This window comes from Glycine max, chromosome 3 (assembly GCF_000004515.6).
Source record: "Glycine max cultivar Williams 82 chromosome 3, Glycine_max_v4.0, whole genome shotgun sequence".
NCBI lineage: Eukaryota > Viridiplantae > Streptophyta > Magnoliopsida > Fabales > Fabaceae > Glycine > Glycine max.
In genome coordinates, this window is record NC_016090.4 from 38,713,766 (window position 1) to 38,857,657 (window position 143,892).

Consider the following 143,892-nt stretch of genomic DNA (forward strand, 5'->3'; position numbering starts at 1 on the left):
ACTCCTGATACTTAAGACTTTTTTTTTTTAATTTTAAGTAAGAAAGAACTGTACGTAAAAAAACAAAAAAAATACTGTGCAACTGGGTTAGTGAAGATTATTCTTATACATTCAAATAAGATGTTGAGATCTATGCTAATAATATTAAATTCCGTGTCTCTTTAGAGCTAACCCGAGGAATAGAAGAGGAAATTGTAAAAAAGTCAATTAGATGCTGTTTTTTTATATGTTTGTCAAATTTTTATTGTTTATTTTAGTATTTTGCGCGTCAAGCATATTTTATGTGCAGCGAATAGTGTAGCAAATCGATCGACTAGATAGTTACTCCTTATCTCAACTTTATGGGCTTCGTATATTATTGAGCATGTTCCACCTAAATGTTGTACTTATCTTAGAAATATTTTATGGGATTTGGTAGAATTAGATTCTAATTTTTTTTAAGGGGATAGTTATTTAAAAAGAGTATGTGAGTTGTTGAAATTTTTTTGGTACAGTCTTTAATTCTCAGAACAAAAATTTAGATTGTAATTTTTTTGGTAGGCATAGGACCTCCTTCATATCAGAAATGAAAAATAGTTTTTCTTAGCTTTGGAAGAGAGGGGGAAAGGGACTATAAATATAAGAATGAATATTATTAGCGTATGGATCCGTTTAATTTTTACCCAAGTTTCTTTATTAAAATTCTTAACAGTGGAACTTTATTTTTTTCATTGTACCAGTTTATTGTTAAAATCTTATTATAAAGTTAAAAAAATATTTGGTAAAATAAGTAAGTAAATAAAATCATGATATATGTCATTTGACCTTTTCAGTATTTATATATTTGTTTTTTTTTTTTTTCGGGGGAACGCAATAAAATATATTTAACTTTGGAAATGTTATTTGTATCTTTTTTACTTGTACTTTCCTCACATACTCGGAACTCTTGTATCTCTAATTCTCCATACGTACTAATCGGGTGGGAGTTTAAGATTCTAAATTTCTAACAGCTTCATTAAGTGGAATGTACTTCGGGCTATCAAAATGGGCCAGAGCGACCTTGACCCATCACTTGTTACAAACATTAGAGGGTTGCTATTTGCAGTTTTTTCTACTCTTCCACTATACAATTTTTATGACATTTTATAATATCTAAACCACCCTCAACTTTTAACGCCTTTCTTTAGAACTTCTTTAATGGAAGAATTCATTTTGGATTCTTGGATTATTTTTTTTGGGTCTCATAATATCACATAGGATGCAAGAATTTTTGTCATTTTTATTCTAGTGGTAGAACTTGTAGAAGCAAATAACACAAGAATGAATATTGAATTGTGTTTTTAGAAAATTAAAACTTTTTCTAAGATTGAAAACACATTTATCTTGTGATGCAGGTAAACCAAAAACAATTAGAGAAAAACAGTTTTCTTTGTAAAACAAAACAAAATATAAGATCTAAAACACAAATTCAAACTCTTTGTTAGTTAAAACAACAAAAGGAAACACATAAAAAATTATATTGATTCATCTCAAACCCGAAATTACATCCAGTTATTGGCAACCCACCAAGTTTTCATTAACTTATCAAAGTTACAAGTATTTTTTCACTTTACACATGCAAGTTCTACCCCAAGATTGACTTAAATCCATTATTCTTTGTCCTATCAAGTCAATGTTAGCTCTATACAAATAAAAAAAAAAATTGTTAGAAGTTTGCACACTGATTAAGTTTGTGATGACCTTATAGATAGATAAAACACTCAATACTTTTAGTCTTTTCTCTCATGGTATACAAAGTATTTTGAGAGCTTAGTATTTATACAAATATTTATAGAAAGTTTTCAAGAAAGAATGAAACAATATGTTCATGTAGATGATTCGTGTCTTATTTTTTCAAAGCTTCTTCTATATATAACATTCGTCTTCAAGTACTCGTTGTTTGGTTGGATTCTTCGCTCTGCTATTCGTCTGAAGTTTTGAACTTGTTGAAACATTTAATAAATGCATGTTCCTTCTTCATGCAAAGTCCATGCTAATAGGTTTGCATGTCTTCTACTTTAGTAGAGAAGTCATTTCTTTTATCATAATAAGTCTGCAACAACAGAGCACACTTTTTGATGAAGATTCGCGTCTTCCAGACCGTGGACTTTATTTATACTTCATAGGACTTTGACAAATCTTAGGAGAATGTTTTCTGCATGAAAGAATCTCATACATAGTATTAAATGAAGGTCTTAATTGTATTACTTAAATGCTATGTCAAATCGTCTTATGAATGTATTGTTTAAAAATATAGACACAGAGATACATATCATGATTTGATAGCATATCAGACACAACTTTTACCATTTTGTATTTATTTGCATCTAATCAAAATAATTAGAAGTCATGATTCATCTTTAAGACATAATTATTTTTTTACTTAACAATATCCAATTTGGTTTATTACATTTTACTTGCACAGAAGAAAAAAACATAACCTCTATTTTCTCTTAAATGACATTAAAAAAATAATACTTTTTTTTATATACAAGTGAAGCTTAAGAACTTCTGTTAAAGATATTCTTATTCTTCTTAATTGTATACTTATTCAATGTCCCCACCCATAAAATCTTCTCACTTCTCCCTTCTCCAATATCCTACCCCTCTAACCAACCTGATGTTGCTCTTCGTTGTTTTCGAGTGAGTTTTGGCATGCATCTTCACATGAATGTAATATTGATCCAAAATTTTAGTACGACAAATGATTAAATTATATTAGTGTAACTTAATTATCTATTACATCATTTTATAACTTGATATAAAATCTAATTTTTATTAATCCAACCGTTGAATTATATTTACATATTATAAAGATTGTCTAAGTCAAATTTTGTCAAAATTGATCAAAAATAATAAAGTAATCAAATAATTCATATTTTAGTATATTTTGAAAATTTTATATTATATTATTTTTTATCTGTATGAATGAGATAATAACTAATTTTAGATTAATAAAAAATTTGTATATATGATTTATGTGAAAGAAATTTTCAATCCAATAGTATATTTTAAGAAAATATTATCCAATCCAATTAAAAATTATTGAATAGTGTAATAATTGGTCAAAGTTATATAAATATAATTTAATTTTTCTTTTATATAAATATATATATATATATATATATATATATATATATATATATATAATTTGATTTTTCCTTATTTGATTCTTTCTAATGTAAGTTCAAATTTCAGACCATTATAAACCATAAGAAGTTGAGAGCCAAAAAGTAAAATACATATTTGTAAGAAAGAAAATTAAAAAATAAATTCTCAAACTATGAAAGCTAGTAATTCCGTGAACGGTGAAGTAGCATGTACATGACTTCCTGACCGCGAGGAGGGTGCCACGTTTCTTTTTCTTTGCTAGCTTTAGTCGCTTTAGATTGGGTCGCATTCAATATTCACTTCTTTCCTATGTTGCTTCCTTATGTTTTGAATTAATCAAAAGTTATTTTTTCCGTCACTTGGATTTGAATTCACCTCGATCGTTAGTATGATACGATCAGATTTGCCGCTCGAGCCACGTATCTCTTCATGCACTATTCACGTTTTGAAAAATTAAAGAAGAAAATAATTTTTTGAACATTAACACTAGAAAAAAAAGGAAAAAAATGAAATTGAGAGATGAAAGAAGAGTATAAATGTATCTCCTTGGTGGTTTGGATGGAGTGAAGTAGAGAGGATTTGTAAAAATAAGCGGGCCCATAAAAAATTCAATCCGTGCACTAGAGCCGTACGTAAAATGGAGAGAAAAATGAAAATATTTGTTTCAATTCCACCCTTTTATGGTTTTAGATATTTATTAGTGTTGTTTGAATACTCTCACGATTTATTTTATTGGTGTAAAATTTTTATTTTATGTGTATTTTTATTTTATTTTTTTATTCACTCAAATAAATAGAGAGAAATTCCTCTATTTCCAATATTAATTTTTTATCTATCCATAACATTTTTTCCATTATATTTATATTATTTATATTTCGTTTCTTTTTATTTCACTCTAAATTCAAACACAACAATATAATCAAATTGTGCAATTGTATATTACATTGTAATTCTCATTCTCTAAGCTAATGAATATGACATCAGAAATGTGATAATAAGCCCTAAAATGAAAAGGATCTCTTGGGAGATTAATATGACAGCAACTCCCCAGTTAAGTACTTTGGTTAACTACTTATAAACACCATATCTAAGATATGTTAATTAATATTTAAACAACTTAGACACATACGTACGTTGTTTACACTTTCTATTTAATTTATTGACAAGGTCATGTATATTATTTTTTTAATGCGATACTGGGTAGCGCGTATAAGGGTGTTTGGAGTCCAAGGTATGCTGTTTCCCATTTTTCAACCTTCAAACATTAATAGTCAATTCAAAACTTTAAAAAATTCAAACCCAACCACTATATATACGTTTGTATGCCTGCCAACAATTCCACTTTCATATTCTAGCTCCAATAAACTTCTCTATTCTACATTTCAACCGGTGAATTAAGCTCCTTCTATTTCAAAGTGCTGAAGGAGAACACTTAATTTCTCTCCGTTTCTTCATTTTCTTAGAGGGGATATAATTAATTACCAATGGCTCTCTCACACAGAAGGATCCTCTTCACGGTTTTTCAGATTCTTTTGTTCACCCTCATCATTTTTGTTGCTTCTCCGGAATCTGGGGTAGCTTGCAGGCCATTGTTCTTGCATTATCAATGGTCATGGGATTATGGGCTTCTCATGCAATCACTTCCAAACGCACCGGCGCCACCGTCAACGGGAGATCCAACTCATCCTTGAGCCCGTTTGAAATGGACCAACGGATATTCACATATATATTATAGCTAAGGAAATTAATATATAGAAGCTGTCAACGAAATACGTACCAACCTTAATTGTCCATACGTGATATGTGTGATTCGAGCAATGACATTCTCGTTGCACATGTTTGACGAGGTTGTAGATTATTTCCATTCTTAATAGTATATTTTTTTAGCGTGGTTTGCATGTTTTCACATGCAAATGCTTTTCAAATATACTATACTTTTTTTGCTGAATTTTTCAAATATATACTAGTTCCTTGTATTCTTGTATTCACATTCAATTGTAACAATCTCACAAAATATATTTACTTATCTGAAAAACATGTAATATATTCTTTTAGGTCAATTGTTATTGTATGTTAACCTTTGGTAATAAATAAATAAAAAATAACGCATTCAAATTATGTATTGACCTCTTTAATTAACGTGAAACACGATTATTAATATGCGGCGTGTTTCAAAAAAAAAAAAATCTATGTGGCGGATAAAGTCGCGCTCGCTCGATCTTCTCTCTGTATGCATTTACTTCTTTTTTTTTTATAAACAAAATAGATGAGAATTTTATTTATTTCACTTTACCTTCTCACCAACTCCGGCATCTATATGCGTATTATTAATTAATATACTAATTATATATATGCATGCTTGCATGAAAAAATTTGTAAATTCATGAGTATCTGCGAATTATATGTGATCCTTCTACAGTTCTACTCTCTGGCTGAAAGCAGGGCTGCAGGGGCCTAGCCAGAAGTTTAAATTAAGGATGTCAAGAATAAAATAACGGTAAAAAAAAATTAAACTTTTACATGCATATAACATATGTAAGAAAATTAATTTGTAACTAATATTTTTTCACGAAAAAATATATAACTGTATTTAATTAAAAATATAGTATATGAAAAAATAGATTAGGTATATTATTTTTTAATATATTTTAGGAGGGTCACAAAATTATTTTTGAACAAATTTAAATAATTTTTAATTAAAAAATTGAGATGGCCGCAGCCAGCATGTCACCCAGACCAGATGCCTGCGTATTAAGTTGAAAAAACTAGTTATACCGAAATTTGCTCCAAGCCTCCAACTAACATTTGATCTATTTCTTAGTTTATGACTATTACCTGACCCTTAGTTTTTTTAAATCATATTATCATATGAAGTATACATTGGTTTTATCGATGATTAATTTTTATCAATAATTTAATTGATTAATTTAAAAAAAAAAAATTCTTAATCATATTTTTTCATGTAAAAGACTTTAATATAAGACTTTCCTTAAGGTGGTGAAGAATTTAATACTCACACTAATTAATGACTTTTTAATACTTGTGTTCTTCTTTTACGTCCTAAAAAATAAAAAAGCAAACAAAGATGGCTTTACAGACTTAGCAGTTATCACGTTCCTTTCCGTGCATGGCTGCCACCAAATTATTGGTGACTTGGATGCAGTTAATGGCCTATCTTGTGTGTTGAATTGACCATTGAATTTCAATCGGCGATTCCAATAGTTGCCATTAGAGCATGGCAGCGGTATGATCTGTACAGTTTAAAACACCCTAATTTGGCCAAAAGTGTGTTTGGATGGGAGAATTTAAAATTTAAAAGAATTTAAAATTTTAAAAGTTTCAAATACTTCAGATTTGTATTTAGATAAAAAAAAGTTAAATTTCTTCATTTTCAAAATGACCTTGTGATCGGAGGAGAGAGAGATGGCTATGTCTTTTCGTAGAGGACGGCACGGGAGTCGCCGTAGTTGGAGACGACGAGTTTGTCCAGCATGGCGACGACGATGACGACGGTGGATCTGGCGGCATTGCAGTGGGGAGTCTGGAGCTCGCACCTGTAGGTGAAGGTCTGGTTGCTCTGGCTCCTACGATTAACCTCGTCGTCCATGCGAGCGAATCCATTCTCCATCGTCAGCTTTCACTCCAAATTCTCGTGCGCGGTCAATTTCTTCATTCACGATCTCGTGTAACCACTCCTTGCACATAGTCGCTACCTGTGGAAACGAAAACGATACAACTTCTAAGAATCACAATTCACAAGCACAACCAGATCCATTACTATTTAGCAGAGGAATAGTGAGAGAATATGAACATGAGAGCAACCCTGACTGTCGAAAACGCCAAAGTAGTGGAAGCCTTGGGTGAAGGAAGGCCGCACCAAAATGGAATCTTCCATGTCTCTTCTCCTCCGCAAACTGACGTCACGCCGAACTTAGGAGAATCTTCAACTTTCGACCTTTGCTGCAACCTCCAGGTGCTTGTCTCCAACCTCTGCCGCAGCCTCCAAGCGCACGGCTCTGATCTCGTTGTGCGCGTTAGGAAGCCCGAGACAGTGCTGGCAAAGCTCGTCAAGACGTCGTATCCTAAGTTTGCAAGAGAGAGAGAAGAGGAAGAAACTGTTGCAAATGATGGAGGTGCAAGAGATTAAAATACTTGAATAAAAGACTGAAATTTTAATTTCTTATCAAATTTTTTTATCAAAATATCTTATTTCACTGAAAAGTAACTAAAATTCTTTAAAAAATTAAATTACCCTATTAAAGTTTTTCATCCAAACACACTCTTAAAAAATTTTAAATCTAAAACTAGCTAGAGGCTAAGATGACTTCTATTGGTTCAATGCACAAGTCAAATTTCAAACAAATGGATCAGTCAAATTTTGATAAATTCTTAGTATACCCTTAATTTAAACTTAGCAGTCAAAATAAACCCCTAAAACAAAATAAGTCAAAATTTTAAGAGTGACATACAAGAAATACTTTAACCCTTAAACATATAGCTTGTCACGTTAGAGATATACATTACACTTGATTTATACGTGGCAAGTTGAGGAGGCATACACCAATTAGTCGAGAATGAAGCCACCAATTCATTCATTCTGAAATAAAAAGATTATTTTGAATTGAAAAACCTATCCATTAAATATAAACATAGATGAGACAATCCGACAAACTCAATTAACCTACGTTAATTATTAGTGGACATATATATATATATATATAAGTTTGGTTAACCTCTCTAAAGGTTGTCAAGATATAAGTGGATGTGATCTTATTATAAAATTACATATATGGCTGTTTTGTTAGACTTTTTAATGTTGTGATAAGTGAATGAGTTATTAACATCATAATTATATTATTATCTAATGTTATTATTTGACAATTAATATTAAAAAGAAATTTTTTTGAAGGGTTAAACTCAAAATGCCATAGAGATCAAAAGGTTATTATAAGTTATAAAATATATTACAATTCATAATAAATATCTTTAATTATAAAAATTACACAGAATAGATTATACATTAATGGTGTAACATAATTTTACATTATCATTCAATCATAACTCACTATATATGATAAGTTTGTTAATTTTTGTGATAATTAATTATCATAAAAGTCATATCAAAGATGATTTGTGATTGTATGATAATATAAAATTATTTTACACTATTAATATATGATCATTAAACTCTAAAAATTATATAACATAATGGTATAATTAAGGTCCATTACATTCACATGTAAGATACCACTTGTATGTTAATTTTGTTAACTTTTATAATAACTAACTTATTTCTAACATAATTGGTGATTGATTGATATTAAGATGTCACTACATAGATTTTAATCTCTAATAATATATTACATTTTTCTAATATAATTTTTTAAAGTAAATAGTCTTTACATTAATAATGTAATGATTGAATTTATATGTTATTATTGATCAATTAGAGATTGATATGTATAATAGGTTGATAGAATTTTATAATAATTATCTTAAAAATTATGTCTTTCATGATTTCTCATAGATTAAGAATATAAAAAATTTACATTGTTAATACATAGAAAACTAAATTAATATATTTAGTATATAAAATTAGAATAATAATATATTGATAAAGATATGCTATCAATATATTCTTTAATACACTCTTCAAGTACATACTCTATATTAGTTGAAATTTATTAAAAAAATATGAATTTTGGTGATTCTCACTTTTTAATTAATGATTATCTCTTTTAATTTTATAATTTTTAATAAATTTTAACTAATAAATGTGTGTTAGAAACAGTATTGTTACAATTCTTATTAGTTCCTTAAAAACAACTCCTCTAATTAGTATATCATATTATTAGTAAATTCATCATATTAATTTTTAGGTTAAATTGATTTTTTGATCATCTAATTTATTTTTTAGATTAAATTTGAATCTCTAATTTTTTAGGTTTAGTTTATTCATCTAATTTTAAAAATTAATTTAATTTAATTTTGCCGTTTAAATTAAATCAATAATATTAAAAAATTGTACTTTGTAGTGATTTAAAACCACTATCAAGTGATAATAAGCCATCACATAACGCATATTTCTTAGCACGGCCAGTTTAATTTAGACGTCAAGCCAAATTAAATTAGTTTTAAAAATTAAAAGATCAAATTAAACCTAAAAATAATTAAAACATAAAATCAAACGTAAACAATAAATTAGATGATAACAAATTAATTTAAACTAATTTTTATTGTGCAAATTCACAATACATATATTAACAGTTTAACTCTCTTTTCGTTAGCCATGTAAATTGAAGCATAGCAAGAAATTAACAATATTTTTCCTTATATATATATATATATATATATATATATATATATATATATATATATCGGGAGAACTTAAATTATTTGTGAAAATAAGTAAGAAATTTTGACAAATTACATACGATATATATTATTTTTACTCCCTGCAAAAATTATATTTCTCAAATAAAGAGAAACATTACCAAAAGTCATTTTTACTCTTACGAGTTTTCTTCATTTTTATCCTTTCACACTCAAACATGTCCATTAGAAAAGTCTCTGTCTCACAGCCACAGATAATATCAGGTGCTGAATTGGACTTGCAATTCATAAACAAAGTTGAACGTAACATGACATGTTATTAGACTGTCATATATATAGTTACCAATTGTTCTTGTGTAACGCATCTCTAGGTTGAAAATTAACTAGATTAAGAGTATTTTTTTTTTTAATTCACATGACATAGATTAAGTGTACAAAATTATTTTAATATTTTGAGTTCTAGTTTTCAGGAGTTTGCACTATTATTTTTTCTTCTTCTAATAATGGTGTTGTGACTTATTCAATGTAGAGAAAAGGTAAATTTTGATCAAGTCAATATTAAGTTTTGAAAATTATTTCTAAAATAATTAAGTGTTATAAAAACCAAAAATAAAATTAGTCAGAAGAAGTTTTCACATATTTTTTTCCCTGTTTTCATCAATTTCGTATCTCCCTTAATTTCACATTATTCTATGCCTTGCTCTATCCTCCACCAGCTCAGCAACATTGTGTACTTGCATTTTGCAAACTGAAAATCATTGTTGAAAATAGATATCAAACATGCTCATAAATTTTAATTTCTATATCCAACACAATACAAATGGAGGCAATATGGAGCGGAAAAAAGTGAAGAATGAAACTTAAATATATATTCTCATGTTCGTAAATTAGAATTATTTTTTACTAGGTATTTCATATAAGGAGCGTGTATATATAACATATTATTATATTTGTAAAACTAACTGCGTGTAAGTTCAATAAGATGTCTTATTTATTTGTTGCTGCAATTAGACTTTTGCATTTGACCCAAATGTATTATAATCACAATGACGTGACCGGGTGTTTTGCGTTCAAGTTACGTGTATTTGATTTATTCTAAATAAAATTCAAAGTTCAAACCTCATAAAATCACGATTACTGAGAAAGTCAATCTACACCGCAAGGGCGCGTTTTAGGAAACATTGGCAAATTAGTCCCAGTGTGTAAGGCTGAGCAACTGTTACTGCATGATTTTCCACTATATATATTCAAATCAGAAGTGTTTGAGTTTTGATTGACAAATTAGTAACGAATTATTCTAAATTTTTAATCAATCTTTTTTAGGTATTTTTCATATTAATCTAATCGATCGAACTTAAAAGATAACCACAGAAGAATTTTCATATGAGACAGACGGGAGAAATTATTGGTGCGTTTATAGAAATATATATTTTTATTTTCAATAATAACAATAATAATTATAAAAATCACTGAATTATTTTTATTTTATTTTAAAATATTATTTGTATATGTGTGGGTATTTAAATATTTAAATTAGCGTTCTAAAAAAATATTTAAACTAGTGATATATTTTCACCATTTAATTTTAATTTATCCATTTTATTTTTTTTCTTTAAATAAGAGCAATTCACTTTTCCTATATTCACCGAGGTTTTTAGAAAGTATAGGCTAACTTTTGTATACACGAAAGGAAAAAATAAGCAAACAATAAAGGAAACAACAAATCAAAGAAATTCATCTAAAAAAATACCATTTGATTAATTTGTGTTAGTTTAAATAGAATGCATACGTTTTTGCTGTAATTGTATTTTTTTTAAGAGAATGCTGCTTATTTTTTATTGTGTTGTCAACCATAAATGATATATTTTCCTATCAATTTGAATAACTTTGTTTTTTTTGCTTTGTGACATTGTTTTAAAAATAAGATATAATATATTTAAAAAAACTGTTTAAAATTAACAAGTGTTTGAATAATTGCAAATGTAGGTGTTATATATAAGGAGAATGAAATATATTTAATAGGAAATGTCCTCAATGTTCAAGACTAAAAGATATTTCTATCACTAGAATAACATCCAATTACCTTGCGTGTCTTGGCTATAAAAAATAGCTAGAAGGGACATTACAGTAAATATGGAAACTAAAATCTTGAAACTGAACCTAGATTCTACAAAAACTAAAAATTACTGTACTTTTTAAGATCAATAACCATACATAATTTCCCGTCCCTTAAATAATTAATATCAGCAAGGAAAAAGACCGGCCGTGGAGAATTTTGACCATTTATTTAATGGTCTCTTACTTTAAGGGTGTTCATTAATTGCTTCAGTTTGATTTCACATATTCGACCATTTGAACTAAATCGATGAGAATTTTATTCATGTGTGTATGAAATTGAGATTAGATCGATCTATAGAAATAAGGAGGATATATAGATTATATAATGCTAAGAAAAATGAATTTGGCTCTTGAAAAAATAAGGTAATTAGTTTAGAGAACTTAGATCCGTGTCTATCAACAATCGTTCAATATGGAGCGCTATTTGAAGGCTTAATAATGCATCTATCCTTGTGCTTCTCTTAATTATATATTCTTTATTTTTCATTTTTCAACAAAGTGGAACTGCACTTTATTTTTGGGAGAATAACTGAATTGGTTGATAGTCAGTGATTAATGGATTCGAGAACTGTTTTTAGTTTCAGCTCAGAAGAACCAATTAGCAGGAAAAATGGGCAAGTGGAATGTTTCAAGAGGATGAAATTGGAATCTACAATGTATAGAAGCTGTTTAAATATTTCTTTTTGGGAGAAATTAGAGATAGAAGAAAGACTCATTTCTGGTTTATATATGTTTTTGGGCAGAACATATTAAAGAAGGTATATGGATATGTACAGGTGGCAAATGAGGAAAATATTGATCCGCCAAGAAAGCGTATCAGATTAATTCTAGCTCATTTGATCAGAGTTATGGATCAATGGCATTCTAAGTGCATTCATGTGGCCATGCCACTCATGGAAACCCGAAATCCAACAAAAAGACTAGAGGCCTAATTGTTGAAGATGGGAGATTTGATGTGCTCATCGTGTAATTGTTGTAACAAGGAAATGGATCACTTGTTTGCAAACTGAGTTTTCATCTAAAATAATTAGTACATGAATTTAGATGAGTATGTTTAACTCTGTTAGTGAATCAATTTACATGACAAATAAGATTGAACACAGATTATGTCAGAAGCATTCATACTACACTTTTATATAAAAGAAAATTCCTTGGTGATGGTATATCTTAAAATACTAGAAAAACATATTAGCTTTATTAACAAAGTTAACTTACAGGATGGACGATCAATTAATATGTTTAAGAAAGAAATGGTCCGAAAGGTTTGTGGTATATGCAGTACTATTTTCCTCGATTTGGAATATTGGATTTAATAATTTGTGGAATATTGGTTTTTTAGAAGATTTCGGCAGAATAATTTTTTTATGTAGTTTTTTTTTTTTGTTCAATTCAGTTGTAGTGTTCTAATCCATTGTATATTGTGTTTATGATTAATTAAATGTGCTGTATATCCAAGAATCTGAGTTTAACGTTGTAAATCTGTTCGGTTATTCTTTTGTATGGGTGAGTAGCCCTTGTGTACTCAGTGGGTTAATCAAAGTGCTTGTTGCTACTAAAAAGAAAAACTAATTGTGCCAACCGGAACTAACATAACTCGTTGACATGCTCGCATGCAACAGGACAACACGGGCGTTTATTCAGCTTTATTGTTCATTTTATGTTGAAGATATAACAACCAAACATACCATGTACTGTTATGTTCTTTTAGGTCTTTGACATCCGCTTTGTTGGGCATACACGGATTTTTGACCTTTTCTATTATGCTTCTTAATTTGCTGGTTTTTCTTCTGTGAATAAACACTTTCTCTCATTTTTTTTTAATTTACACTACTTTATAATTTAATTTCCAATTTACATTACTTTAGACTTTGTGTTTTAATTCACACCACTTTACAAATAAACATGGTCAAAGAGATATCATTGCAAACTCAAATAAACGTGAATACACTTTCTCATCTTTTTGTTCTTTTTTTTTAAATTTAAAATATTATAAAATATAAATATTATATTATATAATTTTTTTTAATTAATTTTAAAATTACTTAGAAATTTTGCACAATAGAAATTTTGGTTACTTTTAACAAACAAGTAATCAAAATACAAGAAGACAAGTATCCTCCACACCATATTTCAAGATCATCATTAATTTTGTCATATTTGCATTATAATTATATCTTTTACTATGTTTCATTATTTTCAACTATCATCTCAGTTACTACACTTTGAAATTTTATGTCTATTGTATAAGATAGATATATCAATTATTTTTTCATTGTATTTTTTAATTTGTTTTAATACTACTAACTAATTTTTTTATTTTTTAATTAATGAACATAACAAAATAAATATCAACAGCACATAAATTTAACTACAAAATTACATACAACATAACTTAAAAATTATACTCTAATTTTATCCAAATTTTTTTCTTTTTCTTTATCTGTATATTTTTCTTTAAAAAAATATAAAATTTAATTTAATAAATAAGTAATTTTAAAACCAATTTAAAAAAATTATATAATATATTATTTATATTTTATAATATTTTAAATTAAAAAAAGATGAGAGAGACTATATTCACGTTCATTTGAGTTTGTAGGTGAGATCTCTTTGACCAGGTTCATTTGTAAAATGGTACGAATCAAAACCCAAAGTTCAAAGTAGTATAGATTGGAAATTAAATTACAAAATGATGTAGATTGGAAAAAAAATAGGAAAGAGAGTGTGTATTCATGGAAAAAACCAAATTTGCTCATTATAATATTAGTTTAGCAATAATGAATATTTTTTAAAAAAACTAAACCAGTTAATAAAATGGAGAAAAGAATATTCACAGTTTAATAATATATTATTAAATGGGGATATATGTATTAAATATCTTTAACAATTAAATATTTTCTAAAAATATTATAATGTAAATATTTTAATATTTACGAGTTGAAAAACATAGAATAATCTATTAACATCGATTTTTATTTGGCTAATATATTGGTCAATCTAGTGTACTTTTCTTAACAATGTTAATAATTTATCCAACAAAGTTTTTATTTTATGTTAATAAAATTGAAATCATAAAAGAATTGTATTTTTATGTTATCGAGTTTATGTAAATCACATGCCTTTAATTTAATTGAAACAAATAGTTGATTATATTCATGTAATGTTGAATATTGTGTCTCCTTAATTAGCTAGGAAGGGGTTGTTGAAGTTAAAAAGATTGAAATGCTTTACTTGATAATTAAAGAATTTTCTTTACAAGTCAAGATAATGTAGATCACATGCCTTTAATTAATTCCCTTTAAAAACATGTCTTTAATTTATTTGAAAAAATAGTTGAAATTCATGTAAGTTGTTTGTGTATGTATCACGCTATTTTGGAACATAATATTGTCTTTCCTAAAGCATCAAGTGATTTTTTTTAGAAAATAATCACCGCTCTAATATATACAAGACTCGGTCAATATCGTTTAAAAATCATATAACAGCAGCTTGTTAAACAACACCGAGTCATTATAAATAAAATATCTAATAGGTAAAAGTTCAATATATGGATTAAAACACTTTCTAGGCAACACGGTGTTTTAGTGTCCGACAAGAGGTTGTTTTGGCGTTGGATTTACTTTTCTTCTATTTTATTCGTCAATGTTGTTTTAGCTAGTTTTCAATTTTCAAACCATACCCAGTCAAGCTAAACTATTCATCAACCACAAGAAGAAGCACGGGTCAATTCAACATTTCAAATAGCACTCTCTCTCTATGTATATGTCTGGGGCTACCATATGCACCTACCTTTCACCATCCATATATAACATACAAACCTCTCATTTTATTACAACATTTCGTCATCCAAAAACTTCAATTTTTGTACCATTGATAATTAAGTTACTATATATCACAGCTAGAGATCGATGGCATTGTCTAACAGGATGATCCTCTTCATAATGCTACTAATAATCTTCACAATTTTGGTTACTTTTCCTCAATTTGGAGCAGCTGGCAGAGCATTACAAGAAGATCAGTGGTTAAGAGAATACAATGGGCATTTGTTGCAGTCTTTTCAACGGGGCACTCCGGTGGTATCCAGTCCAGATCCAATTCGTCCATAACAAACCTTCAAACGTGAACGCACACGGCTAATTGAAACAAACACATTCTTACTCAAAATTTCATAACTATTAATTCTTTTTGCTTGTGCTTGCTGAGAACCCCATAGCATGCGGGGGTCCCATGCAAGAGTATAGTTGGATGTGTATTATATTCTTTTCATGCATAATTCTATTGTAATTGTAATCTAATACAATTCTTTAATTGAAACTAGGAATTGGGTGATAATATAATCCCTAGCTAGCTTTTTTTTTTTTTTTTTGCACAGCAAGAAAATTATATTATATTAATAAGGTGAAACGAAAAAGCCACAAGGAGTGACCTTCCTGTCACAAGATTAATTATAACAAAATCCACACAAATCAAATATAAACAAATACCACCTCTAGAAGTGACTCAATACAAAAGAGGCTCCCATCTTGTAATAGTACACGAGCTAGTACAAAACGTAACTAAATCCTTGCACTGACCATGAACACTACCAGCCATACATGTCCCCAAAAGTACAAGGAAATTATCCTATCAATTATACAAGGAAATCCTTAGCCAGCTATATCTATATATCTATCTATATTGTCTATAAAATTAAGCAATTTATATTTAATTGATGTTTTCCCGTTCACATTAATAATATAATATAATTGAAACAAAAACACATGTGTGTGTGTGTGTGACCGGCATTCTCCAACCATGGCAGATGATAAAAAAATGAGCGTAACTTCAATCAGAGTTGTATATTCAGTTAAGCAAATCCGAAACTCATAAACATGCATGTTGAACACCCTCGCTCGAGCTTGCAACATTATTAAAAGATGATGATAACATGTAATTAATAACATAATTAAAAACCAATACTATTTTTAAAAGTCCATGTAATCTAGGTCATTTAAAAAACCCTAGCTCTAATTGGTCAACGAGATTTTAAGTAAATAATAATAATAATGAGGAGAAAGATATACAACGTTGGTAAAGTGTCAGGGCTGCCACTACATGCTTTGTCAGAAATTTCTTTAGGCTTATGATGGAAGAAATATAAACATGTTTAATGAAGGTAAAGATAAATGAGGAGGTTTTTTTATGTGAGAATGATAGAGGAGCCATTTGTGGAAGGATCATGTGGTTTCCATGTCAGTGCTTTCTCCGAAGTCAGAGAAAGAAAGACATGTCATATTTTGAAGAGATTTGGTTGGATTCAAAATATTCCGATTCATATAATTTCGGGTTGGAGGAACAATTACACAAAAAATGAAGGATTGGTTAATGATGGATGGAAAGGACTAGCTAATATTATTAATGATGATAGAGTGTTGATGAATACATTCTGATCTTTGGGATTGATAATTGATGTGCAGAAGTAAATTATGTAATTAAAACATATAAGAAATAACAATGTCCTTCCATTTTTATTGCTTCTTTTTGTGTGAATCATTAGAAATTTGGTATCCTATGAGTTTTACGCAATAGGAACCTTAAAATGCTAATTTATACTATTTTGATGATTTTATTTTGCAATTTACAAGCAAAGGACAGAAAGTGAAGTGAAGCCTAATGGTTCGCGCTCAGCGCGTAAAGCTTGCTTAGTGAGCTTTGCCGCTTAGTGGGAGAATGTCCGCCTAGCACGAAGAAGCAGCTTAGAGGACCTATAGTTAGTCGAAAAGGTGCTTAGCATGCTTGACTAGCTTAGCGTCCGGCCACTTACTCGCGCTTAGCGTACCTGCACGCTCAACGCGTAGTTGAAACTCAAGAAGGCTTTTAAGCAAAAAAGAATGAAGAAGTAGGCTACCTTTTTTGGAGATAAGGAAATGAACCCTAGAACTTAAGCAGAGGAGAAGAACCATTGAGAGCATACTATTCTTCCCCACTTCACTTTTATCCCCTTTCCCTTCACTTCTTACACACTTTTGTATAGTTTAGCTCTCCATGACCATGGAGGGCTAAACACTCTATTGTTGGGGAGCTACCATCAAATTCTCTTGATGTAAAAATCCTTGCTATCTATTTAATATTATCGCTTGTTTCATTGCTTCTTCCTGTGTTTATTTTCATATATTTGGTTTGATCGTCCATTTATATGTTATGTTAGGATTTAAGCATTGAAAAATGTGATTAATCCTTAGAACTTGGAAGAGCATCTAAAATGCTTCATTTCTAGGGATAGTGCGAAGTAATTTAGCCAAGGTGTACATCTTTATTAGGCATGTTGTTTGCTTAGTTTAGTTCATGAGGGATTAAGAATGAAACTAGGAGAATTAGACTCTTTCGCGTGAGGAATCACAGTCAGAGTAATTTCGTAGGTGTAGGTGACAAGTAGAATAATATTAAATAGAGAAAAATTACTCTAATTACATCAAGAGAGGTTCCGGTAGGGAGCCCCCGACATAATCAATCTTGCATTTGCTTTTCGTCATCAAGCTTAGTGTTTGTTTCCTTTACTCCATTTTAGTATAGAATTGCATCATCGTTTAATTTACAACCAAAATGATTTACTTAGCATTTTTCCAATTCATTCATTAATTTCATACAAATCGAATATGCACTATATGAGTGCAAGTAAAATTCCTATGGAAACGATATTCAATCTTACCGTTTTAAATTACTACTTGAATGAATTTGTGCACTTGCGAATGAGTTAACAGGAATCATCATATGGAAGCAGATTTTTTTTTTCTTTGAAAGGATCATATGGAGGCTGATAAAGAAATAAATGAAGGTTTTGTTGGGTTTTCAAATTTAAAATATCAATAACGATTTGATAAAAAAGAAAATTAAATGGCCCAATCGTGAAGGAAGGGCTGCGCACTTTACATCCAAAAGGTCCGTCCAATTGTGAATAGCTTTAGGCTCTTGCTATTTCCCCTTCCCCTGTTACATGTGTAACTTGTTTACACCACCTGCTAGAAATAGAATAGAAAATGATAAATGAAAAAGAAAGATAATTATATATTAAAAAAAGTGTAAACAAGTTACACATGTAATTTTAATGTATATGAAAAAATGCAAGGTCAAATATAAATATGTGATACGCAAATCAATATTTCTTTTTAATCAGCGAAATATATATATATATATATATATATATATATATATATATATATATATATATATATATATATATATATATATATATATATATATATGAGGACACTAAAGATACCCAAACCTATATACCAGTGTAAATTTCCAATCATCTCCAAGGTTACAAGATATTGGCATGTGCAAATCAAATATGATTTATGAGAAGTAATTTTGCCAAATAATACAATGAAGGACCTATACACAATTTATAAGAAGTACCTAAATTGAATGGAGTCGATTATCCTGAAATGAAAACTTGCACACGAAGAAGTAAAAAAGAAAGGTGGTAATGCAGAATGGGAGATTTCCATGTTTGGCGTCTTCCCCGATCCTTCAATCCTCCTTCCTCTTCATATTTGTGTGTTCTCAGGGCTAATGCCCCTCTTCTTTCCTTTTATAGTTGAGTTCTCGCAGCAATTGAACGATGCTCCCGCCACCACATGCATACTGCATGTTCTCGGGGGTTATACACGTACAGCTACCTTGTCCATGTCATGTTGCAGACAAGCAAGCAATGTGTTGCCTCACTAGCGACAGAAAAAAAAAAAACATTATAAAAAGTCCGGCTGCGCGTGTAATTTGGCTGAAGCGTGCAGCGTATTTCATTCAATTAGTCGATTCACTACACAAATTCTATATACCTGCTCAATGTCTCATCTATGTTTAATTTATTCTTTTGGACTTTATTTTATCTGATGATGGAGGCTACTAAGCGTATTTTAATACATCTATTAAAATAGTAGCTAATTAGCTAGATATCTTATCATGCTATATATGTGGTCAGACAAGTGGAGTTAATTTCTCTCGCATTTCAGAAAGGAAAATATAGAAATTAACACAGGTCTGAAGTTTGTGGGGAAACCGGATTTTATATATATATATATATATATATATATATATATATATATATATATATATATATATATATATATGGCATTCAAACCACCTAAAGGACTATTTAGAGGAATGTTATGCATTGATGTATATGGAACCTGCATGCTATCAGGAAAATTAATTAATGTTTAGCTTAGCATCAGTTAATTATTTTTAGATGTGGTGTTCCAATCCATCAGTTAGTACTCTTGTGTATATATAATATGGGTGAGTAAATCTTGAGTACTCAGCACAAGTACTTTAATAATAAAAGTGGACGCTTGTTGCTGAAATATATAAAATGAAGAAGAAAAAAAGAAAAAAAAAAAAGACGCTAATTGTGCCAACGGGAAATAACTAGTAGTAATTGACAATTCGACATTCTCGCATGCAACACGGGCGTTACGTTTATTCTGCTTAATTGTTCATTTTATGTTGGAGAAATAGCAGCCAAACAGTGTTAATAAGAGTCTTTGACATCAGCTTTCTTTTTGGGGTATTCACGTCACCGGCTTTTGACCTTTTCTAGCTAGCTAGATGTTTCTTAATTTCCCTTTCATAGTAATAGTTTGGTTAATCAAATATTTTTTTTTTAAAAAAAATCAGTTATTAAGCTAGTGACGAGAAAATTCACAACTTAATGCATGGTATATTGTTAAATCAGGGTATATATGTTAAATTTATTTAAAAATTAAATATATTATAAATTAAAATATATAATAATGTAAATTATAATTAAGGGATAATCATAAAATTGGTAAAACTTAATTAGTCATTAATATTGCTCACTTTTGTCTGTTGAAAAACTAAGTAGAGTAATTTATTAACGACGATTTTTTATTTGGCTGATTCTATTTATTACAATTGATCAGATTGGCTAATCTAGTTTACTCTTTGTAACAACGTTAATAATCTATCTAACAATGGTTTTTGTTGTATTAGACTATTAGTTATAAAATTGAAATCATAAATTTAGTCTGTGAATTCTTAACTTTAAGTAACTCATGCCTTCAATTTAATTTACATGAATGTTTGTTTCACATTTCACGTTGGGAACATAATATTCTCTTTACCTGAACCAAAATTTTTTTTAAAAAAAAATCCACAGATAACTGAGAAAAAATAGGTCTTTCTAATTTAAGACTTAGTCAATAGTAGCAATTCCTTAAACAAAACCGAGTCATTTGTATCAATATCGTTAAACAAAACTGAGTCGCATGTATATATTCAAAAGGTAAAAGTTCAATATATGGATTAAGCACGTTCTAGGCAACAGGTTTTGCGTCCGACAACTGGGTGTTTTGGCGTCTGACTTACTTTTATTTTATTCGTTAATGTTGTCTTAGCAATATAGTTGGCAATACCCTACCAAGTCAAGCTAAACAATTCATCAACCTCAAGAAATGAAGCACCGGTCAATTCAAAACAAATAGCACTCTCTCCCTATATATATGTCTGGGGCTACCACCTACCTTTCACCATCCATACCATACAAACTCTCATTCAATTTTATTCCAATTAATTCATCATCCAAACTCAGCTCAGCGGAAAGGAACACGAGAGAGTTCAAATTGAAAGCTCAAAAGAAGAGCATTTAATTTTTTGTTTCTTTGATCAGTAACTATCACAGCTATAGATGGCATTGTCTTACAAGATGGCCCTCTTCATAACGCTACTAATCATCTTCACCATTTTGGTTGTTTTTCCTCAATTTGGAGAAGCTGGCAGAGCATTGCAAGAAGATCAGTGGTTGAGGGAATACAATGGGCTTTTGTTGCAGGCTCTTCCACGAGGCCCTGTGAAGCCATCGAGCCCAGATCCAATTCGTCCATAAGATACCTTCAAACGTGAATGCATGCATGGCTAACTGAAACAAGCACGTTCTTCCTTACTCAAATTTCATAACTATTCTTTTTTGCTTGTACTCTCTGAGAAACCACATTATCCGTCGGTTCCCTTGCAAGTGTACAGTTGGCGTGTATTTATATTCTTCTTAATTTTCATATTCTATTGTAATTGTAATCTAATTCAATTAATTCTTTAATTGAAACTATTAAGACTTGATGATAATATAATCCTAGCTACATCTACGTATTACTATATATAATGGATAGTTTTTAATTGATGTTTTCTCGTTCACAATAATAATATACTAATATATATAATTCTAAACGAAAACATGTATGTGTGAGTGTGACCGGCATTCCAACCACGGGAGATGATTAAAAAAAAATGAGAGTAACTTCAATCAGACTTGTATTTACAATTAAGCAGAACCGAAATGAGTGTAACTTCAACCGCTGGAGCTTACAACCTTAATTGATCATGAGACATGACAACATGTAATCAACACACATATATTTTTATAGTCTGTGTGGTTTTAAATAAGCCTTAATTAGAAAACCCTAAGTCTAACAGGTCAACATATTTAAGTGAATAATAATAATAATAATAATAATAATAATAATAATAATAACTAAACTTTTAATCCTTTAAATATGGCTAAATGTAGCTATATAATTTTCTAATATTCTTTCTTAGTTTTAATTTGATGCTCATAAGAATTTGTAGTTATTAAAAATGATTCCTATAAATATTATGTTGACATCCATCGTGATGCCATGTTAACAGATCTTAGGAAGCATGAGACGAGTGTTTGGGTGCATTTGTGGTTTTATATTTATTTGATCTATTGTAATTGGATTAGATTAGTTTATGAACATTTTTTTTTTGTCAATAGATCATTTATTGAGAATTTCTAGCGACACTTGGAAAATACATAGAATGCTAAACAGAGTTTACAGCAGTGTACCAAATATCATGTATCAATGGCGGATTAGACACATACGCTCAAAACTAACAAAATTTAGCATTCCTGAACATACAAACACAAGAACAGTGAAGAGAATACATAGAAAAAACACATTCTCCTACTACAAAGAACCTAGATATTGTGATAATATATGTCCTAATGGCCCAAATGTGTAAATAAGGTCACTGTTGGACATTGGGCCTCACAAATACGAAGGCTCTGACAAGAAGGATAACATAAGTAGCACAATGGATAGAGGTAACTTTTTTTGACAAAGAGAAAATCAAGGCATTTCATTGATAATAGTGTTGTAGATACAAGTAGGAATAGTATGAAAAACTGTGAGTCTAACATGATACATTGCAGCAGGTTTTGCAAGAACATGAGCTGCAATATATATTGAGCCTATCCACAATGACTTAAATCCATCTCAAAGAAAACATGAGTCATGGCTAGCATAAACGCCTCTTTGTCGTCTCTGAAGCAGACTCTCCAGCTGGTCAAATTGGCCTCTTGATTAAAAGCTGCATCGAGATTACATTTCACAAAACCCGGATGATCGAGCTAGGCACACTCTAATTGGTCTGATAGGCAACTTGCTGTACTGGTGCATGACTTCTTCGAATGTCTTTTGCAGCTACCCAATCTTACAGAAACTTGTTGTAATGCTGCGCTGAGAACTGTTTGTTCTCCCACATTTTATCGTTTCTTAGGATCGCAAAAGTCGATTGGGCCGTTTCAATAATAATTGGGGACAACTCATGCAGCAGCTAGCCCCAGTGTTTGCCAAGTCTCATGCATGGGCAGAAGTGCATCTAAAGAAAAGATGCCAAGCAGATTCAAGACTAGGACATTCAATACCTCTCTCGCGAAATTTGATCCTGGTTGGAATGATGTCTCTTGGAGGAGCTTTCATATTCCAAATCTGGAACCAGTCCCCGCTCACACAGTGTTCGGAGACATCAATAACTTCCTCCAAAAACATGTATCCACGCGCGTACTCTTTATAATCGTCTGTATAATGTCTTTCAAAATACGTGGTCAATGTATCGTTTATGTTTATTCTTTGGACTTTTTTTTTATCTGATGATGGAGGCTAACGTACAAATTTCTTTTGAGAGGAAAAGACTGAGCTCATTTCATTAAGAATAATGGAAGCAATACAACTTTGAACATGATTAAAGGTGTGGCAAGAATCATAAAATCTTGATGCTCTAGTTAGGGAGTGGGCAACATGATTTGCTTGCCGCTTGGAAAAACTCACCAAAGAGTTTGGGAATTGGGATAAATAAGCGTTACAGTTAGAGATAATAGAATGAAAATCTAAAAGGCCTTTACATTCATGAAAAATAGCATCCACTATTCTTTTGCAGTCGGCTTCGATGTTCACATTTGATAAACGCAGATCAGAAGTCCAATTCATTGCTTGCCAAAGACCCCATGCTTCTGCAGTTCTCGGGTCAGGTACTCCAGTAAAGTGAAGGGTTATCGCACCAATATGTTCCCCATGGCGACCTCGGAAACGAGCTGTTATCCTTCAAGAGTGCTGCATCCACATTGCACTATTCCTTCTGTCAAGTGTCTGATTTTCCTTTTCGAGCATGGCACCATTCAGTGTAAGACTGCGTTGTGAGGTTGATGGAAACATGTTCCCGCAAGTCTATATGATTCCAGATCTTGTCGTTTCTACGTCGCCAGATACACCAAAGTAGCATAGCAAACTTGATGCCAATTCGGTGGAGAGATTTTGCAGCAATTTGAACACTGTATCAGTCAAGGTTGTAGCGTTGTTGATGTCTTGCGAGATCTGAGGCAAGCCAGAATCGTTGAACTTGTTGACAACCAAAAAACACATGCCACGAATTTTCTAGATTGGATTGGCAATACTCACATAAAATACAGCAATGTACCCCTCTAGATTGAAGACGTTATCTTGTTGGAAGGCTGTTCCTTAAGAGACGCAACATAAAGTGTTTAACTTTTGGCGGAACTTTGAGTTGCCATAACAAGTTCCAATCACCAGGGACTTTATAATCATCCTTGTTAATCAAGTTCTCCATCAAGTAGTGATAACCTTAGTGTGTATACTCCAGTGCTGCTGAACTTCCAAGTCAATGAATCTTGCGAATTGGTGTTTAGGGGAGGTGATGCTTGGATGGTTTGGATGTCTGCGTGATTCACAATTTGAGGAAGAATTTCTGTCATCCAACTTCCAGTGGAATTTCTGATAACATACAAATTAACCATCTACAATAATATTTTAAATTAAAACAATTAAATATAGTAATTAGATATCTATACGTGTTCTTACTTATCATGCTGTGTAGCTCAGACGAATCAGTTTCTTTCTGTATTATAAGTAATCAAAATTAGATGAGGAAAACAGAAACACATAAAGGTCTTAAATTGTGGGGAAAACCAGAATTTTTTTAATGGCATTAAACCATCTAAAGAACTATTTTAATTAGAGGAATGTTATGTGTGACTTGGTACTTCAACAAAATCAATGTTTAGCATCAACTAAAAGTTAATGCTATGTTCGTCCGTGTTTTGATCTGATAAATCTGTTAATATTTATCGATAAAAAAACATGTCCTGAAACTAACAATGGTGCAAAGAATCGTTCTGCAGACTAATTAATTCTTCAAGGATAGATCTTCTCTGCAGACTAATTCTTTTCAGATGCTAGAATCTGATAGTTTTATGTTGTAAATTTGTTCGGTTATTCTTGTATATGGGTGAGTAGAACTTGAGCACTCACTAAGCTAATAAGAGTCCTGGGTGTTGATTTTTTATTTATTTTTTTTAAATAATGCATATTGTTCAATCGGGAAATAAATTGACAATTCGACATGTTCGAATGCAATGCGGCCGTTTATTTTACTTTATTGTTCTTTTAATTAATGTTGGAGAAATAACAACTAAACAGTGTTAAGAGACTTTGACATCTGATTAATTTCTTTTTTGGGGTATTCACGGGCTTTAGACCTTTTCTAACACGCTTCTTATTTCCCTGTTATAATATCAGTTTGGCCAATAAAATAAAATTTTCAAAATTAGATTCAGTTATTCATTAAACTGGTGAATTGAAAATTCACAGCTTAATGTTATATTGTTAAATCAGGGTATATGTATTAAATATACGGGAAAAATGTATTTTTATTCTTTATATATTTAGTCAAATGTGGTTAAGGTTCTAATTAATATTTTTATATTAATAAATTTGATTCTTAAACTTTAAAATATATGTATTTACTACCTCTCAACCCTAAAGACAATATGACAAATTTTAAAAGAGAAAAGACTGATTTTACATGTTTTTTGAAGTTTGATAACCAAATTCATTAATTTGAAAGTATAAAGATTTTGACCACATTAATTTAACTGTATAGGGTTAAAAATACATTTTTTCTAAAAATATTTAACAATAATAATATATAATAATGTAAATACTATAACTAATTAAGGGATAATCATAAAACCTTTATTAGTCATTATTTTGCACATTTTTATCTGTTGAAAAACTATTTAAAATAATTTATTATCGTCTATTTTTTATTATTTGGCTGATTTATTAACTTGCATCAGATTGGCCAATGCCAATAATCTATCTAACATTATTTATATTAGTTTTAAAATTAAAATCAGAAAGAATTTTGTTTTATTAAGTTTATGTAAATCATGTCTTTAATTTAATTGAAAAAATTAGTTGAGATTTATGTAAGTTGTTTTACGTATCACCTCACTTAGTAAAGGTTTATTGAACTTAAAAAATTGAAGTGATTTACTTGAAATGCTTATTATTCGATTTTAGCTATCATCAAACTTCTTTAAATTAATTATATTTTTTAGCTTGACTTCTATAATAGTATGCTAATTCAAATATGCAATTTAATTTACATGAATGCTATCATGTTTTACATTTGGAACATATAATATTATCTCTACCTAAACCAACTGTGAATTAAAAAGAGAGAGAAAAAATCCACAGATATCAGAAAAAGGGGGTCTTTCTAATAAGTTAGTCAATATTGTTATAGAAAATCTTATAACAGTAACGCGTTAAAGAAAACCGAGTCATTTATATATATATATATATATATATATATATATATATATATATATATATATATATATATTCAAAAGGTAAAAGTTTCAATAAATATATAGATTAAGCACTTTCTAGAGCAACAGGGTGTTGTGGCGTCTGAATTAGTTTTATTTTATTCGTCAATGTTGTTTTAGAGCTAGAATTCAATATTCAAACAATACCAAGTCAAGCTAAACAATTCATCAATCACAAGAGGCACCGGTCAATTCAAATAGCTCGCTCGACCCTATATATATATATATATATGTCTTGGGGCTACCATGTACCTTTCACCATATATCCATACAAACTGTCATTTAATTTTATTCCGATCCGTTATCCAAACTCAGCGGAAAGGACATTTATAGTTCTAAAGAAGAGCATTTAATTTTTTGTTACATCGATCAGTTTACAGTTACAGCTATTACTATATATCACAGGTAGAGATGGCATTGTCTTATAGGATGATCCTCTTCATAATGCTACTAATATTCTTCACCATTTTGGTAGCTTTTCCTCAATTTGGAGCTTGCAGAGCATTACAAGAAGATGAGTGGTTGAGAGAATACAATGGGCTTTTGTTGCAGTCTCTTCCACGGGGCCCTGTGAAGCCATCCAGTCCCGATCCAATTCGTCCATAACAAGCCATAAAACCTGCATGCTGCATGCATCTACTAATTGAAACAATTTCATAACTATTGCTTTTGTTTTTGTGCAACATGCACCTATATTATTATTCTTTTCACATTCTTTTTGTATGTGTAATGTTCTTCAATTAATTGAAACTAATTAATAAGACTTTGTGATAATATTATCACTAGCTACATGCATCCATGAATTATCTATAACATTAAGCAATTTATAATTAATTAATGTTTAATTTCTCGCTCAAATTGTAATATAATTGAAACAAAACATGCATTCATGATATGTATTACCGGCATTCCAACCATGGCGCGCGGATGATGAAAAATGGTTGTAACTTCAATCAGACTTGTATTCACAATTAAGCAAAACTGAAACCCAAACACACGTTAAAACTCTTGTTCAGCTCGAGCTTATAGCATTACGAGATCATGACCACATGTAACTGTTATTATAACACACACATACACACATGAGAAGGGATCATATTTATTCTAGGATCAAATATACATGTGTGGGACCACTTGAACACAAAGTTATGTAGAGTAGTTGTTTCATGCCATTGCTAATCAGGACTTCTCACTGCCAATCTATGTGTCTCATTCTCTCTAATCTCTCTGTCATTTTGTGTCTCATTCACTAGGATGAGTACTAAGATGCGAGTGAGTGGTGAAGGGTAGCGATTAGGTGCTTTCGCCATAAACCAGCTCACCTAGAATCTTGAAATCGATCGAACCATGAACCTTCACCCGTCAAACATCACAATCTTCTCCGTGACGTGCCTCATCGTTGATCTCACTTTCCATTATGTATATAGTGACCTCCAAGATATTGCTTGTACATTCAATCATTTTTATACCAAGTTTGAGTAGTTGTTTACACTCATTTTATGTAGCTAGAGTAATCAGATTTGGAGGGTCGTTATGGGTGGTTTGGTGACATTATATGTTTGCCAGACAAGATGGATATGCATTTTCTTCAAAATTTGGGGTGGCAATAAATAAAAGAGGAGGGAAAGTGAGAATGATTGTATGGACTGCAACAATTTGGATTCTCTGAAAGACATGAAATTCATGCGTGTTCTGGCAAGGTGTATTTGATCACCAGAAGATAACTCAAGACATCCAATTTTATTCGTGGCTATGGATAAAAAAACTTGTTGAAAATTGATGTAGTCGATCTCCTTCTTCCAATGACAACTAAACACGAGTCTCTGTTTCAGGCAGATTCTATTTGGTCATGCGGATAAAGCTAATCTCTCATTGAGCTAATTTTGGAACGTCCACGTCAACTATCCAGAGCCAATAGCTCTCCCGCTGCTCAAGTGGTATATAACAATTGTATATTCATTGTAGGCATGCAGGGTGCAAATTCATTAATTTCTGCATGATATTGCTTTTGGAAATCTGCTATCTTGAAGTTCTGATTGGTTGGTGATGTCAAGGTAGACACGGGTGGGGAGTTTTAAATGGTAGGGACAAATTTGGCAAGGAGCTGAATTATTGCTAAGGATATTTTTGCTGAATTAATAGATATGATCCCTTCTCATGTGTGTATGTGAGTGTTATAAGTACAATGTTACAATATAGGGCTTGGACTTTTTTTGTTTAGTTGGGTTGCAAAATGTAAATAGGGATAACATAGAAACATTAAGAATCCTGAAAATTATATTTGATGAAAATGAATAACATTTATTTAGTTAATTATTAAAATCTTAAGATAAATTTTTTAAAAATCAAATAATTACATAATATTTTTATTATACTAAATAATTTAATAAAGAGTAAGAAGATAGTTTAATAAAGAATAAAATGATATTTTTATCAATTTTTAAGGACAAATTCCTGCAACATACAAACACTATATAGATAATGAATGTGCAACAACTTTTTTTCGTTCATTGTTTTTTGCTGGTCCATTTAAAGCTGGCTTAATTAGGTATGAATGCGAAATCCACCTGATGGTGGTGCAGGAGCGTTTGGAAGCGACCCAAAAAGAAGCTTGTATTCCCTCGATCACTGACGATGTAATAATAATGACCAGCAAGCTACTCTGGACTCAGGAGAAGCAACAAAAATGGTGAGCATGATAAGCAGAAGCTGCAGAACTGTGAAGAGGAACCTTATGTAAGAGAAAGCCATGTTTTTATTCTCTTTATGTAAATGAAACAAAAGAAGGAAGCCTTTGAAGGAGTTCAATTCTTTGTTGGAACTACAATGTTAGTGAGTTTGTACCCAAGATATATAATGTTGTGGTGGGGAAGGTGGACATACACAACACATGCACTTAAAATAAACCGCGTATTGACATTGTTGTTTCTAACATAGCTTGGAAAATTAGAACCGTAAACCTCGGACCCTTAAATGCCTTCCACGCGCAACATGTGTTTGAGAACGAAGACGACTGAACTTGTCCAGAGAATAAAACTAGGTTAAATATGATATTAAATTTTACAATACTTCTCACTTTTTTTTTTTTTTGTGAATTACAATACTTCTCACATGGCTACATGTTTTTTACTTGATTATATTTTTAGTCTATTCTTTTATTAAGTAATTTTTAATTGGCTTAAATTTATAATTTTTTTTATAATTTAACATTTTTTTTATTTTCATTCCCGTAAATTGTATTTTAATCCTTATAAAATATTTTTTTTATTTTTCGCCTTGTTTTAAATATCTTTTTTCTTACTGTTTTAAATATTTTTTATTATTAAAAGTATTATCTAAATTACTTTTAAAATGAAAAATAAAACAAATATATTTTACAAGAATTAAATTTTTTTTTATAAGAACGAAAATAAAAAATAAATAAATTACAGTTACCAAAAATATATTTAAATCTTTTTAATTATAATTTCGGTCTTCCAAATTCCAATCCCAAACATTTAGGGCAGATCGATTACATCTTGGCTTTCTAATGCCCTAATTCATATTATATAAGCTTATTTTACGTGACCATACAACTTAATCTCTAATTCAAGTGACTTTTTGGTGTTATGTAATAGTCATAGCCATACTCATTGTCATGGTTTTATGCTCCGCAAACAATAATTATGATTGCGACATCAAACTTTTGGGATCTCTTCAAACACATCACAATTGTAATTATGGTCAAATCAAGCACATATGCCCTTATACAATACAGGGTCCTCGTGTCATAATTGTTCACTTATACATCTAAATCAGTAATTAGATTACTCATTCCTGTATAAGGGCCCTTTGATGACATAAAGTCCCAATCCAACTCATAATATAAAGAAATTGAAAATTTGATGGCTCTGCTGCTCTGCATATGCATATATTGCAGCATTTGGTGTTTTTTCACCTTTACACGTTAATTTTCCTTGCTTTGCCATGACACGAGGCTCACAAATCACAATGAAAAGAATACGGTCAACGGGTTCCTACCAGCTACCTAGTATAGCATATTTGAAGATAATAGACTTGACTGTAGTTACTTTAAAGTAGTCGTTTAAGCATATATTTAAACAAAAAAAAACAATCATTTTTATTAAGTATCAATTCTACAAAAATTTCATATAATGAAAAAACTAATAAATATTTCATCATTTTATTTTATAATAAAATAAATAGAAGTATTAAAAAAGTTTAAAAAATTTACTTTTCAAAATTAAAATTTTATTTAAATCAATCACTATTATATTCTAGTAATATTCCCCGTTCAATTTGTTACTATCAATTTAATTAGCTGAAGATTACCAACAATTATGTACGGTCATCATAGGGTCATATATGGAATGAATAGAAGGTTGGCGACATCACCAACAAATTCTTATACGGTCTTCAATCTTCATTCAATAACTGTGGTATATGCCCCATGCCTCAGCGGGTGCAAGGAAAACAGCAATTGCATCATGACCGAAAGTTATTATGGATCAGATGGTATCATGGTTTCGTATTTCTTGTCCTAGAAGGCATCATCTTTGTCTACCTACAACGTCAACTAGGTAGAAAAACGTATCACGTTTATTTAATGGACCACAAAACTTACGTTACCCATGAATCAGATAGCATCTAATTTCAATTTTCTGATTCCTGGGGTAACTACGTCAAAGAAATTAACAAGTATTTCTGTGAACAAATGACTTTCCTTTTTGAGGGGGGAAAATTAACCGACAGGTGTATGATTATGTATTAATGATTTTAAATAATTCAAAAACTAATTGGATTTGTGATCTAATAACAGAAATTTACTTATAGAAATAATAAAATAATACAGTAAAATATCAATCAATTTTAAAAACATGTAAAAAGCCAACAAAGATTAATCCAATTGACAAGGAACAAACTCATATTCCAAAAAATTTAATTCCAACTATCAATGTAAAAACTTTGTTGAAAATTGATCCATAAATACCTTTATAAGCACTCTTTGAGTCCTAAGGCATGCTCTGAGCTTGTGAGTTTTCGGAACCCTACTCACCTAAGTTTTTATGAATGAATAAAAAGTACAAATTTTATAAACTTAATTTACTTCATAAGAATTTTTAGCGTGCTTGCTGCCTTTCAAAATTGGAGTAAAATGGGACAATAAGAAGGCTTCTGAAGTTAGCAAGGCTTAACCCTAATGCAAGTGTTTGTATTAGTTTATTCTATGTTTAAAGAAATTATAATCAAGATTTTTCAAGAGCTTTTTTTCTTAAACTGCGTTTTTTCTATAATTTAGGGAAATCTAAATGTGTATGAAAAATGAATATTTTAATAACTTTTTGTAAATGTGAAGTGGATGTGACAAGGAAGATGCCGAGATGTCTCCCAAGTAATTCAAAACTGGCACTAATTCAACTCGAGTACAAAATCAAGCAAATTTGCAAGTTTCACTCATTTCTTTATCCATTATAAATATTTCAGTACTTCAGGATTACAACACTAGAAAAAGCTGATACTATACGTCACTTGTATCCAAATTTAGATGGTATCAACTAATACAAAGTGAATGCCCCGATCAAGACATACTACATACAGAAATATACAAATAAGCCACCTACATGGAATCTGGTGGATCAAATGATGCGATACACAATCAATTTGGAAGTGATCCCTATACTATACAAATAGGATGCAACATTATTCATAGACAAATTGAGCTCAATACAGCACTATTAATATCTATAGGGTAATGGAAAGGTGATTTTGCAACAAGCGATCTCCATGTCTTCTTTTTTGGGTCATATATTTGAATGAACAGAGTTCCTGCCCTCTTATGTTGTCTGGACCTTCGTGTTTCTGTAAAATCAACGACACATAAATGTGTCACTACATAAAGCTCCCCGTCTAACACAACAACACCAAAGGACGAATTGTAAGGAGCTTTTCTTGGCACACGAGACTCGTATAGCCAACGATTAGAAGACATGTCATATCTACATTCGTCATGAAAAGAAGTCAAAGACAGATTTACAACTTCAGAAGTTTTGGAATTGTAATTAACAAGTAAACAAAATGAGCCATCAAGAATGTTGCATGATCACTACTCAAGTAGGTGGATTACAAGCAGTTCAGGAATGCAGGGACTTACAATGAGGGGGGGGGGGGGGGTGGAGCACAAGAATCAATTAGGATTTGTGTTTTAATGAATATTAGCCTATTTGTTTATAAGCAAAAGGCCGTTTGCAGTAAGCAAACTTGATTTCAACAGCTGAGAAATCATCATGTCGGGAAAATTTTCATGAGTTTCTTATTAAACATCATGAAATTCTTCCACCAAATGGACCTTATACATAATACAAGGGATTAAACAATGTATATCTGTTGGTTAGCATTCCACTTATGGTCTACTAGATGACTCATAAGCAAGCTAAGTAAACAATATAAGTATTTAATTATCTCAAAGTGTATTAAAGCAAACCCTTATCATGATTCTTCCTAAACGTTGAATAAATGGAGCTCAAATAGCCTAGCAAGAGGCAGGAACACTCCCCACTACATAACCATTGGTCAGTTAAGCAAAACTTTTGACCATGCTTGACTCATTTGTCCATTTTGTCAAGATCCATCAGAGTAAAAAAAAAAACATAATTTTTCAAGTTCAAAAAATTACAAAAATAGATTGTATGCACATGCAATGTGTGCGATTAGAAGCATTTGGCACAAATTTCTATTATCCTATATACGAGTGTCATGTCTTCATAATTAGAATTTCATGAGTTTCATATTCAAGTCTTCCAAACTTCAAGGGATAATCAATTTGAATTTCGCAAACATCAGAATAATTTATAATTTATTCTACACATTTTACACTTCACACTACAGCATTCATATAACTGCAAATATTTTCTACACTGATTGACAGACACAAGACACAACTATTGACTACACACATAATTTCTTTTCCTAATAACACGTACTTATTGCCAGAAAACCGCAATTGATTATAGTTTATAGAGCCAAGTTTCTAAGTGGTAACATGATGAAAGTAGTCTAACCACTACCCTTTTGTAACTCGTTAGCTTTAAACCTAAGACCTATACACAACATTAAACCCAAATCTGCATCTGCCCAATCATGATATTATAGGGTACATATTAAACAAGACAAATATATTGGACCTAGTAGAATAAGGTTTTGTTGTTGTTGCAAGTAGCTAAACACATGTTTAACAAAGGGTACATATTAATGACACAAGTAACTAAACAGATGTTTTAACAAGTTCAAAACGCAAATAAACAACCCGCATGTACAATACAAGATCACAATTGCAACTACAAGTTTATAGTCATAGTACATTTAAGGAGTCAAATTTGGGCTCTTTATTCATCAAATCAAAGAAATCTGAAACTTGTCCTTTTCCCTATGTCATTTAATTATTTTGCTTGACAATATTTTAAGATCATGTAATGTGTATGAGCCTTATAACAAGACAAAGGCCTCCAACAGTCTAACCTACCAAAGACAAGACAAGCCTTCTGTGAAACAAATGCTTCTAGGTTCTAACTACTAAAGACAAACCAAGTGCCAGCAAGAAATGACAGAGGACATAAATAGAGAAATACAGCTCAGAAACAATAGCTGCAACCAGGAAAACCAACACTCAGTTCAGTTCAAGTAACACAAACTGGGAAACCCAGCAGAGAACACATGAACAACAAAACACACAAACCAGAAACAGGGGAATAAAAAAACCAAAAAATTCAGTCTAGAAGTCCCACATCCCGAAAATATTGATCAAAGTTACATCATCACCCATCTCAAATTATCAATTACACTCCGTTGTTGAGCTGAAGTAACACAGCACCATAGGCTACCCAAGGACACACTCCACTTCAGTCTCGTAGTTTTTGAAAGGGGCATGAATTTGAAAGGAAAAGGTGAAATTCGGTTCGAGTACGCTGAACTGGGTGATTTAAGTTGAAGTGTGTGAGTTTTGGTGGGCTGGACGTGGTATTATTTTGTTCTGCCCAATCCACTAACAAGCTTTTGGTACAAAATTTGAGAATAGCTAGAAATGAAGATTCAGTGATCTTTTAAAAGTAAGATATGATTGTGTTCTTAACTGTGAATAGGATCACAGAATCTGACACAACATGGAATAAGACTTTGACTACCATGCACCAAACAAGTGCCTAAAACGAATTTCTTAGAAGAAAATCTACAACTAACACGTATAATTGACAGCTCAAGCTTAACAAAAAAGGGAAGAAGCACGCATACCAAGCACAAACTTGTCCAACAAACAACACAACAAAGCATACTGACATAGTAAAATCATTATCCATGAATAAAACTTGAAACGCACATTAAGAACTAGTTTAAATCAAAAGCCAAGATGATTATGCCACTCCACTTATCAAACCTTTTTCCTTTTAAGAGAACAGCCTAAACATCTAACACACTTGTTCCAATTCTAATCAGCAAAACCATAATACAAAACAACACAAAGAATGACCCCCCAATAGTAAGTAAGCCAACCAGCCTCCTTTCTTTTCACAACATCAAAATTCAACAATAACAACCAGAATAATCTAATCAATGTAATGTAATGCACAAGCATAAGCACAAACTCAAGAGCCATCAATTACCAATAGCAATTAATTAATTAAGCATAAAAATACCTCAAAATCTCATTGGCATCAAGCATGAAAAGCATGGGGCATCCATTATCATCAACCACAACAATCTTCCCAACCCTGACCCTCTCCCCATTCCCCCACATATCCCCAACCTCTCTCCACGCGCCACTCTCCACTCCCATCACCACCGCATCCCTATAATACTCATCCACCGGAAACACCCCGGAAATCGTCCTCGACGCGCCGTACCCCCCCATCACCCAGAACTCCCTCCCCTCCCCTCCGACAAACCCGACACACCCGGCGCGAAACCCGGGAAGATTCTCCATCGGCACCCACCGGTCTCTCCCCACCTCATACCGCTCCGCCGACCGAATCCTCGACCCGGCCGCCCCGAACATCGTATGCCTCGAACCCCCGCCGGCCACATAAATGCTCCCGCCGGCCGGCACCACCGCGCAGGCGAAGCTCCCCCTGGGAGACAGCATTGAGGCGCGTGGCTCCCACGAGAAGTCGTGGAAGTTGAACCTGAACGGGAGATATAAGGTTGGTTTAGTGATAAAAGAAGAAGGTAAGGAGAGAGAGAGGTCGGATTCGAATCTCCAGTAACAAAAACTAACAATACTAATGACTAACATTTGCCCATTAAAAAAAAAAAAAAACTGAACCTGAACGTGGCGGAGGACGGGGAAGGGCGATCGATGGGGAAGGAGCGCGTGTCGAAGAGGGACCCACCAAGGACATAGAGGTGGGGCCCGACGGAGACAGCGGCGAAGTTGCAGAGGCCGTACACGTGGGGGCTGCAGGGCATGGGAGGGAGCGGGCACCACGCGAGCGAGTTCGGATCGAAGAGAAAGGGTGAAGCGAGTGAAGGATCTTGCGGGAAGATGCAGAGAAGGTGGTTACGTTTGTTCAGCGAGGCTAAGAACGATTTCGAGGAGAGGAGCAGTTTCCATGATTTGCATGTCGCTTTGAGCCTCCCGTGGTGGGAGTAGGGGACCTTCGAGAGGATCGACGCCGCTACGTCGTTTGGGAGACCAGGGATTAGCGTCGCGCCACCGCCACCGCCGCCGCTGTCCCAATCGGAATTCATGTTCGGTTAATTGGTTTGTGGTTTTGTTGTCAACGCTGCGCGCGTTTGCATTGCCGTGTTCGTTTGTTTTCTACTATATGCTTCACTTTGTATTGAGGAGAAAAAGATAAAACACTTTTTTTTTGGGGTTTTCTTTTTTAGCAAGACAGTGGGATGGGATGGGATGGGAGTCGGAATCGAACCAACAGTTGGACCTTTCTATGTTCCATCTAAGGTTGTGTCTCATAACTCTTCTTATGCGTGTCTGTGTTTTTACATGTTGGTTTTTTTAGGACAAATATCAATGATTAATTTGTTAACGAAAACGATTGAATTTGTGATTTTTTTAATCATTTAATCAATTTTATATTTTCAATTTTTGCATAGAATTGATTGATAACTTAATTTAAGGTTTATAAAATGTTACCTAAAATTATGTAAGTATAAGATAGTTTATTAAATTTATAGAAAACTGTTTAAATTTTAGTATTTTATTATTTTTGAAACAAATCGACAAAAAGATATTGTTGTTTATAGAAACTTCAAAAAACTATGAAAAGAAAAGTTTGTCTTAATTAAGATAAAAAAAATATATTCAGGCACAATATTTATATTGATTTATCCTATAACATGAAGTTGTTCGCCCTTATTATTAGAATATCTAGCTATTTCAATACAAATATTGTATTTTTTTTAATCATTGAAATAACTATATTTTCTATCCAGAAAAAAAATCTAGTTATTTCAATGATTGAAAAATACAATATTCTCATTTTTTATAAGTTCTTATAGACTCATGTAGAAATACTCTTTTTAACAAGTTTCTTCTAAGAAAAAGAAAATAAAATTATCCTCGTCCAATAATAACCTTTAATTAAATAATCGATGGTTGATATTGTATTTAATTTTATATTTTATTATATATGTATTTGAATTTATAGCAATTAATTTATAATCATTGATTGAAAAAATCAACGAAGTCAAGTGTATTTTATGCTTTAAAGTGCATATTTTTACTTTTAAATAGTCAAATCTTATTCTCTAAAGTTCACATTATTATTTTATAATAGCCAAATCCTGACAATAAAAAATATATAATTGTTCTTTATCTCTTACTATATACTATTCACACAAAAAAAAAAAAAAAACTCTTACTATATACTTAATTAGAAATAATGTACGATAGGTAATTAGGATCGCATCAGCAAAAAAGGTAATTAGGATCGGAGTTAATGCAAATTCTTTTATTCAATTAAAAGCAATGGGTGTTTCATTATCTTTATTTATAAATTGTTCTTCTTGAGAGATCTTTAGACCTTGAGGGTGCTTATTCTAAAAATATGAACGCTTGATGCATTTATTCATTTTACTGCATATTTAATTATCCTGAATGTAGTCATTGTATCTAAAAAATCTGTGTTACTTTTGTTCCTCTGGTTGACAATAGGTAGAATATTCCATTGTTCATGTGACAAGTTAACTTTTTTCCAATGCTTAGGACTGATAGATATTTTGTCCAACAACAGAGAAATGTTCAACGATCCTAAAATGAGATAGTTTAGTCATCGCAAGATGTAGTCTTCATATTGTTGTCACTTGTCACATATAGTCTTAATTAATTAGGAAAATTTCTCACGAGATTGTATATCTTTCTAGCAGATGAACTATCACAATATGATCCTTGTACACTTGAGAGTATATATATACCTATTAGCATATTTTGTTGTCAAACATTAAAACCATAAGGTTAAACTTATAGTTCACTGCACTTGTTGCTGGAAGGCAACTAGTGTTATGATGCACGAGCAAAGACTTGCAATCTATCATCTCCTTCCAAATTGCTCCTTAACACGCCCAGGATTGGTTCTTATTATGTTGGCCGTGGATGCTGTTGGAGTACGTAGCGCATATATTCTTGCACATTTTGTTTTTGCCCTTGCTATTTTTTTTTTCTTTTTGTCTTTCTTGTCTCCATTTACCTAAACAAAAAACTAGTATTTTTTTTCCCATAAAGGTTAAACCATCTTTTCCTTAACAATCATTAATACAAAAATCACTTTTTAGATTGATGATCTACTTTTATTCATAGAAAAAACATATGTAGTACGAGGTTAGTTGTGACATTTTTTTAATATTTGGATGAACATTCTAGATTAGTTACAAAAGAAATGACCGAGAAAAACACTTTCCAAATTGATTAGTTAGCAACCAATTTAAAATGTTAATAACCAATAAGAATTATACTACATAATGCCATAGCCAATTAGGTCATATATTTAAACAAAGGATAAAAAACTTGTGTAAGATAGAATTCTTAATCCCCTAAATTTAACAATTTTTCAAGTTTTGAATATAGTACATGAGAGGATGTAGACCGACATTACGGTGTTACAACTACCACATTTAGGTCTCTTTTTTAGTATAGGAATGCTCAATTTTAGATATTGAAAATAGTTTATATTGAAAAAGTTAAGAAAAATTCTTAAAAACACTTTTATTTGTAAAAAAAAAGTTTTTGAAAAGACTCCCGTTGAAGAATGACGGATAAAAATGCTCTTGTTCAATATTGTTGTTCTAATTATATATATAGATGGATAAAAATTAATTTTAATTTATTTAAAATTATCGAGAATATTATTCTTGGAGTAGTTTTTTGTGTTTTTGAGGTCAGGGAACTTTGTGAGAAGTTTTAAAATCTCTGCAGCCTGAATTGCCTAGGGGCTCATCTGTCACTACCTAGTCTGGGGGACTATTTCAGTCACGCCATTTATATTCTGCATTCCCATTATTACATGGGATACCTTTGATTGAATTTTAGAAAATCTATTTTAGAATAAAAATTTACATTTTAAAATAAATTTTTCGGGGAATGTAATAAAAGGTGTAGGATGTAATAATATTAGTGCAGGATATAATAGCCTTTGGTCATGTAAGCTTCTTTTTTTTTTTCTTTTTGGGCGTTTGTTGGGCCTAAATGGACAACATTTGACTTATCAGATCAAATTGCTATTGGTATCATTTCATTTGTTATTGGTCCCTATCAAGGGACTAATCCCTTTTTCTATTCTTATTGTTCTTCCCACAAAATTATAATTTTGTTGCACAATCATTTTCCTATCTCCTTTATTATAATAAAATCATGATTCTATTATAAAATATACAACAAAATCACGAACTTGTTGTTTTCTTTGGCATCCCCTTAACACAATAAAATCATGATTTTATTGAGATAAAAAATAATAATAAAATCACAATTCTATTGTATTTTTTTATATAAAAGATTATGCTTTATGATTTAAAGGGGGGACAATGGAACTACAATTCTATTGAATTATTTTTTAAAAAAAATATGTTTGTAAAATGGAATCATGATTTTATAATATCTTTCGATTAAACTCACGATGAAATTGTGATTCCATTGTCTATTCTAATGAAACACACAATGAAATTATGTTTTGTTGTGATTTTCTAAACCCAAAAAAAATAAGTAACAAAATTGTGATTTCGTTACCTATTTTTCCAGAATAAAATATAAACATAATTGAGATTTCATTGTAGATTGTCTGCAACAAAATCACCATTACATTGAACACAAATTAGTGAAATAAAAAGGGTACCTCAGAGAAGTTGGAGAAGGAGAGGAAAAAGGATTAGACGTGGGGTTGGGAACTGAAGGAGGAGGATTGGGAAGGAGTGGAGTTATGGAAGGGAAGGAGAAGATTTGGGGAAGAGAGAAAAGGGACGGGTGCCAAGAAGGAGGGCACAAGGAAGAGGAGAGTTCAAAATTTGAAATGAGGAATAAAATAAGATTTTCACAAAAAGGTATAGGGGTCAAAAGCAAATTGTGTAAAAGTCGATATAGTAGTTTCCTATCACACTAGTGTAGAGACTAACTTTTTTTAAAAGAAGTTGACGATTAATGATAGGGAAATAAGATAAGGAAAACTGGTTTCGAGGACCAGTGCCTCCAGAAGAAAGAAGGAAGGAAAGTAATTGTATTTTCATTGATGATGTTGTTATTAAATAGTCTTATTTATACTGAATTCTCAATAACAGAATTTGTCTTTTTGTGTTAGAGAATATCTGAAATTAGTTAAGCTTGTCTCCCCCTAAACGAACAGCGTCATTCCAGCAGGATACGTTGTACCATCTTGCTTTTCTTTCATACGTAGTCCTTGAGGTAAGCAGGCCTTGTAATTGTTCTTTTGGTCTTGCCTTATGATTGCACCTCTGTTCTGCAACTTGCTTCTTTATTGCACTATCACTCTTCGGCCCTTGCAGAATCACCTTGTCCTCAAGGTGATAATCTCTTTACAATTGATCTCATTCTTCCCATGATGTGTCATTAGGGGATAACCTCTGCCATTGCACTAGAACTTTCCAAGGACTCTAAGCCAATGACGAAGACTTGCGGTAATCCAAAATGGCCAGAGGAGAGATGATGGGTTGATCCTGAATGAAATCACTGGGTAATTGAACCACTTCATTGAGCTCTGGTGATCCTCAAAATGGTTTCAACACTGAGCAATGGAAGACAGGGTGTATGCGGGCTTCTTCGGGAAGTTACAAGCGATATGCCACCGGGCCAATGCGCTCAACAATTTGAAAGGGCCCATAAAATCTTTTAGCCAATTTGTCATGCACCGCGTTTAGAACTTTGACCGAGAGTTGGCGGTGAGGTCTCAGTTTGAGTAAAACCCAATCTCCCATTTGATAGGCTACCTCGTGCTACTTAGCATTTGCAAAATGTTTCATAGCGGTTTGTGCCTTTAGGAGTTTCTTTCGAATGCCCTGGAAGATTTCTTCTCTGTCCTTCAACATGTCGTCAACAACATCTAGTTTAGATGAACCCATGATATATTCTAGAAAATTGAATGGTTTATGCCCAAAGGTGATCTCATAAGGGGTTTATCTTGTTCCCATGTTCTAGGAAGTGTTATGAGACCACTCAACCCAGAGGAGGAGCTTGCCCCACGTTCTTAGCCTACGGTGCATGAAAGCACGAAGATATTACTCTATGACCCTGTTTAGCACCTCTATTTGACCATGACTCTGTGGATGGTATGCGGGGCTCATTCTTAACTGTGCCACTGAGTTGGAATAGCTCCTGCCAACTTATTGACGAGCAGAGGGTCCCTATCGGAGACCAGGCTTCGTGGTAACCCATGAATCTTTCCAACGATGCCCATGAACAGAGAGGCCACTACATGAGTTGTATGTGAGGAAGGCAACATGCCCAGATGGATACCTTTGGAGAAGCGGTCGACAACTACAAGGATGACCAAATTGTCATGATAAGGGGGAAATCCAGTGATGAAGTCGAGGGAGAGATCCTCCCAGGGATGATGAGGCACTGGAAGGGGGCACAACAGTCCCGCCATCTTCTTGGCTTCATACTTGGTGTGTTGGAAATTGACACACTGAGCCACAAATTGTGCTACATCGTCACGAAGGCCAGGCCAACATAAATTTTCAGATATGCGAGCTACTGTTTTTGCGACGCCCATGTGTCCACCTGTAGGAGTAGAGTGATACTTAGTGAGCAGGGTGGGAATCATCGAGAGTCCTCGTGGTAACCAAATACGTCTCTTCTTGATGATTAGATTGTGAGCAATTATGGAGTCTGGGTGTGACGCCGGCGAATTCATAATAGCTTGTCACTGTTGCAGGTAGTTAGGGCACTTTTCTAATTGTCTGCAAAGTTCTTCAATAAAGGTGAGGCAAGGAACAAAAAGGGTCATTAGTGAATGGGGATAGTGCCGAAGAAGAAAAGGGCACTTTGATTTATCGAAGATGGATTTGTTACAGGGTTACCACCAAATCATTAGTCAACACAGAACCTCCGAAGAAGAAAGGAACATAAAGGGTCATTAGTCAACACAAAACCTCCGCAACCCATCCTGCTTCTTCACCAATAGTACCGGAGAAGAAAAGGGGTTTGTACTGGGCTGTATGAGTGCCTTCTGAACCATGGACTCCATATGCGCCTCAATTTCCTGCTTTTAGTAATGGGGATAGTGGTATGGGCGCACGTTCACTGGAGTAGAATTAGGTAGCAGATGAATATGATGGTCGGTGTCCCTTTCCGACGGAAGTTGGTGGGGAGCCTGGAACAGGGAATTAAACTTGTTGAGCAGAGCTTGAATGGCTAGAGGAAGATCCTTGCTAGTGCTGACAGGATGATCGTCAGAGAGCACTGTGATATGAAAATACATGTTATCCCGTTGCTTGCGGCAAAAATGGCGAAACTGCAGTGACGAGAGTGAGTTTAGAGTGGACTCCTTATCACCCTTAAGCTCAACCAAACAGCCATCATGAAAGAACTTCATGGACAAGGAGTTGTAATCGGTGAGGACTGGCCCAAGAGATTTCAGCCACTGCATCCCGAGGACAACATTGGCCCCTACTATCGGCAACACATACAGGTCAACGGTAAACTTAGTATCTTGAATATCTAATGTAATGGCTTCGCAGACGCAATTACACTCCAGTTGTTGGGTCACCAATTGCTGTTGAATGAAGTTGTGTGTGCTTCATCCGTCCACCAGAAGCATCACCTGATGATCCCTGACAAGACCCAGAAAATGGAGTGTCTCTGGGGCCAAATGGCCCGCTAAAGAATTAAAGCTGATTTGGGCCGGGTATGGGTCAATGATATCGGGCGGGTCAGTTACTTCTATATTATCCAGAGAGGGGTTCTCGTCCTCTGTGATGAGGAGAAAAACCCTAGAGGCGCAACGATGGCCCCTATGGTATTTCTCGTCGCAGTTGAAACAGAGCCCATGCTCTCTTCCCGAGACTATCTCTTCCGGTGACAACTGCTTCAGGTTTGGTGGGGAAAGGTGGCTTGGTGAGGGAAGTAGAGGCGGGAGGGGCACAAAGCGAAGAGGTGCAGGTGGTATTGGCTGTGAAGCGCGGCCATGCGGCGCCTAGCGAGTATTGAGGAGCTTCTCTTCTTGGAGACGGGCAAGGCCAACTACTTGGACAAGGGTCAATGGCTGGTGAGCTTGGACCTCGCGGCGGATTTCCGATGTCAATCCGAAAATGAAGCAACTTAGTAGAAAAGGTGGGGGGAGGCCAATGATTCTATTGGCGAGATCTTTGAATTCGGACAGGTATTGTGCCACTGTCCCTCTATGTGTTAGTTTAAACAAGGCCCCTGTGGGGTCTTCATATTGGGAGGGTGCAAAGCAGGTCTGAAGTGCCTGGAGGAAGACCGGCCACGACGTGAATTAATCGTTGCCGATCATCCATTGTAACCAGGCCAGGGCCTTGCCATCCATATAAAACGAAGCAATGGTAAGGCGTTCTTGTTCCGGGGTAACGTGATACTCAAAAAACTGGTTGATCTTAAAGATCCAACCAAGGGGGTCAGACCCATCAAAGTGTGGTACATCTAATTTGATTATGTGATTTAACGCAGGTGTAGGTTATGGTGGCGGGGTGGGCGAGGAAGGCGTTAGGGTTGAAAGCAGAGGTGAGATTCGATGGAGAAGCTCATCGATTTTGAGGGTCATGGTCTACATGGATTTGCCAAGGGAAAGTTGATGGGTGGTGAGTCAGAGGATAGCATCCTCGAGTTTGTCTGGAGGACTTGTGGTTTTAGTGGAATCGATCATGTCAACGAGAAACGAGAAATGAGAGTACCAAAATGGTAGGAAAATAAGAAAAGGAAAATTGGCTTCGAGGACCAATGCCTCCAAAAGAGAGAAGGAAGGAAAGTAATTGTATTTTCATTGATGATGTTGTTATTACATAATCTTATTTATACTAAATTCTTAATAACAGAATTTGTCTTTTTATGTTAGAGAATATCTAAAATTGGTTAAGCTTGTCTCTCCCTAAACGACCACCATCATTCCAGCAGGATACGTTGTACCATCTTGCTTTTCTTTCATACATAATCCTTGAGGCAAATAGACATTTTAATTATTCTTTTGGTCTTGCCTTCTAATTGCACCTCTCTTTCCGCAACTTGCGTTTTTGCTACACTATCAATTACAAACAGACAATTACTTTCTGTATTTCTCGAATTATTTTCTGCACTAATATTGGAATGACCATTTTGAAAGTGAAGGAAAAAAAAAAAAAAACTCCCTTACAAACGTGGCAAATTCCTGTGTCCAGGATCAGGGCTGATGAAATGCCTCTGGATCGAAATCTGCTAGTTCAATGTTTTGATGATTACATTTAGCACATCAACATTTGTATTGGGAAGATGATAACTGAACTATCATTTGCACGTCCTATCACGTGGATATATTTTGACCATGTAGTAATAAGAATAACTGCTTTTACTTGTGATCATGTCATCATAATTTAATCGAAATTTTAAAAATAAATGCTTGTAATTAATATCAATAATTTTTTATTTTTCCTATGACACTTCTGGTGGAACTATATCCTTGAGCATTTTAATCTCTAAATAAAAGACGTGTGGTTAGTGCTGGGAAGGTGGAGGGTTCAAATACAAAGCATGTATATTATTTTTAAGCAATTAGCAAGTATATATAATAATTATTTTAAATTTAAATAGTATACTAAAAATTATAGAAATTTATAAATTAAAAAATAAATTAAATTATAAATTATCTAATCATAGCTCGATTTATAATGCTCAAACGAATCGGAGCATCATTCATAGAATATATATCAACTCAAATGTACAAGCCCTAGCTAGCACATTAGCAATGCTTTATTTTTTATAAAAATATTTTCCTTTCGGAAAAATGGTATTAACTCAAAATAGTGCTTCTTTTGTTTTTAACTGATTAGATAAAATTTATTTTTTTTCTTTTGAGCCGGAGGATATGTTTATTGAATGTGCAAGTACCTGAATATGACTTCTCGGGTCTCAACAATTTTAAATTATGATATATGATCATTGATCAAGATACTTTTTATTAAAAAAAAAAATCACATATGCATGTATTTTTTATTGCTGAGAATCCTACTTGAGTTATATACGACTGTTATAAGTAATTAACTTTTTTTTAAAAAAATATTTAATGTTAGTGTATGTTCAAAATTAAACTCGTGATTACATATTAAACTAAAATAATATTGTATCAATTGATTCATGCGCTGAATAGTACAGACAAGGTAAACACTTTTTTGTTTATATGCAAATACAAATTTTTTGTTTGATGGATTCTTTTTAATTATTTGAAACTTTGGAGGTAGCGAACACTTAGAGATCGGTTGGGAGTATGACTTAGCGGAGGATCATGATCACACTTCACGATTCATTTTTTTACAAAAATCAATATTATGTATATATGTAATTTTTTTTCATGTTATGTAATTGTTTTGATATCTCACTTATATTATATATTTTTTTAAAATAAATATAAAAATTGTACCTTAAATTAAAATTAAGAAGACAAAGTTATGATTTATTGTTCAAGATACATGATAATTAAATATTTAGATCAGCTGGGATTGTAAAAACAATGTCATTTATTAATAGCTGAAAATTCTTAAGCGTTAAGGTTATTTTCGTTGTTATAATATTTATTTAATAAAATTAAATAATTAGTATAAACATTATAATATGTAATATATCGTACTGAAATTTGATTTATCGATATTATAATACAGTACTTATCTATAAAAACTACATTCTCAGTTAGTTTAATGTATATTACTGTTATTAAAAAATTACATCAATAAAGGTTGACTCAATGCTAAACTGTACACAGTACAATAATTTTTTTTTATGTTGTGAGTAACAAACTCGTTGGAGGATGAAGAGAGTCTTTCTCCCATTTTTCGCAAGTATTGTTAAATTAGCTTTAATGTAACCCATTGGGATTAGAGATATAGTGATTTGACACTTTTAATTAAGTAATTCTAGTGTGTAAGGTGAGAAAGTGAGAGGATGCATCGACCAATAATTTAAATTAATTAAAATTATCATTAAGTACTTTAATTTTAATTGATGATGACACATCTTTATAATTACTTTCCTACTTTACACATTTACTTTAGATTAACGTAATATTATACATTTACTTTAGATTAGCGTAATATGATATTGGAATAGTTTTCTTTTAAGATATAAGCTTACTACACCAAAAGAAAAAACAATATATTACGTACGTATTGCATTTTTTAAAATCTATCCCAATTTTACAAACAAGAAAACTCAGCTTTCATGTTATTTTTTATGTCTTAATTACGAGATATCCTCACATCTCTCTCCGCAGCTTCTATATGGACGCACTTCCCAGGTGACTTGATACACTGATAAAAAAAGAATCTCTCTTAATTAAATATTCAGCCTAGAAATTCAAGTTTTTAAAGCATGAAACACACCTTCTTAATTAGCCATTATCATGTGTATGTTAATTAACTTCATTTTAATTTGAGCATGCCAATTTGATATTGATCTATTTGTGATACATATCTTTGGCAAATTACACTGAATATGGTTTTGGTTTATCATAAAATAACTCTAAAAATGATTGTTAATTAAACACCCATGTTTTCCCTTTAATTCAGAATTAAAAAACTTGTTAATAGATCAACGGAAAAGAAGTAAAGTTATGTTTCTATTGCGGGTACTGTAAAATAGCGTAGGTACATTGTGTAGGATCATTCCCATAGACCATAGTATATGTTTTTAGAAGTCAAATTTCGGGTGAAAGTCACTAGATAGAGTGAAATATAGTATAAGCATTATTTGCGAGGGCTTTTCCAGGTTAAGGCAAAAGGGAATACCACTTTCACACAGCTTCTCCACTATACTTGCAAAGAAATATCCAAATACAGTAGCTGCAGACAGTGGCAGCAGATGAAGTACGCCTGCTGAGAGAGATCTTCACTTTCTGCCACAGAATATATATGAAGCTGAGATTCAATATGGATCACTCTACTCATCAGTTTTGAAGTCCAAAGAAGTATATGAGCCTCTTAATTGTAAGGACTAGCTAGATCTATGAGCCTAACAAAGTCAATTTTCATTTAATAACATATGTGGCTATATATCTTTATTTTGCTCTTTTTACAGGTAAACATTTTGGAAGAACAAGACCAAGAGGTTCCATGGAAGGAAACTTTCTGACAAGAAACAGGTTTGGGTTTGAGGAGCATTCATGGCCTACTAGAAACTATGCTTGTAGCTTTTGCAAGAGAGAGTTCAAGTCTGCTCAAGCTTTGGGTGGTCACATGAATGTTCACAGAAGGGATAGGGCAAGATTGAGATCTTGCTTACCCCCGTCATCATGGGTTTCTGAGTGTCCTAATAAACCTAACTCCATTAAGCCTAATCCAACTCATCTTTCACCTTCATCTCCATCATCATTATGTCTATCTAATAACCTTTTGAATTGTGCTCATACTTTTCCACTTTATAGCCCTTCTTTGACTTTGTCTTCTTCACTGACTCCAGCTTCTCCCAATGGAGACAATAAACCAAGAAGAGTATCTCCGGATCCACATCTTCTTCCTCTTTTGATTCCTCAAAGCAGTGAGGAAATTAAGATGAATAAGAATAAAGTAAGTGGTTTAGGAGTTGAAGAAGTACAGGGTTGTGCAATAGGGGAAAAACTCAAGGTTTTCAAGACTAGTACTAGTGAGCATAACATCAAGCTGGAGTTGGGAATAGGGTTGCTTAAACAACCAGAGATGTTAGATTTGGAGCTACGATTGGGGCACAGCTAGCTTGGTGCAAATATCTGTTGATTTTGCAAGTCTGAAACTTCAAATTTGATTTAACTTGTTGCACTAGTAATTTGTTAGCCCAATATTGAAGCTGTTTATTATTCTATTTTGTATTTGAAGTACCTTATATTTTGTGAAATCTTCTAATTTGGTTACATTTTAAAGGTTGCAATTAATTATTCTATTTTGTTGTTTTCTTTCGTGTGTATGTGTGTTGGGGTCTACCCAAAGTTCGTAGAATTGAAAATGAGTTTGGTGTAATGGCCAAGTGATCAAAATTGAAGGTCACCATAATACAAAGTAATCACAATAGAAATATAATAAGAGAGTCTAATTTAATTAATTAAAAAAAATATAAATTATTATAAATCTCTTAATATTATGTTGATTCGTTTTGATTTGTACGAACCAAAAAATCACGATGCAAATATATGAACTTGGAGAGATTCTTAATTTTCATACTGTTGTATAGGTCTCAAGTGCAGTCAAATTTTTCTCTTGCTTTTCAAAAATCTTCACTTCAATCGTCTTATCTGACAGTCAATGAGTAGAGTTCTTGTTTAGTTTGACTAAAAATAAATATTTAATATGATTTCCTACAAACTATAATTAATTTCCTCGGTGTCTCAAGGTAGATGAACACGTGATCACTCAGATAGATATTCTTTAAAGTATCCATGCATTTTCCTGGATACCCTAGTCTTCATGTTTCTTGAGGGTACGTAGTTTCTGTCTTGTTCTTGGAAACACTTAATATAACCATTTGGTCAAACAGCAATCAATGAGATCAAAACATCATGTTTTTACTATAAAGTTCTCTATAAGATTGTTTTATAAATAAGATGTACATATAAACGAACAAACAAATCAATTTAAGAAATTAACTGAACATTTTTCGTTTAATATAATGTGTTTGGCTAACAAGTGAAAACTAATTCTAGTCCTTAAAATTATAGTGATATTGAATTGAAAAGCTGTTGCTTCGGCCTTAACATGATTTTTTAATCAATTTTGCGAAAAGTGAATATAAACCAAACACAATATTAGCAGTTAGACTACCTTCCTAGTTATAGTTGAATTATTCAACGACATCTGTAAACATTTTCTTAGACACCATAGTGAGAGCTTGTTTATTCATTGAACATTCATTTAAAATATTGGGTAACAAGCAAGGAATTCTTCACAAATAAGCAGTCAATCTCCTCTTTAAATATATTTTCTAATACGGCATATATTTTTTTTTGTGGAATTCTAATACGGCATGTGTTAATATAATATAGATATACTGATATACATATATGCATGTATTTAATGTATACTCTACCCTTTATATACTCTACCCTTTATACCTTTCTTTTATAATTAAAAGGAGAAAAGAGCTTCTCTCTTTATTTGTAGGCATGTATAAAAGAAAGATGTAATAATAAAAGGATGTTGTATAAAAAAAGGTGAAATAAAAATAATATTACTCTTATCTATATAATGGCATTTAATGCTCTCGGTGATGTTGAAAGCGGCGTGCTTTTGGTATGTGATGATTCAGAAGACCTAAAAATACGAATTGAACTAGAAACAAGTATGAGATTACGTAAGCATAATAATACAGGAGTAGAATGAAAAGAGAGACCCAGAAAATATGTCAGGAGGGACATTCAACCTGTGATGAATTTGATGTCCTTTTCAGATAAACTGTCAAACAGAACATAGAGGATAGCGCGCAGAGAGATGAATAATTTGCTTATAGCTACATACATATATACCTAGTGTTATGTAGCTTTGGTAACAACTCAACTCGTTTCCCTTGTCTAATTTATTCAAAGTGGTAGTTTAGGTTTGGTGTGTCATGTAATGGGTGCTTTCTGCCTTGTGTGTTTTCCAACATAAGATATATTGCATGTTCCCTATGTGATGTCTGGGTTTACAAACCATGATGGCCTTACCCTAAAAACAAACGCACAGTTTTTGTCAGTACCAACTAAAACAAGGAATGCTACTTTCTCTTTCTTTTTCTCTCTCACTTTTGATTGGCCTGTGAAAATCAGTACCCTCTAAGATTGATTAAAGAAAGTAATTTCAAGTTTATTATAGTTGTTTGAAAAAATATACATAAGAGGAGTGTAAGCAAGGGAATTAATAAGGGGGGCTTAGGTTTGAAGAAATGAAGAGTACGTAGTGCAATGCAATGATGTCACATAAGTATGAATGAGGAATAATGAAGAGGAAATGGACATTTGGGTGTACAACGCAACCTGTCAAAAGTGCAGTTCTAGTGAAAGATGAGGGAATGGGTTAAAGTAAGCTAGTCGGCGCACGTCACTTTCCCCTTCCATTCATTCATTCAAATCCTTATTTACTTTTCCTCACCCAAACTACCTTTGCCATCAACCAGCACACTAACCCAACCTCTTCCCAAACCCAAAGAGAATAAAACCACAACATCTTTAATTACTCTCTTCCTAAAATGAATTTTCACCTTCACACCTCCCCCCTTATGTACTGTGTTTGTAAATAAACACGTGAATCAACTAATGTAAAATTATTTAAATTTAAATAAAAATTTTGAATTCAAGTTTTAGATATATATTTATATTACATATTTAGAAAAAGAATTTTATCATTCACAGTAGTCTTATCCAACTCAAACAGAATTATCTCTAATAAAGGATAATTGTGATCTAAACAAAAGAAAAAAAAACTTATCCTGTTTCTTTCCTGTTGAAGTATACACTGTAAATTCTTCAAAAGTTTTTATGCAAAATATGTTCACTAGCTAGTACTACTGCTGGTCACTGTTTGGTTTATTTTATTACAGTTCTATAAATGGGCCTTGGCCACTTACGGGCGCACGATAGCTGGGCCACAGCTGATTGGGACAGGCCGACTATAATCATGTTGAATGTGGCTAACAAAGGTTAAAGGCACCCTTTATTGCTAAGTATGTCCCTTACTATAGTTTAGTTCTTTTTTGACAAAAATATCCTTCACAAAAACACGTTTATGTTGTTCACGACAAAATATGGAAGCATGTTTCCATTTTGTAATGGAATGTGCATTCCCAATACAAAACGGAAACTAATTTCCATTTGTAATGTATCATGACAATGTATACAAACGAAAAAAATGTTTTCATCTTGTAATGGGGTGAAATTTCAGTATATAAAAAATGGAAACTAGCGAGTTTGTCAAGTTTTTAGCACCTTGCTAATTTCATAATGAGACAAAGTGATATTACTTCTAGATGCACAATTGCAAGAATTTTTATAAATCATGTCAAGAGTTCATTTTCAACTTCAAGATAATTCATTTTTTTTTTTGCAAGGCATTCACTTGTGCGTCAAATTCAACATGCTATTTTGAACATTGGTGATTCTAGCCAATTTTTTAGTAATTACATAATTTATAAATGCATGCACTTGTTTAATGAATGCATCTTGTAATTGATCATATATGATGGGCTTTTAAAATCAAAATTACATAATCTATTGTTGTCCCCAACGCCATTTTAAAAGGAACTTGTCTTATTTTGCAAGTTAAATATTTGATAACGTATTATACAAATATTAGTTGATGAGTTTGGATTGTTTGGGGAAGAAAAAAATCATTTAACCAAATTCTTTCATTTTATTCATTATACTATCTAATCAATTTAATTCATTTTTTATTTTGTTTCATTATAAGAATAAGTCATATTTATATAATACATATTAAGTGGTAAATATTCTATTTTAAGAATGTGAAAATTATAAATTTGAGTCATACATGTATGGTCAAAATTTAAACTTATTTAATAGTCAAATATAATTATCACTTAAAAAAGTCATATATTTTTCTTTTAATTTTGACTGTTTCAATGTGATATAATATGGGTTTATATTTGTAGGTAGTTTTTGTTTCTCATACCAAGAAGTGTTCTCATCCGCTCGTGTGTGTGGAAACACCAGAATAAGATTAAATTTTTAATTAATCTAAACCTAATAATTTTATAAACTGAAATAACAAGACGTAAAATAAGATATGGGCATGGAGAAAATATTTGAACACACACTGTTCCTCACTCAATTGCAAGAGATGCAATTCACTCCTTCATACATTCACTCGTGTATCATTCACTGTTTTCAAGCAAAGAATTGCACACCTACACACTAGGAATAACACTAGAGAACGAGAGAATGATAGAATGAATAATCTTCTTTATTAAGATGCATGTATGTCCTTTTATACAAGCAAAACAAAGTAACAACCCTTTACACTTAGGCTAGACACTTATAACATAATTTTAAAATTCTGTTACTCTCTTATATCCAATGTATAATTAAATCTACACCACTCAAAAATAGAATTAAACTCTCACAGAAAACAAATTGGTATTCGAATTTTATAAACATACACTACAAGTATGAGTGATATGTTAATTTCTAAAAGTATATTAGAATGATTTTTAAATTCAATCCAGTTTACTAAAAAATATTTTTTGTTTAAGCTGTGTGATTTAGATTGAATTGACTCGGCTTAACAACATTCATAACTCAGTTACTTGTCATTGTTGCCAGGGAAAAGACACAAATAAGTTTGTTAGAGCTGTAGGATTTGTTTGTGTATGCAAATAATAGTTAGCAAAGTCTTAGTGACTTGTGAGTTCTGATTATTAAGTGATTTAGAATTAGAATTAGAATTCGACTAATTTTTAGATATGAAAAATTATATTAAAAAAATATTAATGTTAAATGCACTCACGGTAAACTAATAAGAAAAAGAAAATTGTTTGTTGATATATATGACTTCAAATATAAGCATATGAGGTATAAAGTACCAGTACTTTTTTTATTAGTGAAAACTAAAGTACCAGTACAAATACACATATAGCCAGTCCAATAAAAGAACAAGATTCAGAAGCTTATCGTTCCAATTCTTAACTAATTAATTAGTTATATGCTGCTTTCTAACAACCAGAAGCAAGCAAACCGTACGTGTTGATAAACATCCAAGAGGAAAATGTTAATAAAGTAAAAGACGGAAAAGCCATGACACTCGCGTTAATGTCTTTCGTTTTCTTGTCATTGTCCTTGTCTTATATCCCAATTCCCATCTCTTCCCGTAATATCTTGCTTATCAAATCATAAGGCTTTTTTTTAAAAAAAAAAATAATAGCCCCGTTTATATGATTAATTATACAATTTTTTATTATTATGCTATTATTTTACCCAGTGCATATTGCATAGGATAAATTCATAACAAATGTATTTAAATATATAAGTTATATTTTGGTTTAAATTTTTATTTTAAATTATAATATAAAATTACTTTTAATAATTGATACTTTTTTAAAAAAATTATTAAAATATAATTTAGATATAAAAATAAAATAGGATAAATTAAAATGAATTAGTAATTAAGATAAGTAAGTATATGAATAAAGAAAAATAATAATAACTTATAATGGTTGAAAATAATTGCGGAGCTTCATTGTGATAGAGAAGAAGGCTACTCAAACCTTTTATTATATATCTAAAAAAAATTAAATATATTTTTTATCCCTTTAATTTATATTTTTTTTATTTTTATCCCTGTAAAAAAATCATTTCCGGGGTTTGTTTTATTTTTTGTCTTTAAAGTGCTTTACATAGTCCTATCTAAAATACTTTGAAGAAAAAAAAAAAATACATTTTATAAGGATGAAAAAGAAAAAATTTACAGAGATAAAAATGAAAAAAACAAATTAAATTATAAGGACAAAAATATATTTAAATCGTTTTTAGATGATTTTATAAGACTTAATATTTTCGAATATCTAACAAAGTTATTTATTTCTCAATTATTAATAATTTTAAGTTATTGATAACACTTTCATTGAAGGTAATTTTTAGTCTTTTATTTATCATTATTCTTTTTAGAAATAATTCTATGTTATTATTACACTTTTAAACTTTTGTTTTTAAAAACGTCAATCTTTATGAATATTTTTAACCATCGATAATACTTTTCAAACAATAATTAATTAATTAATTAATTAATTAATTTCTTTTTCATAGTATAATTACTTTTTTCATTTTCAAACTCATTTTTTATGACTTTTGTATCCTCATTTTTTTAAAAGAAAAAACTTATATAATACTACTTGAACCTATAGATTTTTTCATCAAGAATTTTTTTGTAGATTTTTTTTATTTTCTTGCAAAATTTTCCTTCAAAATTTTCCTCTCTTTTTTGCAATTTTGCAATGTTTTTAGAAAAAATATGATTATTTCTTAAAATTCATGCTTTCTTCATATTCTAATACAATATTATAAAAAGTTGATGTACAAAGTGTGTGTGAACATATGATAATTAATAAAGTTATATTTCTATATATTGTTAGCATAAAACATTTTACAGTTTCAAATAATAAAATATTATTATTTTTTATTTTAAAAAAATATATAAAATCAATAAATTTATCGTAAAAATTATTTGTAATATATATATATATTACAAATAATTTTTACGATAAATTTATTGATTTTATATATTTTTTTATACTATTTTCACATTAATATAGTCAAATCTTATCTTTTAAAGTTGAACCGTGCCATTGTCGGCACTCATCGAGGGAATAAATCGATGGCTATTACTTAGCCACTCGCGTGAGCCATATATCCATTTTATTATATTAGTACACATGATCTTTTAGTAATATTTTTTTTACTTAACATTTATTAAAAATATTATTAAAAGTTTTTGACGATATTTAAAAAATATTTTTAAATATAAATAAATATTATTAATATTTTTTTAATATCTTATTAAATATTGTGGATAATTTATGTCATTAAAAGGTTTTAACATGAATTATATATATATATATATATATATATATATATATATATATATATAATATTTTTAAATGTGTAACTAACATTTTTAATAAGTGTTAGACAAAAAAATATTACTAAAAATTATATGTGATATAGTGTACCTAACTTTTTAATAAGTTAGAACGTTCAGTAATGACTTTGTTTAAACTCTTTTTTAAAAAATATTTTTTCTTTTTATTTTTTTATTGTGTTTTTTAAATTTTTTATTTGAAAATAATATTTTTTTTACTTATTTTAAAAAGGAAATCATATTTACTTATTAAAAACATTTTTTTAAAAGTACTTATTTTAAAATTGCGTTTTTAAAATTTAAACAAACCAGCATTATATCTCAGGCAACTAGCTTGAGCGATATATCCATTACCTAGCTACAACTAATTAAGGCCACGTTTGTTTTTCCGTTAAAACGGGACGGCATAAATTCTAATGCACTTCATCGCATAAGTAACACATTCATGAGTTGCTTCTCAAAACGTTAGGGAAGATAGCGTACCAATAGTATAAACAGTTACTGATTAATTGAAAAATTCTGTTGCAGATGGAATTTGAAGGTCAATTTAATTACTAACAACATGGAAAGCTACTCTAAGTTCCAGTCATATTAAGCCTCAGTTTATTTTAAATTTTATTATAATTAATTTTTAAAATTAATTTTAAATTAATAAATATAACATATCTTTTATTAAAATGTATATCATAATATATAAAATTGACTCACTTGCAAACTAAGCAAGTATTAAATCTTTTTAACTATTCATGAGAAGAAGAAAAAAAAAATCATTCTTACAATAGGTGTCATGAAAAATGTATGTAAAAATAATATAATTTTTTTTATAACAAATTAAGCAATGATATGAAATAATTAGCAGGCCAACGCAGCAATCCTGCACTTTTGCTTGAAAAGAAAGGAACTTTGTCTTTTAGTATTGTAAAGGGCAAAAAGACATTGATTCATGCAGGAAAGAAAGTTGAAAACCCGATCGACCACCATTGAATTTCTAACCCTATGTTTGATTAGACAGAAAATTAGAGGAAGAAAATAAGACTTGCATATGGATAACAGGTATGTTGATAAATCGATTAATTTAATGTGTGTCGAAAAAATTAATTAAAAAATTAGATAATAGAATAAATAAAAATTTGAATGGATAAAAAATTTGAAAAATATGATTTTTTATTTAATTGGATTGAATTTAAATTTATCTAATCCAATTCAAATTGAATTTATATATATGTATTTTTATTTATAAATTTATAATATCATTCATATTTTTATTTTTATTTTCTATATATTTATAAAATTATCATATAGCTTATATATGAAAAATACATTTAGTTAAAGAAATTTTTTACTACTTATTTGAGTTAACTAGATGGATAAATATATTATTATTAGTTATAGAATTAATGACATGTGAGTGAAATATTTGATAGTTTAATTATTTTTATTATATTTACAATGTATCTTATTTTTATTTAATATTTTAAAAAAACAAAAATAAGAATAAAATTGAAAATTAAAAATTGATATAATCCAATTATTTTAAATTAGATCAGATTGAATTAGATTAAAATTTTAAATTGAACTGATTGGTTGATCCAATCTAATCTGCTAACACCTCTAATGAGTAACAAAATATTTTTTTTGTTTGATTGAAAAGAAAATGAAAAAATAAAACTTATTTTGGATAGAAAGAAAAAAAATGAGGAAGGGACTGTGTAGATCATTTAAAGACAAAAGTATTCTTATTTATATAATTTTGTTTTCTCATATGGGGTATTTATATCATTTAATGCTCAAATATTTTTTATTTATTTCACTTTTCTAGTTGTTATTTTCTTTTCCTTTTTTAATCTTTCTTTCACTTTCTTTTCTTCATATTTACTTCATAAATCAATCAAACATGTACTAATGATATATTTTTCATTCATAAAAATTGAAGACAGATGCCAAGAAGATTTACCCTAATAATATGTTTTAATAGAGAAAAAGATAATAACAAATAAAAAAATTATTTGATTTCATAGAAAATAAAATAAAAATTCTAAAAAATTATAATTTTTTTCTTTATTCCTAGTTTCCTTTTATTTATATTCTAAACTTTTCTTTTTCCTTCACGTTCACTTCCCCGTACCAAACTAATCATAAAATAAAATTAGTGTTTGGTTAATTTTTTGTTATAAATATTTATACAGGAGAAGAAAATAAAATAAAACAAACTTCTAAAAATATTCTCACATTAACTTCTCTAAAAATTAATTTTGAGCTTATTCATAAGTTAATTATTTTTAGTTTATAAAAACAATATTTATTTATTTTTTATAAATATTTTTAGAAAAAATTATACAAACAATCTTTAATTAATGGAAACATATTACTTGTTATCTAGACAACAAAAGGCCAAACAAACTTTTCTTTCTTAATTGTGTATGTAAGTATATGACATAGATATATAACACATCGATCAGTGTTGGAATTGTTTAATTGAAATCAGTGAACAACTCTGATTATGCTCTTGTTTTGTAATGATTTGATAGTGATGGCACGTTGATATGATGTGCTCTCACTACCAAATTTTGGTGCCGAGTTTAAACTCAAGGACAAGTACAAGCTACAAATGCCATTGCCATCTACACCTTCCAGTAGCCTAGGAAGGTTCCTGCAAATACTACCTCTAGTCGATCACTTGTTTTTTTATAAATAGAACCAGATATATATTATTACATAAGAGGTGTTAAATCTATCTATCTGATCTATCTATAAAATTAAATAAATAGCTTGAATTCAAATCATTTATTTATTTTATAAATGATTAATTTATTATTTTTTAAAATCCAATAAATTCTATAAGGAATATTTAATATTAAAGAAATTGGGGGGCAATTTTCGACTAATGTTGATCAAAACTTTTTTTTTTTCAGACGACGATGTTTACGACTATTTTTTTTATTATTGACCACGACGACTATTTTTTTATTATTGACGACAATGAGACTTTTTTAGTTAATCTTAATCAGACAATTTTTTATTGATATTGACTCATAATATTTTGTACAACATTGATTGGACAATTTTTTAGCCACGTCAATTAGGATTATTTTTCTTGACATCAATTAGAATTATTTTCAATAAATGATTACACATGTTATTTTTTGATTGATATCAACACATTTTTTTTTTGTCGATCTCGATTAAGACTAGTTTTTGTTTGATATTGGATAAAGATATTTTTTTCATCAAAATTGATCAATTTCAACTGGGGTAACTTTTAACCAATCTTGACCGGGACAACTTAAAAACATTGCCAGAAAAATCCTAACAATGAAGTTACCATACATATGATTTTCGAATTTTATTATTTAAATATATTAATTTAGAAATATTTTATTAATATTATTATATATACATCTTAAAAAAATTCTAAAAATAAAATAACAAATAACAAATTGTTGCATGAACAATATCATTATCCATAATTTTTTTACAAATTACTAGAATCAGTGTCATCACAGGTCCATCGAGATCAAAGTATGTCAAGTGTCACACGATGAACAGAGGCATGCCGTACCGTAATACCTACTAGAGCTAGGGAAAATCTCAGCAGAATTCTTTTTGACCGACTGTTAATTGGTGTTTGAAGAAGCATTAAAAAAACAAATCAACATTTGATTTCGTTGTAAAAACTACAAACATGATGTTATTTAGTTAGTTTGACACGTGAAAGGTTTACTGGTTGGGTGGCCTTTGCATGTAATCCTTCGGATCATTTTGTGATTTTATTTTTTGACAAATTTTTTGTGTGACAACAACTTTCCTAGGGGATATTGCTTTTTGGAAAGTTAATTCTTTGTTTCAATAAAATTTCTTCCACTAAAACCAAATCCCAAAATTGCAAGTTCATTATTATTTTCTTTTAAAAGAGGTCTATCATTATTATTATTATTATTGCTATTTTTGGAAATTTTCTTTTTCATTTTCCATTCTGATTATTTATCGTATTTATTATTTCCTTTAATTTCCTTAGCAATCTCTCTTTTTTTCCCACTCATTATACTCATAGACTATATTTTTAGCATGCTCCTTCTATGTTTTCCAAATTGCAAAACAAATTTAGTAAAAAGTATTTAGCTATATAAAGTAAACATATGTCTTGTATATTGCTGAGACTAGAACACTAGTGATATAAAAAAATAAATAAGAATTCTTTAACATGTACTGTACTTAATAGAAGTATCCAGCCACAACAGGTTTTTTATTATATATATATATATATTAAAATTTTGAGTTGGGACACGTTAGGGTGGATATGGCCAAAGCCGACTCCTAAATTTCGTATGTCGTTAAGAGTAACATTTGTTAAGAGGATAAAAGAAAAAACAAAGCATGTATATGCGTATGTAAGCATGTATCCACAAGTGTAAAACTCAAGTGAGTGCTCGAGAGATATGTGTTGAGAGTTCAATAAAACCTAATATTTATAGGAGTGGAATGAAGCTGCAGATTTTTATTTGTGGGAATTGTTATAACCTTTGGAAATAATTACTGACTAATAGATAATAGCTAGTAACTTGTAGATAAAGTTAGAGATAATGTATTGCTTATAAATAATTGCTAGTAGATCACTTAACACTTACAGATGATGAGTAACTTATAGGTAATTGAATACCTACCAAGAGATAAAGTAGGTATGATATATTCAACTAATAAGAAGTTAGAGATAATGTGTTTGTTAGTGAGTTCGATTGTTAAGTGTCGAATGTCCAGTTCTTGTGTCAAGACTAACATATATGAAAGATAGACGCATGTTTCAAAATATCATTATTTGTGGATGTAAATAGTATATATATATATATATATATATTATCGGATTTTGAACTACAAATTCTAAAGAGTTGGTCGAGTGAAATAAAAAAGTAACTCATGTCTAATAGGTTGTAGATACGGATAATGTAAATATAAATACATTTATAGACAGTGGCGGAGCCAGAAAAATTATAAAGCCTGGGCAAAAATTTAAAGATAGCAAATTCACATTGTATATAATATGTAAATAGTAATCAATCAAAATAAAAGAGACTCGTCATTTTGTCAACAAAAATATAGTTTAAAATAAAAGAGATAAACATAATCTTACAATAGCGGGTTAAATAAAATTACGAGGTAAGTGTCCTTTCCGAGACTTCTTTGCGGTAAATGTTCGAATAATATCAATATCATCAAGTGACTTGAATATCTCCCGCTCGGTGTAACATACCATCAAGTCATTGAACCACACATCGTTGATCTTATTGCGCAATTTAGACTTGATAATCTTCATTGCTGAAAAAGCTCTTTCAACGGATGCTGTCGACACCGGCAATATCAAAGCTAGCTCAATAAGTTTATAAACCAATGGAAATACCAAATGTTTCTCAGTTTGAACCATCTTCATAGCCAAACTTTGAACATCTTCACAAGTGGAAAAAGAAGCATTAGCACATAAGTTTCAAGTTGATCCCTAATTGTTCCTCGGTCATCATCAGAAAAGTCTGCATGATAAATATCAGCAAGACGAGCAAGCTTATCAACATCAAACTTGGAGAAAGAGTTCTTGGGGTCAAGACATGAGAAGCAATCAAGTATAATGTTACTTCCTTCACTAAAGCGGTGATCCATCTCCACACATATTTTATCAATAGCAACATAAAAAATCTCTGCACGGTAATGATGAAGATTAGTGATAGTCCTCCCTTCTGCTCTTGAACGACCCCGAACTGGTATTTCGTCATCCATATTTGGTACCAGAATACTTTTAGCAACACAAAATCCTTGGACATCGGCAAAAAAATTATTCCAGCCACTCTCTCTCATTGTGCCCAACCGAGCTTTGACAACATCAACTAATTCCATGGCATTCACAATATTAAGATCTTTTCTTTGCAATATATTTGAAAGCTCGTTTGTGATACCAAACAACTTTAACATTAACCTCAAAATAAAAGCAAATTTAAAGCTCTCCATTTTTTCTATCAAACCTGCTGCTTGAGATGGTCCACGTCCATCTTCATCAACCATACTAAGCACCTTTAACACGGAGGACCACATTTGATCCAAACGAAGCAATGTAGTATGATGTGAACCCCATCTAGTATCCCCGGGTCTAGTGAGACTAGATGATTGGTGTAAGCCCCTTCCTCTAGATATCTCACCACTCTCAAGTTTATTTAAAATATCTTTGTGTTGTGCCTCTGTCAAAGCATCCCTCCTCTTATAAGATGCACTTGTTGTATTCACAATCAAGGTGATGTACTCAAAGAAATCATGAATAGATGAGCAACTACTAGTAACAGACACAACAACCAATTGCAAACGGTGAGCATAACAATGGACATAGAAAGCATAAGGATTTTCATCTAGAATTTTTCTTTGCAAACCATTAAATTCACCTCTCATATTTGAAGCTCCATCATATCCTTGCCCTCGTATCCTTGAAATAGATAATGTGTACTTATCAAGAATACCATAAAGAGCATCCTTTAATGACTTAGATGAAGTATCTGTGACATGATGTAGAGCAATAAATCGTTCCACAACATTCCCTTTGTCATTCAAAAACCTAAAACAAATTCAACCAGTTTACTTGGCGGCATAGAGAATAATAGGTAATGAAAATTGGAAATTGGAAAATACAACTACTAACCTCAACATCACCGCCATTTGCTCTTTGACGGATATATCACGTGACTCGTCAATAAGCACAGAGAATTGTCTATCACCAAGCTCTTCCATAATCACCTTGGTAACTTCATGTGCACAACACGTTGCAAGCTCCTTTTGAATGTCACCGCAAGTCATTGTGCAATTTTTTCCACCACGGTCAAAAGCATCCCTCACTTGTTCATTCTAAGATTTTACCCAATCTACCATCTCTCTAAAATTGCCCTTATTTAGCGAAGTAGAGGATTCATCATGGCCACGGAAAGCCATGCCTTGTGCTATGAGATATCTTGAACAATCTAAAGAACAAGTCAAACGAATCTTATACAATTCTTCTGATTCCTTGGTTGCTTTAGCAAACTTACTTGTCACACTTTGTCTTTGATTATTATAATCATCGTAGTGCTTGACACATGAGTTGTGCAAACTATTATGACTACCAACATGATCTTTCAAGCCTTGAGATGCATGCTTCCAATCTCTATATCCGCTTTTAGTGAAGACTTCAAAACCAAAGTGTTCGGCCCTCCCGGGTTGCTTAAAGAGAAAGCAATAAAAACAATAAGCTGCATCCTTGATCTCACTGTATTCTAACCATGTGTAATTCTTATACCATGATTTACTAAATGCTCTAGAAACACTTCCAAATGGAGTACGAGGAAAGCTTGGCAAATGTGGTTGCATTGGACCCTTCAATATATATGCCCTCCTCACTTGATCTTGAATATCCGGAGCATACTCATTAATTTGTTTCCTATGACCTGGATCACGCACAATCTCATTTGGGTTAAACTCATTAACCACATTAGGTGGCGGTTCTAATTCGGCTTCTTGTTGTACAACATTCACATTCTCAATACTTGCTCTATCAACCAAAAATCTCCTCATCTCTGAAATTAAATGATCTTAAGTTAATACTCAATTAACAATTAAAATCATAAGAATCAAAATTTAAATAAGAATAGTTTTTCAAAATAAAAGTAATCTCTTATGATTTATAAAGAGTAGGAACAAGCATTATATTATATTCAATTAAACACCATTATAGAAACTAATAAAATTAGATAACCAAAAGAAACCTTTATTGTAGATAATTTATCTATCAATAAACAAATTTACAAGTGGTATGATTCCACTGTAAAAGATCTTTTTACTGCTATTATAAATAATACTATATGCTTATAATATTACTAGATACACACTTTAGTTTGACTTATCAATAAAACTTTTATAACCAATGAATCTTGCTGTGTAGTAGTTTAATCTGACACTTAACAGCACACAAAATGACAAAATATATTATAAAGTAAATATTTTTTATAATGAAATTTATTGAAGTTATCAGTATGATACAATATTATAATTTCACCATATGAGATTTTAGATAAACTTGAAAAATATGGGACCCATTTTCACAATGTTAGTACTTCTATATAACATAAAATATTTAACCTTTCAAAGACAAACCCAAATTTTTCTTCTTCTCTGTGTCTGCTACTACTAGGCGGTGCAAATAAACCCAAATTTTTCTTCTTCTTCTTCTCTGCTACCTTTGTGTTAATTGTTTCAATTTAAAACCACAATCAGTTTAAATTAAACAATTACTAACCGAAAAAAAAGGGGAAGGCAGTAGTCGGAAAAGAACCAGTAGGTGTCGATGGCGGAAGCTTTAAGGTTTCTACAGTGTTGCTGCGGTGACGAAGCTTTACTTCTTTTGTTTCTGTTACCTATATTTTTGCCCTTTTAATTTTTAACTCTTACAATTGTTTTGCCCTTTCAATTTCTTGCCCTTTCTTTAATATTTTTCTTTTAATTTTTACCTTTTTTTTTTTACCAAATGAATTTGGGCCAGAGCCTGGGCAATTGCCTAGGGTAGCCGGGCCTTGAAACCGCCTATGTTTATAGACTAGCTAGGTTGTTTTGATATATACCATATCCACAATCTTTAAAGGGAATATCATACGACGAAATGTCCATACAAACACAGAGAATATGGGAATGCATTTAATAAAAAATATTTTGTGAGAAGAATAAATATTAATAATAAGATATTATCATCAACAGTCAAGATTAAAATAAAAAGGGATTATGTTACTTTATTTTAAAGTTTTTATATATATAACCCAAATTTACCTTGACATAAAAAGAATTCAAAAAATTCTCATTGGATATGCCCTCATAAAAGAGTGAGATGAACAAATCTAGGTTGCATAAGCCTATATGAATGGTGAAGAGATTAAAAGTTTTTTAGTCCTGTAATTATTTTAAAAAATCTATTTTTTTAAAAAGATCACATAACTTAGATTTTAATCTTAATAATTCATGATAAATCTAATGATTGATAATAGTCGTTTTACTTATATAAAAAATATTTTTTGCACTAGACACATCACAATTCACACATATATAAATTAAATATTTATATTATTTAATACTTTAATTAGATAATTATTCACAAAATTTATTGTTAGATTGAAAGTTTTTTTATATATATTATAATCCAGATCATTTCGACAAAGTCTTGTTGATTAATTTAAAATTATTTAATACCATATATATACATATATTATATCAAAATTGACTTAATGTGTTTTTTTAGAATATATTAAAATGAAAACATTTTTTATTATAACTTTATAGGTATTTAAGTTTAATTTTTTTTTTCACAAAATATTAATATGATATATATATATATATATATATATTTATTTATTTATAATTTAATGATTACATTAATTAAAAAATATACTATTTAATTGATGTTAAGTGTGTTTAGATAGACAAATAAGTTATCAAGAAGATTTAGTTTAACTAACTCAGCATATAAGTAAGTTGTTATAAAAAAAAACTTAGTACTTAAGATTGATTTCTATGAAAAAGAAAAGTTACATTTTCTTTTGACTAACCTAAAAATTTGTTTTAGTAATTATATAAGTTTATCAACTTCTAACATTCATTTTTTTATATAAAAACAGTACTTCATGTAACTTTAACAAAATATATTTTAATTAAGACACTTATATACTGTTCAACACATATATTGAGAGAGAGAAAAAAATATAAATGTAATAAATTATATACTTCATTACCCTAACTTAATCAATTAAGTTTACAAAGCTCCTTAAAAAGTTAATTTCATTTCCGACCTTTCACCATTGATGAGAAGATTTAATTCATGTATATATAAGATCCTCCTGTATAAAGAGAATAAGTACAAGATTAGGTCATTTTAATTAATAAAAAACCTAAGATATTAATTAAAGCTAGGTATAGATAATTAAGAAGCAGAAAAACCCAAATAGATTGGCAGATTAAATCAATCATAATAAAGAATAACGGAGATAGAGAAATTATAAAAAAATGTATTCTTGTCTGCTAGAGAGAGATCCACACAGCCGGCTTGTATAATACTTCTATTAGCAAACGCTAAGACTTTTCCACATCCTACACAACATTCAGTACTTGACTATATATAATAGGTAGGTAATGTCTATGTCCTCATTTTGTCTCTTGCTCAAACCACCTTCACCCTCTCCATATTCTATAATAATACCCTTCTCTATAACTCTTCCATTTCTCATTCAATTATTAATTCCTTTGCTATAACAAAGTATAGTTAAGTCCATATCTCGCCGTTTACCATGGACTTAAACTACCCAGAAGAGTGCTACTCCAAGAGCTCAAGCGAAGAAACCAACGATGATATGGGAATTGGAAGATCCTATGAGTGCATCTATTGCAAGAGAGGCTTCACCACAGCCCAAGCCTTAGGTGGACACATGAACATACACAGAAAAGAAAGGGCAAACAAGACCAAACCCAGTTTCCAACCTCCTTCTTCGAGTTCAAACAACGTTGATGACATCAACAACTATGCAGATCTCGGGTTCTATTCACAGATTTCAAGCCTCTCATCCACTGCTCCTATTGATGCTAATAGCTACCGTGAAGTTTTCTTTCCTACTACCACTGCATCAAGTGTTAGGCCTTCTTCCCATGGTGAGGTTTTGTGTGTGGAAAACCAACGGGGTCATCACGTGTTTGAGCAAGATTGGAGGAAGAGAAATTTGAGCTTGTACAGTACTAATCCGTTGTGTTTTCATGAAATTAAAGATAAGTTTGAAGAGAGTGAAGAGAATGGCCTGGATTTGGAGCTGAGGCTTGGTTATCTTCCATAGCATGCATATACACACATATATATCATGCTATATATATCCATCAAGCATATATATAGATGTATAATGATGTATATATCAGATGGGAGCACGTAGTCACAAGAGAGAAACTAATTTTGACCATATAATCTAATGGATTATATGATCAAGTTAATTATTCCTCTTACTTCACACACCTCCATTTTGATATATATAGAATGTATATGCCTTTTGGGCTCTATCTTATGACATTTCTATAGAGATGCATCATGCATGGCTTGAAGCAGCAGGAAGTCAAAGCTCTTGGGGCTTCTTATGAGAAAGGTACTACTCAAATAATTTTTCTCATGAAATAATGTCTAGCACTGAATCTCACTACCCATGATTTTACACCAGAAGTACTACTGAAGTTACTAATTATGTGAATGTTTCTTTTTGGTACTCATTTTTGTTCAGTTTTTTGGTACGCAGTTTCTTGCTTGTTAATTACAATGAAAATTAGGTAATTATTTATGAATTGTAGCTTTTTTTTTTAAGAAATCTCTTAGCATATAATACAAAAACTGTGTCCATAATATATAGTAAAATATAATTCTGTTTCTCGACTGTTCCATATCTGCTTTGCATTGCTTGAAGACAGGTGAGATATCCATAACGTATCTGCTCCGGCAGGATGAGTATTAGCTCACTAAATCCATATAGAAGGAAACATTTATGGTTCAGTTATGTTATTAATTTCCTAGATATAATAGTGGCTATAATTTCAAACAGAAACATACAAGCGGAGTTGGTTGCACATCATGAAATTAATTTTCTTTGTTTTACTTGGTATTGAAGCAATAATCAAAATAATTTATCTTCTTCACTTGTTTACCTGTAATGTAAATCATAGCATGCAAAAAGTGTCGGCGATGATGTTAATCAATAGGAAAAAGCAAAACTTAAATGCATATTTTTATTACTGAATATTATCAAGATAAAATCTAATACTGACTGAAAAATAATACTAAAATACATATGAAATTGCATCTAAATTGTGTCAAATAAAATATTACAATAATATACGGAACAACTTGTACATCCAGCACTTAAAAAGAAAACTTTTAATTTACATCCAGAAAAACAATTTGATTTTTTTTTTTTTACTTTTGAGGGTTAGGGGAACTGATTGTTATAAAATACTTACGGGAAAATACTTTCCATGCATGTTATATACGTAATCATTTTCAGTAAATGTATTATAAATTTTGTTAGATATCTGTTTTTTTTTTCATTTAAATTTTCCAAACCTTAATTATCCATTTTTATATACATGAGTTCTTTAGATTGTCTAATTAGGTCTGCTTTTTCTATTTGATAGAGCTTTTTTTTTTTTTTCATCCACTATGGAATTGCTTATATATCAGCATGAATCTTGTCAAGTATTAACGGTAATGAAGTAGAGTTACATATATAAAATGGCTTTTATTTTCATTTATGAAAACATTTCAATAAAATTATTATCTGATTATAAGTTTCATAACTCATTTAATTTAAAAAGTTGTTTATCCTCCAATTAATCTAAGTAGTCTACTGAAGAGAGTTATAAGCTTAAAGAATGATAAATACAGTTAGAAGTGATCACATTGGATTTTGATGTCAGAATTATAGTATTTCAACATTTCACAAAACTCCATTATATACTAACGGGTGTGGTTTCTCTTAAGAGTAAGTGCGTCTCAATCATTTTTACATGATACATAATTAAATATTATTAATTATTTTTTCTTAAAGTAAAAAACATAAATATCCATATAACATAAAGATTGATTGAAGCCATAAACAAGAAAAATTGGACATTGTGGTCCAAGACATAATTTCTCGTATTAAACTCTCACTATTGACATTGAAAATTGTCACAACCGTTTCTTTTTTATTCATGGGGAATACAAGAAAAATATCACAATAAGCTATCCTGAAGCAAAAGGGAAGCTAAAGTGTGAGAAGACTCATGCCAAATACAAAGAGACTCCAATTGACGAACTCCAACGTTAGGCAAACAGTAAGCAACTTGATTAGCCTTTCCTCGAATGAGATAAAGAGATAGATTGATTCCTCAGCACCTTCAACACCAAATGTGCGTGTCCATTGTCATGGAGGCGGAGGGTTCCCCGAATATGAGAAAGAAAGACCAGTTCTTTTTGAACAAATCCAGCACCTTCAAGGCTTCAACACCAAATATGCATGTTGATGGTACGGAGGGCAAGAACCTGCATGAATAATATTCACAATGTCCAAATTATCCATTTCATGAAGGACTCTTCAAAATCCGTTCTCCCAAGAAACTCCAAAGATTCTAAACGTCACTACCTTTTCAATGATGAATATAAACTTTCATGAGTCAAATATTAATTTTCTATAATGTATAATGTATTAGAACCCCACTTTAATTAATATTTTAGAAATATGAATTTATTTTCCAACAAATATCCTATTATTATTACTTGTTTGTCACATACGATCGACTTTGGTTTGGTATTGTTTCTCAAGTGAAATTTTAAGGGTCCAGAACTTTTTACTTCAATTCTCTTTTCTCTTTCTTCAACAAGTAATTTAGAGAAATTGTATTTGTATTTTTTTTTGTCTATAACAGAGAGAGAATAAAATAATTGATGAAGAAAAAAATGTTGTAAGAAAATATTTATAAATAATGGACCAGTTTACTTAAAATTTAAAACAATAATTTTTAAAAAAATCTTTTAAAAAATATTTTTTTTAAGAAGTAGATGAGATTTACTTTGAAAAAAGAAAACTGTTATTGTTTAAAAACTAAATTAGACAAACACATAAAAAAAGTAAAAAAAAAACTATTTTTATTAAAAAATTAAATAAAAGGACCTAACATAAGTTAGTAATTTAACATTTCTAATAAGTGCATGTAAAGAAATATGTAATTAAAAATAAATAATGTCAATCAAACTTAATTTACTCGCATACCAACAGTACTCTTTTTGCACTCATCTACACACAATGATGTAAAATATTTCTTTTTCACATAAAGTGTCAATTACACATCCCTAAACATAGATTGCAGCTAGACTTTCTTCAACTGCCAACAACAATAATAATAACTTCTCTTTATTTATGTTTGTAACTATTATGTTTAAGCAATATTTTGTAATCATGAACTTGTACCTTTGAACGAGTTAGAACTCCAAGGTAAGGTAAATTTGAATCCGCTCTTGTTATACAGTAATCATGATACATAAAGACACACTTTTTTCATATTCATTAATTCAAATAAAATTTAAAACTTATTTTTGTACCAAAAATATGTTATCTAGCATGACTGTGACATAATATATATATATATATATATATATATATATATATATATATATATATATATATATATATATATGAAACGATTCAAATTGATATATGAACCATTAAACTTCCTATAGTTTACTCATGTCCTTCAGATTTATTGGCCAACCAGCACTGATTAGAAGCAGTAATGAAAGCTATTCCAAGCCGAGTATCTTTAATAATATATGAACTTATACTATAATATATTTAATTAGTTCTTCGGGTATATTTTAGTGAGAAAAATCTCACAGCTTACATAATCCTTATTCGCCCAATATCATGTGGTTATACACATAGAAAAAGCTTGGCAGAGAGATGCTCGATATCTGGTAAGCAACAATACTTATATTGTAACTATATTAGCAAACAGTATGTGAAAATGATACGTAAAGTAACATGTCTGTACGGTCCTTCTTATTAACAGTGCTCTTGATTCCCTGATCGATATGATCAGCTTGTGTTTCCATTAATTGAACTTTTGAATAACACGAAAGAAGCAAGAGAACAAAATTCAAAAGAAAATGAAAGGGAAAATAAAGAAAGAAAAATATGCATGAGTTATGACCATTGACCACAATGTTTGCATATATTCTAACATATGAGCGGGTCATGGACGTAGCTTCTGCTTGACTTGGCCCTCAATTACTGTTACTACTTTTTTCTCTTATATACCCCCCTGACATATGTCGCACCTGGCTTGGCTACGGCATATGTTTCTTTCTTACTCAGATACGGGTTATGCCCCGCAATGATTTTCATCTATCGTTTATCTTTTGACTTATTTTTCTTTTATGATTCCACTCTCTGGCTATGAGCTAGAAAGAAAAACATTGTTCTAAATATATTCTTCTTTCTCCCGTTTTGCTAAGATCTCCAGAATGGGCAAGAAAAATCTATATGAACATTGGACAGGTCCTAACACTTAAGGAACGTACAGAAACAAGATCTAAAGAATTGGAGCTAGCTGTTCCTTCCTAGTTGCTACTTTGCTAGACAAATCTATTTCTGTAGCATCCATGCAATAAAAAAAATGTGGAACACCACAAGTACTTCATGATGCGAAAGTCATGCAAAAAATCTTCAAATTTCGATGGCTAGATGCATGTAATGTGCTTAATTTCCAGCACTAGTGTATTTGCTAATATCAGTTCAAAGAGTAAAATATCAGCATGATTTCTCCCTAAATGATATATTTTGTAATTTATTTTTTATTTTTTTGCATCGTAAGATATTTGAAAATTCTACTTTAAAATTAAAACAAATATGATCAAGTGTTGGAACAATATCCTGCTTCGAAACAGAGCCGTGTTCCTGCTGGCGCTACGTGACACACAGTTTTACTTTGAAAAGGCAAAGACAACAGACAAAGTGGAGGGTCACTACGCAAAAAGGAGTGATAGAAAAAAGAGAGGGTCACTACACAAGTGGAGCGACGAAAGAAAAGGCAATACTATTCTTGCTTAAAATTTTATAGCAGTTTTTTAAACTTATTTTTCATTTTTTTTTATCTCTTTGTCATAGAAAAAATGAGTAAGAATAACGTTATGTTTGAGTCAAGCTTCGGATATAAATTACAAAGAAAAATAAGTGATTTCAAAACTTATGAAAAGTTACACTTCAATTTTATATCAATAAAAATCTTGATTTTTCAGTCTTTAAGCTTATATCTATATACTATCTTATATCACAATTTAATTCTCTTCGTCACCTTATTCATCTTTGTATTTGTCCCTCCCTCTTTCCCTCTAATCTCTGTCTTCCACATGGGTGTATATGCCTCAAGGGCAACAAAGAAACATTACTTGCAAATAAAGACTTTGAAGTGATGATGAGAGTACATGTGGTGAGAAAAAAAAAAAAGAGATGAGTATGAATTGAAGGCTAAGACTACGGTGGACCACTTGAAAGGTGGTCTGTTATGGAGAATAATTTTCAACCGTTAGATTAAATGATTATTATAGATCAACACACTGGATCCCGTAATCTCTCTCAGTAATTTCTTCGGCAGCTTACCATATTCTCTGCCTTTACCCCCACCTCCCTCCGGCGGCAACGTTCAATTAACTCGATCCCTTTGACCACCGTCCACCGCAATGTTCCTTATCGTGAAACGCCTTTCTACCTCTTCGCTGCTAGCGTCCTTAAAACAGTTGTCACCAACGCAGACCAACATCATCCCCCTCCACACCTCCATCTCCGGCCACCCTTCCCTCCGCCGTCCCCTGCAATGGCAGCTGGGAATGGACCTCCTGGACTAGCTGAACCTCTTCTTTGGGTTCCAAACCAACAACGTCCGCAACCAGCGCGAGCACCTTGCCAACACCCAGATGCGCTTCTCCCCTCCCCCAGACTCCCTAGACGCCACCGTCCTCCGCAACTAAACAGCCTGGTGCTCCGACCTCCACTTCCTCCCCGAATACCTCTCCTACATCTTCCATCATCAGATGTGTGCTGGCCTATGATAACCATTTAATCTAACGACGAAATTCTTATCCAAAACGAACCACATATCAAAGTCGTCGACCGGAGCAATGACCTGAATTGAATGTAAAAAAATGAGATAAAAATTTGACCCTTATGCAGAAAAGTTTATAGGTGTTTCGTGAACTCTTATCATCTTACACTTTTAATTTACACAAGAATTTTTTTTTTAAACGTACACAAACATCTCTTATGAATATACCAAACTTATAAACAAGACTTCTGTTTTTATATGAAATCGAAAACATATTTTTGACTCATCTCATAAAACTCTTATTAATTCTTAAACATTAAAAAAACACTTTTTATTTTATAATAATAATAATAATAATAATAATAATAATAATATCCCTCTATGACAGTAAAACTTGAAGTTATTAATACTTAAGCAATACAAATTAATTTTAAGACAACATTTCATTTATATAAGAGACTAAATAATAAAATAAATATAGCTTACATCTTCAAACTAATAAGAATTTCTTTTAAAACTGTTGTTATAAAAAACAATAAAACTTAAACATAATAATTATTAATAATTAATTTATAAAATATATGGTATTATTTTATTATTTAAATCTAAAAAAACTATATTTTTCTTTCTTGTTACTGACCTATGTCAGCAAGTTTTTATTAACGTTCTCTCACAATAAATTCGAAATAGTTATTGTTATTTGAAAGATATAGAACTGATTTATATCTTAAAATTATTGTATTTTAAGCAACTAATAATAAGAAAGGATTTTTTTGTGGGATATTCAGGAAATAAAAGGAGTCAAGTGTAATGAACTAAAATATGTGATAAAAACTATTTTTGTGCCAAAAATATTGGTTTTAAATTTTATTTTTTATTTATAAGAACTATACTTAAGAAGGAGTTTACAAAAACTTACATACACCACTCAAACAACTCAGCTAGATCATATTGATTGATTTTAGATTTAACCATAATATATATTTATAAAATAGAACGTGTTTTCTGTAAATTTTAAAAATAGCTAAGTTTTCACGTCAAATGTGTAAAATAAAATGGAGGTTAAAGTAATTTATTCTCCCTTCTCCACTCCACTCCACTCCATGGGAGCATACATCTTGAGGGTATCAAACAAAACCATAAATGAATTAGATAATGATGAGAAAAATATGTGGAGTATAAAAAATAAGTGAAAAAATCATCACTTTAATATTAAAAATTATCTTCTATGTTAAACATTAAAAGGTCAACTTATATTAATTTTGGGGAGAAAAGTATTATATTCAGTGCTATTTATTATTTTTTTAACCATCTAATCGGTTTATATCTAAATTTAAATCCAATTCAATTTAATCTAAACTATTTTTCACTTTTTGCTTTGATAATTTTTAAGAAATAATAAATAAATCTTAAAATACACAACAATAAAATGAAAAGAAATTTCTTATATAAGTTTTTATCGTATTTCTTCAACTTAATGTCATAAAAAAATTTAATTCAAAATAAAATATATATAAAAAAGGAAAAAGATATAAAATAACATATTTTAAATTCATTTAAAACGAATAAATTTATAAACATATATATTAATATAAATTAGTAGGGGCATCATCTATTTTGTATGCAAGTATGGTATATATATATATACGTTTCATTTAAATTAAATCAGTTTTAAATTTTAATATTAAATATGAATTTTAATATAATCTAATTTTAACTTTTCTATCTGGATTTTTTTTAATTTACATTGAATTAAAGGTACTCCCAGAACAAAATGAGCTTACCTGATCTCAGACTTGGAGCAAATCTGCCCACGACAGAGCAAACCTGCCAATGTGAGCAACAATTTCTTAACCCAAAAAACGAAATGTGGGCTTTCAAATAAAAAAATAACCTTAGCTTCCCGGCAAATAAAAACAATGAAAATTAACAAGTGTAATGTCATTTTTGGGCAAAGAGTTATCGGTTTATTAACTATAAATTTACTTCTCAATCTTTATAGCATTACTTTCTTCTTTACATAATAAATAATAAAATTTGATTTGATGGGTCCCATAAGTCATGTATCTGGATTCGATGTTGATTTAGCCAAATACAATGGTTAAGAAGATGTGGAAGACTTGCTAAAATTGTAACTCTCGTGTACTAGTTCATTTTAACTCTTGGTGAAGGCAAGCTGCAGTATTTGACAGTAGTCACTAGTCAATTAAAACCTTTGTTTAAGCTTATTTAAATTTATATTACAATAGTTATTTTTTACTCTTGAAAATGAGAAAAAAATTATGAATTAACAATATAAAATAATGTTAGACGGTCATTTAACTATAAATTATCATTTATGATAAAATTATAATTAAATAACTGGCAATTACATTATTACATCACGATTAAACTCTTTGAAGTATATATACAAAAAATTCAATTTCTGAAAAAATACAAATAAATTTTTTGAACAGTCTTCAATTAAAAAATGTAGAGATAATCTGATAGCATCGCTGCCATAATTCTTAAAACGGTATAGTTCGAGGTTGAATTTCGAAAAGAAAACTATCGACATATTTACTACGGTCGTCAAGAATTATAATTTTTTTGTTATGAAAAAAGCTATTTCAAGGGTGATTGAAATATAGACCATTTTAGTCAGTCCCTTGTTAAAATGTTCAGTTGGGCACTACTAAAAGAGTGGCAGATTATGGGGACGAAGCACAATTTAAAAATAAAAGGCTATACTTAGTTGAGTTGGTTATAAATAAATAAATTAGACAACGATAAAATCTAGATGAAAATGTTAAACGTCAAATACACTTTCCTTTTCATTTTCCATATGGTTAAACAGGAGTATCCTAAATCAACAGGAAAGGGAAAATATACCGCAAATCGGATATGGACATTACTCGTTGGATTCAATACCTGTTTAAAACATCAAACCTTTATACAGAACAGTTATCTTACAGAGCCAGAGGTAGTAGCATTAATTACAGTAATAGAGGAAATAGCGTCCTCTTGGACCTAACATAAAGCTGGCAGTTGAATGAAAGATCAAATTACCTAGTGAGGTAGTATATTATAAGAAAGAGCACAACAAAGGATGCTACAAGCGTGAACATTCTCTGGTTGGATTTGGTCTCGAATACCTGCAAGATCAGACCCAAGCCATTGAAACAGACATGAATATGCACTCTGCCCCTCTTCTTCCTCCCAAACAAAAATGAACGGAAGCAGAAGACAACAAATGGAAAGGGAAAGGAAAACTGTGAACAAACACTCCTTCAAAAGCCATATATGATTAAAAAGTCTACATACCATTTTAAATTTGTCCATAGTGCCCGAAAGGACCCCTCTTGATGAATCCATATCATTCCCCTAAATCAATAGCATCTTATAACTAAAGCAGAACAAAGAAATAGCAGAAAAAATGCCAAGTAATTTCTACAGTTTCAGAAAACACACCATTCGATCCAGCATGCGGTTATGGCTATCCACCTCCTCATTTATATCACCTGATAACTGTTGCAATCATACCCATGAAAAATAAATTTATGCTAGTTGTTTTAGACCATCATGCAACTGCCTGCTACATCTATATGAAATTCTAAACCCTTTCTAGATCTTTAGACACTCTAGAAGGAGAAGTAGTTTAAAGATCACGTAGATCACATAGATCACATATTATTGAACAAAGTTAATAGAACCTGTAATAGCATTAGAGAATGAGATTATAAACACACCTCTGGTCAACAATAAAGAACACAAAGGTGAACCAGAATAAAATAAATTTACAAAAGGGTGAGGAGCGAAGTTTTAATGCACAAACAAATTTTCCAGCTTCAAAGGCCAAAAGGTTACAATTTCCTGTTAGTACAAATACAAATTGACTTTCACCTATCGATAAAATATCAACACATTGAGACAAAAATTATTGAAAAACATGAAATGGTTAATAATAGCAGTAACAAAATGATAAAATGACTACAAGGTACATCACTCATTTTTATATATACAAAGAACTAAATGAGGTCTAGGGTATGTTGATAGCAATAGTAAACTTACTCTTTTCAGCAGATTGACTCTATCTTGCAATCCATCCAATGCCTGCTCATTATCATGTTCATCAATTTCATGAGAAGAGGAGTAAACAGATGATGCTCTGATGCCACCCTCCTCAATACCATCAAAAAGGGAAACTCTATTGTTACGATTGTCTCTAGATCAAAAACAAGTACAAGCAACCAAATGGTCACATGATAAACACAAACAGGATAAATTTCCTTTCTACATAGTTCTAGACAGTTTAAAATATCAGGATTTATAAATAAAGTAATTAAAAAAAGTGTCCCTCGCCCTATGAATAAAAACACCATGATATTTTCCAAATAGATTTTAATTTGGTTTACTATTAGATTAAACTTTTTTTGTCATGATAGCTCACACTGCCTAAAGAGTTTGACTTATCTTTATAAACAGAGAGATAGTGTATAAATGTTTTATACGTCATACTGATACAGGATCAAAATTACACTCTTCCAAGTATCATAAACAGAGAGTAAACAAATAGTCGCTAAAAACTGATCAACCACTGCTTCACTATGTTATACACTCGTGATAAAGTCATAAAACAGAAAACAAATTGTTAAACTTTAACTGCTAGAGTTTGACTGCATCCCATGCACATGAGTTTATTTAAAGTAACACATGGAACAAGCTATAAAATGGTTAAACAAAAACAAAAAACCACGGCATAGTTCTCAATGTACAGAGTCCTAAAGTTGCACAACTCACCAGTGCAGAGAGAGATTGATAGGAGGGAGAAATTTATAACTAAACAAGAAAACAAATGCTGGGTGAATTTTTATAGCATATTGCATATATAGACTACTAAGACTGAACTGAAGAAGAGAGACATAAGTTATCACTAAAACTAGGAAGAGAGACTTGAGATAAACTATAATAACTCTCCTTGTCAAGTTGCATGGTACAGACCCACTGGCATATAAGGACCAAGAAAGCAGTTCACCAAAATCATTCCTGGTTTTATACTAAAGAAGTATAGATCAATGAGATCATTAAAAAAATTTAAGCATACTGAATGCCATATGGGATTTTCTAATGAATTCCCCCAGAAAAAGAGTTTTCCCATAATTTTCTCGGCTAGGTGATTAGATTTATTATATTCACAACACACATCCAGCACAAGTCATGTGCAAAATGCAAAACAGTTTAACAAGTTAACAACAGACGATATTTACAAAAGGTATATATTGTAGAAAACCACCACTTGTATTCTTAGAAGGAGAAATGCCAACAACACACTCTCTAACAGATTCTGTCTAACACACTCTACTGTTAGCTGACATTTGTTGGAAATTACAAAATTGTGCAGGTCTCACTCCTTATTTAATGGACTTCACTCAGGATTTTGTAGTTTACAATAAGTTTTAAGCAATAATGGAAAGTTTGTTAGAAACAATTTGTTAAAGAGTGTGTTGCCAGCACTCATTCTCTTGAAGCATATAACCAAGCTATCCAAAGAGGGGGGAGGGGAGAATGAGAAATTTATTCAGATAATTCTATTTAGAGAAATCTGATTGCAACGTGAAATGCTCACACTCAACCAAATTTTCAAGTCACACTAATTGACCATTTGTTAGACTCAACTTGAGAGTTGAAACAAACTAAATAAGAAGGCATTCTCCTTCAGACACCACTCCGCAATCCATTTCAGGAATGTACATGCCACTGATAGCGCAACTATTCAGATCAAAATTATTCCCATTGGACGATGCTAGGAGCAACGAATTGTGGAATTTGACAAGAACAAGAAGCTAAAGTCTCTATCAGTCTATCTATACTTCACCAGTCCAGCTACTTCCTTCCCCACAATTTCACTCCTATTGAGCAAATCCAACACACAACAAATTAAATCGCAGCTCCGAAACTAAGATTCACGAATCAATTACACTAATCAATTCACCATCAGATTGAAATCCAAAAATCGTATAACCACGCCGTATCCGTAGATCTGGAATTACAAAACAAATATTGCCTAGCCTAGCAGAGACGAATTAAATAACGATCATCGCGTTTTAACGAATCCTCCTTGAGATAATAAATTTCAAAGTCTGATTCAAACTAGTGATCTATACTAACCGTCTAGCATTCATGGCTCGCGAGATCGTCCAGTCTCTGTTTCCAGGAACAAAATTATAGCAATTAATTAACGGATCATTCAAATAGATGAACACGGAAACTATAGAAGCGAAGAAAGTGCACAAAACAAAAAATCAGATGCGAAGGAATTTCGGAAAGTTGTGAGCGAACCTGCGGAGGGAAGCGGAACTTTGATTTTACTACGAAACTGAGCAAAGGTGAACGCAGAACAGACGAAGAAGGAAGAGATTGGCGGTGGGGTTTATATAGGGTCCGACACTGCTTGACGCGTGTTTAATATCACGCCTCCAACAAACATAAAATAACCCTCTTAGTTTAACTAAAATGTACGAATAAAACAAAAATGTTTACATTATTATTGTTATTCAATTATAAATTATAAATTGATATCTATGTAATAAAATTGCTTACGTTTTCCACTTTATCTTCCCAACTTATTTGGACTCGCTGTGCTAAGTTGCTAACGGATATTACGGATAAAAGAAAAAAAATGAAACTAAAGAATTTAATAAAATAGATAAATAAAATAAAATTAAAGATGGATGGAGTGAAACAAGATAAGCTTCGCGAATATTTTAGAGTTTTAACTTTTATTTTAAGAATTTGTACGAAAAACTGTTATTTTAAGAAAAGATAAATATAAGTTTATTTGAGTTTAAAGACTTTTTCTATTTTAAATTGAAATGTCAATTTCAAAGGTTTAGAGATTAAAAGCAAACATTTTATCAAAATGAAAATTAAAAAAAAAATGCTAGTATTTTATATTATATAGGAAGCATAAAGAAGAAAAGTTGCTGAAAAGTGGAAACCAGGAGCGCATAACTAGTATACTGTATACGGCGGGATCGGATTCGCTGAGGAGAAGCTGTCTCATCGAACGACGTCGCTTTGGTGTCCTCGGAGATGGAGAAGTTCCTGTGCGAGTTGTTGCTGGATTCCTCGCAGCCAATTTCCGAGCGTTTCAGAGCGCTCTTCTCTCTCCGCAACCTCAAAGGCCCCGTCCCTCGCAACGCCCTTATTTGCGGTTAGTCTCTCTCCCTTCACAACCCTAACTAAGCAGATTTTATTCTTCAACTCACCATTTTAGGTTAGGTGATTTCTTTCTGCTGCTTCATTTGTTCCGTTAACTTTTCACGGTCCTTTTAGAAGACAAACTTCGTACCCCATTGCCCAGAGGCTCTTCGCTATGCGAAGGTATGGGGGAGGGATGTTGTACGCAACCTTACCCTTGCATATGCAAAGAGGCTGTTTCCGGATTCGAACCCATGACCAACAAGTCACCAAGGCACGAAGCTGTTAGAAGACAAAAAGAAAAAAATGCTTAAGTAATTTCACCATTGTTATTTTCTGTTGGCAGCCACAAGGGATTCGTCGAATTTGTTGGCGCACGAAGCTGCATTTGCGTTGGGTCAAATGCAGGATTTGGAAGCCATCCCTGCTTTGGCCTCAGTTCTCAATGATCTTTCTTTGCATCCCATTGTTCGCCATGAGGTACCTTTTTACTATTAAATTTAACTATTCACTCGGTGCATATGTATTAAAGTTAAGTTTGATCCTCATTGGTAACATCAGAGGAAACATTTTGGCCGTGTAAAACTGCTACAAAAAAATGTCTAAGGCCAAAACTAACAGTTTTTCTCGTATAGAGACTAAAGCTTAAAATGGTGACAACTATAAGGATCAAATTCAAATAAGTAGTTTAGCCAATTCTTATTTTTGGGTCTTACATGTCTTCTTTGCTGCTCTGCTCTTCCTTCTTGTTTTTACCACTTTTCTAGTTTTGAGATGATTGAGTTTGTTATAATTTCACAGGCAGCTGAGGCTCTGGGTGCTATTGGTTCAGATGGTAATGTTCCTTTCCTGAAAAGTAGTTTGGATTTGGATCCAGCCGAGGAGGTTCGAGAAACGTGTGAATTAGCCCTTCAACGAATTCAGAATTTAAAAGATGCTGGTAATACTGATGAATTGTCTGCAAATGGTGTATCTCCTTTTAAGTCTGTTGATCCAGCTGCACCAGCGATCTCTGGTTCTTCTGTTGATCAACTAAGGTTTGTTGGCTTCATACTATTAGAAATAGCTTTATGTTAGCTGTGTAAGTAGCAGTGTTGTTAAATAGCTGCTGTAGCCGCGCTATTGCATAGCGGAATTTCTTCGATCTGCTATTGCAGCTGCTATCATTGTTGTGGTTGCAGCATGTGTCTTGCATCCTCTTGTCATCTCTGGCGGGTTTCTAGCCAATTGAACTTTTGAGTTAATATCATGTCCATTTTTATGTATTTTACTTTTATTTGCATAAAAACTTAATTTTTTATACATACATAATTGATATATATCATATATTTCAACTGTTATGTGACTTCCACTATATGCCTGCGACTCCATCCGCTATATCATATAGTGGATTATTGGCTTTCCGCTATTTTCCGCAATCCGCAATTGATAGGTAAGTAGTAGGTTGCTAACTTGTATTCATCCTTATTAGGCAAGTGCTTCTTGATGAAGAAAAAGGGATGTATGAGCGCTATGCAGCTCTTTTTGCACTTCGAAATGATGGTGGAAATGAAGCTGTTACCGCTATCATTGATTCCTTGGGCTCAAAAAGTGCTCTACTGCGCCATGAGGTTTGATAAGCACACTCTTATTTCTGTAAATTTTATTTACATTATATGGTTTGTATGAAATATGAATAGTTGATAAGTTATGCACTATATATGTAGAGATATCTGGTGTGGTAGAGCTGCATGGTGATATGCTAGCCTCTTTTTTTTTTGTAGAAATATTTATTTGATATTTCATTTATACTTGAACTGTAGAACTATTCTTTCTATTCATTGGAAATTTGGAATGGAATAAACATGATAGTTGTCCTTGAGTATAAAAAAATGTTATTTAAACTTTAAGCAATAATATTAGATGGTTGTTTTATTGATGCAATTTTGATTTGCCTGCATCTGTTTGAATCTCTTCAGTTTTTCCAATATTTTCTGTAATGTTTTAGGTTGCATATGTTTTGGGTCAATTGCAAGACAAAGCTGCTTCAGCTGCTCTATCCAATATACTTAAAGATGTGAATGAGCATCCAATGGTTAGGCATGAGGCTGCTGAAGCTCTTGGTTCAATTGCAGGTATTACAACCAAAATTTGAATGGCACGATCCCTTCTACTCGCAAAGCAATGTGTATTTAAGGAGTGCTGTGCTTTGTGATGCCATCTAAGTATAAAAGGAAAAATGCAATAATATCATATAATGAATGGAATTCACAAGTAAATATAGGATGAAAGAGTAAATAGTAGCTGTCCAAGACTCAAAGTAATTTTCCTTTTTGGTAATAAGCAGTCCAAGTAAACTTGGATTGCAGCTTCTAGTCTTTTCAGTGATTATCTGTTTGTGATTGATTGTGACTAGGGGTGCAAATAGGCCGAGCCGAGCTAAGCTGTGCTAGGCCTGAGTTAAAAGTATATGGTCTGAGCCTGGCCTGTTTACCTGTCAAAGGGTTTTTTTAAGGGCATGAGCTTGGCCTGAATAAAAGTCTGGCATGGCTTACTAGCCTGTTTTAAGGGCCTAGTTTGTGATATTTTAACACTAAGATAGAGGTAAAAATATGTGAGACATTATAAGAATCAAATCTAACTTATTTATATGATATAACATTCATGATCTTAATTAAAAATATATTTTGCAATAAGACATTTAAATATGACAGTTATTTTTCAATAAACTTAATTATAAACTTTAACTTGACTTTTTATCTAGATCAACACGATTAACATTCTAAAAGATAAAAAATGTAAGATTTTAATAAATTATAACAAATTTAATATGATAATAATACTAACAATGAGTAATTATTTATAATTTTTTAAATAGGTCAGCCTGTTAGGCCTAAAAGGCTTTTTAAATGGCCTAGGGCCTGACGTGTTTAACTAAATAGACTTTACAAAAAGCCCTGGCCTGACCTATTTTTTGAAAAGGCCTGGGCCTAGCTTGATATAAGTTAGGTCATAGGTCCCTGTCAAGCAGCTTAACCTATTTTCACCTCTAGTTGTGACTGGCCCCGGTGAAAAGTAAGCTTATTTGCACCAAGTTAATAAACAGTATAAAGATGGTGGATAGGGAACCTATTAATGAAACAGTTTGGGAAGTTGTTTACACGCTAAAATATGCAAAGTTGGAGATATTTTCTAGACGATCATCTTACTTTAGTACATAAATAAAATCACTGTGTTTCAGTTTGAGATGTAAAATCTTTTCTCGCCTGTCTATTCCTGCAAAGAAAACCTGCAGTATCAGCTATTCCCTTGGCTCTCCGCTCCCATGAATCAGATGGGGCTATATGTCCCACCACAACCGTCCAATCCTGTCTATAAAATATGCCAAGTTCCAGTTCAATTTACAGAGATTTTGTGAGAACTTTTCTTTATAGAGTCTTCAATATTTGGTTGTGTTCTGCTGATTACTTAACCATTTATTGCATTGTACTTGGGTAAACTTCAAAACATTAAATCTCCTCATTACATTGTAGATTGTTTACATTATTGTTTTGTTGTGTGCCCTTAGATGACCAATGTGTAGCCCTTCTTGAGGAGTTTTCGGCAGATCCAGAGCCTCTTGTCTCACAAAGTTGTCAAGTTGCTCTAAGCATGCTAGAATTTGAACGATCAGGGAAATCATTCGAGGTATACACCATAGTAGTTGCTTAATATTTACATATTTTGCTTTGATGTTTGTTGACACGGCCTTCTTTTTCTCTTGGTTGCAGTTCCTGTTCATGCGCACTCCAACTGTGCATTAAAAGTTTTCTCGTGGTTATGCCAAGACATGAAGAATGAGTGGATGCTTGAGAATGGAGACACAAACACAGTGACATACAAAGAAATAGAATGCAAATGTGGAATTTCTGATTTCAATGGATGAAATTGAGAAACATTACCCTTATATAAACACTAATTGAACTACGGTTTTGTCAATTTATGAAAAAGGATATTTGTGATGAACTTGACGCATACAATTGTTCAGAATAATGTGTTTCTATTATGGCTCTGCCACAGGATAAGTTTTGTCAACATTATTGACTGTTAACTCTAGATACTTTATCAGTGTCTAATGGTTTAAAATAATGGTTATAGGGCAACGACGTTTGAGAGAAAATGTTTCCTTCTCTCATAAGAATCAAATCGACGCCAATACTTGGCTAACAACAAAAATTCGGGATAAATAAACTAAGGTTGTCGGTAACGCAATAATGTTTTGATGGTTTGATTTGATTGTTCGTACGATTTCATAGCAAAGCTTGCCGCATCTCTCTCGTTTTTCATTATTCTTATCTTAATATTATTATTACAGAACTAACATGCGTAGTGCTCCCACCATTTCATCACAAAACCCTTTAGAAACCCTTCGTGCCTTTTTCTCTTGTGCCAAGATTCTCTCTTCAGCGCAGCAACTTCACGCTCAGGTCATCATCAACGGGCTTCACAAGAAGGTTTTCTATGGTTCCAACATCACCAATGTTTATATCCAATCGGGTTCTCTTCCTCTGGCCAAAAAGGCTTTTGATCAAATTTCCGTTAAGAACCTTCATTCTTGGAACACCATTATTTCGGGTTACTCAAAACGCAGTCTCTACGGTGATGTTTTGCAGCTTTTTCGACGATTGCGAAGTGAAGGCAATGCAGTGGATGGCTTCAACTTGGTGTTTTCCGTTAAAGCGAGTCAAAGGTTGCTGCTTTTGCATAATGGGAGGTTGCTTCATTGCTTGGCCATCAAATCTGGGTTGGAGGGAGACCTGTTCTTCGCGCCTGCGATTTTGGATATGTATGCTGAGTTGGGTTCTCTGGACGATGCCCGCAAGCTGTTTGAACGATATTCTTACAGAAGCTCGGTTATGTGGGGCTTTATGATAAAGGGGTATTTGAATTTTTCTTTAGAATCCAAAGTTTTTGAGCTATTCTCGTGCATGACTAATTATTTTGGTTTCAAATGGGATGCTTTCACAATGGAAGGTCTAGTTCGAGCCTGTGCAAACCTTTTGGCTGGGAGAGAGGGGAAAGCATCTCATGGGGTGTGTATAAAGAACAATCTTCTGGTGAATGTCTGTTTGCTGACATCTGTTATAGATATGTATATGAAATGTGGAGTTACTCATTATGCATTTAGGTTGTTTGAAAAAGCGAATGATCTTAAGGATGTGGTTCTATGGAGTGCTGTGATTAATGGGTGTGCCAAGAAAGGGAAATTTTGTGAAGCTTTGTCCGTGTTCAGAAGGATGCTGGAAAACTCTATTACCCCAAATCCGGTGACATTGGCTGGCGTAATTCTAGCTTGCTCTGGGGTGGGGTCTTTGAAACAAGGAAAAAGTGTGCACGGCTTTGTGGTTAGAAACATGGTTCAATTGGATGTGGTAAATTATACTTCTCTTGTGGACATGTATTCTAAATGCGGGTGTGTCAAAACTGCTTACAGAATCTTCTGTATGATGCCGGCCAAAAATGTAGTCTCTTGGACTGCAATGATAAATGGATTTGCAATGCATGGCTTGTATTTTAAAGCTCTTTCCATTTTTTATCAAATGACACAGAATTCATGTGTTATATCAGGAAAACACGTGCCCAACTCGATTACATTTACTTCAGTTCTATCTGCTTGTAGTCACTCTGGAATGGTTCAGGAGGGGTTGAGGATCTTTAATTCTATGAAAGATTATGGCATTTCTCCAACTGAGGAACACTGTGCCTACATGATAGGTGTTTTAGCTAGAGTTGGTCAATTTGATGCAGCATTATCCTTTCTCTCAAACATGCCTATAAAACCTGGTCCTAATGTTTTGGGAGTTCTATTAAGTGCATGTAGATTCCATAAACGAGTTGAACTTGCTGAAGAAATAGCGAAAACACTTTCATCTTTAGAGCATAATGATTTATCCTGGCATGCTTCATTGTCGAACATATATTCTGATGGTAGGATGTGGGGAGTAGTAGAGATGGCAATGGCTGAAGAAGGGTTGAATAAGAGTCTTGGCTTTTCCTCAATTGAAGTCAGGAATAAGTTGTGTCTATTTAGTTCAAATGATACACTTGCGTTCACAAGCACAAATATCAGTCATACTTGGAATTCTCTCAGTAGGGAAATGAGAGAAATTGCTTTGTTATAATAAATCGTTGGAGACAGATACATGAATTTTTTTTTTGTAGTCCTGTGTTTCTCATTGTGGAAGAGTGGAAATTTTCGGATTCTCAAAGGTTTGTCGTGGCTCACCAGTCACCATACTGAAATTGTGTAACGTAACGACAGTTCCTGTTTGATCTACCTCTCTTAATAGTTAGTAGTAATCAGTATGACTAGATGATTGCTTTTAATATTATACCAAACCAATAGGTACATATATAGTTACCAATGGGTTATAGTTATATTGCCTTCATAACAGACCATTTCTTCTTGAAATTTAGTAGCATTCGTTAGCAATAAACTAAATCCTTTAAAGCTCATGCGGAAACTTCTGCACATGAGGGTTTAGAGTTTGTGACTTTTCTTCTACTTTTTGCATGTTACTGTCAACAAAGCCAGGTGAGTAGGCCATGATTGATTGTTAGTGACTTAAAACTAAGTTGCAGTTTGGTGAGAATGTTAACAAGCTTTAAGGGTTCCATCATTGTGTCAATGATAGCAGGGATTGGGTAGTTTGGCATTGGCTTGCTTACGTAATAATATGCTTGTTGATTCAATGATAGTAACATTGTATTCGGTAGGGTGGAAAAAAAAATAAATGAAATTGTGAGGAAAAAAAATTAAAAGAGATAAAAAAAGAGTGAAAAGTAAGAATGTTTGATTTAAATAAAAAAAGTAAAAAATATTTGGATTAAAGTGATTAGATAACTAAACTCACTTCTTTTTCATTCTCATATCCAAACTAACTCACTTCCTTTTCATTTTCATATCCAAACTTTCACACCTAACAAGCAGGGAATAAAGGAGAGAATACGAGATAGAAAAAGGGAGACAAAAAAAATTGAAAGTTCACTTTGTATAGTCATTTTTTATCTTTTTTTTTTTCCTTTTTCTTTCTTTACACAAATAAAAGAAAACGGATGGGCAAAGTTAATAGGTGAAAGCCCGCAAGGTTGGCTAGTACGTAATTTTGTACATTACTACATTTGAGGCTCATTATCACCATGGGATCCCAAAAAAGAAAAGAAAAAGGTTCTCATCATCTACAATGAGATATGACATTATTCAGTGAAAAGGAATGAATGTTACTCGTCAGTTTCTTGACTAGCTAAACCGATTGATAATTAGTATTCCCTCTTAAAACTTTAAAATACCAATAAGTTACATCCATTATAGTTCATTTGCTTGTGTAGAAAGGGTACAATTTTCCCCCCTTTAATTTGCACGATAGATCATATATTATGTTTCCTGAGAAAATAAATAAAAAACGATTTTCTTTAAATAAAAATCATAGTGTAATGCATTAAAAACATTACCATATTTATAAATTTTTAATCAATATCACAAGCATACACGTTAGCATCATCTTCCAAAACTTTTAGTTTAGTACTAAAATTTTTTGGAGGCTTATAAGACAACTTGTCTAGTACACTTTTTTGTTTTGGTTTGACCATACACGTTAGCATCATCTTCCAAAACTTTTAGTTTAGTACTAAAATTTTTTGGAGGCTTATAAGACAACTTGTCTAGTACACTTTTTTGTTTTGGTTTGACCATATCCGAGTTCAGAATAAAAAATAATAACAATAAATCAAATAAGGGAAAGTGATATAGTTAAAATAAATAATTAATGATATATATAAATGAGAGAGTAAAAGGAGGGAAGAGTGAGAGCAACGAGCGAGTGAGTGAAAGTGTGAGAGAATGTCTAACCCTCAAGACCAGAAACCATGGAAGGCGGAATACGCGAAGTCGGGAAGATCGTCATGCAGGACGTGCAAGAGCCCCATTGCCAGCGAAACGCTGCGTCTCGGAAAGATGGTTCAATCCACCAAATTCGATGGCCTCATGCCCGTAACATTGACATGCATTTTCTTCTCTTTTCTTTTTCCTTCAATATTCCTCACCCTCGTTCAATGTAAATGTAGCTTTAGCTACGCTAATGCATTTCACACCTTTCTTCTGTTTTTTACTTGCAAAAATAACCCCGCCGTAGGTTTTGATTTTTTTTTTTTTTATCTTCTCAATATACCGTATTTTAATCTGTATTTTATTTTCAATCAGATGTGGAACCATGCTGCTTGCATATTGAAGAAAGCCAATCAGATAAAATTGTAGGGAAATCTCTACTCGTTTGTTTCTTCGATGATAAATGTGTGTTTTTTGATTTCATGGTTTGACATTGACAAGTTTTTTGTCGTGGTGTACTACTGTTTTCATGCAGACTTGAAGATGTTGAAAACTTAGAGTCACTTCGTTGGGAAGATCAGCAGAAGATCAGAAAATACATAGAGAGTGGCGGCGGCGGCGGCGGCGGTAGCAGCAGCGGCAGCGCGGCAAAGTCGGACTCCAAGACTGTCAAAGATACTAAATGTGGTATTGAAGTGTCACAAAATTCTCGTGCCACTTGCAAGGATTGCGGTCAAAAAATTATCAAAGGAGAGGTTGGGTTGTAATGCTTTTCTCTATGTCGTGTTCCAAAGGCTAACTAACTTATTAGTGTGTGTTAATTGGAACGGATGGATTTTGTATTTTGGAAATGAGACCATGAGCAAAAACATGTTAATATTATCTAAAGATGGGGATTTTATGATTTTGGGCTTTAATTTGTCTTGTTTATCATAAGTTTACTTAGGAAAATAGCATATTTGGCTTTTAGTAATAGCTGGATGGTGATGCTGATTTAAGGGATGAAACTATAATATGCATACTTCTTATTTTTACTTCCTACTTCTAGTTTGCCATGTTTGAATTTGATTTTGATACCCAACATAATTGCTTTGGCAGCTAAAATGTTTGCTTCCTGTATTTTTTACCTGGGTGGTGTGTTACTATTCCATTCTGTGTTATATATTTGAACAAGCCCTGGTCCATGGTATTATAATTTTTATGCTATCTCATTGGATTCTCCATCTTGACTCTTGAGATTCTTGTTATATGGTTAAAATGCTCGAGGTAGTTTGTTCGTGACAAGGTACCAGAGTCTCTATGATCAAGTGGTCTCTAGTTTAATCCTTGCTGTCACCATTCTTCCAATAAAAGGTTGAACTTTCAGCACAAGGACTCCTGATTCAGGGAGTGAGCTAGAGATGAAATGTAAAACTATTCATGTGTCTTTAACAGCTAAGCTTTTGGGATAGTTGGTTCATGGCTTAGAAGAACAACAGAGTTCTTAATCCTTGGTAGAATGAGGAAGAGCATATTCATTTATCCAATTCCTCTTCAATTTTGTAATGCTTATATTCCTATAGAAAATAAAAGTCTTCTGGCCTCTTGTATGTAATTTTTCTTTAATAATTATGTAGATGGGACCATTGTGGGAGGTGCTAATCAGGGATCTAAGTCTCTCCTGAATTCTGGCTAGTGCTTTTGGGTTGAACTGGGAATTTTGCATCTAGTAAATTTTCCTTCCCCTCCTTTAACTATGAAGTCCTTAAAAGGTTAAAAAAATAAATAAAATATCCTGGGAGTGTTCAAATTAAGCCACTAATGTCCTAAATCATAATTTCATTTTGGGATTGCATGAAATCTGCCCAAGTGATGTTAGCAACAAGTTTATTCACACTTGTTAGATTTCATCTCATTCTCGTTAAGATTCTTAAAATTGATTGTCATGCATTCTGAGACCACTAAGATAATTTTTATCCCAGTGTACATTATTCAGAATTTTTCCTAATTGTTCACAAATCACAATCATATCGATTCATGCTCATATGTTACTGATGTTGGAATTGACTCCTTGCTGAATGTTTTGTATTTGATTTAGGTTCGTATATCTACTAAGCCTGGTGGTCAAGGTGCTAAAGGTTTGGCTTGGCACCATGCCAAGTGTCTCATGGAACTATCACCATCAATTGACGTGTATAAGTTATCTGGATGGAACAATCTCTCATCTTCTGATCAATCAGCTGTCAGTGACTTCGCTAAAAAGGGTGATTGATATTTTTAAGAAAGTCTGGTTTTTATTGCCATAGTGGTTGTTTGAATCTCTTTATTTTCACTGTAGTTTTAAGAATTGATTTCTTGCTCACTGCATTCTTTTCAGGTGGTAGTGATACAAAAATTGAGACTGAGGAGGGTAAAGAATCCACACAACAACAAACTTCCAAAGGTGGGATAAAACGGGGGAAGGATGTTGATAGTGAGCGGAAATCAAAAGTTGCTAAGGCCAAGGGAGATGTGTCTGTGGGCAGCGCAATGTTAGTGAAATCAGGGGAAGCATGTGATCTGGAGAAGAAAATGGAGACCCAGAGCAAAGAACTCTGGGATTTGAAGGACGATCTCAAAAAGCACGTTACAACAACAGAGTTGCGTGAAATGCTGGAAGCCAATGGTCAAGATTCATCAGGATCAGAAATTGATTTACGTGACCGCTGGTAATTTAATCTCATAGAGTTTTTACCCTGATGTTTAAAAAGTGTTTGCCTCATCCCAATATCTGCACTGTTAAACTTAATGTTTTCGACTCAATATGTTATAGTCTCTTTCTTCTTAGTTAGAAGTTGTCAATGATTTTATTGACAGTAGATTAGGTTTGTTTGTATGTTGAGTGTCCCCTATTATGTATGCTCACTTGCATTGAGCTCTATTATAATTTGTAATGGAATCATAGTTTATTCATCAAAAGGAAAAAAACAAATGCAAGCAAGTCTAGCACTTGTATTATTGTTTGGAGGGGAGAAAAATTTTCCCGATTCATTTTGTTTCCTAATTTTTTTTGTGATGTATTTTGAAAAGATTATGCATTGAAATATTTTAATTCTTCTAACTGTGATAATTATTATTATGATTTTAGTGCTGATGGAATGATGTTTGGAGCACTTGGTCTTTGCCCAATATGTTCTGGCTTTCTGCGTTACTCTGGAGGAATGTACCGGTGCCATGGCTACATTTCCGAGTGGAGTAAATGTTCTTACTCTACCTGTGAACCAAACCGTATTGAAGGGAAGTGGAAAATCCCAGAAGAAACAAATAATCAGTACCTTAAAAAAGTGTGTGAGGAAAAAGTTGTCATAAAACAAAACCAATAAATTATGATTTATGACTAAAGTTTTTTCTTACGGTTTACAGTGGTTCAAATCTCAAAAAGGGAAGAAACCAGTTAGGATATTGCCTCTTCCATCACCAAGGAAATCTGCTGAAAGTCAAATGATTGCTAGTCAGCATCATCATTCATCAAATAGTGAAAATTTGCGAGATTTGAAAGTTGCTATCTGTGGATTACCTAATGACTCAATTGTATTACTTCTTTCCATTTTTTCTTTTAACATTTATTTTTAGCACCCATTAATAAAGTCTACCACCCCCTTCCCCCATAAACATTATGAGAAATAGTCATGTTTGATTTGGATTTCTAGTATTTTGTACTCAGCTTCTGAGGTGATTTTACAGGCAGAATGGAAACGCAAAATTGATGGCATAGGTGGGGTGTTTCATGCAAAAGTAAATAAAGGTATCTGCTGCAGTGACCAATTTATGAAAATTAAAATTCCAAATTTTTTTTGCCTCGTGTACTATTTTTGTAATCTTTTACGTAACTTGTAGATACTAACTGCTTGGTGGTTGTTGGATCACTCAATGATGAAGCTGAGATGCGGAAGGCAAGGTATGGTGCACTCAAATTGTCAATCCCAACTTTATTTGATTAATTTTAATATCACTGACTTGGAAGAATTTTGATCTATAGGAGGATGAAAAAACCAATAGTCAGAGAGGACTATTTGATTGACTGCATAGAAAGAAAGAAAAGACTTCCATTTGATATGTACAAGGTTGAAATGATTGGTGAGACTTCTAGCATGGTCACCATTAAAGTGAAGGGACGTAGTGCTGTTCATGAGGCTTCTGGCCTACAGGATTCCGGCCACATACTTGAGGAAGGGAAAAGCATATATAACACAACTTTGAATATGTCTGATTTGTCTACTGGTACTAACAGGTGGGTTCATTATGTTTTAACTTCCTTTTCTTGGTATATACAAAAAAGCCTTTTTATTTTAATTGTGATTTGTTTTTATTTACTTGGTGAATCTCTCACATCACTTCCTTTCTTAAGATTCTTGCTTTGCTGTCCTAACTTTTTCTTCCCATGTAAAGCTACTACATTCTCCAGATAATCGAGGAAGATAAGGGGTCCGATTGCTATGTGTTTCGTAAATGGGGTCGAGTTGGAAATGACAAGATTGGAGGAACAAAGCTGGAGGAAATGTCAAAATCTGATGCAATATGTGAATTCAAACGATTATTCTATGAGAAGACTGGAAACCCTTGGGAGGCGTGGGAACAAAAGACTATCCAGAAGCAACCTGGAAGATTTTTTCCATTGGATATTGTACTTGTTTTTATCTTATTTTTAAAATTTATTTGTTTGATGTAAATATGTTATCATCTTCATCCATCAGGTGGATATTCAACTCACGGTTGTTACTTTGGACTTGTAGGACTATGGAGTTAACAAACAGGTCCCAAAAAATAAAAAAAATGATGCTGACAGCAAATTACCTCCTCCATTAATAGAATTGATGAAGATGCTCTTCAATGTGGAAACATACAGGTTATAGTCAAATACCTCTTCATTTTATTAGAATATATTTTGTGCAATACTGAGTCTTTAGTTTTGTAGAGCTGCCATGATGGAATTTGAGATTAATATGTCTGAAATGCCACTTGGGAAACTGAGCAAAAGCAATATCCAAAAGGGTATGTTAACACATTATTTTAAAACTTTTTATGGGCTATAGTGGTTCCCTATTTCGTTTGATTGATTGATCAAGCAACCCAATAGGGTTTATTAAAGTAATAATAAATGTTTGATATTATGCTGGTATGCTTCCTCTTCCCAGGGTTTGAAGCATTGACAGAGATACAAAATCTGTTAAAAATTAGCAATCCTGATCCATCCGTCAAGGAAAGCTTACTCATTAATGCCAGCAATCGGTTCTTCACCATGATCCCTTCTATTCATCCACATATTATTAGGGATGAGGATGACTTTAAGTCCAAGGTGGTACTATTTTTCAATTTGGGGTTTGGTAATGAAACATGAAATCAATTGATTCTTTTATTTTGTGTTAGTTCTCTACTTGCAACAATGACTCGTGGAAGTTAATAATTTTTGGCACTCTCCATAAAACTCAAATATTGAAATAATATTATATTTGAATTTTGAATACAGTAATGAAGAATTTATACTGCACCATCACATGATTTTTTGGTATACTGTCTTGCAATTTGACCTTGGGTTTTTAATCTCTAAAAGTTAGTTAGGAGTTAGGACTATTCAAACAAGACATGTGAAATTTTTAGTCTGTTTGTTTCAATAATGTTCAAGGAATGTCAAATATATGAATGATATAAAAGTTATCTAATTCTATCAGGACTATTCCTGATGACTTTTGCTCCTGAGGATTGACACATTTGATTCCCCTTTATTATAATTAGAATAGTATGGCCTTTCTTTTGTTTTAGGTGAAAATGTTAGAAGCCCTTCAAGACATTGAAATAGCCTCAAGATTAGTTGGATTTGATGCTAACAATGATGATTCCATTGATGATAATTATAAGAAGCTTCACTGTGATATATCTCCACTTCCTCATGATAGTGAAGAGTTTTGCTTAATTGAAAAGTTTCTCCAGAATACTCATGCCCCCACACATACGGTATGATTATATTTGGTATACAAGTGGGTGTTTGTGAATTATGTCTGACGTCTTTCATTTCTCACAAGTCACAATGTACATGTTTCCACTATCTTTGTAATCCATTTATGCAGGACTGGAGTCTTGAGCTAGAAGAAGTTTTTTCACTTGAAAGGGAAGGTGAATCTGATAAGTTTGCTCCTTACAGGGATAAACTTGGAAACAGAATGCTCCTATGGCATGGTAGGTTGTGGATATGTGATGCTTGCTATACTAGTTACTTGTATGTTTGCCGTTGTGAAATATTCTCCTATGACACAAAGAAAGAGTTGGAAAATATAAAGAAAGGAATGTATACAAATTCTTGTATCTGATTACTCCATACAAATGTCATGATAATATAATACTAGACCAGTGACCAGAGGAGTTTCAACTTTCAAAGGCTGAACTTTTAGGTTAAAAATTCTTTCATCTTTTCAACAAAAACAATCATATGGATGGCTATTTTGTTTTCATGTGCTATCCGCAGCTGTAGATGAAAATATGTACAAATTTGAGTTAGACACCTATGACAAAAATGCTCTCTATTATAGGTTCTAGGTTGACAAACTTTGTGGGCATTCTTAACCAAGGACTCAGAATTGCACCTCCTGAAGCCCCGGCTACTGGCTATATGGTTCTATCTATTACTCCCCTCTCATGCCTCCTTTTTTTTTGCTTATACTTTTGGATACAAATACCTAATTAACTTTCCACAGAAGCACTAAAGTCTGAATATTTTGCATTGCAGTTTGGCAAAGGGGTTTACTTTGCTGACCTGGTCAGCAAAAGTGCTCAGTATTGCTTCACTGATAAGAAAAATCCTGTTGGTCTAATGCTTTTGAGTGAAGTTGCGCTTGGAAATGTCTATGAGCTCAAGAAAGCTAAGGTCAGTCTGTTTTAATCCAATTTGTGCATGTAGCTTTTACTTCAGAGAAATAAAATCAGTTTTAAATAAAATCATTTTTAAATAAAATCAATAAAGTGTAAAAATTATTATTTCCTCCAAATAAGTTAATCCAAGCAATCACTGTGGTTGATTATTTGTAAGTGCATACACATTCAAAATGAGCCACAATGCTGCATTCAATACTGAATTTCTTATGTTTTTTGGGCTGTCATTGGGGTTTATGTTGTATTTATATCTATTAGTGGTATATACTCCATACCCCTTTTTTTTTTACATTGCCTTGCTATGTATTACCCCTTTTGGTACCTTTTATCTAATATATATATATATATATATATATATAAATATGTTGCCAATTTAAAAAAATACTGAATTTCTGCCTAATGGATTTGCAATAATTTTTTGTATCATACTGATTGTTTGTCCTCTGAGAAACAGTATATGGATAAACCTCCCGAAGGAAAGCACTCTACTAAAGGACTGGGCAAGAAAATGCCACAGGAATCGGAATATGTAAAGTGGAGGGGCAATGTCACTGTTCCTTGTGGCAAACCAGTGCCATCAAATGTCAAGAGTTCTGAGCTCATGTACAATGAGTATATTGTTTATAATACTGCTCAAGTAAGTTTCAAGTCTGGTGTCTTTGCCATATCATGCTAATGAAGCAAGCTAGGATTCTTGTAGTTTAAATTGTAATAAAATTTAGTGGGAAATTTCTACTGTCATTGCTATTATTGGTTTGCAGTTTTGATATATTTTTGCAGATTAATTGGGATTTTTTTATATTGAATTTTCTTGTAGTTGAATTATAGCTATGTTGAATGACAAACTTTTATTTGATTATGATAGAAATAATGTGCAACCGAGATAAAGAAAGAAGAATGAACAAACAGATTTAATGTGGAAAACTCTTGATGGGAAAAAACCACAAGCATAGGAGAAACAATTAACTATATTGAAAATTGATATAATAGAGATACAAAACTACTAAAACCCTAGCCCAAAAGCATACAGGTTCATACTGCACATCTCTGACCCCCAATCCCAAAAGGGATTAATGGTGGGATTTGGTCTTGAGCCTATCGACCTAAAACCTCTGCAGCCACCACAGACCCCAAAAAAATCTAAAAAATATTTCTTCATCAAATTAATTGCACTATAAGCTTTTCAATCTAGGCTAAGAATTGGGTCACCAGATATAAGATTATTTGTAAAAAAACTATTGTTGGAAACACTTCAGTTTCAGAGATAAATAACAAAAGTTAAGGATTCTTATCCCTGTGGTAGAAAGTACACAAACTGTTAGCAAGTATGGTGCCTGGTTTTGTATCTGATTAGCACGAGTAGTTGGTTGTTCTTTGTTTTTCCATTGCCATTTGTTAAAACTTGATTCGTGACATACTTGCACGGTGCTCTTTTTGAGTTTTTTTGGATTTATGATAAAGCCCAAAATGTTGTATTTCCTTTTCTTCTTTTGGTAATCTCATGCATGTGATTGGATGTGAACTTTTGTGCAGGTTAAGATGCAATTCTTATTGAAGGTGAGGTTTCATCACAAGAGATGAGGACTAGAGAGAAGTTTCTTGTTCTGGGGTGTCATCTACACTAAGCAGTTTTTTGACCATGACTAGTACGTAGTACATCTTGGATTCTCTAGAATTATCTTGATAATGTCTCATTTTGAGTTGACTAGAGATATTTCAACGGGTTTTTTGTAGGGCATGCTAGTGCAGGGATGTATTAGTTGAAACCCGTCACTTAGACCAAAAACATCTCATCCAATTTGTGATCTGGTTATCTGTATAGAACTGCTATTTTAATCTCAAACTTTTTATTGAGCTCTTCCCTTTTAAATATGTGTTGCATCAGTATAAGTGCTTTTATCATATACAAACACAAATCAGTTAAGGGTTTTTTTTATCTTACCAGTCTAGTAAATTTTCAAATAGGTATGCATAAATAGAAGAGCTATTTCCCTTCCTCTGTGAAGGAGGTACCCTGAAGTTGATAGGCTTTGTTATGAGGTTTTAACCAATATTCAGAAATAAGAATCAAGTGCATAGAAAGAGCTAGACTGGTATGGCCAAAAATAAAAAATAAATAAATAAAAGCTACCCTGGTTATGTGGCTGTTGCTTGTGGGGACTTTTGTTACACAGTATTATGTGGTCTGCATGTGTCATGTGAAAAGGTGATGCTATTAATCAATGCACCAATAATGTTGATTATGATATCATATCATGAGTGTATATAAAATATGTGAATGTTGCTTGCATATGCGTATCAAATCAAGTTCTCTGATGTTGGTGAGAACTTAAAGCTCAGGCGGCTCTTAGTAAGAGCCATGCATGACATGGGACTCTTCATGATTCAAACAGCCATTTCTCATTGTCAAGTATGACGAACTGCTGTCTCTTTTTATTTATTTTTGATTATGCTTATTATGATGTATGAGCCATCTCTACTTATTGTGTTTACTGATTTGTGATTTGTGGCTTATCTTGCGTCACTGACTAGTTCCTACCCACAAAATACATTATACAGCTGGTTCTTAGTGCCAGAATGTAATGCAGGCTAGTGTTTTTTATTGTTAGTTATTAGCCAATTTATCGTTTCTTCTGAATCTGGTCCAAGTATTTGGACTTTGCAAATTCATAGTGGCAGGTTTGAAAATTGTAACTTTATGTATAATATTAAAAAACAACCATTTTGAGTCCAGTCTTTTGAGCGTGACTCAATCAAGAAAGTGGTGCAGGTGATGATGTGAGTTGATTTTCAAAGTGATTATATTGCCGAAGAATGCAGATTTGATTTTAGATTCTGATAACGACCTTGAGATATCTTATGCTAGATGAATCTTTGAGTATATCCCCGTTCCTCTGACCGAATAGACAAAACTGCATGAGATTTGAATTTAATGATACACCCATCAACCAAAAAAGAATAATAGTAACAAATTAACAACACTCTTCTTTTCAAGTTAAAAACATGCAGCATGTTGAAGACAAAACCCACCTGTTTTATTTTTTTTGTTCACAAAAAAAAATCAAATTTCATTTCGAAATTTAAATTCTTTTTAAAGTGTGTTAAACTTCCTCGGTTGAAACAAATTAGTCTGACTTTAAGTTAAAGGATAATTACATGTAAAAAATTACTAGTATATATGCTTTGGGAAAAACTATCAAGAAATAGCAACTGTGAGAAAGCTTCCTTGCTTACTGTCGTATATCTTTTGCACTTTGCAGTTTCACGTTTCATTTTCTTTTTTTCTACACGTTTCATTTGTTCTGAGCTTCCTTTATTTTTTCAATTTTCTTACCATTTATCTACTCCTTTAACAATTCAGTAAAACATGATTAATATGATAATATGAAAAAAAAAATAATTAAAGGATCCGCTAAAAGTATTTTAATAGTAGAGGTTAAGAAATATGAGAGATAAAAAAAATAGAAGTCAGATAATATGATAACGTAGATTTAATTAAAAATTTAAAAGTATTTTTAAGGATTCAAATAACTGTACTAATTAAGTTAAAGAACACTAAAAAGTTAGTTAAGTTCAAAATAATATGTTAAGTTCAAAGATGAAATTAAAAAATTTATTTGTAGACATCTGACATTATAGAAGATAGATAGAAATTACGTGATAAATTTTAATTGTCATGTCATTATTAAAGACGTCATATAGGCATGCATGGTAAGACACATCTTAAGAATAACGAATGAAAATTAACAATTACACTAATTTATCTTTTTTTCACATTTTGATATCTAAATTTAAATTTTTTATCTTTATACAATTATCAAAAGGTCTGACATTTTAAGGACTAAACTGAGTATTTATCTATTTTTAATATAACAAATGCTTTATACTTTTGTACAACGATTGATAAACCCTTTTCTTAATTAAAATATAGTCTAGTTAATGTGTATAGTAAGAGAATTAAAATAAGTACTTGAGTAGTTTTAGTACTCTGATGAGCTCATGTTAAGTAGGAAGTTGTCGGTAGAGTTTACAGGCAGGTGGCAGTGTACTAACTAGAGTTAGGAAGCCACAAACGACAGCAGTTCCCAGGTGCGGCGTTCGGCGCAAAAATAAAAATAAAAACTACTGATCAACCAATTAAATAATTAAACTAAACCAAAACCATACCAACCCCATACAATTAATTAAAGACATGCACTACACGAAACAAATAATAGTACTCGTACTATACTACTATCAGCTTCTAAACGATACTAAAAAGTAAATAAATAAAATAGCCATGAGAGTCCAACTTACATTAACTTAATTGGTCTAAGCCCATTCATTAGAAAAACCAGAGGTTTATTGCTTTCACCATTTACAAATGTTTCCTCTGAACCCTACATCTGAGGTTCACATGTTTCCATTCATATTCTTATAAGACTCTTTTATGCACCTTATTCTCACTGTCCCACTTCCCCTGACCCCTCACTCTTCCATACTATAGTCCTCAGATTTTTAGTTTGCACCATTTCCTAGTGTGCCCGTGTGCCTACAAATTTTATTCACTTCCTCCCACTCAGGTCCTTTCTTTTCAAACATAAAATACATATCTTTCTCTCTCTCTTTGTGTGTTGGTTATTAGTACAATTATACTACTACTATACTATGGCTTCTGCTAGTGGAAATGGTGTCTCTAATGGCTCTGGCTCTCCTTGCGGGGCATGCAAGTTCCTCAGAAGAAGGTGTGCTTCTGATTGTATCTTTGCACCTTACTTTTGTTCAGAACAGGGCCCTGCTAGATTTGCAGCCATACACAAGGTATTTGGTGCCAGCAACGTTTCAAAGTTGCTTTTGCACATACCAGCTCATGATCGTTGTGAAGCGGTTGTCACAATCACTTATGAGGCTCAGGCTCGTATTAGAGACCCTGTCTATGGCTGTGTCTCTCACATTTTTGCCTTACAACAACAGGTATACCATTATATGTTCTTACAAAACTCATCTAAACTACGGAACTTTATGTTACTTTTTTTCTGGATATGATAGATCTTCTCATGTTCATTTTTTATGTTTATATATCCTGATAGACATCAAATAAGTAACGCATTAACACCTATTTAATGTAGGAAAAAAATTAAATATGGAGTTCTAATGGTGTTTTTTATGTTGTTGTCTAATTAGAATTGAAGTTTTGTTTTGGTAATCTACGTGTAAACATTTTTATTGAGATAAAACTTTAATTCTAATGGGAGAACAATACCAAAAATACCTAAAATATTGTATGTAGGTTTTATTCTTTTATGGCTTTCTATCATGGAGGAAATATACATAAATATCTAAACATAACAAGCCACTCGTTCATCAAATTCTCTTTAGTTAGAACTTGGTAATTTTTTCTTTCTTGTCTTTTCTTTTATATATGTTGGAAATTTGGAAAACCGTTCAACCAAACTAGCTACTCCTGTCTTTATCTCTTGCTTGAACTCTAGCTACCTATCTTTGGCTTCTATGATTCCTCAAGGGCCATTACTCCAACAAGAATAATATTTATTATTATCATTGGCTATATAAAATAACACACCAGTCAATTTATCTAGAAACAAACAAATTCTCTAATCACACTCATTAAAATTCTGACTTTTCTAATTTTCTTACATTTTCTTTTTTGTTGAAATGCAGGTGGCACGCTTGCAGGCACAGCTGATGCAGGTAAAAGCTCAGCTGACTCAGAACCTAGTGGAGTCCAGGAACATAGAGAATAATCATCATTTGCAAGGGAATAATAACAATGTTACAGGACAACTAATGAATCATCCATTTTGTCCCACTTACATGAATCCTATATCTCCTCAAAGCTCACTTGAATCAATTGATCACAGCAGCATCAATGATGGAATGAGCATGCAAGATATACAAAGCAGAGAGGATTTCCAAATCCAAGCTAAAGAAAGACCATACAACAACAATGACTTGGGGGAGCTGCAAGAACTGGCACTAAGGATGATGAGGAACTGATTAATTATGACTAGGTTAGCACCAAAGCTAGCCTTTTCATTTTCTAGAAGGGTGTTCCTTGATGTTTAGGGGGGGATGGTCTTTTGCTAGTGTTGTATATATAATGAGTGTCATGAAGAAAAACTGGTCATAACTGATGATAAGCCTAAAGTTTAAACTAAGCATTAGGCTTTTTTCTGTTTGTGGATTCAATCCAAAAGAAAATTAATTTTTTGCAGCCTAGCTAGCTGAGTCTGTCTCTCTCTTTCTCTATATATATGCGTGCTTAATGTTTTTGCTAAAATTAGCAGTGGTTAAATTTGAGTCTAGAAAATAATGTGGTTTTTGTTATGTGAACTACAGTAGAGCATAGAGACAGTCTTAAGCAAAAATGGCAAAAGGGAAGCCTAATGAATAGGGGTTGTCATAAATTATATATTATGCATTCTTTGCCTGTCAAGCTTAAATAATTATGGTGCGTACCTTTGAATTATGAGTTGTCCTTCGTTTTTTCCCTCGCTTAATGGGAGATTTTTTTTTTCTCAACAAAACCACACACTTAATTGAACTTTCTAGATGACATTGCTTGACACGTTGAAATTTATGTTTTATTTATGATGGAAATCCCCCATCTAGGTTAATTTGGATTTGTTAAAAGACAAACACATACTGGTCTCAGCTGTACTACTTTAGCGAATAATCTCTTTCACGTTTCTGAGGTGTTTGGCGACAAAAAGTAATATCACAAAGTACTTTACACACTAAGCTTCAATTTACTGAAAAATGAATTATAAACAACACTATCTTCTATTGTATTTGATAATTTGTTAATTTTTTTATGGAGGGAGGGGGAAGCAACAAAGAGACCAAAAAGAGATCATGCATGAGCCTTAATCATTGCATATTAGTCCATATAATATAAGTTTGAGCTTTTTTTTCTCTCCCCATTTTATATATGTTGCAAAAAAACCGGTGAGAGGAACTTAAGTCAAAAGTGATCAAGATGCCCCATCTTCTTCAACATGTTTAGATCCAAATGCAATGTTCCCTTGGGTGCATTGATGAGACATTTTTCTAAGAATTCTTTTTGCAAGGGGGCTAGAGGGGACTTGGATGCTACCATTATAGTTAAAAGCAAGCACAACCCAAGGGTGAGTATATCCAATGGACCCTAATTTACTAACAGGTAGTTTTACCTAACATTACTATGCTAATCTAATTGTAATATCAATATACCAATGATTTTGTATTCGTACAAGTAGACAAAGTGTCTCCCGGGTTGAATACATGGGCAAGATCACTATTTTTATTTAACCAATTAACCTCATTCTATGGTAACATCAAATAAAGAGCCTAATCCTATAAAGCGTTGCAAGCTAGGGAACTAGTCGGCAATATATATTTTAGAAGTAAATGCTTTGATTCATTTGGTAGAGCCATTAAGTTGAATAAATTTAGTGGGGGGTGTTGGCACTTTTACGTACGGTGATGATCAAATAATGAAAGAGTTGTAGTAATAAACCGACAGAAATAGAGAACCGTACTATATATCGAATCGATTCGGTCTTGCAAAGTGCTGTTCTTGTGATCAAAATGTACTTTTAAAATTAACTTGTTGGTTAATCGTGAAACTATTTTATGATTTCCTTGCATGCCACTCAAATATTATTGGTGAGTTCGTACTAATTTTGATCGGTAAAATAAAACCAAGCATGCATTGTGTACCTTATAAATTATTTAATTAAATACAGAAAATATAATTTGGTCTTAGACTTCTGCTCACACAATAATAGGTGATACCTTGCATAGGGGAGACAAGACTAGTAGACAGGGATCTTGTTCAACACTTTCATAATAGAGTTCAACTATGGGGACCATATACGCAGAAACTCGTAGTGAAGCACAAGTAACGGATCAAGAGTAAGAGAAATTCAAGTAATATCACCTAATTAATAATGAGTACTCCTAATGAAAATTTGCATGTGTGTGTGTCCAATGAGATATAAATTAAATCTGAAATTTCAAATCATTGAAGTGCCTTTGAAAACGAGTTTTAAGTCTTAATTTTCAATTGGATTCACCTCAATTTGCTTCCTTAAAATAAACGCTTCTCAAATCTCAAGCATGTAGAAAATTATTATATATATCCAGGAAACAGAACTAGAACTAGCAGAAAGATCTCCTATGGTTATAGGCTTATAGGACTGTAAGAAAATGAATGAAATGTGCAGGCCAATATTTGAAAGTTGTTGTTTAAGTATTAATGGACCACCTTTAGAACCGGCTACAGAAACTTGCATATGGACAATAAAATAAGCATCCTAAGTCATGTCACAATGATTTAATTAATGAAAAAAAATATGTATATAGATAATCAGTCCAATTAAACGGCCATTAATTCCATAATTTGTCTAAAAGAATTAAAGATTATCTTTTTAACTAGACTATTAAGAAATTAATTAAGGAACTAAAAACAGAAAATATTTATTGTGAAAATAAATAAAGTCATGAACATCGGAGAATATAATTTTGCATATTTTAATAAAAAAAATCCTTCTTTTATACTGTAATTGCTTAACCAATATCATAAGTACATTGATTAATATTTATCATTAAAGAATGACAAAGCAGATAAAAGAGCAATTAAAAAAAACTTTTAGCCGGACCATTATTTGCACCAGAGAAAGTAATTAATATATTGGCAGACCCATTAGTTTAATTGGAGATGAGTGATTATGATTAGCGGAACGTGAGAGCAAAAGTTGTTCCAAAAAAGTAAAATATGGGACCTGTGCTAAGTGAAGATTTATATTGGTCTTTACTTATTCTGATGAGTTGCTATGTGATAAATAAAATAAAGAAATAGAGTCAAAAGACGGGAGTAGAGAAGATAAGAACAGAGTGCAGAGTGGTATATATATTTCTTGCCATACTCAACAATTTATATGTGGAAAATATATATATATATATATATATATATATATATATATATATATATATATATATATATATAATCCGTTTACACCAAGTGTAAAATGTTTTACACAAAATTTTTGCCACCCAATTTAAATAATCTAAAAACTAAAATTAATTCACTTAAAAAATTTAATTAGCTAATCACCAACATTATTATTTCTAATTAAACGAATTGATAAAAATCATTAATGACAACACTAAATAATAATTTTCGTAATATTTGCCAGTCTTATTTACATAAAAAAAGATTTAAAATATTTATCATTTGTGTGCTAACGAAAATTGAAATTTGTATCATCATCCAAACTCTCAAAAGTATAACTTTTCATGTCCTCCACTTCCATGAACAACATATGTTTCACAATTCAATAATTAATATTCCTGAAAGATATAAAAAAACAAATATTAAAAAGTGAAAAATAATTATGATTTTCTGTGAATTTTTTTTATAGTTAATATCCTCTTTTATGATCATATAAAATAGTCCAGTATACAATAAAAGCATTACATATGGATAGGAAAAAAATAATTTTTAGTTATTAATAAACTCAAATCTAGTATAAGGAGTGACCAACCCCCTTATATATCACATAACCCATGTAAAGAACTTAGCAAAAGAAAGATGTTCATGGATGATAAATATTATTTTTAGCAAAGGAAAACGTTATAGATAATAATTTTTTTTATAGAATTCAAAATTTTGTTTTGACAAAGATAAAATTGGCAAATATCATAAAAAATATTATCTGGTGATATTATTAATGATTCTGATTAATTAATTTAATTAGAAATAATAAAATCATATCTCATGATTTACTAATTAGAATTTTTAAATTTTTTAAGTGAATAAATTTCAGCTTTAGATTATTTAAATTGAGTATTCAAATTTGGTGTAAAACTACTGATGTAAACGGATCCTATAAATAATTAAAATTAAGATTAAGACTATCTTTGATAACATTAAAACTCGCTTAAGTCTGATGTATGATTTTTTTTAAGCGAACCACACGGTCTACAAAGCTATGATCTACGTGATAGTTGAAGTTGGATTTACGCATTCTTTTCATATATATTCTTTAATACCCGCAACAACTATAATTCTTAAAATCAATGAAGTAAAATGAGTAGATAAAATTAATAACCCTTTATAGATATTCGAATTCCTTAATTCAATAGTTTTTTTAAAGTATCTATAAAATAAATTGAGTAAATAAATAATAAAATTATTAAATTAATTAATACTTATTACATAGATTATTCCAAAATATAATAATTTATTATAAATATAATTAAAAATATATGATTATTACATATTACATATCTAAAATGTTTTATTTATCTGAAAGAATATCTTTAATTTTTCATTAATTAGATCAATAAAATTAAATTTAATATATATCAAATAATACAAATATTTTAAACATGGAATACAGATGAATCATCATCAATTATATATGGGAGTCTTGTAAATTATTTTAATCATCACCAATTATGCAGTATGTTTTTGATCCCCGGGATTGGCCAAAGGACTGCATATTGGTCCATTCTATTAATTTACTCCTCCTGCGTGTTAAGATTTAAAAGTGGGACACACGTGCAACTTTAATGTTTGATTTAACATGGATGTCACTGACGTTTATTAAACACGGGAGTTTATCTTCAAAAGAAACAAGTAGCTGCCTTTCTTGTTTCTTATAGCAAAATAATTTTCATTTTTACTGTATCAGTGATGTGAAGTAATTATTTATTTTATTAATGATTAATTTTTATTAAAATTTTAATTAATTATTTTTAATAAATTTTTTCTTTCTAATTATATAATTTTATTTACAAGACTTAAATCTAAGTTTTTATTAACAAAATTATTCAAACTAACAACATATTCTTTGGGAATAAATCTGTAGCTAGTATTGTGGGTAATTGTCCCCGCTAAAATTTTAGTGCAGCCTGTTATTATATATACTATTATATTTTAATTGATCTCACTTTATATAATATAATGTATATTTAGTGTTTCCGTTCATATTTTATGTCATACAATTCTTTATGTAATTCCCCTCATTGAACAATTGTCCTCATAATTTTGATAAAAACATTTATAAAATTTCCTATGATAATATACTATATTTTTTGACAAAAAATCAATTACTTGTGTACTCATTGAAAATAGAAAAATTTAGTTTATTTGTTATAGTCTATCATGTATTTGTTATTTGTTTTTACCAAATGCATTTATTTTTGTTTCTGTTTTATATTTTAGTTACATAAGTGTCAAATTAATTGTTACTTGTATAATCTTTAAGTTATAATCTTTATTGGACATGCATATCCTTAAATGTAATAAGTAATGAATATAATAATTAAATATATAAAATATTAATAATTAAAATTTATTAAGAAAAGAAATTGTGAACTCGCATGCATAACCCTGTTTTACTTTTGTTATTCAATATCTTATGAAAGTTTTTTCTGCTAGGAATATCTAAAAATCTTATGTCAAACTATATAAGAGATAGTTAAGACAAATTCTAACATGGACCTATGACTCAAATGCTCATGATGGATCAGTGCAAAAAAAGTGGTACTGTAGCTAAGTATGATATGATTGATGGGATGAGTAAACAAGTTTTAACCCTTTAGGTTCATAATCAGTTCCTCATCATCCTTAGTGCCAATTCTTGCAACTCCCCCAAGTCATTGTTGTTGTATGGTTTTTTTCTATAGCTTGGATATGGAAATCCTTTCTCCTTTGTATGTCTTGCATGCTCATTCCATCATTGATATTGTTGTGATCAATTGACTCAAGAGAGCTTTGAGGAGATATAGGTTTCATGTAAGTGGGATAAAATGGATGGTTCATTGGTTGTCCTGAACGCTGTTATTATTCCCTAGCCATTGATGATTATTCTCTATGTTCCTAGACTCCACTAAATTCTGAGCCAAATGAACCTTCACCTGCATCAGTTATGTTTGCAAGCATGCTTCCTACATTTCAGCAAAAAAAGTGGTATGTTAGATATCATTTAAAATAAATCAATGATAGAAATACACACAACTGTCTTTCTCCTATTAATTATAATTTTAAATTAAAAAATCATACTATATCAATGAATTGTCATTTTTAACCCTATAGGTTTATAAGCCACTTCGTTCCTCCATGTCTTTTGCGATTTTTCTTCCCCAAAACCCATTATCAAAATTGTTTCAAAGATACCAGTGCTACAAAGTTGAGCACCATGCCTTTACGCCTTTTCTAGTTGACATTAGACCTCCGTCACTCTAAGGTTATGTTCGACAAGGTATTTCAATTAACTTTTACTTTTTTTTATTAGTTAAAAAATTCATTTAGTTGTTTGATAAACAAGTTTTTTTTTAGTAACTTTAGCGTTTTTTGAAACGCTTAGCTATTGGCTTCTAACTTTTTATATTTTTTTTACTTTTATCCTCAATACATTATTCATTTTCCTTGTTATATTTTTTAAATAAATCATGATTTTGTTATTTTTTTGTCATTTTATACTTTTCAACTATTTCGACAGTTAATTTTACAGTACACTTCTAATTTAATAAGTTAATTTTTTAGTTACTATTTAACTTTCCAGTTTTCCAGTTTTCCAGTTTTCAACTAACTTTTTAGTTAATTTTTCCGAACATAACTTAAGTCCCATATGGTCACGTCGTCACTCTTGTGAGACCCGATTGTGGAGCAAGAGGTGTGCGATGGTGTTGTCATTGTTGTAACATCTCTGATTGTCGACTTCTTGACGGCTCACATACTACAACATTTCACACGATGACACTTCAGTCAATATTCTTGTTAGTCAGAACCTAATATCAATCAGAACTCTCTGTAGGTAGCCTTTTCTGAGACCTCAACAATCAATGTCTGATTTTTTTCAAGATCAATGTTTGTCTCCACAAATCAATATGAGACTTTTTAGCATGTTTTATCCTCACTCACATTTTTCGAGAAAACTTCCTAGAAGGTCGCCCATCTCATAACTGCTTCAAGCCAAACACATTTAACTGTGGAGTTCTTACTACCAAAAAATAGATGCATCGTGTTAGTATATGTAGTACCAATTAATTCTTTTAAGTTATCATCAACTGTACAATCTCATACCTGCACAATCTCTAGATCTCTCTCTTTCCGGTATGATTCATCGGGGTGTTACAACTGTAGTGATCGTCCATGACTACGGAGAGAGGGAGGAAGGAAAAATAAAAAGAGAAGAAAGATGATGTCGTCAAGGAGGCTATTGTTGCTCTCTATTTTTTGTGTCTTTTTTTCCTCTATTTTTTTTGCATATGCAATACTTCTTATCCCCCAAAATAGTGACCTCAAAACCTTCTCCTAAGTTAATTTTGTGTCACAAACACCATCCTCTGCGTATTGGGTGTGTTGCGGTTAGTAATCACAAGGGAGAAATCAAAGTTAATCACAACAAATTTAAGAGGTGAAAAGGTGTGAGCTTTTAAAGTGTTACTAGCAATGGAGTCATACTATGCACCACCACCATTCTATGGCAATATGTGACTTTAAAGACTTTTAAATATTTATTTAAAATTTCTAAAATAAAAAAATGACAAATAGAAGAAAATAGTAGAAACCACTCAAGATAGAAATGTGAGTCATAATAATTAGAGGAACATTTTCAATTTACCACCGTCGTCATCCTAGAGTTTGCCACCATCAACTCTATTTTATCTCTCAAAACAATAATTTATTTTAAAGAAGAGTACTTGATAACTATTCACAAACAATGGAGTTGCCTTGAGACTTAAAGGGTTTTGACTTTCAAGCTCATGAGCAAAGAATATGGCACTGTTCAAAAATAATTCAAAGAAGGTTTAATTTGTAATTTTAATTTTTAAAATAAAAAATATTTACTAATATTTAGCTATAATACTCCTTTGCATTGGTCCATCATGAACCATTTGAGGCACTAGTCCATGCTAGAATTTGTCAATGGTTAATGATTGTTTAACTAAAGTGTATGACTCGTGTCATGCACCGGTAAATATTGTTTACAAATGTTCCCTTTGAACCCTACATATGAGGTCCACATGTCCCATTCACATTTCTTATAAGACTCTTTATGCTCTTTATTCCCATTGTCTCACTTCCCCTGACCCCTTCCTTTCCCATATCATAGTCTTTAGATTTTTAGTTTGCACCATTTTGTAGTTTGCCTACAAATTTTATTCACTTCCCTTATTCGGGTCCTTTCTTTTCACATATAAAACACACATCCATCTCTCTCTATTTGTGTGTTGGTTATTACTATTATACCACTACCATACTATGGCTTTGCTAGTGGAAATGGTGGCTCTAATAGTTTTGGCTCTCCTTGCGGGGCATGCAACTTCCTCAGAAGAAAGTGTGTTGTTGACTACTTCTTTGCACCTTAATTTTGCTCAAAACAATCCCCTGCTAGATTTGCAGCCATACACAAGGTCTTCAAAATCAATTTAGAATGATGATGCAATAAGAGAAACTTGTCCTGTAGTGTTGAAAATATGGAATCGATAAAAGAACGAATACAAGTTGAAAAAGATAAATTCAATTGAATTCAATATATTGAAAAAGGTTACTTGATGTTCTTGAATAGGATAATTCAAAAGAAAGGCAATCGAGAGCGTTAAATCAAACGATCAGAGTAGCATTTATCAAGCGGTTAGCCAATATTCAAATTTGGAAAAGGTGCAGAACAAATGGCAAGATCTAAAATAGTCAATTTATTTGGTTATTAACATTTTCATACTTCTTGTATACCATATTTTGTCGCACTTATTGCTTTTCGGTTCTACAGAATGTTGGGCGGTCAAGAGCTAACATGAGAATAAAGTAGGTGTAGCGGAGATGAGGATGTTGCGGTGGATGTGTGGTAAGACTCGACAGGATAAAATTAGAAACGAAGCTATTAGAGAGAGGGTTGGAGTAGCGCCTATTGTAGAGAAGATGGTGGAAAATAGACTTAGGTGGTTTGGGCATGTAGAGAGAAGACCGGTAGACTCTGTAGTGAGGAGAGTAGACCAGATGGAGAGAAGGCAAACAATTCGAGGCAGAGGAAGACCCAAAAAGACTATAAGAGAGGTTATCAAAAAGGATCTCGAACTTAATGATTTGGATAGAAGTATGGTACTTGATAGAACATTATGGCGGAAGTTGATCCATGTAGTCGACCCCACCTAGTGGGATAAGGCGTTGTTGTTGTTGTTGTTGTTGTTGTATTGCTTTTCGGTTCTACAGAAACATGTATGTTCTTGCCTATTTCTTTAATTTTCAATTCTAATTCTATCTCTATTTTACTTTTTATGACTCCTTCTCTTTTAGATAATGTTTCTTCTATCTATAACCTATTCTTCTATGTATGACACATTATTTATTATTTTTTGAATGCTTTATTATAGAATTTTATGTTATCATAAATGTGTTAATGTATTTGTAATGTTAGTTCAAGTATTTTTTATGCATATTTAGAAAAAGTATTTACGCTTGTATGAATCAAGTATTATAACCCGAATACTCATTTTATACTTAGTATAAAATTTGTTCTTATAATAAGTTTTTAGAAAGATATTGTTTCTTAAATTGAAATTCTAAAGATTGCTTGTTTGAAAAAAAAAAGGAATCTTAAGTGTTTTGATTTAGTATAATTAGTCCTAAAATTAAACTTTTGTTTGTTGATTTAAAGTTTTGAATCTAATATCAAAAATTCTTGATCAACACCAACTCATGATCATTGTAAAGTAGCTATCACAATCACTTATGAGACTTAGACTCGTATTAGAGACCTTGTCTATGGTTGTGTCTCTCACATTTTTGCCTTAAAACAACAAGTAATTATATACTATGTTTTTACAAATCTCATCAAAACTTTTGAACTTTGTTACTTTTTTTTCTAAAAATGATGAATATTGTCATGTTCATTTAATTTTGAATTGATATGAAATTTTGTATATATGTGTATATACACACAATTATTTTAAAAAAAACATATTTATGTGCATGTACACGCACGCATGCATATGCACAAACACACACATATATATCCACACACATGTATATTGTCCCTAGAACTTAAAATTCTAGGATTCGTCCCTAATATTAGTAAAATAAAAAAAATAAAAGTTTTGCAAACATTAAAAAAATGCTTTAAATTGAATGATAGATGCGAGAGGATTGAAATATGGTTCAGATCTTTATTTTAAGATTGAACTTATTGAATAATGATTACTAGTATTTTGCATCATTGTAAATATTATTTTTTTACTATTAAAGTTTTAAAACTATGGAATTTTTTTTTTCAAAATGGAATCATTGAAAATTCTTAAATATTGGAGTACTACAATATTAGAAGATTCTTTTACAGGAATGCATATTTTTTTAGGGAATGGATATTTTTTAACGTGGTACGCAAAATTGGGATTAATGTTTAGGACATTAGCACCAAGTAAATTAATTACTTCACATTCTAAAAGAAAAATTCCTAAAACAATGACAGACATTAACTATAGAGGACCAATATTGATATTTTTCACTTTACATTACTAAACCAACTAGAACAAAAATATAGGGACTAATCGCTAATAGGCATCTGTCCTACCTTACCTAATTAGTTTTAAATTTTAATATCATTCTAGTCTGAAAAATTATCAATTATTGTAAAATTTAGTTTGTATTAGTGTGTTTATTAGAGGTGTTTGCATATTGGATTGTATCAGTTATGAAGAAAAAAATCATTCAATCCAATCATTTTGGTCTTGTTGATTTATCATTGAATCAGTTTGGCTTAAAATTGTAATATGATTTGATCCCATTTAAAGAGGTTTGGAATTTGATTAGTTTTATTCATAGTTTTTTTTAGAAAATAGTAAATAAAATATAGTAATATATATATATATATATATATAAAATAAAAAATAATTTAAAATATCAAATATTTAATTTATATGTCATTATAAAACTAATGATATAGTATATTTATGTATCTTAACTCAAATAGTTAGTAAAAAAATTCTTTAATTGAATATATTTTCATAAATAGGTATAAGTTATATGATAATTTTACAAATATATAGGAAATGAAAATAAAAATATGAGTGATATTATAATTTATGAATGAAAATATATACATATGTAAGATTGGATTAGATTATATTGATTTTTAAAATTAAATTTGATATGTGATCCAATATAAAAATTTGTTTTTCAAATTTTGATCTTTTCATTTTTAATTTATTCAGTTTTTTGAATCGGTTTATGAATACCTCCAAGTGTTTAGGACTAGACAACTACATAATAATATATGTGATAAGTAATGTGTCACATCACACATTTGTTGTGAGGTTAGCAGATGACTAACAATAAGGATTAACTTAAGTGACATAATTTCAAGAATTTAATTGTTATTTTTTAATTTGGCTTAATACATAATTTATGAGGTTCAAACCACTTTCATCCAGGAAAAAAAGAATACTATATTAACCCTCCTATCATGGTTTACAACAGATTGAATTTAAGGGAAAAAAATCCACAATCCAAACAAAATCAAAGAGATCAAAAGCTAATCTAGCTAAACCATGTGCAACACTATTAGCTGATCTTTTAGTGTGCACTAACAAACTGTTCAGCCTAGAACTCAAAAGATCACTATTTTAATTTTCATTATTTAATTTAAAATATCAAAGATTAACAAAGGGAGAGACACATTTTACTGCTTAATTATCATTATAAGAATTTTAGTATTCAAGTTTTGTTTTGCACATTTTACCATTGTGTTTTTTTATTTTATTTTCACACATTTTATCTCCAACTTTTTTCTGCACATTTTAAGATCATATTTTTTCTTTGCATTTTATCAGCTTATTTTTTTAATTTATGTGTATTTTAGCATGATATTTTTAATTTTTCACACATTTTACCAACATGTCACTAACAAAGCGAAATTACTTTTAGGGATACATCAACACTTTATTACACATTTAACATATGTAAAATGCACAAAAAATAGTAAACATGATGTAAAGTACATAAAAAAATCAAATGATAAATTTTACAAAATAGAGATAATTGAATGGTAAAATGTTTAATTAAGCATTTTAATTTTAAAGACAAAAAATGTTGTACAATTTTATAAACCAAAATTGGCATTTCCTCATCTATATGCACATGCATGTCAATGAATATTTTTGTTTTGTATAGCATAGGTCATTGTTACTTCCTTTTATTTTGTATGTACACAAAATCTTACTAAAAGAGGTAGAGAAGAACATGAACTATCAAGCATGTTGCTCCATCTCTGGTTTTCTATTATTTATTTATATGATAATAAAAGAAAATATTCTTCAAAACAGAAAATCAGAGACAAAAAGCATGAATCAATAATTCAGCATGTAAGTTCATCCATGCCCATGCCAGAAATAATAACTCACTTGAAATTGGATTGAGGTTAGCCCTATACTACACCATAAACAGTTAACACAATCTTCTCTTGGAACAAATCTAGGTGGATGGGGGCTTTGTACTCCAACCAAGTACACCAAAGACCGCATAAACCACACACTCCAAAAACTTTTGCCCTCCTTGTTTCAATTAAAACCTTAAATGAACTACAAGAAACGGCATAAAAGCGAAGAGGGTGGGTAAACTACTATTGACATCAACTATTCACATTATATGCTATTTTTTTTATCCTTTATGGATGCCTGATTATCAAATTTTCAAAACAGGTTGTCCTGAAACCCTGGTGTTAGACATGTCTAAGCTTGTTTGGTCAGTATTGACTGTTGTGAAGCAAAAAGATCCACTTTCTAGTGAGGTAATTACTCTGCAGTAATATATTTTTTATATTTTTATTAATATCTCTAGGAATATTGTTTGTGTGGAGGATTGTAATTCAATCTTCTCCAAGTTCTGTATTAGAGTTGGTTGCCATAACCGTGATTGTTGATTTTGAGGCTGTTTGAATATAATTATATAAGCATTAAGGATTTGATCCTGTTCCTGTAAATTTCTTTTCAGAGATATTTATAACTAAGATAGAGTTAGTTTAGTAACTACATGTAACAGAAAGTACAGGTGGCATAACTATGTGCTTAGCCTATAACTGATTAATACAGCTGGGATACTAAGAGCCGTAGTTCCTCTTTTGGTCTCTATGACAGAGGTCTCAACTAAGAGCCGTGGTTGAAATAGCAGTGGCCACCCCTGGAAGATTGAAGAATTATCAAAGGTCAGGTTTCCTTGCTTAGTAAGGGGGATAAAATATAAAAATTCTAAAGATATACGTAAAGTATTGCCTGCAAGGTTTCACCTATCACCATCATTATTGTTCACTGTTGACTTTTCTTCGCTGTTAGCTTGATCTCCTACTTTTTCCTTTATTTTTGTTTCACAACTGTTTCAAGTAAAAGGCCGTATACCTTTACATATGAAAAATAAAAAATAAAATCCCTCTCATACTGACTCCTTAGTCGTGACTCATGAGTGTTCAATTGAAGTGTTTGTTTTAATTTGTTTCCTTGTGTGTGGGTGCCTATCAACATAAAAAGAGTGGAGGAGGTCATTGGGAGATATTTTAAATTTTCTTCAAATTATAGTCCTGTTTTTATAAGCTGGAAGAAGAAAATAAAATAATTTTATTTATAAATTATAGTTAACTTATATGTAAATTAAAATTTAAATTTAAAATGTGATCATTTCTATAAATTAATTTATTAATAAGCTAATTTTAAATTATGAGAAAATTATTACATTTTTTCATATTTTCTTTTCATACATATGTTTATAGTAAAATTTATCTCAAAACATGACTATATTGAATTTTCTCTCTCTTTTTTGATTCTATGACTTATCAATGTGAACAAACAATCCGCTATCACACATTATTCTTCGTTCCTTATTTTGAATTGCATCATCTCCACTCTTTTTCTTTTTTTACTTACTCACATTAATATTAATTTGATTTTTTTGTAGCATTAGCTTTACTACATGAAGGCAAAGTTGTATTGGGTGTCTTGGCTTGTCCAAACCTCATCCATTGGCTCCAATCAGCAGCATTATTCTTCAAATAAAGTTGGCTGTCTCTTCTTTGCTAAAGTTGGTGATGGAACATGTATGCAAGCACTGGGTGGTTCTACACAAACTAGGGTTGGTGCATTTCAACAAAGTCATGAAAATCCAACAATGAGAAACAACATCTTGGTTTTGAGTATTGTACCATCATCACGGAAATTAATCACAATTTTTTAGAATTATTTTAGGAATAAAATACAATTTAATAGAATTTATCATTGGCAAAAAGGAGAAACTATTATAAACATCTAAAGAAAATCATACAATAGAGAAATAAAAAAAGCACATTCCCCTTATAGTAAATTCTTCCTTTCTTAATTCATCAACTAGAAAAATGTCCAATTTTTTAGGATTTCCACTCAACTTAGGAACACGACAATTTGACAAAATTTTTGCATCAGAACACCAAGTGGTCCGTCAAACACAATCAATCCGCGATTTAAAACATAAAAATAGAATTACATTTCATAAAACAACCCAAAAATTAATTCTCTAGGAATCCCTACACATGTTCATTATAATCTCAAGCTGTGAGTAACTCATTCCTTACCTCGAAGTAGTCGCTCAAGTGTTTTTCGTTAGCAATAGTGACGTTTATGGTACTCTCTAGAACTCCTCCTTCGATTGCTCTGTTAGAGTTCTTGAGAATCAGAGAAAAAGGAACAGAAATATTTTTACAAAGTTGCTCAGGGTTAAAAGTTCCTTTATATAGAGAAGAAACTTATGACCTAATTTTTTTTATTCTTATTTTTATTTATTTATTCATTTATTTATTTAAAAGAAAAATCAAGGGATGACTGTTACACAAAGCGCCACCAGTCAAGAGGAGATAAGGTTATATATTTGCGTTTCCCTCACAAAGGATACCATGAAAAAATATGGGATCATGTTGTTGGCAGCATTGTTGTGATTGACTTGTCTTTATCATGTTCTTTAGAATTGGTCTTTGGTTGGTCTAATAATGGATGGAGAAATAAATTGAATACACTACCTTTTTTTTTTTTTGGTTGCCCGTGGAAAGTTGGGTTGGGGTAGGGGGGTTGATTTTTTTATATACTCCTTTCCCTTCCCTTCAAAGTAAGACACCAAGCATGTATGGTTATTTTTCCTTACTTAGTTTGTTTCTAAAAAACAAGAAAAATATGCTAAATAAAGAAAATTTGTAAGGGTATAGATATTACTAGAATATTGAAAGTTTGCTTGTTGGGGGAGTGGCATTGAATATATACCTAAAGAAAATAATTTTTTATTTTTTTTTATAGAAAAGTGACATTCTAAGATGATTTTTAGGCTAAAACCTTCTTAAAATCTTTACTTTAATATTAAGACGGCTCTCTGAAAAATCGTTTTAAAATGTTTACTTTCTAAGACAATTTTTTTTCAAAAACCATCTTAGAATCTTCAAACTTTTAAACTTCTTTTTTTATTTTAAAAATGACATTCTAAAATGGTTATCTGAAAAGCCGTCTTAGAAAGTCTATCCTTCTAAGACTTTCTACGATGTTTCCTACAACGACAATTAATATCCGATGTAGAATAGCTTTTTTGGGGTTGTGGGAGAAATTAGGTAGGTTAGACTCTTTCATATGAGAAATCATAGTTAGAGTATGCAAGTAGATGTAGGTAACAATTGAAAAATTATTGAATAGAGAAAAATCATTAACATTACATAAAGAGTAGTTCTGATAGGTTGAATCTCCAACATTCCTATAATTTTGCATTGACAATCACTTCAGTGCTCCGAGTGTTTATTTTTCTTGCCCTTGCACACGCTAGCTCTAGTTTAATTTTATGTCAATTGCTTAAAATTTGTTATATATACAAATCTAAATACAGTTAAAATTCCTGTAAATTCGACACTTGATCTTATTATTTTAAAATACTACTTGAATGAATTAGTACATTTACCAAGGAGTTAACATTTTTACCTTTTTCTACTTGTTGTTTGGTGTTGCATGATTTGGGTCATCATTAGAAACTAAGTCCGACCATCTTTTAAATCCTAAATGTGTTGGGCTTGGAAACAAAGTCCATGTTTGCCTTAGGTTGCTATTTTAAACTTAGTCCATCTTCTCCTTCTTGTTTTCTTTTAACTAGGTTTAGATTTTTTAAACATGTGTCTGTTTTATTCATCATTGATAACATAAAGACTAATAATATCTGCAATATTTTCCCCCATGAAAATAATCCGTTTAACAATCAAACATTTTCTTAAGCGACTAACTATTTTTCTAAATTATCCTTTTAACTAATTTTGATTTTTATCTTATTAAAATTACATATTTTCTAAAATTGGGTTGTTAGTTATTGTGAGATCCTTGTGATTTGAGGAACAACTGTGATCAATAACTTGATAGTTCTCAACTTGAGACAGGACCGGTATGTATTGCCCAATTTTGTCTAAATTCTAAAAAATATTTTCATAGAAAAATATATAAAAATGAGTTGCTGATAATAACTATTTTATATTGACATCTTATTTTTTACTTGCGAGAACCAAATTCTTTAGAAAAACCCTAAACCATGAAAACTTAGTAATCTATACACCCTTTCAAAATAAAAAATAAAAAAACCAATGAATCTTTTTTTTAATTTTTATAAAATAATGCCTAATTAAAATCAATTAATACACAAGTATTTTTTAATTAAAAACCTGCGTAACCCATGAGTTCGTAATTGCACTGAAGTAGGAGAAAAGATAATCATTGCCAAAGTCAAAATAAATTTTCAAAATTTTTCTCTTTAAATAAAAATAAATATTAAGCTTTTCATAGATTTATTTTGCTTTATTTAAAAAATTAAGTAATAAAAAATTCCATTTCCATATTTATTTTTCTAATAAAAGGGATGTTTTTTAAAAATTATAAATAATTTGCACAATTAACCTTTTTAATTTACAAAAAATATAAAATATCTTCTTCACATTTATACTGAATAATAATTAATTTTCCATTTCTCTTGTGTTTTTCAATAACAGGGATTTAATTAAAAATATATTTAAAATTTTATGGTAATTAGATTAGTTGTTAAAAAAATCCCAAAAAGATAATAGTATTTTTTTTATTTGTTGAAAAAGTTCTTTTAAAAATGGATCACAATATTATTTATTTATTTTAAGAAAACACCCTAAATGTTCTTTCACAACTATTTTTCAGAAATCAAACATTTTCTTTAATTGCCGGTCTTTCTATATCACTCTACCTGGAATCAAGTTGAAATCTAAAGCATATAAGATAAGGTTGGGAAGAGATCACAACTTTCAAATTATAATATAACAACAGTTAAGAGAGTATGGACCACCATTATAATTAAGTAGGAGCTGAATCCAACGGAAAAGGCATATCTCAGTATATTTGAAAATATGGCGAGGCACTGAGTGAACATGGGTCACGATGATAAGAAAAGAAAGCATATTATTCTCTGATAATTATAGTCAAACATGCACTGTACCAGCCCATTAAGACAGCAGAAAATGAAATAAAATTAATGGGTACAAGCGTGATACTAGATTGCATGGTATTGGTAGCCAAATATATGGGAACAATTAAGTGAATGAACTTAACTAGTTATTTATCATTAATTCATAGATACTATATCCCAAAAAGAAAAACGCTTGTAGTTTGTCACACACAATACAACTGTTTCTTGCACATATATTTCATATCATCACTAATATATATATATATATATATATATATCTTATATGCATTATTCTAACGATTCCCCAAGTGAAGTTTCTTGGCAATTTCTGCATAAAATTCAAGGTGTTTCGTTTCCTTGAAATTATTGGATCATTAATTTTTTCTTTTTACTTTTTTATACATGGATCTCTGTTTGCAGTCTAGGGACAACGTTTATATATTCAAATAGTATAAATAAACTAATGTGGCGTGGGAGACATAAAAATTCAGATTTAACAGTCACTATAAAAAAGAACTAGATGATGGGGATACTGATGAATTTGCAGTCATTATGTTCATCTTTCAAAATGAGGAATATATATATATGCATATCGCCAAGGAGAAATCAACACCGAGGCTAACAAACGGTGTTACATATATCTATCAACTTTTATTCACACAGGAATAAATGGGTTCTCTCACCTCTCAATTCTTATCCTCGATTAGGACGGGACGTAATAATGTACACCTTACAAAGTGTCATTTTTTATACATCTTTTACACAATACATAGATTTAGAATTGTAATTAATATTCTTATTTGTATTGAAATTATTTTTAATATCTCGTTTATCATTCCAACATTTCATATATCATTATTTCTCTAGTAATAATCAAATATTATTTTAGAATTTTAAAATAACAGGTAAATAGGACTAAAAAATTCTTCTTAAATGTTGACCAATAAAAAAAGTATATATATATATATATATATATATATATATATATATATATATATATATATATATAAGTCAATCCCTGTTGGTTATTCTTCAATTCCTTGCGAGCACCATCCCAACTACAAGCATTTAACGTAGATGTTGTTGTCTTATATAGTCCAAACTAATTATAAGGCTATTTTTTCATATGGAAAGAAGCACTCACTTTAATTTGTATATTGGAGGACCTAGAAAAATTGGTAAATGATGCTAGGGACACAGAGTTCAATTATTTTCATTTGGGGTATCTTGGAAATTTAAAAATCTGGACAAACAAACAAATTCATAAACATGCATATTAAACAATCAGGAAACAATATTAGAAAAAGAAAATATCAGTAAGTGTAAAATGGAAAGTTGGCTTCGGAATTCACAAGAACCAAGCAGATACAGGAAACAATATTAGCATTTGCTTATATTTCTTCAAGATCTTATCTCCAAAATCAAGGTAACAACAACCAAATTTTGTAGTTTCATAATGCACTTCAGTATATATAATTACACTAGCTTATCTGGTATGATGAAACAAATTAAGGTGAATGGGGAGACTTGAAGAAATGCAACAAGTATCATTATGAAACAACCGAAGTGCTTTGCCCAGAAAAATTCATTCTGGGAGACATGTTGTGTCTGTGCGTGAGGCATATATTTTAGTTGCATTAATTAATTACTCTGAGCAATATGTTCTCTCTCTTTCCGCAAATATGTTCCTTTGCCCTCCAACCTAGGGATTACTTGTTTCCGAGAATTAAGAGTAACTTTGTTCCATATAGGTTTTCTGAATTAATATATCAGTTACTTTGGGATTACCATATTCCCTGGCCTATTCCAAATATTTGCCAGTGTTCAAACCTATTTTATTTGACAAAGGAAAGTTAATGTCAGAAAGGTATAGGTGACTATATCTTTTAGGTCAAAATTTAGGATATCTTCACTAGGTCCATAAACAAACCCAATTTAGCTCATACAAAAACCAAAGTTTCATCACTAAGAATTACACTATTATTCTAATAAATACTAATATTACACTAGACTAAACAAAACAATACTAGGATATTCCATTCCAATTATATATATGAACATTTATAGGCTACCTAAGGTTATTTATGGCAACAAAGTGCATGCTTCACCACATGTAGCATCAATTCAAAATTGATAAAGTTGTCTTCGCCAATTCTTTCACGCAGACTCTGATCTTTCATGAAGCTAGCTAGTTTGATTGTAACCAAAAGCCACTTACTGAAGGTTATCATCCTCTTCATGAAAGGCCCCACTGCCTTTGCATGTCATAGGACATTGAGTTACAACTCTCTTCAAAGCTAGAAAATGAGATGCTTTCTTCTACGGTTCCTGAACTTTCATAATTTCCAATAGGGTTTGGCTCCATGAGACTATTAGTGTTCCCATAATAGTGTGTTGAGGGATTGGTGGACAAGTTAGGGAGAAATTGTGAAGCCATGTTGGAATTTTCCATTTGGAACCGACTTTGAAGATCTTGAGGGAAAGTAGTAGGTTTTCCAAGGAGTTTCTCATTAGGGTTTTCAGTGGCAGAGGCATTCAGATAGATCTGACCTGCTTGTTCCCTGAGATAAGCTAGCTGAGCTTGTAAATTCACCACCTACAAAGATCAAAGCAAAAAAGTGGCGTAAATCAGTCAACTATAGTATAAGCAAAATCAGCTAGGGTTTTCAATTATAAAGCTATTAACATCAATGCTTATGAGAGGGAAACAAACCTGTTCTTGAAGTGCAAAAATATGAGCAACACAGCCATAAATTGGATCCTGAAGTCTAGCTTGAGCTTCATAAGAGATTGTGACTGTGGCTTCGCAACGGTCACTCACAGGGAGGTGAGCAAGGAGCTTTGAGACATTGCTTGCACCAAAGACCTTATGAATGGCTGCAAAATGGGTAACACCCTGTTCATGGCAAAAGTAAGGTGCAAAAACACAACCTCTCACACACTTCCTTCTCAAGAACTTGCAGGCTCCACAAGGAGAACCAGAACCAGTCATTTTGGGGGGTTAATTTGTGGTATTTAGGGATTTTGGGGTTGTTTCCGAGTCTATTCAGCTTTGTGCAAATTATAATCATTTATCATCATCTTTATATACACCACAGCAAGAGGAAAGGGTGGATTAGAGTAAGGAATATTTAATTAATCTAGGTCCCCTTAATGGCCTACAGTGTTCATTATTTTTCCCCATATAAAACACTATCTTCCCCCTCTACCGAAATTTTATTTGTCAGAAAAAATGAGATTCCATTCAACATGCTTATACGACAAAAGAGGTAACATTAACCAAACCCATATTTTTTGATGATTGGATCTATCTGCTCTTGTCCTTTCTTTTCTGAATAAAATGTATTGGTACCATGGTCCTTGTATATATATGCAATAGAGTACTGATAGCCGCAAGTTCATTTATTGGACTACTTATTTATATATACTTACTTGACTGTGAGAATATGGAAATGGAAGAAACAGAATTCGATGGGTTATTTAATAATTGTTTACTTATTAAGAATCAATTGTTACAGGCTTACAGCTTTTAACTTATTAGTCAATTAATGTAGATGCCGATTTCTCTTGACCAAAGACATTTGATTGAAACTTGGAAGCAAGAATTTTCTTCCATTATGCGACAAAACAAGAATGCCCAACTATTACCCAACGCAATTTTTTCTCCTCCTCGCGTTTCTTAATTATATATATATATATATATATATATATATATATGTATATATATATGATTGGTGTAATTAACAAAAAGATCATGACACTATGAGGAGTGCTCTGTCGTCTACACTGTGATATGGTGATATGGGCAGTTTAGAATACACACACACATTTGAAGTCGGAATCTGATCTTAGTCTTTAATATTGTCAGTCTTAAAAATTTATTTTTATGAGCATAATCTTAAAACTCTACTTCTCATTGTTACGCTAAAAGGTACCCAATATATACCATGATAAATCGAAGGAAAAACTGGGAAGAGTATAGAAATGATTTTTTTATTGATAAATAACAATTATTAGTATAATTAATTTTTGTTATAATTAACAGAGAAGATCAAACATGTAATCCTTCTCATTTTTTCTTTTTCCTTAATCATTCAACTAATATTATATTTTCTGAGTATAGAAATGATTATATAACAACCAAGGAAAAAAAAACTTAGTTTAAAATTACACAAGGGTTCCCCACATGCTACATATTGTCCAAAGGAAAGAGAAAGAAAACGTGCGTGTAAATATTTTTTTGGCATTAAAACTGGGTTTATGTCTACATGCGTCCCTTTAGCGATTTACAGTTGTTCCATGGCTTAAGTAAGCACGCCTTATAAACCTAAGTTGAAAAAACAGAGAAAGAATTAAGGGCTAGTAGATGTTTGAATTCACATTAAATATATCTAAAATCATATTGAAATATTAATTTAGATAAATATCCATAGTTAATATATGTTTAAAAATAATTTTAAGTTCAAAATTGATTTTGAATTAATTTTGTATTGAATAAAATGAATTATATTAAATTTTACTAATAACTTGCATTTAGAATAAAATATTAAAATATAAATCACTTTACTTTAAAATAAATTTATCAAAATTAATTTTATAAATGCTCACCTTAACACACACAGTCACACACCATCAAATTAAAGTTCAATATTTATTTATAGTGGCACAAATTACTATGGTACTTGTATTGGCAAATTTTTTGGCAGAAAGAGCATAAGTGAATGAGGAGTATTTCATTTGAGTTTAACATGAGTTTAAACAAATAATTAATTGTCCTAGCACACACTGCCAAAGTTCAATAATCTGGGGACAAGTTGCCTGTTCGAGGGGCTCTCTCTAATACGTTAGTGGGGATTAGTGTTTTCAATGAACAGTTCGATCGACAGTGTTATGGTTGTTAATAAGATTGATTAGAAATTAAATATGCGAAAAATTAATCATCAACATTAATTTCTTGGTGGATTCTTGTTTTGGGAATAATCATTGTCCTCTAATTATACAGGTAATCAAAATGTAAAGCAGGCCAAAAAAAAGTTAAAACAAATGACACTGAAAAAAAAAAAAGAAGATTCCAAAAATGAATGAAACAAACGATTGTGACACTAGTTGTGATCATCACATAGAAGCTAATCAAGACAGAGGGAGGGGCAAAGAGATGTGATTTGTTAGCCCTTTCCAGACTTTAAATTGTTTAAGCCTTCGAAGTCATGGTTTGTCGAGCAATACCGTATAAATAATTAATTATTATCATATATTGTACATATACTCTTTCAAAACATTTAAACACTTTCTTGTGTCGAGTATAGGCACCAACATGTAGGCCCCTCCCATATGTGCAATGGGCCCCGCATTCTATATTAGCTAATAATGACGTTCTAACAGAAAGCCGTAAAATAAAATAAAATAATAAAAATAACTGCTTAAAAGCGTATCACTTGAGAGATAATTGAGAGAAAGTGTAAGGAAAGATTAAAATTTAGCTAATGGTAAAATGTATGAGTTTTTTTCGCTCATTAAGGATATCTGTTACGTGATAATGAAAGCATCTAAATTAAATTGTATGTTAGTTCGCAATATTTGGATTTTATTCTAAGTTGTATTTCTCCTATTCTCATGAATGAAACAATACAAGTTTTTAGTGTGAAAAAAAGTTGATAATGAGAAATTGAACTTTTTAAAAGTATTAAAATTATTGAAGTAGACTTTATATTACACACAGAAAAAAAAAAAATCTTTCTCATATTCATAAAACAAGAAATAAATTTTAATCAACATACTTAAGAAAGTGTAATATCGGATAATGCATAAGATATAAGGCTAGTGCATCGCATAAATGGGTGCATTGGGCAGTATGATATCACCCTATATATCGAATTGATGGCTATTTTTAAGGGATCACATTCCGTGTGAAATCTACGTTATAGGAGGATTATTGCCTATTCTGACTTTGCTCGTGCTATCTCTTTAGTAAATGGTACTAATATTTTTCATAAGTTTATATCTTGATCACCATAAAAAATCAAGATCTTTTCCAACCTGATTGAGCAATGTTTCTTCAACACACTCTTAGAAATTAGGATGTTTATGTGTCGGGTTAAATTTGGTTAAATTTATTATTCAACTCAATAAAATTTTATGAATCGAGTTGAGATAGATTTCTATAATTTTATTAAGAGACTCAATTATAAATTGGTTGATACTATTACATATATGATTTTTAATAATATTTTTTTAATACTTAATGAAAATGTTAATAAAAAATTTAAAAAACATTTAAAAAAATATTATTAAATATAAATAAATATTATTAATATGTTTTTGTGATATTTTATCCATAGGATAGTACATTTCGATCAATTATGTAATCTAGTATAAAATCTCAAACTTAATTTCAATATCATCATTGCAACTCTCAAAATTTTAGACCAGTTTTAATCATATATATATTCTGAAAAAAAATGAGCAATATATAAGCTAATTCATGGTTTTAGTATTCTCTTAAAATTGAAAACTATTGATCAAAGGAAGTTGAGGGTGCGGAGAAAAATGAGAATTAATATTTGCATCTAAATTTATTTTTTTAAGTCTTGGTTGTCCAATGAAAATGGCTCGAATGGCTTGCCAACAATGAAACTCAAATGATATGGAGGGTAGAATTTTGTCCCTCAAAAAATTCCACGATTCAGAACTTTTCTTATATATAAGTGTTCGGGCGTACTTACCTTCTTCATGTCTGAAAGGGTATTTCTTTGTACCCAGCTTATCAATATAATTCTTTTTTTTCTGATAAAAAAAACGTGTGTGTTCGTACACACGTATATAAAATCATTTATTCTATATCAATGGCAAACAATTAATTTTAAAAACTTTAACGTTTAAAAGGATTTGATATTTATATATACATAATGAACACGAGGCTTATCTAAATTGAATCAAAGAGCTGCTCTTATTAGTAAAAAAAGAAGTTAGAAAACATAGGGTAGATAAAGTGTATCACTCTACCCTATATATGGGTTCCATATTGCATGCGAAACAGATAGATGTGTACTCACCAACAAAGACATTTTAAGTTTTAACCCTAAATATGCCTCAATGAAAACCAATATCGTCCTCAAATCAAGAGGAATAGTTGTATGATATCATCAGCCATATACTTGTTTGCCACTTCCGCATAATGGCATAAGAGCGTTGGAGACAGCAGACATATGTACACACAAGCCTGTTTTATTATTGTTAAAAATTATAATTATAATTATCCCCATGAGTCATCAATGAAGGTGTGGCTTAACTAATATATATATTTGGCTTGGAAAAAATTAAAATAATAAATATAAGTTATTCAATTTTATTTAAATAATTAATATCAAAAGAGAAATGGTACCATGCTTTTTAAAATAGTCATATGACCACTAATAAACTTTTAAGCTTAATTATTTTTATATATTCCAAGTTTATAGTTTTTAGATTATTAAAATGAGAAATGTTTTCATTATACATATAAGAAAGAGAACAATGGTACATACACTATTTGTCTATTTGCCTAAACACTGGACATCTGGACATTTGAATGTATCAAGTTTAAACAAGATTCTTTAAATGAAATTAAGGACCATATTGTCTATTAAGTAATTTTAAATGAACTTTTTCTTATTCGATCGTGCAAAACGCATCTTTATCATAACATAGTGTTTGCTCTGGATTTTATGGTCCTCCCATATGAAGACATAAATTCAAAATGATTGATTCAATCCAACTGATTCTTCTGTTTCTTCTTTTTTCTCCAGGTCACATGATCCAAAGTGGATCACCACAACACTCATTCAATAGACTATTAAGAGATCCCAGAAATAATTATTTATTCATGTTGTATAATTTATTTAAGAGATAATATATTATTTCACTATGGAGATAAACAGCAACCTGAAACAAAGGAGAAAGAGTAAACACCAAGAGACTGATAAAATAAGTTGCTTGCACAAAAGTTTATAGTTAATGACTCATTTGAACATCAATCATGAAGAAGAGATTTTAGAATCCCACCACCATATTTCTAGCCTATGACTTCACGTTAAATTGTTGTCAATTTTTTATTTAAAAAAAAAAAAGTTATCTTTTAACAATGGATTTTGAATCGTAATAGTCTACAACGTTATCTGTTCTCTCAACAATGATATATATATATATATATATATATATATATATATATATATATATATATATATATTCTCTTTTTTCCTTAAAATATTTACTAAATTTTCCTTTTACTCTTTTTTATACAAGACAGGAATTTATCACTATTATTTTTGCTTTGTTTTCACTCATAGGGTAGGGTTTTATTATTTTTACATTTTTAAATAAAGGATGTTTTTCTTATTTTTACCCTTCAATTTTATTACATAAGATATTGAAAATAATATATAATAAATTTATTTTATTTCGTTCTTATTATTATTTTTGCATAATTGTATATTACGAAGTTTACTTAAACAATCAGACGATTTACAATATTTATTTTATTACTCTAGCATTATACTTCAATATATTGATATTGGTATATGATAGATTAATTTACTTTATTTTTATATATTTTTTTGAAAAATATATGTTATGTCATCTATTTTAACCATTACACTAATTGACATAATGAAAGTATGATGTCCACTTAAATGTTTTTTTTACTTTATTTTAAATTTGATTGAAAATACTTTAAAAAATATAGTATAAGATTGTTAACTTGTTGACAAGTGCACCAAATTTGTCACAAGTAGTAAAATACTCGAAAATTCGAGTGTCGAATTCACACGAATTTCGTTTGTAATTAGATTGATGTGAACCCAATTTACAAGCAATAGATAAATAATTTAAAATAACACATAAAGAAAGATAGAAAATAAGGTAAAGATTTAAAAGAAAAGATAAAATATTTAAAGATAAAATATTTAAATTAAAAGATGACAAAGATAAAAAAATAGAAGATAAAGAAAGATAAGATAAGAAAATTAAAAGATAAAAAAAATAAAAGATTAAGATGAAAATAAAGACAGATAAATCCAGAATATGATAATGTTGGGACCTAACTTGTCTTATTTGTCTAAGATGTTGGGACCTAACTTGTCTTATTTGTCCATAATGTCTCACGATGACAAGTCTATCTTACTTATCTAACTCCCAAATATCTTTGCAAAGACTCAATAGATAAAATGCATCAAGTTCTAATTCTAGATGTTTGCTTTGATGTATAGATATAATGCAATCATTCTATGTCTAGTAATAATTTTATTAAGATACTCTTTTCTTTTAGTTCTATCAAAAATTATTCTTTGTAGGACGACTAATTCTAGATGTTTGCTTTGATGGATGGTGTATGGTGGTATTTTTTCTCTTTGGCTCGACTCCCTTTTTATAGTTGTTGGAATGAACTTAGGTCTAATGCTAAAAATCATCCTTATTCATATTTTTTATATTTTCTTAATTTTTTTCTCTTTTAATCCCTCATTTTCATATCTGTAAGCCATAAATAATGAAAATATCAATTTCTAACATTTAAACCAAAAATAACTGCTAAATAAATATTTTTAAAGATATTTTTAATATATTTTTATTATAAAAAATAACTTATATTTAATAGTTATCAAATATTAATAGAATACAATACACAATATAAAAAGATATAATGGTTTAAACTAAAAGTGTAATTAACCAATTTATAACTTGAAAGAGTTTAAATTTACTTGAAAAATTATAAATATCCAAAAATATTTTTTATTAATAAAATAAAATTAAAAATAATATAAAAGTATCATGTATAAACATGTCAGCTTCTATTATTTTATATTCATCATTAGTTGTTTTAATAGATCATTTTACTAAATATTTATAATTAAATAAATTAACTTAACAACAGTAAGCTATCATTAACTTTTTACGCTTTATTTGGTTTTTCAGCTATTTTATCAAATATGGATCAAGATGCTTTCCATTTCATTCCCAGCACCACCCAACTAAATAATTGAATTACCCAGCCCTCATAGCTTTTGTCCCATAAAAATACTATGTACGTGTACGAGTTTGTCGGTGTTTTCTGACAATAGATAGAAGATCGAAGAAAAAAGAATAAACTACTATTAGTCTCTCTAAAAAATTAATATGTAAAGAGTTATTATGATTTAATTGAAAAGTTGCCATATGCAGGTGCATACGTATATATATCTTTAATTAGTTAACATACATAATGCCCCACCATGACCTTCAGACAAAATGTAGTGTATGCTCTGCAAAAATTGTACGGGTGTTTTCATAGAATTTGAAATTGAGTGTATATATACAAATATCGAACCTCTATTAGAGGTTTTGGTGTTTTTCTTCTTCTTCTTTTTTCCTATTGTGGCAGTAACTGGAAAGGAACAAAATGGAAACACTTTAACGGAGAAGATGTTCTCCAACTAATGTGCTTGGAAGAAGAATCCATTTTCTTTGATATATAATTAATTAATTAGCATCAAGACTCAAGAGACGGATCCGATTCTCCTTGCAACCAACCATTCTTTCCCACTTCATTAGATGATGTAATTTTTTATACGCAATTGCTAACTTATCTTTTAGCATGTTTCTTGTTTGTTTTATTGTCGGGGGAACTTTTGTTCATACAAGCAGTTTCTTCTTCTTCTTCTTCTTCTTTTTTTCCACAGAACAGCTAGCAATCTAAGAGTGCACAAAGGGGACAAATACCAACTATATTCACCTGCATATAAATGTAAACTTTTTGTTCTTTATTCTTTGGTCTGTCTAACAATTTCTTTTTTGTTTACTATCAGTCCGGTTATCTGAAATTCACTGCATATAAGTATATAGAGCTGGAACAATTTCAGTGTTCTTTATTTTTTGGTTTATTAATTTAATATTTAATAATTCTTTTATATAAAAAAGTAAAATAATATGATAATAAAATATTATTCTTATATTTATTTTGTTCTATTATACCAAAATAATCTCATATCGCTTAAGACCTACTTAAAGCTAAATTTATATATAAACATCACTCTCTTAATTCACTGAGATATTATTTAAGGATAAAATTGTGAGATTGAAACTAACATTTCTTTCAAATCAATTTGGTCCTTTCATGATCAAAGTAAAAAAATTTAAACTTAAAAGATCAGGTCTTAAATTTACCGGGCAACTCTCTTAAAACTATCCGCATTTTATCTATAAAAAATTAATTATCTTCTGTTGATAAATGATAAGATTAATAAATTCTAAAGTGAAAGAATTATAACTATTAAATATTGGTGATGACTAATGAAAGATTTAACCGTCACTAAAAAAAATACTGAGACCGTTCATCACGAGGAATGCTTACTTTATTTCAAATTGTTGGATTATTTAGCTGTAGATAAGCATTAATTAATCATCTAAAATATTTTTTAATCGTTAAATATATTTATTATAAAAATTATTATGATGGAACTATAAATTTGGATTTTGTTTTAGATGACTCCTGATGAACTGTGTCACTTATGTAGTGTCGATCTGTTCAAACTTCAAAGGTCCTTGCTCTCATATGAAGTAATTATAAAGTTCTTTTCCATTTGACAGTGTTATCAAATTTGTTTCAAACCTAGTTGTCTCTTTATAATCTTTTTGTTTATCTCTCTTAATTGTAAAAAAAAATAGAATTTCTCAATAATTTATGTGTTTGAAACTAAACGACAAGAAAACGAGTGAGGACAAAAGGTAAGCTGCATGTCTGCAGCGGTTAGTATTCCTAGTGGTCAGTGGATGCGGTGCACGTACGCGCCCAATAAGATACACTTTACCTAATTTCTTACATAATAATTGAATTGGTGTAAGAATAACTCCATCCACTTTTGTCTTCTTCGTCAATCAGATTTTTTTTTCTGATATTGATAAATACAGTATAATTTTTAAAAAAAAAATGTTTTTTAGAAGAAATGTAAGAGGAGGGTAAATTATTAAAATCCAATGTACGATGATAAAAGAATTTACTAACAACGTGAATAAAAGTATACTTAATTATAAGTTTAAACAACTTTTTACAATTTTATTATCATTTAATTATTATAACTTTTCACTAACATAATCAGTTTTTATCGTTGATTTTATTCAATTAAAAATAAAATTATACGAAATAAAATATTATTTTATCATAAATATAGATATAATCAATATTTTAATTAAACTATTTAAAATTAATCTTAAAAACTGATGTAAACTTACCTTAAAAAAATTATATCATTCATGCGTGCAAATTAAGTTATTAGACTCAAAATATTACATGGCTCCTTACATTAATCCAACTCCGCACGAATGGCGGTACTATTCTTTAATGTTTACCTGTGTTGTGGGGTCCACACCAGCCCATTTCCACGTCACCACCAATCCTATAGTGTTTCTTGCGGCTTGCATAAATATTTTTATGCTAATTTACATCTAGAAAAGAAAAAAAGAAAAAAAAAAGAGAAAAGTATAAATATAAGTATGATGAGTGAAATAATTTGATAAAAAAAGAAGATAGATAGAAAATAAAGTTAAATGGGTGTATACTATATATATTATATAAGGGTGTCCATATATAATAATTACGCAAAAAAATTACACTGTTATATGATAGATAGAACAAATATGGGAATTAAGAAATGATCCAGTGTTGAACAAAAAAAAAATGATCAAGTGCAGGCATATGGATAATTAAAACAAATCCTATCAGCATTCAGAAAGTAGAATAATCGCAAATCGTTAAAATAAGGGTCAGGTTCGAATTCTTCAACACAAATCAACCAAACTGAAGATGACGAAACTGACAAGATATATTGAAGGGCCAAGTCTTAGAGAAATCAACATCCATCGTTTTTGGTCAGTCTTCTTTCTAAACAAATAATTTCTAACTCTGACGAAAATTACATTTGATTTAAGGCAAGTTTGGTGATTCCGAAAATTTTAAACATGAAAATTGAGCTATGTGTAATCCTTAATTTACTTATGCATTGTAGATTCACATTTATCCATTTCAACCCTTGCATCAATGTGTTGGTGACCTATCTTGATTTTAAATTTATATAATTATAAGAATCAAAAAGAATTTTAAATTGATCAAACGAGTGATAGTTTGATAGATTTTACATTTCAAATGTGTTTTTAGATTTCATATTTTTTTTAATAAGTCAATGCTAATTGTTAGTTTTATATATATGATTTTTTGACACTAATAATTATAATTTTTACATTTCAAACATGATTCTTCATTTCTCAATAGGTTTTCAAACATATACTTATATATTATGTGTCAATTAGAATTTAGAATTATTACTGAAGCAAAATATATCAAATCTGGAACTGGAAGTCAAGGTTCATTTGGCAGAAGCTATACATGGTCTGAGAAGATTATTAATTTACAAGATATACATTAATTCAATTATATAAGCATTCTTAACCAAAAGTTGCGAAGATTGTTAAATGTCTGGTTTGCATTATACAGGAAATTAAAGGCCAGGGAGATCAGAAGATCACGTGTATATGGACAAAGGATAATGCTGACAAGTGTCTAGCACGACCAGTCAAATTAAACCAACCTCAAGCGTTTAATATGGGGCCACTGCACGTGTATGGATGATTGCCAGATATCTAGGTAAGGACTTAGGAATATAATTATGATGATCTCTTATCTTGCACAATATAGAAAAAAAATACTATAAATTTCCACATGAAGTTCTTGTTCCTTTTTCTTCTTCTTAATTCTAAGGTATGTGTTATTTGTTCTTGCTAATGGCCCTATAATTAATGTTCTTTCGTATTATTGACTCTAAATATAGATTTATACAATAATATGCAACATGTTCAGTGAAACTTCTAAAATTATATTATCCACCAATTAATAAATATATAAAAAACAGTCCATAATGATGCAACCCAAAAGCAAACTCCCCGAATAATACCAACTACAAAAGAACACGGTGTTTCTTAATGATTGAGACACATCTGCAGAAAGTTTCATTTTCGATAGAATATATAAATGCAGGATGTACAAATGTAGCTAGTTTTCAGTATAATTAAACACACTAGTTTATTGTCGAGTGGCTTTAGGATTTTAAAATTAAATCAAATGTAGTTTGAACAGGGGGCAGTTGTTCAAAACTGAGCCATGATATAGGGACTGGTTTAATGTATTAATTCGTATAAATTACGAGAGCAATGAACTAGAGCTAGCTAATTGGTTGTCATTTTAATTTCAAAAGGTTTAACAATGACAAGGATAGAGTTTGTCTTTGTTGGAGGATTGTTGTTTTGTAGTTGATTGTTAAGAACGCGGTTAAGAGATACTTCCAATTTCTATGAATAGAACTGATTAAACACTAGTGGAGACAACCTGGAATTCTTAAAAATGTAGTTTCAAGGCTCAAGTTAACCTAATTTGGATGGGAATTTGACTGAAATGACTGACATTGTTATGCGTACGTGAATGAGCTAGGAAGGGTTGGTCCTACAAAATTGTCCCGGTATCTACGTGACAGAAACAAAAAGTGTAAGAATAAAACTAAATATACTACTCTCTCGTTTAGGTTTTGATTTATTATTTCAAATAAGCAGCACCTAAGTTAATTTTCGTTTTGGCATATATTGACTTCAATCTTGACACATTGTAATTTGTATGACCCACGCCCAAAAGTATACAAAATACTCGCATAACATCTTTCTTAGTCACTGATATGTCTCGTTGTCGGTTAATTAGAAAGGTTATATGCATGTCAGGTTACTGTCTAAATCACTTAATTAATTTATTGAATTATAAGTTTTTTTATAAAGTTATTTATTAAAGTAATTGATAAACATAAAATGATTGGATGTGTTTGTCTAATATTTAAATTTAAATATCATTTTAAATTTTATTTTATGGATAAAATATACTTTTAGGTGATTATAATTTTAGTTTTTCTTTTACTTTGAACTCTTATAATTTTTATTTAAAGATGAATTATTTTAATTAAAAAAATTAGTTTACGTTGTTATATTTTTTCATAGTGTATTTTATTATCAATTTTATTGTATATCTTATGATATTTTTAATTAAATTTAAAATAAAATATATATACCTAGATAATCATCATACTCCCATTATGTTGCAAGTGAAAAAAAAATCTAGTGCATGACAAAATTGCATCAATCTAAAGTGTATTATGTTAAGAATGTGAGAGAAAATAAGAAATCAAATAAGGAATTAACTAGAACAATTAAAAAAGGTTAAATTGTAATTATGATGCTCCTACAATTAAAAATATGTAAATTATTCAAAATAAAAATATATAAATAAAATTTTAAAAAATTATATATTAAATATACTTTAATTATAAATTTTGATAATTTTTTAAAAAATTAATAATTCTTGACCAATAATAATGGTTTATTGTCTTAATTACACAAAGTAAGTATGATAGTTGTTTATTATCTTATTATAAATAAAGGATCATGATTTCAATTTATATTAAGATATTTTTTATTTTTTCATTTAATCTTTTTTTACATAATTATTATATCAATTGCATACATAAGTTCTACATCAGTATCAATATATCACATCAAAATTAAAATTTAATTTTAAATAAATTGATAGAAGAATCAAAATTGTTTATTTTTTAAAATAGAAAAACTAAATATTTTAATTTAAAAATATGAAAATCAAAATCATAAATTTAAAATTATAATAAGATCAAACTTACAATTTAACTAAAAAAAATGAGAAAAGGAAAACGAAGGGCTGTCACAAAGTTAAACATGTGAGTGAAAGTAAAGAAATCGAAAAACAAATAATAAAACTCTATCTTAGGATAAAAATTAAATTTAATAAATATGTAAAGACTGAAGATATAAAGCATAAGAAATAATATTCATTATTAATTAATTAATTATAAATATTTTTCTCTTTTTAAATGAGTCAAATCATAATAAAAAATATTGGAAAAAAAACATTGAAATACTAAAATTATTTTACACGAAAATATAAATATTTTCTTGAATACAGATACTTCTGTGCCTATGCCCCTATGTATAGGAATATGCTTTTGTCTGCTCTCAACTCTCAGTTGGTTTCGGCCGTCCACCTCACCAGTGACCTGACCTTTGAACTCTAGTCTTTGGACAGGTAACATGCATTTTCTTTTATCGACAAGTGTTATGTTAGACTTTTTTTTTTTTTTTTACTTATTAAATTGTGAGATTTTTTTAACAGAAATTAAACTTTTTTTAATCATCCAACTAATTTTATAATTCTGAACATCTAACATGTCTTTGGTTAAAAACGAAAAAATAATAATGAAAAATAAAATAGATAAAAATAAGAAAAAAGAAAAATAAAATAAATAAAAATATGTGATAAATAAAAAAGTCATTTTGACATTAATTTTATAAAATTGAATAAAAATATTAAGAAAAAAGTTGAAACTTTACTTTCTTTCATTTATTATTAAATAACCTAAAAATAATTAAATAACCTAAACTAAACACATCCTTATTATTTGAGAATAACGTATTAATAATTAAGTATATGTTAATGTTCAATTATATTTATGATGATTGCTGCTAACTTAACATTGATTTTTCTTGTAAAAAAACATATTTTTAATTTACTAAGTATTTTAATTACATTTAAATTTTTACATTATATTATATAATTGATATGGAAATATGACATATTTTCTAATTTTTAAAATTTTTATATTATTGCATGTATTCTTTGTGTATTTCGTAATCCCACTTATGCTCATCATGACATGTCCAATTACAAGTCATTTTTGGCAATATGGATTTGCGAGATCATACCAAAAGTAGAACTAAGTTAATATGCGGAGGTTTTAAGGAAAATTATGGGGGAATTTGTTATACATTTGTCTTTTATTTAATCAATTCAAGAAATATATTTGATTTACTATGAAAAGAAGTAAATTTCTTCTACAAATAATCAATAACAAAAAAAAAACTGTCACGAAACTAATATAATTAATAAACTACATGATTTGGTTTTCTCATAAGTTCTAAGAATATTGATCGTGAATATCACAACATCAACAATCCTATTGAAGTCCTGCTTTAATTAAGGGATTTGGTTTAGCCCAGCCCAAGAAATTTTATTTTAACATTCTCCCAGCCCAAGCAATTTATGTGTGTGTGTGTGTTTTATCAGTGTCTATGAGTTTTTTTTTTTAAAATTGAGTTCTACTAAAATATTTCAAAACATTTAGGATAGAAAATAAAATATTTTCAATTATGTCATACATATTCAATTTACAATAAAAATATTTTTTTGGGCCAAATATAAAAATATTTTTAGAATAGGATATAATGAAAATCACAATTCAAATATGAAACTATAATTCCACACGCATTATCAACAAAATTTATGATGATATCCATTACAGCAAAGTGTAAATGTGTAATTTCACTTTTGGTCGATCATTGACTGCAAAAAGTACCCTTCATTTTTAATAGTAAATAATCAAATTAAAAAATAAAAAATTAGGTCATTCATGATTTTTTTTACATTCTTTTATGATTTTGTATTAAATATTTTTTCTTTAGTTTCTTGTCTAATGTCTTTGGGACTAGCAAGACCCATAAAAAAGGTGTAATCATGCTAGACATTTATATAATCCATTCCCACTACGGCATCAGATGGAATATAAATTTATATTTTAGAATGGATTTTCCAAAATATAATAGAAGGTGCAAGCCATCATCATGCTGACATTTTATAAGATTGGAGTAACCTGTGTTTAAACTCGGTTTAAAAAGTTGATAAACGGAATAAACGCGGCCCATTGGGCCACGTGTGTCATTAATTGAGCCCATAGCCGCCGAAAGAGAGTCGCCTAACAAGACTGTTCCACGCATTTGCCAGATCGAAAAGACTATGCTACCCTTCCCTCACCCTTTTTTCAATTTGAGCTTCGCTCGCTGTTTCTCTTTCGTTCTCGCTCTGACCGGGAAAAGAAAAACCAGCTTTCTTCAAGCACCTAGATTTCCTCTCTCTCTAAATGGCGTTCTCTTCTTTTCTCGGCAGAGTCCTCTTCGCCTCCGTTTTCATCCTCTCCGCTTACCAAGAGTTAGTTCTTATTTCTCAGTTCTCACTGATCCTTTTCTCTGCACTTCGAATCATGCATGGTTGTTATTTTCAGTGGTTGCAGTAATTTATTGTTTTTGACTGAGTTAATTTTTCAATTTCTGCTGAGTTGGTTGTTGTTGTTATTAGTTTCTCACTTTCTCTGCCTGGATCTATTACGCACAATTGACTCGTCAAAACGATTCAGCAGATCTGTCTTTTCACTTAGTTCAATTGCATGGAACCGGAACTTTTTCTTATTTTTTTAGGTTTTTTTATTTTTTGACTTTTTTGCGATTCTGTTATACGTCGTGGTGTCAGATTTGTTTAATGCGTGCATTCATTTCTTTGGTAGGGTAGTTAGATCTTCTTGCGTGATTTGATTATAATTGTTATCACTGTGGTGTAGTTGCTGACGTTATGGAATCGTTTTAATTCATTAGAAGTTAACATTAACGGTTTCGGTTTTTGGTAAGCTAACTTTTGTGTAGTTTATGAATGAATTTGACTATGTTTTGTTACGAGTTACCAGTTAGCAATTAAGAAGTAGTGTGGGCGCGGGGTACTTTGTGCTTGTAGTTAAGCAACTTGTGTGTTGTGATGTTGTAGAGGGTGTTATTAATTTTTTTTGTCCGTTTATAATGTGTTACTTTGAAACTGGGAAATTTATTCGTGGAAAATTTGGTAATCTTAGGTGATTAATGTCATTTAAATTTTATTTTATTTTTTGTAAAAATGAGGGTATAAACATTTGGTCTTCATTAGTTAACCCTTGACCCTAACCTGTTCCCAGAGTGTTGGGGCACGGTGATGAGATTTATCTTGTATCAAGTTATGGTTCAATTGCATGTCTTTATATTGAAGTTAAGGCATAGCCATAGATTGAGGGAGACAAATCTATGATCTCTATTTCACACTGTAACTGAATTTCTGATTGCCTTTGCTAGTTTTTTTAGTGGATTGTATTGCAGTGGAATAATGTGCCCCTTTCTTTTCTATACTTTCCCATGTTTAATTCCTATTTAAATTTGATGCTTGCATTCAATAATGATCCGATTTATAGTCTCATCCATTATATTTTTGGACAAGTTGATGGTGTTGCTTGATATTGCTCCCTGTTTACATTTAATTAGGCATTAGAAGCTATAAATTCTTTCCATTTGACATTTTGATTCTGGAAGCACAAAGCACTCAATTGTTACTTATTTTTCTTTTAATTTTTATGGATTTTCTTTATTTATCCTCCCTCCATTTTCATTCTTGTAAGATTTAATTCTTATGGAGTTGATGGGGGACCCGCAGCAAAAGCACTCAGACCGAAGTTTGATGCCTTTGCACATCAAGTACATTCTAAAGTTGGCTTTCAACTTCCAGATATTGATGTTAGTCTCTCGGTCTCTTTTATTCTATCATTTAAGGAAAGCATGATTAAAACACCACTAAACAGATAAACAAGTTCTTTGATAGGAACAAAAGAAGGAAAAGGTGGTTAAGTTTGACAGGAGTGTGACATGGAGTTGGACACTGCTTGTGAATTCATGCATTTTTCTGTCATTAAGTATAGGTCTAGTGTCTAATTAATTCTTGATAAAATGAAACTATACATGGTATTTAATAATGCTTTTGTCCTTATAACTGCACATGTTTAAATAAGACAATGTAATATGGACGAAGTATTAACTTATATAGGGCTTCTCATTTTGGTCTTGACACTTATTGCTTGACTGTTTGCAGCACATACCCAATTTTGAGTTCTAAGCAGGTAATAGGATTGTCATTGTGTTGGACATGAATCATAAATATAAACTGAAAAATAGTTTTTTTTTTCTAAAAAAAAGATTAATGTTCTAAAAAATGAAATGGGTGCAGGCAGGAGGTGGGGAAGTTATGAAACATTGTAGTGGAAAATAATTGAACTTTCTTGCATTGTTATAGCTGTCATGCATCTAGTGCATTCTTATATCAACATGTTCTTGCATCCAATCAAGTACTCCTTTTAGCATTCATATTATGATGTTTTGTTTCTAACACGTATATTTATTTGATTGATGTCATTAACAGATGAAATTTTTAGTGGCTGGGGCTATTGCTCTCAAGGGCCTTGGAGGGATTCTTTTCATACTCAGCAGCTCTTTTGGAGCTTTCCTTTTGGTTTGTAGCTTGACTTTTCTCTATGAAATTGAAGTTGGCTTTTCAAGTGCTCAATTTTTTCAAGCGTTGGTTCTTTTCTCCTTGTTGTAGCTTTTGCATCAAGTGATCACTACTCCAATACTGTATGATTTCTACAATTATCACAGTGAGGACAAAGAATTTATCCAACTTTTCATCAAATTTACTCAGGTAAGAACAGGTTTTTTTCCCATGTTGGAACTTGGAATGATTAAACTTGAGCTGTTGTCACAACGATTCTTCACCTATTGTTGCAATTGTTTATGGAATATTGTACTCCTTGCAGAATATGGCTCTCTTCGGGGCATTGTTGTTTTTCATTGGGATGAAAAACTCTATTCCTAGAAGGCAACCCAAGAAGAAGGCTGCCAAAACAAAAACATATTAGTTGAAAGGACTTCTCGGATTGTTCCTGGTTGCTCATTATACCCATTTTCCATTTCTCCAGGATTTGGCTTTGGTCTCTGTCTGGTTCAGAACGAATGTACCTTCTGTCCGATGGATTATGTATAATTTATAATTATTAATATATGTATGCTAATTTTCCGTTTGCTTGACATTAGAAACTGTCTTTCGATTACTAAACTTGTATACGAAGAGGGGGAAAAATGATCATAGCCTGTTCATTCAGACTGGGTGTCAATTTCGTTCTGTCCAACGGATTTGATCGAAAGGTGAAGTCTGGCACTTGCAGTTGCTATTGAACTAAGCTTGATCTTCACGTTGTCACATGGATTTGTGTTTCCTATTTTTTATTCATTTGGTTCTTTACTTGGTATGGTAATGGAAATGTATGCTCGAGTTTTTCACCTGATTATGGTTAAACATAAAAAAGACCTTCAACACTCAACAAGGCACTACAAATTTTGACAAGATATTAAGTTTATGATTGGATAACTTTTATGGTTAAACATTAAAAAGACCTTCAACACTCAACAAGGCACTACAAATTTTGGCAGGATATTATTAAGTTTATGATTGGATAGCTTTTAGAAAATAAGAAGGTAATTCTCATAAATCAATTTATAAATTTCAATGTTTATAAAAGTGTTCTTATTTAGCTTTTTCATAAGTTGATTTAATTTATGTCTAAATTAATTTTATCTTATGGGAGAAATTTAATTTGCTTTATTTCCTTGTTTTTCTTTTTTTGTTAGTGTTTATTGAATAGGACTTGTTTAGATTCGTGATATCTATTTTTTGCTTCAAAAAAGATATATTCTTGTTTAGATTCTGTATAGGAAAGTAGGAAACTAAAGACAGCAATTGCCAATATTCTTATTAATGACTTGGATAGTAATCCTCAATTTTCTTCCTATTATTTCGACTGGTTTACGGAATTCCAAGTTACTTGTGTATGTATTTTCTTCTATTGACGTCAAATTATGACACCTCAATTCAATTGGTTGAGTACGGCGTGAGTTATACATTTTTTTATCTGTTTTGTATTTCTACAGCTAAAAAAATTATAGCGCCTTGGACTTCCAACATAACTCTTGCTTTAATGGTTTCCGTTTATAAGTTCTACTATACACCAAACATTTGATGCAAGTTATCTGGACCATTAATTAAAATAAATTTAGTAGAAAATAAGTGAATGGTTTAGTAATAGTTTTTCCCTTCACCCATTCTTCTTCACCACCTCACTGTTACCATCCACGACTATCACCGCCTTAGATGTATATATGACTTGAGTTTAAATACAAAGTTTTAAGTTCGTCTTGAAAAAAGAATATGGTCATCAAACTTAGCTTATTTTTTATTTGAAACAAGCTAAATGCAAAGCTTAGACAGAGTTTGTTAAATAAAGATATGAAGCTTGACTGCTTGAGCTTATTTAATAGTTTTTATGGGTAGGTAATTTATATATTTAATTTACAACTTGACAATTTTAAAATCAATATGCACTTGGAGTATTTATCAAGTATTTAATATTCTCTCCATCTGATTATAATTGTCATCTTAAATTATTTTACTAATAAATAAATAAAAAAGAATAACAATTTTATAAAATTAACCTTATTATTATTAATTTATTTTTAGCTTTTAAGTCACATCATTAATTAGTTTTAAGGGATATAAATAAAAAAATTAATTAATATTACATTAAAAACTAAAATGACAATTATATTGAAATAATTTTTTTTTCTTACACAACAATTATTACAGGACAAAGGGAGTAAGAAAAAAAATTAATAGTTATTTAAGAAAAAGATAAATTTTTTTTGCCCATAAAACAAATAATTAATATTTTTTATTAGTATATATAGGCACACATGAATTATTTATGAGCGTTTAATATTTGAAAGTTTATAAACTCTTGAACTTGGTTCATGTACATAAATAGTTTAAAGTGAATCTTGAAGTTTATTTATTATAATAAACTTGATAGGGTATTTAAGGAGTGGAAGTTTTTTTTTTTTTTGACAAACAAGGAGCGGAGGTTAATCAGGTTAATCTGTGTTTGTTTGTGCTTGCTTACATATGTAAGCTTTACTTAAAAAGACGTACAGACTATATTTTTCTAGCTTCAATTAACTAGCACAAGTCTAATTTTGAAGAACGCCAAATCAAACACAGCATATTCTCTACATTGGTGGAGAGTGTGAATATATGTTTAACACTTCTTCAAACGTGAATTCAAATACTCTTTTGTTTTACACGAATCATGCATTCCAAGGCACATTCAACACAATTTCTCAAGTTAATGTACGTCGTAATTAAACGAGAAGTCTGAGACATGAAAAGAGTAACACTAATATTATTTATTTATTTTTGGAAGGCAAGGGTGACACTAATATATGTTCAACGTATTGTGCTATTTTCAATGTCAAACATAAACAATGACAATCACACATTTCAATCATTTAAAACACACACATAACCACATCATTTCATTTCAAAGATCAAGAATGAGTTACACTTGCCAATGAGTGGCCACATAGTTTCCAAAAACCAAACTGTTATTATTGTGAATACACCGTGCTCTTGGATTGCAGTATTTGAACAAGCGGCCACAAGATATCCAATCTGTGTACATTTTTGTTGTTTTGACCCTGTGATACATAGTTTACTCATCAACAACAATCAATGGAGTTAATGTATTTTGTTCTTAAAGATAATTTGTGTTGACTTTGTCCTTAAAAGTCCCATCTATACAAAATGGTCCCTCAACATCAACTTGTCAACAAGCTTATCGAGTGTTCGACTTGCAAATAATTTTATGCCGGGGAGGATTAGATTGTACTTTGTATAGATGAAAACTTTCAAAGATTAAAGCAAAATAAGTTGTCACTTTCAGAAGCCACATTGTTTATTAACTTGCAGAGTATAAAGACTTACAGTCATGACTCAACACCGCAAATTTCTACTCAACTAAAATTCATATATTATGTACAATATTTTGAATTTGAGTACTTAATTCTCTTATTTAAGGAATGCAAATGGCTTATATAAAGTTTCCATTGAAATTTGAATTTGAATTATTATCAAATATATTGTTCTACTGAAGCCTAATGCCATGAATTATGATATTACAACAGCTTCAATTAGCATATATATATTTTTTATAATAATTAATATTATGAACTAGGTGGCTTCATCTGCAAGGGTCATTCCATGTAATTGAACGAACTGGTTAAAATGGAGAAATGAAACTACAATTTTCTGTGGTCAAGAGACACCTTTCTATACACTAAGGTTTTATTAGTGAAGAGGGATGAGTAACAGCTAAGTAGATTTGAATTTATCAAGTAAGCTTACACTATTTACACTGGAAAGAGATATGAAAAAAACAATAAAGATCATATATCAAAAAATGGAAGACACAAATCCACTTAAAAGTTTCAATTACAAAGGTATATATTTTATCCAATCAAATGCAATAAAATTAGGACTAAGATTGACTGGTGGAGCTAGGTGAATAATTGAATTTAAGCATACAATGTGCTAGTAGATAATCGGTATTCTGAATTTTTTGCAATATATTTAATTAAATTATAGACCAAGATTCCAGAAATTTTATGTCAGTTCTTTAGTCTTGTGAAAAAGAAAATGGTGTAATAAATAGGGTTAATTGCATAAAAAATAAAGCTAACTTTGAGTTGTGAAATTACCTCGACGACAAAGCATATCCATATCTTTTCACCATGAGCTTTTGTTGCACCCTTTAAAATGGTAAGGCCCAAACTTCTTATGGCTTCTGCTATTTCAAGAAAATGGCTGCATTCCTCACAGAGCATCTACACCAGAAGGCATAATTAGTTAGTATAGAAACAAACTCAATAACCGATTGTATCGACAACAATAGCAATTTCTTAGACCTTCAACCAAGTGCCACTAAGCTCCATTTCTCATCAGGAGTTTTCTCATGTGTTATAATTTTTAATTAATCACTAATATAGAATAAATCAAAATGTCACTTTCAAGTCATTCGTACCTCAACAAGCATTTGTCCATTCTTACCAAGATTCTCCACTAATATTGAATGAACTTTCAGATGACCCCCTACCTCCATGGCCCAGCTTGAGCCCTGATCATAACTAGAGGATCCAAGAATGTCTGCTTCCTTGTGATGCAACTGCAAAATTGGGGTAGTATTAAACAATGGAGATAAGTCCAAATGCAGAAAATGTTGGAACTTGGAACTAAATCAACAATTTCTGATTGGGTGGCACTTAAGAACTTGCTATCCTAAATAACAATTAAATAAATAAAATCTTATGGTTCAATAGAACTGTGCCCTAAAGGAACATGTCAAGGGGAGGTAAATGTTATTGTTTTAAACCACATGACTCGTTTATGCATATCTTGAAGTTCGATTATCAATCTCTAGTTGACCAGAAATATTGTGTAATTTATTTATTATAGATTTATAGACCATGGACCATCGGACAAATATCTAAAATTGCCTAAAACCTTACCTTTGACTTTGTATCAGCAAAGTCAGTTAGCTTGTCAGCATGTTTAGTTATGCTTTGGAGAAAGAGCAAGTGCTTTATTGCACGCTCCAGGAGTGAATCAATACTGCACTGTTGAAGTTACAATAAAAATTTTAGCCACATGAACCAGATCTGAGATCATCACTCAACCCAAAAAACAATTAGGAAACAGATTCCAGCAAGATACCTTTGCTCCATTTGGCACCAGCTCCCTCAACTCCTTGATACGATCTTGGATCAGTTGTCTATCCCGTGGCCGAGGCCTACAACTTTCCCCTGGCCTGGCCCTTTTTTTGCTGTTCTTGGATGGTTCAGACGACCTTTCAAGCTGTCCACTATTTGAACTATGAAATGTAGATGAAACACCTTTTGAGGACATCACACCACATATCCCTGATGATGAACTCAAAGAATGGTGTTTGTCCTCTCTGACAAGAGAGAGCTGATCCATCAAATAGCCTTCTGAATTAATAGTATGCACATTGTGAATAGAAGCTTCATGATTTTTTGCAGAGGCCATTGCAGATTGCTTTGATGTACAAAATGATAATTCACTATTAACATCATTATTACTATGGTTAATGTTGACCAGCATTGCTTCCAAAAGATGTTCTGGACAAGATTCAGAAGTCAATTGGCTAGTGCTAATCTCATCTGACATTTCAACAGGTTTCATTTCTTGATTAACCTGTGTTGGCCAATCAAAACATTTACCCACTTTCGAAAAAGCTGGTCCAAGTGCTTCATGTAGCTCACAGCCAGCAGGAAAATTCAACATCTGTGAGGCATCCTTATAACAAGGTTCAGTTTGAAAGTCTGAGATATCCTTGTAACAAGGCTCAGTATGAAACTTTGACTTTTCAATATGTTGCTGGGAGTTTGCTTCTGAAGGTTGGGCAAAATTCAATGCCCCTTTTTGGTTAATATCCGCATAATGCAATTTATCACTTTCACAAACAACTGTATCAAGAAAAACTGAAGGAAAGCATGCAGAATCAACTCTGACTTTTTCTGATGGACATATTAAATCATTGAAGCTAGCATTATCTGTAACAAAATCATTTAAATATGATGAGACATTTTTTTCTGATTCCAATCTCATATCTTTGCAGTCGCCACTACTTCCACCTTCATACTTCATCCCATATAGAGGTTTCATCTCTTCAAATTCCTTACAGTCCACATTCATCATATTGGATATTGACTGAAGCAAAATGGAACTTTCATCATTGTACAATTCAGGTCCCTCTTGCTTGGCCACATTATCAGACATTTTCTCATGAGCAGAAGGTGTATAGTTCCTCCCAGTCCCAGAACATTGAAGGGGCATTAAAACATCTGCTGTTTCACTTTTCATAGATTTCTGTGTATCGTAAAAGCAAGTAGGCATAATATCTGAAGACAAATTTTCCTTCAATGTATCCAGCTGGAAAAGGCAAGAAATATAAACCTCATGATAATGATCAACACATCTGGGTTAAAAAATAACCGATATGACACAGTTCCAATTGCTTGCTATATTATTAGCGTGTTTAAAAATGCCATTTTAACAGTCACTCAAACCCCTTTACCCACTCAAATCTGCACATTCATACAGCATGAAGACACATGAATGTAGAGAAGTGAAGACAGAAGCTTACCTCAGATGAGCTCTTCAAACTACCCTGTATTTGACTAGGACGTAGGATTGAGTAATTTTGAGTAGACAAAAAAAGATTTCTGATATGAGTTACAAACTCCATATCTTCAATCACCTGCTACCAGGAATGTCAAAAGAGAAGAAAACTATTAAAAAAAAATCAATAATAAATGGATTTTCATATCCAGGAAATATTCTAAGAGTCATCAAAATCATAGAACAGCCCATGC

At 31.1% G+C, this 143,892-nt stretch overlaps 13 protein-coding genes and 1 pseudogene across 20 annotated transcripts in view; 9 read left to right on the forward strand and 5 right to left on the reverse strand.

The window, feature by feature from the left end:
• LOC100818732 (cytochrome P450 94A1) overlaps nucleotides 1–27 on the forward strand; it is a 1,959-nt gene extending 1,932 nt beyond the window's left edge. The window contains exon 1 of the mRNA XM_014773819.2: nucleotides 1–27. This exon is cut by the window's left edge and continues 1,932 nt beyond it. The gene's annotated coding sequence lies outside the window, so the exon portion shown is untranslated.
• A 4,440-nt stretch (nucleotides 28–4,467) lies between these two features.
• On the forward strand, nucleotides 4,468–5,117 carry LOC100813772 (uncharacterized). Its single transcript, NM_001364652.1, is given in 1 exon segment — nucleotides 4,468–5,117. A coding segment is annotated over 1 exon segment (207 nt). The 5' UTR covers nucleotides 4,468–4,613; the 3' UTR covers nucleotides 4,821–5,117.
• A 26,892-nt stretch (nucleotides 5,118–32,009) lies between these two features.
• Nucleotides 32,010–36,547, reverse strand: LOC100820159 (F-box/kelch-repeat protein OR23). The gene is made up of 3 exons (XM_003520544.3): nucleotides 35,880–36,547; nucleotides 35,254–35,739; nucleotides 32,010–32,565 (listed from the first exon to the last, which is right to left on the reverse strand). Exons 1-3 carry the CDS (start codon nucleotides 36,302–36,304, stop codon nucleotides 32,274–32,276), a joined length of 1,203 nt encoding a protein of 400 aa, XP_003520592.1. The 5' UTR covers nucleotides 36,305–36,547; the 3' UTR covers nucleotides 32,010–32,273.
• A 10,402-nt stretch (nucleotides 36,548–46,949) lies between these two features.
• LOC102666850 (transcriptional regulator SUPERMAN) lies at nucleotides 46,950–48,099 on the forward strand. The gene is made up of 2 exons (XM_006576863.4): nucleotides 46,950–47,203; nucleotides 47,295–48,099. Exon 2 carries the CDS (start codon nucleotides 47,330–47,332, stop codon nucleotides 47,945–47,947), a length of 618 nt encoding a protein of 205 aa, XP_006576926.1. The 5' UTR covers nucleotides 46,950–47,203; nucleotides 47,295–47,329; the 3' UTR covers nucleotides 47,948–48,099.
• Nucleotides 48,100–59,942: 11,843 nt separating this feature from the next.
• Nucleotides 59,943–62,383, reverse strand: LOC100775245 (zinc finger MYM-type protein 1-like; annotated as a pseudogene).
• Nucleotides 62,384–65,000: 2,617 nt separating this feature from the next.
• Nucleotides 65,001–68,020, forward strand: LOC102665426 (transcriptional regulator SUPERMAN). Its single transcript, XM_006577638.4, has one exon. The coding sequence runs from the start codon at nucleotides 65,137–65,139 to the stop codon at nucleotides 65,671–65,673; it is 537 nt and encodes a 178-aa protein (XP_006577701.1). The 5' UTR covers nucleotides 65,001–65,136; the 3' UTR covers nucleotides 65,674–68,020.
• Nucleotides 68,021–74,240: 6,220 nt separating this feature from the next.
• LOC100814836 (bet1-like SNARE 1-1) lies at nucleotides 74,241–77,904 on the reverse strand. 2 transcript variants are annotated; one of them, XM_003521229.5, is made up of 7 exons: nucleotides 77,771–77,904; nucleotides 77,600–77,635; nucleotides 75,503–75,656; nucleotides 74,903–74,959; nucleotides 74,756–74,815; nucleotides 74,501–74,586; nucleotides 74,241–74,362 (listed from the first exon to the last, which is right to left on the reverse strand). In XM_003521229.5, exons 2-7 carry the CDS (start codon nucleotides 77,611–77,613, stop codon nucleotides 74,356–74,358), a joined length of 378 nt encoding a protein of 125 aa, XP_003521277.1. In that variant the 5' UTR covers nucleotides 77,614–77,635; nucleotides 77,771–77,904; the 3' UTR covers nucleotides 74,241–74,355. The 2 variants fall into 2 exon arrangements, with proteins under 2 accessions (XP_003521277.1, XP_006576927.1); XM_006576864.4 differs by having other exon boundaries at nucleotides 74,321–74,380.
• A 497-nt stretch (nucleotides 77,905–78,401) lies between these two features.
• Nucleotides 78,402–82,615, forward strand: LOC100815364 (deoxyhypusine hydroxylase). The gene is made up of 7 exons (XM_003521230.4): nucleotides 78,402–78,644; nucleotides 78,978–79,111; nucleotides 79,433–79,668; nucleotides 80,103–80,241; nucleotides 80,619–80,745; nucleotides 82,179–82,297; nucleotides 82,381–82,615. The coding sequence occupies exons 1-7, from the start codon at nucleotides 78,524–78,526 to the stop codon at nucleotides 82,411–82,413; spliced, it is 909 nt and encodes a 302-aa protein (XP_003521278.1). The 5' UTR covers nucleotides 78,402–78,523; the 3' UTR covers nucleotides 82,414–82,615.
• Nucleotides 82,616–82,971: 356 nt separating this feature from the next.
• On the forward strand, nucleotides 82,972–84,771 carry LOC100775787 (pentatricopeptide repeat-containing protein At1g06140, mitochondrial). Its single transcript, XM_014774255.1, has one exon. The coding sequence runs from the start codon at nucleotides 82,972–82,974 to the stop codon at nucleotides 84,769–84,771; it is 1,800 nt and encodes a 599-aa protein (XP_014629741.1).
• A 1,663-nt stretch (nucleotides 84,772–86,434) lies between these two features.
• On the forward strand, nucleotides 86,435–95,226 carry LOC100815900 (poly [ADP-ribose] polymerase 1). Of its 2 annotated transcripts, XR_413652.4 has the most exons (21): nucleotides 86,435–86,639; nucleotides 86,850–86,899; nucleotides 87,010–87,229; nucleotides 88,552–88,717; nucleotides 88,831–89,161; nucleotides 89,581–89,776; nucleotides 89,856–90,023; nucleotides 90,177–90,237; nucleotides 90,330–90,390; nucleotides 90,472–90,723; nucleotides 90,882–91,116; nucleotides 91,226–91,338; nucleotides 91,408–91,484; nucleotides 91,628–91,788; nucleotides 92,253–92,444; nucleotides 92,558–92,666; nucleotides 93,017–93,099; nucleotides 93,214–93,351; nucleotides 93,811–93,993; nucleotides 94,890–95,002; nucleotides 95,091–95,226. XR_413652.4 is itself a non-coding variant. In XM_003521231.5 (20 exons), the coding sequence occupies exons 1-20, from the start codon at nucleotides 86,490–86,492 to the stop codon at nucleotides 94,935–94,937; spliced, it is 2,994 nt and encodes a 997-aa protein (XP_003521279.1). In that variant the 5' UTR covers nucleotides 86,435–86,489; the 3' UTR covers nucleotides 94,938–95,226. The 2 variants fall into 2 exon arrangements, 1 of the variants encoding a protein (XP_003521279.1); XM_003521231.5 differs by having other exon boundaries at nucleotides 94,890–95,226.
• Nucleotides 95,227–97,331: 2,105 nt separating this feature from the next.
• Nucleotides 97,332–99,575, forward strand: LBD14 (LBD domain-containing transcription factor). Its single transcript, NM_001353965.1, has 2 exons — nucleotides 97,332–98,309; nucleotides 99,018–99,575. Exons 1-2 carry the CDS (start codon nucleotides 98,004–98,006, stop codon nucleotides 99,351–99,353), a joined length of 642 nt encoding a protein of 213 aa, NP_001340894.1. The 5' UTR covers nucleotides 97,332–98,003; the 3' UTR covers nucleotides 99,354–99,575.
• Nucleotides 99,576–118,742: 19,167 nt separating this feature from the next.
• LBD15 (LBD domain-containing transcription factor) lies at nucleotides 118,743–119,951 on the reverse strand. Its single transcript, XM_041014091.1, has 2 exons — nucleotides 119,522–119,951; nucleotides 118,743–119,404 (listed from the first exon to the last, which is right to left on the reverse strand). Exons 1-2 carry the CDS (start codon nucleotides 119,798–119,800, stop codon nucleotides 119,045–119,047), a joined length of 639 nt encoding a protein of 212 aa, XP_040870025.1. The 5' UTR covers nucleotides 119,801–119,951; the 3' UTR covers nucleotides 118,743–119,044.
• Nucleotides 119,952–134,489: 14,538 nt separating this feature from the next.
• Nucleotides 134,490–137,812, forward strand: LOC100817488 (uncharacterized). 2 transcript variants are annotated; one of them, XM_003521234.4, is made up of 5 exons: nucleotides 134,490–134,917; nucleotides 136,182–136,296; nucleotides 136,976–137,065; nucleotides 137,156–137,254; nucleotides 137,370–137,812. In XM_003521234.4, exons 1-5 carry the CDS (start codon nucleotides 134,850–134,852, stop codon nucleotides 137,469–137,471), a joined length of 474 nt encoding a protein of 157 aa, XP_003521282.1. In that variant the 5' UTR covers nucleotides 134,490–134,849; the 3' UTR covers nucleotides 137,472–137,812. The 2 variants fall into 2 exon arrangements, with proteins under 2 accessions (XP_003521282.1, XP_006576935.1); XM_006576872.4 differs by lacking the exon at nucleotides 136,182–136,296 and having other exon boundaries at nucleotides 134,711–134,917.
• A 2,012-nt stretch (nucleotides 137,813–139,824) lies between these two features.
• Nucleotides 139,825–143,892, reverse strand: part of LOC100776869 (transcription factor EMB1444) — an 8,980-nt gene continuing 4,912 nt past the window's right edge. For 2 of the 5 annotated variants that reach the window (XM_041014092.1, XM_014773824.3), the window contains 6 exons: nucleotides 143,664–143,777; nucleotides 142,211–143,449; nucleotides 142,006–142,113; nucleotides 141,522–141,662; nucleotides 141,199–141,324; nucleotides 139,825–140,139 (listed from right to left, as the gene is read on the reverse strand). In XM_041014092.1, coding sequence (XP_040870026.1) covers nucleotides 140,050–140,139; nucleotides 141,199–141,324; nucleotides 141,522–141,662; nucleotides 142,006–142,113; nucleotides 142,211–143,449; nucleotides 143,664–143,777 — 1,818 coding nt within the window. In that variant the 3' untranslated portion in view covers nucleotides 139,825–140,049. Of the gene's footprint in view, nucleotides 140,140–141,198; nucleotides 141,325–141,521; nucleotides 141,663–142,005; nucleotides 142,114–142,210; nucleotides 143,450–143,663; nucleotides 143,781–143,892 lie in introns of all 5 variants that reach the window. The other 3 variants (XM_014773822.3, XM_014773823.3, XR_001387544.3) reach the window with 2 other exon arrangements.

Bases quoted from the DNA above. Each gene is read 5' to 3' on its own strand.
- LOC100815364 (XM_003521230.4), top strand. From the start codon at position 78,524: ATGGAGAAGTTCCTGTGCGAGTTGTTGCTGGATTCCTCGCAGCCAATT. The intron at 79,669-80,102 runs GTTTGTTGGCTT...CATCCTTATTAG, and splicing joins TCTTCTGTTGATCAACTAAG to GCAAGTGCTTCTTGATGAAG. The intron at 80,746-82,178 runs GTATTACAACCA...GTGTGCCCTTAG, and splicing joins AGCTCTTGGTTCAATTGCAG to ATGACCAATGTGTAGCCCTT.
- LBD15 (XM_041014091.1), bottom strand. From the start codon at position 119,800: ATGACTGGTTCTGGTTCTCCTTGTGGAGCCTGCAAGTTCTTGAGAAGG. The intron at 119,405-119,521 runs GTTTGTTTCCCT...TGATCTTTGTAG, and splicing joins TTTTTGCACTTCAAGAACAG to GTGGTGAATTTACAAGCTCA.
- LOC100775787 (XM_014774255.1), top strand. From the start codon at position 82,972: ATGCGTAGTGCTCCCACCATTTCATCACAAAACCCTTTAGAAACCCTT.
- LOC100814836 (XM_006576864.4), bottom strand. The intron at 74,960-75,502 runs GTAAGTTTACTA...TGATTGCAACAG, and splicing joins GAGTCAATCTGCTGAAAAGA to TTATCAGGTGATATAAATGA. The intron at 74,381-74,500 runs GTAATTTGATCT...TTCTGTATAAAG, and splicing joins ATAATATACTACCTCACTAG to GTTTGATGTTTTAAACAGGT.
- LOC100820159 (XM_003520544.3), bottom strand. From the start codon at position 36,304: ATGAATTCCGATTGGGACAGCGGCGGCGGTGGCGGTGGCGCGACGCTA. The intron at 35,740-35,879 runs GTTCAGTTTTTT...TCTCCCGTTCAG, and splicing joins CCGTCCTCCGCCACGTTCAG to GTTCAACTTCCACGACTTCT. The intron at 32,566-35,253 runs GTATTTTTATGC...TGACGAATGTAG, and splicing joins GATGCCAATGAGATTTTGAG to ATATGACATGTCTTCTAATC.
- LOC100815900 (XM_003521231.5), top strand. From the start codon at position 86,490: ATGTCTAACCCTCAAGACCAGAAACCATGGAAGGCGGAATACGCGAAG. The intron at 86,640-86,849 runs GTAACATTGACA...ATTTTCAATCAG, and splicing joins AATTCGATGGCCTCATGCCC to ATGTGGAACCATGCTGCTTG. The intron at 88,718-88,830 runs GTGATTGATATT...CATTCTTTTCAG, and splicing joins CAGTGACTTCGCTAAAAAGG to GTGGTAGTGATACAAAAATT.
- LOC102666850 (XM_006576863.4), top strand. From the start codon at position 47,330: ATGGAAGGAAACTTTCTGACAAGAAACAGGTTTGGGTTTGAGGAGCAT.
- LOC100817488 (XM_006576872.4), top strand. From the start codon at position 134,726: ATGCTACCCTTCCCTCACCCTTTTTTCAATTTGAGCTTCGCTCGCTGT. The intron at 134,918-136,975 runs GTTAGTTCTTAT...TGTCATTAACAG, and splicing joins ATCCTCTCCGCTTACCAAGA to ATGAAATTTTTAGTGGCTGG. The intron at 137,066-137,155 runs GTTTGTAGCTTG...TCCTTGTTGTAG, and splicing joins CTTTTGGAGCTTTCCTTTTG to CTTTTGCATCAAGTGATCAC.
- LOC102665426 (XM_006577638.4), top strand. From the start codon at position 65,137: ATGGACTTAAACTACCCAGAAGAGTGCTACTCCAAGAGCTCAAGCGAA.
- LBD14 (NM_001353965.1), top strand. From the start codon at position 98,004: ATGGCTTCTGCTAGTGGAAATGGTGTCTCTAATGGCTCTGGCTCTCCT. The intron at 98,310-99,017 runs GTATACCATTAT...GTTGAAATGCAG, and splicing joins TTTTTGCCTTACAACAACAG to GTGGCACGCTTGCAGGCACA.